Source organism: Arvicola amphibius, chromosome 10 (assembly GCF_903992535.2).
Source record: "Arvicola amphibius chromosome 10, mArvAmp1.2, whole genome shotgun sequence".
Classification (NCBI taxonomy): Eukaryota; Metazoa; Chordata; class Mammalia; order Rodentia; family Cricetidae; genus Arvicola; species Arvicola amphibius.
The window spans coordinates 61,269,128-61,411,229 of record NC_052056.1 but is presented as its reverse complement, the minus strand read 5'-3'; the positions used below and the strand labels follow the sequence as shown (position 1 = coordinate 61,411,229).

Genomic DNA, 142,102 nt, shown 5'->3' with positions numbered 1-142,102 from the left:
ACAATAGATATTTGGGGCATTACTTATGGTTTGTTTTAATCCCCTGTTAGTTGAGCCTCAAGCCTAGGTCTCTGTGATGTAAGAATTATTCTTCATGTCCTACTTAAATCACATGGCAGAAAGATAAATAAAGACCCAGAGTAAAGAGACACGCTAATCTGAAAAGATGTTGCAATCCATTTTCCTGACACAGGGGTTTTTTGTGTGGCTTAAAGGTTGGACGCTAAAGAGAATGTTAGCAATGGCAGACAGAAAGAAAGCTAGCAGCCCAGCTTTGGTGAATGGACTTTCTCTCGTGGAAGCCTGCAGCCACTGGCCATATGGATTTGGAGAATGCTGTGGGTGTTCCTGGTTTGATTGCCAGGCTGGCTTCTGATGAGATGCCAGCCTAATGGACAGTTCTAAGGCTGTCTCCCTTGAACGTGTCCAGCCCATGCTCTGACTAGGTGTCTGTTTAGGCAGAGAGCCACGGTGCTGGCTAAAAGGGAAAACACAAGGTAGGGAGTTGCTTACATGAGCTTGAGGTCTGGGCTTCCTGTGGTCCCAACTACAGCCCTGAGTCCACTCATTGTCCAGCAGCTCCAAGCGGGGCCTCTACTCTAGGACTTGCTACCCAGTTCTCTGGCTGTGAGAGGGAGGCAAAAAGTTCTCATTCCTGGGTATCTGCTCCTCGCCATGTCCCATGGGGCACCAGGACTGCATGGCCTGTGTCCTTTGTGTGGAAGTTGCCTGGGTTATCTAAATAACCTACCCTGTTTAGTGTTTTGGAGAGGGACCAAACTTCCTTCCCCTACTCTCATGACATAAGCAAATAAATCTCCCTAAAACCCCAGCACTAAAGGGTCATGGAGGGGCTGGTGTAGGAGGTCCTTCTGTTTGTGTGTTGCTTTCATTGGTTAATGAATAAAGAAACTGCCTTGGCAGAACTTAGGTAGACTGAGAAGACAGAACTGAATGCTGGGAGGGAGAAGGGTGGAGTCAGGGAGAAGCCATGGATCCTCTGCCTGAGACAGACACCGGTTAGAATCTTCTAGGTAAGCCATTGCCAAGTGGTGGTATACAGATTAATAGAAATGGGTTAAATCAAAATATGAGAGTTAGCCAATAAGAGGCTAGAACTAATGGGCCAAGCAGTGATTTAATTAATACAATTTCTGTGTGGTTATTTTGGGCTAAGCTTGCCAGGTGGCTGGAACAAACAAGCAGGCCCTCACCTTGCAACAAGGGGCTGGAGAGATGGTCCAGGGGTTAATAACACCTCTGCTCCAGCAGCCACATGGCAGCTAACAACCATCTGTACCTTCAGTTCCAGGGCATCTGACGCCCTCTTCTGGCCTTTGTGAGCATTGCACACACATGGTGCATATACATGCAGGCAAAACACCCATCCACATAAAATAATAATAATAATAATAATAATAATAATAATAATAATAATAATAAAAGATGATGGTGATGATGGATACTATACTTTTGGAATAAAAATTTGAGACACTGGGTTAGTTAAGAACAGGCTTATTTGTGGTGTGGCAAGACTCTCTGAGCTTTTTTAATGGAAGTCTCCTGGTTCTGTACTTCTTCCACTAGGCAGGGAATCTGTGCCACACCTTCCCTGGGAAGGATTCCAGAGTCCTGGGTTTTCTCACCTGGTCTGGACTCATAGGTTCTTGCATCCTGATGTTAGCTTTCTGCACCAACGCAGTAAGCCAGATCAAGTTGAATTCAAAAAACCTCTGGTGATTTTCCAGCCCCCAGAAATGAGGCAGTGGAAGGGAACAAGAGAAATCATCTTGCTGGTCTAGAGAAGGGGGGCATAAATACCCCTCAGGCACAGTCTTGAACTTCGGGTGAGGAGCCTGGACTTTCGGAGGTTTCTCTGAGTGAGCAGAGTCTGGAGAGTGAGGAGTGGGGCCAAGGGGCCGTTTCCAGTTGAACATGGACCCGAGTGTTCTGGATTGACTTCCGTCTCCTAGCCACCATTGGGGGGTGGGAGGGTGCGGCATTAATCCCTTATTTTCTGTTTTTATTTTACTTGATAGTAGAGTTATAAAAGAGGAGTCAGTTTAAGAATACACCTATAACTTGGGAAAATGTCATGATCCAATCCTCTTTGGATTTAAGTTTCTGGTTTCAGTATGAAGTAGAGTTGGGGGCTAGTGAGTTGTGCTTGTTTTGAGATGGGGTCTCACTTTGTAGCCCTAGCTGGCCTGGAGCTCCTGTGTAGGTCAGGCTGGTCTTGAACTCACAGAGATTCACCTGCCTCTGCCTCTGGAGCACTGACTGGGACTAGAGGTCACCCATGAGGTCCCTCCCCATCTCTGGGTAGCTGCCACACCTCCCTCTGCACTGGACAGCCTTTGCCGAAGGTGTCATGGCCCAAAGTTAGACAAGTACAGAACACAGCAAAAACTGATGCTTTCTTATGTAATGAAGCGACTTGGTAAATAATGTGCGTTTCCATGACACCAACTCTGCAGTTTTCAACCACTACGGGCTACACAGAACTACATCTGTGGTTACTAGGAAACGCCAACATTTCAAGCTGTAATTTCTGTCACATGGCAAAGGAGATCAAGAAAATCATCAGAGAGACCCCAGCTTCAGACAAAAAAACAAAACAAAACAAAACCCTGCTAGCCCACAAAAACAGCTGCTGTCTCAGTGAGGGACTCCTGGTAAAACCAACGATGAGACTGCCCAGGCCTCTGACCCGAGCACCGGGACTAGTGGGGTACCTGCAGGATGCATTGGGCAACAGCGGCTCTGTCGGCAGCACTGGCCAGAAACTCCCTTTGGATCAGAGGACACAGCATTCAGGGCTCCACTAAACACAGTAGGGCTCTGTCCGGTGCTAGCCTCAGGTCAAGGTTAGATAGAGAAATTCTCTATATGCCGTGTGGTTCAGAATCACATATTCTGAACATGAATCACATATCAGGCGGTATGAGCTTGGTGCTGACTAGCCTCTTTTCCTGGCCCAGTGGTGTTGGATGTGGGTCACTGGCCAAGCTCCTCTCCTGCTTCTTCTTTTCCTGGAGGCTGCTGTGGCGGAGGAGGAAGTAGTAGGGCTGTGTTTCAATCATGGGTTCTGAGGACCAAACTCAGGTCCTCGTGTCTGCAAAGCAAGCACATTACCTACTGGATCACCCCCAACAGACACACATCCCCCTTTTTGCTTTTTAATTTGAGATAGGGTCTGAATTCCCCAAGCTGGCCTTGAACTTGTAACCCTCCTGACTTCGGCTCCAAAGTAATTGGGATCACAAACCTACACCCCAGACTCAGCAACATGTTCTTCTCTAGTGCTTTTTTTCCTCCATAGATTAATAGTCCAGTCTTTCACAGTTATGTCCTTGAACCACTTGTAATTCTGCTTTCTTTGGAGGTGACACAGGTGGAGGGGCACTCCTCTTCTATATTAGTGACAATGTCTGTGCTAGCTAAATACACAAGTCCTAAAACAAAAGAAAAACAAAGTTTGCTGGGTGGTGGCACATGCCTTTAATCCCAGCACCTGGGGCAGGTAGATCTCTGTGAGTTTGAGGACAGCTAGTCTACAAAATGTGTTCTAGGACAACCAAGGCGGTTACACAGAGAAACCCTGTCTCAAAAATCAATCAAACAAACAAACAAAACAAAGCTTGCTCCTTTTCCTTTATCTATCTATCTATCTATCTATCTATCTATCTATCTATCTATCTATCTATCTATCATCTATCTGTCAGGGACCATATTCCTAAGAATAGATTTGTCAGGGACCATTGTCCTTACAGGGATAGCAGAGGTCATTGTCCTAAGGATGTTTACGGAGAACCCACCCCTCATCTCAACTATCTTGAGAGTTATCTGTTAACGGAACCCAACCCTTACTCCAATGCTAATGGATCACATCTGTTAACTGAACTGCCCCTTACTCCAATGTTAATGGATCACATGCTTCGGCTTACTCCAGGTGCTGGCTAATGACCATCAGTTACCCCGGCAGAATTCCTGCCTACCTACCTCCACCCCATTCAAGGGGTATATAAACTGTAACTTTCACCCCAATAAACGGAGACCTTGACAATAGAATCTTGCTTGGTTTCCTTCTTCTCTCCAGCTCATGTCTTGCAGGTTAGCGCCCCTTCAGAGGACCCTGAATAGCTGACCCGCCAAGCGGGGGTTACATCTATCTATCTATCTATCTATCTATCTATCTATCTATCTATCTATCTATCTATCTATCTACCTATCTATCTATCCAGGGTCTCTATGGTTTTGACTGTCCTGTAATTGGATATATAGAACAGGATGGCCTTGAACTCACAGATATTCTCCTGTTTCTGCCTCCATCCCCATCCAACTTTCTTCTTTCAATTTCAGATTACAAAATTTCATCTACGAGTTCGAGGCCAGCCTGGTCTACAAGGAGCTAGTTCCAGGACAGGCTCCAAAGCTACAGAGAAAAGCCAATTTTGTTTTTCATTTACTATCTATTGTGGGTCTATCTAGAAATGAGGCCTGAATAAGAAATTGGGAGGAAGGGGACAGGAGGATGGTGAGTTTGAGGCCAGCCTGGGCTACCTGTGTAGTTCCAGGTCAGCCTGAACTACATAGAAAGATCTGTTTCAAAAAAAAAAAAGGAAGAGAAGAGAGAAAACAATGGGTCACTAGTGCTTTGAGTCATGATGTTCTGTTGAGGAAGCCACTGCTGAGTCTGTAGCTTCCGTATTCACCCTTCTCTCATAGAAGAGACATTTACCTGGGTTCTGCGGCTGTAGGGGATTCCCACACTTACTTCCTTAGAACAGCAGCTAGAGAAGGTTCTCACACTGTGCTAAGCTAAACCCTGGCCCCTTCGTATCTTCTTATTTGCCCTTCACTCCAGAGTTTATACTCAAGATCTCACAAGATCTGCTTTAGTGCAGATTCTAGGAGGCGTCTAAGCACAAGGGCAGGAGCCACGTGACTACAGGCTGCGTGTGTAAACCATCAGGGCTGCTCTTCTCTAAACTCAAGGCCTGGTTTCCAGGAGCCTGCTACCTTCACATTCTAGCTCATTCTAGCTCCGTGCAGCACCAAAGTTTCTCACACTAGACTCTGGAGAGCCAGTTACGGAAATCCCCCCCCCCCCCTTTTTTTTGGTCAATATGAAAACTTCCTTTTATTTTAGAGACACGGGTACGTAAATGTATTCAGAAATTTCTTAAGCCCCTTGCTGTTTCGTAGCACCAGATTCCTATTGTAATAAAAAATGCTATTTTAGCCAGGCATGTTAGCACTCACCTTTAATTCCAGCATTCAGGAGGAAGAAGCGGGAGGATCTCTGTGAGTCTGAGGCCACCTTGGTCCACATGGTAAACTCCAAAAAAACTGGGAATACATAGAGAAGCCCTACCCTCAAAACAAAATAAAACAAAATGATATTTTAAAAAGTGTATAGGACTGTGATGTATCTTGGTTGGGAAAGAGCTTGTCTACCATGCCCAGACCCCTGGGTTTGACCTCTAGCAACACACACAATAAATCTTTTATTAAAAACATATGTCCTGCCGGGCAGTGGTGGCGCACGCCTTTAATCCCAGCACTTGGGAGGCAGAAGCAGGCGGATCTCTGAGTTCGAGACCAGCCTGGTCTACAAAGAGCTAGTTCCAGGACAGGCTCTAAAGCTGCAGAGAAACCCTGTCTCGAAAAAACCAAAAAAAAAAAAAAAAAAAAAAACCCAAAAACAAAAACCATATGTCCTTTCAGCAATAACTTTAAGAATGTGCAGCCAAAATTGGGGAGTGGTGATGCATGCCTTTAATCCCAGCACTCAGGAGGCAGAGGTAGGAGGATCATTGAGAGTTCGAGGTCAGCCTGGTCTACAAGTGAGTTCCAGGACAGGGTCTAAAGCTACACAAAGAAACTGTCTCAAAAAACGAGAGAGAGAGAGAGAGAGAGAGAGAGAGAGAGAGGACAGCAAGCTTTCTTTTAATTTGTTCCTTAATATTATTTATTTATTTGTTTGTTTGTTACAAAAGGCTCTCTCTGTAGCTCTGGCTGTCCTGGAACTTGCTCTGTAGACCAGAATGGCCTCGAACTCAGAGATCCACTTGCTTCTGCCTCTTGTATGCTGGATTAAAAGCGTGCACCACCATGCCAAGACTTTTAATTTTAAATTTTTAAAAGTACATCTATTGGGCTGGAGAGATGTCTCAGCAGGTGTGAACACTTGCTGTTCTTCCAGAGGACTTGAGTTAGGTTCCTAACACCCACATTGGGCAGCTTGCAACCAACCATTTGTAATTCCAGCTCCAGAGGATCTGAGACTTCCGGCCTCCAAGGTCACTGGCATTTACATGTGCATCCATCCCCATGTATGCACACTCGCGCGTGCACATGTGTGGTATGAAAGTGCCTGATACAGCAGATTCCCTGCAGCGGTTGCGAGGTGACTGATAGGAGCCCTGGGAAAACCGAATTTGGGTCCTGGGCAAGGACAGTGTGTGCTCATAACTGCTGAGCCATCTTCCCAGCCACTGACAAATAGTTTACAGCCCTGCTTCTCAACGTCCCAATGCTGCGACCCTTTGATGCAGCTCCTCATGTTCTGGTGACCCCACACCGTGTTATTCTTTTTTAAAGATATAAGGTAGGGAAGGCCCGTCACATGAAGGGCGGCGGTCCTACGAGGGGTAGCGATGAGTCCGAGACAGAAAGATACACCATGCAGAGAAAGAGCTTGGGTATAGAGTTTATTTAGTGGGTTATGGAGGGAAAAGGAAAGGGGTTGGGGAGAAGAGGGAAGAGAGAGAGGTATTGAGAGGGCGGATAGAAAGAGGGGGGGGGGGGGGGCGGAGGGGAGGAGGGCGGGGGGGGGGGGGGGGGAGAAAACAGAAGTTACCTCTTCAGGAGAGAGGCAGAAAGAGGAGCTGGGGGTGGAGATCCACTTGCCTTGGTGAATGGGAGGGTTGGCATGGACCGGGCTTGTTTCTTAAAGGGACAGGGTACTCAGGTGACAGACCAGGCCAGCAGATCATAACAATAGATTATTTTTGTTGCTGCTTCATAACTGTAATTTTGCTACTTTTATGAACCGTAATGGTAATATTTTTGGAGATCGAAGTTTGTCAAAAGGGTCGAGGCGCACAGGTTGAGAACTGCTGGTTTATAGGCTCTTTCAGTTGGTGTCTGTCTGGCTACTTTTCTCATTAGCCTGGGTTGTTTGGAGTTGGAGAGAGGAAAACCAAGCACTATTTGGTCGCATTATCTCATTTTTATCAAGCATTACATAACCTGCTGCATATAATGAAATATACTGCAAATTCTCCTAGCAGAAGCGGATGACCATAATGGAGGCATATTTTCCATTAGTCCAGAAAATGCTGCCCTTAATGTTCCCCAAGCTCCCAAGCTCCTGGACACAGAGTAATAACTCTCACCGGACACGCCTATCTCATGCCATCAAAGCCCATCCGGATGGCAGTCAGGCAAGCCTTTCTTTCTCCATTAGTGAGCTTGCAGTCACAGGCAGTAGCCATTCCAGGGATGAGCAAACACACACCCCTGATGCCCACTCCAGGGAGAATCTCGAACTGCATCTCTGCACGTGAAACATACTAAAACCCTGTCCTTGAGCTTCTCAAAGATGACCCAGCTTTGGCTCCCATTCAAAGAGGCCTTGCTTGGGAACCTTTTTTACTAAAGACATGTCGAGTCTTCATTTATTCTTTAACCAACCATTTATTTATATTAGTAAGATATTTGTTGCCGGTATTGTTAATTTGTTTTTTGGGTCAGGATTTCTCTGTGCAGCTCTGACTGGCCTGGAACTGTAAAATACAGAAGCTAAACCACCACAGCTGGACACTATCGTGTTGCTCCAAAAATGATTTCCTTTTTGTTTGTTTTTGTTGTTGTTCTTTCTTTCTTTCTAGCTTTCTTTTCTTTCTAGCTTTCTTTTTTCTTGTGATGGGGTTTGGAACTCTGTAGACCAAGCTGGCCTGGAACTCACAGAGATCTGCCTGCCTCCAGGACAGCCAGGGCTATACAGAGAAACCCTGTCTCAAAAAAAAAAACAAAAAAAAAACAAAAAAAAAAAACCAAACCAACCAACCAAACAAACAAACAAAAACAAATGTTTGTTTCTGGCCATGTGAATAGTCTTAAACAACCAACAGAAAAGTGTAGCCAAAGCTTATATGTTTTTACTAATACAATGAATAATACTGCCCAGCACTGTGCTTAAGTCCACAGGGGTGTTATTTATTTCTCATTAATGAGTTTCTCCTTGATAAGGAAAGTGCTATCCAGATGCAGAGTCACAACCTTGACTTTAGTTTCAACACTGCAGCCAGAGGAACAGACCCACTAAAAATCAAACGATGGTTAAATCTCTTTTTCCTTCAGTGTGTAACCTTGGCTGGCCTAGAACTCTGTGTGTAGAACGGGTTGGCTTTGAATTACAGAGATCTGCCTGCCTCTGCCTCCCTGAGTGCTGGGATTAAAGGTGTGCACCCCCATACCCCAAAATAGACATTTTTAAATTGTCAAGACCAGCTGAGGGCCTGGTCCTTGGGGTCACCTAGGTTTGGGACGAGACCTTGGCTCCTTTAGTTTTTCTTACCAGTTGTTCCATCTTGTGAAATAAGTCACTTCTTCCTGACTTCCTTTAGAAACACTGAAGGCACTCCCACCCCACCCCATCCAGTCTCCTCTTTGCAGAAAATACCTCTCTGATCAAGAGGACAGGTGACTCAATAATGTCTTTGTCACATGACCTTTTGAGAACTGTGGCACAGTTCCCTGGGGACCTAGCTGACCTTGGAGGACAAGGGGCAAAACCTTGTCCCTGTTAGTCCCTTTTCCTCACAGGTATAGGTCTCCAAGTATGGTTTCTGAATATCCAGAAGGTTAATTATACAAGTTTGGTATTTTAAGTATTTTGAAAAACATTATTTTGCATGTGCATGTATACCACACCACACCACACACACCACACCACACCTCTGGTTGTCAGGGGAAATCCAGCAGCAATTGGTTCTCTCCTTCTGGGATGATCTGGCCTGGAGCTCAAGTGGTCAGTCCTGGAAAATGCCTTTACCTGTTAAGTCATCTCTCCAGCCCCATCTAATTTTGTGTAACATTTAGAGAAGGAAAAAGCCAAACAAAAACAAAGACAAACAAAGAACAACCGAAAGCCAAACCCAAGTTTAAATAAATTTTGATTTTGTTAAGACTCAATTTTTCAATTAGTTACCTTAATTAGACATACACTTTTTTTTTGTTGTACTATGATGTAGGAGTGTTTCTATCTATCTGCTGTTTCATTGGTTAATTAATAAAGAAACTGCTTGGCCTGATGGGTTAGAACATAGGTGGGTGGAGTAGACAGAACAGAATGCTGGGAAGGAGGAGGTGAGGCAGATGGCTCAGGAAGACGCCTCGGGCAGTCGCCATGACTCTCCTTTCCGAGATGGATGCAGGCTAGAATCTTCCCGGTAAGCCACCCCTTGTGGTGCTACACAGATTACTAAATATGGGTTATTCAAGATGTGAGAGTTAGACAATAAGAGGCTGAAACTAATAGGCCAGGCAGTGTTTAAATGAATACAGTTTGCGTGTTGTTATTTTGGGGCATAAGCTAGCCAGGCGGCCGGGAGCCTGGCAGGACAAAAAGCAGGCCTGCTCATCTCCTCACTACAGTACTGTAGATTGGCCGTGTGGTGGTGGCAGCAGCAGCAATGTCCGGCTTTAATCCCAGCACTTGGGAGGCAAAGGCAGGGGGATCTCTGAGTTTGGAGTCAGCCAGGTCTATGGATCAAGTTCTAGGACAGCCAGGGCTACACAGAGAAACCCTGTCTCAAAAGAGAGAGAGAGAAATCAATTTAGTTAGAGGTTTGATTTGATTGAACTTTGATCTTTGGAATTTTAATATCATATGGGCTGGAGAGGTGGCTCAGTGGTTAAAAGCACTGGTTGCTCTTCCAGAGGTCCTAAGTTCAATTCCCAGCAACTACATGGTGGTTCACAACTATGTAGAATGAGATCTAGTGCCCACTTCGGGAGTGCAGGCCTACATGCACGCAGAGCACTGTATATATAATAAGTAAATAAGCCTTTAAAAAAATTAATATCATACGTGCATCATCTTCAAGTCTTATCTTTTGCATGCCTTATATAACTTTTTTGGACTTCCTGTAGCTTACTTAAGCTTTCTGATTTTGTCTTTATCTTTCCTTTTTTGGGGATGGGGGTGTTGAGACGGGGTTTCTCTGTGTAGCCTTGGCTGTCCTGGAACTCACTTTGCAGACCAGGCTGTCCTTATACTCACAAGAGATCCACCTGCCTCTGCCTCCAGAGTGCTGGGATCAAAAGCACCAGGCATCACCACTGCCCTGCTTATCTTTCCTATTTTTAATAACAACCAGCTATGATTTCTCAAAAAATGAGGAAACAGTCTACCTCACGACCCAGCAATACCACTGTTGGGTATATACCAAAAGACACTTAATCAATCTGGGCAGTGGTGGTGCATGCCTTTAATCCCAGCACTCAGAAGGCAGAGGCAGATGGATCTTTATGAGTTTGAGGCCAGCCTGGTCTACAAGAGCTAGTTCCAGAACAGGCTCCAAAGCTACAGAGAAACTCTGTCTCAAAACAAACAAACAAACAAACAAAAAAGACGCTCAATCATACCACAAGGACATGTGCTCAACTATGTTCCTAGCAGCATTATTTGTAATAGCCACAACTTGGAAACAACCTAGATGTCCCTCAACTGAAGAATGAATAAAAAAAAATGTGGTACATTTACACAATGGAGTACTACACAGCAGAAAAAAATAATGACAATTATTTGTCATTATTTGCAAGCAAAAATTTGCAAGCAAATAGATGGATCTAGAAAAAAAATATTGAGTGAGGTAACCCAGACCCAGAAAGACAAATATAATATGTACTCACTCATAAGTGGCTTTTAGACATAAAGCAAAGAAAAACCAGCCCACAGGCCACAACCCCAGAGAAACTAGACAACAAAGAGGACCCTAAGAGAGACATACATGGATCTACATAGAAAGGAGAAAAAGACAAGATCTCCTGAGTAAATTGGAAGTAAATTGGGGTCACGGGAGAAGGTAGAAAGGGAGACGTGTGGAAGAGTGGAGTAGAGAAAAATGTATAGTTCAATAAAAACAATAAAATAAATCCCAGCTATCTTAACTCAGAAAAAAAGTCTCATTCTATAAAAATCCAAAAATTCTTTAGTCTTATTCTTCTGGCATTCTTTTCTCTTTTTTATGGTTGGTTTTTCGAGACAGGGTTTCTTTAGAACCTGTCCTGGAACTAGCTCTTATAGACCAGGCTGGCCTCGAACTCACAGATAATGCCTCAAAATCAAAAGCTGATTGTCAGCCAGGATTCCAAACAGAATCAATGGAGTGTGTGTGTGTGTGTGTGTGCACGCATGTGTGTACGTGCGTGTGTGTGTTAGAGAGAGAGGAGAGAGAGAGAGAAAGAATTTATTATGTCAGCTTTAAAATAATAACAACAAATTCAACCTAATGCCCAGCAAAATCCCAGCAAAATTCAAAGACCTCGAAAGAACCGTGCTTAACTTCATATGGAAAAGCAAAAAACCCAAGCTAGCCAAAACAATCCTGTGCAATAAAAGAACTTCTGGAGGCATCACGATCTCTGACTTCAAACTCTACTACAGAGCTACAGTACTGAAAACAGCCTGGTATTGGCATAAGAACAGACAGGAGGACCAATGGAACCAAATAGAAGACCTGAGTATCAATCCACACATTTTTGAACACCTGTTTTTTGACAAGGAAGCAAAAAAATATCAAATGGAAAAAAGAAAGCATATTTAACAAGTGGTGCTGGCATAACTGGATATCAACGTGTAGAAGAATGAAAAGAGACCCATATCTATCACCATGCACAAAACTCAAGTCCAAATGGATCAAAGACCTCAACATAAAGCCAGCCACACTGAACCTTATATAAGAGAAAGTGGGAAGTACACTTGAACACATTGGCACAGGGAACCACTTCCTAAATATGACCTCAGCAGCACAAACACTAAGAGAAACAATTAGTAAATGGGACCTCCTGAAACTGAAAAGCTTCTGGAAGCAAAGGAAAGACAAAATGACAGCCTACAGAATGGGAAAAGATCTTCACTAACCCCATATCAGACAGAGGTCTGATCTCCAAAATATACAAAGAACTCAAGAAATTGGACACCAAAAGAACACATAATCCAATAAAAAATGGAGTACAGACCTAAACAGAGGAATCTAAAATGGCTGAAAGACACTTAAAGAAATGTTCAACATCCTTAGTCATCAGAGAAATGCAAATCAAAACAACTCTGAGATTCCATCTTACACCTGTAAGAATGGCCAAGATCAAAAACACTGATGACAACTTATGCTGGAGAGGTTGTGGGGAAAAGGGAACACTTCTACATTGCTGGTGGGAATGCAAGCTGATACAACCGCTTTGGATATCAGTGTGGCAATTTCTCAGAAAATTAGGAAACAACCTTTCTCAAGACCCAGCAATACCACTTTTGGGTATATATCCAAAGGATACTCAATTGTGCCACAAGGACATGTACTCAACTATGTTTATAGCAGCTTTGCTTGTCATAGCCAGAACCTGGAAACAACCTAAATGCCCCTGGATCAAAGAATGGATAAGGAAAATGTGGTACATTTACACAATGGAGTATTACACAGCAGAAAAAATAACGACAGCTTGAATTTTGCAGGAAAATGGATGGAGCTAGAAAACATTATTTTGAGTGAGGTAACCCAGACACAGAAAGACAATTATCACATGTACTCACTCATAGGTGGTTTTTAAACATAAAGCAAAGAAAACCAGCCTACAAACCACTATCCCAGAGAACTTAGACAACAATGCAGACACTAAGAGAGACTTACATAGATCTAATTTACATGGGAAGTAGAAAGTAGAAAAAACAAGATCTCCTGAGTAAATTGAGAGCATGGGGACCTTGGAGGAGGGTTGAAGAGGGGAGAGGAGAGGCAGGGAGGGAAGCAGAGAAAAAAGTAGAGGTTAATAAATATCAATAAAAGAAAAAGGAAAAAACCAATACCAACAGCAAATCACGTTTGAGAAGCTGAGAACCTAGCAGTGGGTCCCTAGACCTGGATGACTGAACAGTGGGCGTAGTCTCATCATAGCTGTCCCCCACGGGGTGGGGGGAGGGCAGTGACACACATGACAATCTGTAGTTACTCAGTCAAAAAAAACGAGATGCCTTGGCAGTCCTAATCTGGTATTGGAAGCCAGGAAGGTTCCTGGACAGCGGCTGGTCCCTAATCTAAGAGGGAGACAGGAAATGCTGGTTCTGCTATTGACAAAGGAATGGGCAGTGGCTGCAAAGACAGGGCAGATTAACTGAGGGACTGAGGGACGGCCAAGAAGACCTTTGGAATTACCCTTTTTATGTGGGCTGCTACCAGAAGATGTGCCTACAGTCGGGAAGGGCTTTCCCACATCAGTCAGCAATCAGAATCACATCTATCTATCTATCTATCTATCTATCTATCTATCTATCTATCTATCTATCTATATCTACTATCTATCTATCTATCTATCTATCTATATCTACTATCTATCTATCTATCTATCATCTATCTATCATCTATCTATCATCTATCTATTTATCTATCTACTTACTTACTTATTTTTTGAGACAGTGTTTCTCTGCCGCTTTGGAGCCTGTCCTGGAACTTGCTTTATAGACCAGGCTGGCCTCGAACTCACAGAGATCCGCCTATCTCTGCCTCCCAAGTACTGGGATTAAAGGTGTGTGCCATCACCGTCTGGCCCAGAACACTTATTCAAGTAAAGTTCCCTACTCGGTGATTCTGATGTGTGGCAATATGACATTAAAACCGACCCTAATACTGATATAGGAAATGCATTGACCTTATCACAGGCAGTGTGAGTGCCTGAACACATCACAAAGCATACCCCTCCTTGAAAAGCAGCACCTGAGTCAGATTAGCACAGATGTAGCAGAAGACAGCACACATGAGGCAGGAGAAAGTGGTCAGAGGTGTGTAAGAAGGAATTGCATCGTCTCAACCCAAGGACAATGCACCCTTACTCCTTACCGCAGGATGAAGAGAAAGGAAATCCCAGTGTAACTGGAAACACCAAAAGATGTCACTTGGGTCACCTTTAACCATACCTCACCTTCCAGGATGTTGGTTTTACAAGTTGTTGACAGGCTAGGAGCCCAGGATAGAACTCAATGGGAGGGATGAAGGATGCCCAGGGTGCATCCCCCACTGGGAAAGAGAAAGTGTCCTACAGTATGGAGGACAGATGGTCATCCTATTGGAAAGGCATTCAGACCACTTCCCATGTTGTAAGACTTCTCTAGGGCTTTAAAGCTAAAACTTTAGGCTAGGGACTGTTGTTTATCAAAGCTACTGTAGCCAAAAGGCATTGAGAGAACAGAGTTTTAAATTTGATCTCACACTTCAAATAGAAAAGGTTAAGACTATAAATAAGACACTCAAATGGGGTGGAATTCTTGCATGGGCAAGACTTGGGAGGGAGTGTTTTGTTTGCTAAGTGGACCCCAGGAAAAGGGACAGATAACAAGCACATGTCTTTGTGAGCCTTGGTTTATCCTTTTGGAGATGGGTAAACTCGGAGATTACAACTGAGATCCTAACATCTTAAATCAGTGGCTCAGGGAAACAGACTCAGATCCAAGTCTAGTGGGGAGTCCCCAGCCCAGTGCTGGGAATTTTGGCACATCAACCAGTGGACAGGGGTCCTGAAGAAACCAGAGACCTACCAGGTAATAGAAAACAGAACATTTGGTGAGGACAAGGGCCCAGAAATGGGGGAGGGTGGAACCTAAGGGATCAGTCAGGAGCCAACAAAGGGGCCGCTAGAAATCCAGCAGTTGGCAAAATGCAGGGTCAGGGCAGGGAAGGAAATGGGAACATGTGGGACCTCCAAGGCTGGCAAGCTGGCAGGATGGAAGAACAGGGTGGGGTAGGAAGAGAAGTTGAATATGAACAGGAGATAAGGTGTCAAAGGGAGGGACAGGTGAAGGTTTGACAGACGTGGCAGGTGACCTGAATGTTAGGGCCAGGCCTGCAGAGGATGGATAGACAGAGTAGAGGAGGCAGAGGCAGGGAAAGGGACTCCTCAATCTGAGGAGGCAGTAGCAAGAGAGGGTTCTCAGCAGAGGCAGGCAGATTTCTGTGAGTCCAAGACCACCCGGGTCTACAGAGTGAGTTCCAGGACAGCCAGAGCTGTTGCACAGAGAAACCCTGTCTCAACCTCCCCCCCAAAAAAAAGAAAGAAAGAAAGAAAGGAAAAAGGGGGGGCTCATCTGCAGAATCACAATGTGAGAAGGAATGCAAATTAGGGGCAGGATCAGATTTGGGGGCCTGGCTGAAAGGATATTCATAGAGGACCTGAGGATCAGAGCAGGGTAAGCAGAAAGGCAGGGGTGGATAGACAAAGGCTTGAATGGAAGGGATCTTGGCCTGACTCCTGGTACACTGGAGAAAGTTTCCAAGGTCCCCATGACCGTGGAAGTCAATGCAATCGGTCATGGTCCAGCAGCGACTGTTGTAGAGGGAGGACCATGGTGGCCAGGCCTTATGACAGCAGAACAAAAGACATTGGGTTTCACAAAGCCTTTCATCTCTGGGCTGGTGACATTTGTGAAGAGCAGTGGCATGATAGAGGATTGCTGGTCTCTCACTGGGGAGGAATGAGGAAACAGATTCTGTCCCTCCCCAAAGAAAGGCGCACTGGGCACTGGACCTGCTGGCATCATGGGAGGGGGCAGGGGTAAAAGGTACTAGGAGGATAGAGAGAGGAAAGAGTAGAGTGGAGTTCCCACAGGCGGGAGCATGCCCTCACCCCGTGACTGCCAAGTGTAAGGTAGGAAGGGGAAAAGCTAGACAAGGAGCAGGTGACTCAGTGTGACTCAGGCTTGTAAAAGGGGAAAAGGTCTAACGAGGGTCTCCGGCGTGACAGCCAGCTTGTCATCTGCTTATGGGCTAGGATAGTTATAAGGCAGAAAAGCGGAGAGGTAGGAGCTGAGTTTTTTCCCTTTTTGGCCAGAGGTCAGCCTCTGCGAGGGGTAGCGCCGAGGTAGGGCTGAAGAACGTCAGATGACCAATAAGCATCTGTGTGGTGTGGTGGCCATGACTGGGATGGATGGGGCAGGCAGGCAAGAATCTAGAAAACAACCTGGAAATAAATTAGTTTTAGTTTGGGGAATTATCATTGTTTAACTAAAACATAGGGGCATTGCGAAACAGCATGGCTGTTAGATTTCTGAAGCATCCTAAAGACACAGAAGGCAGAGACCATATAGTCTGACCTCAACAGGTAAGAAGGTGTTTGTTAGCACACACAGCAAAAGGGGTGCCCTCTCCCGTGGGAAGTGGCAGGGTCTGCACAGAGAAAAGGCTGACTGGGACCCTTTACAGGGGGCACTTGAGGGGCTTGGGAATGAGGATATTGTTGCAGCCCTAGGGGGCTATGTGAGGCGGTCTGCAGTCTCTCCCTCATGAGACTGTTTACCCAAGGCAAAGGAAGACCATTTCAGGACGCAGAGTGTCCCAATGTACAGTTCTTTCTGAGCTAACCATCCTAGTTAAACAAGGTCAACTCATGGGCATCGGCCAGGCAGTGGTGGCGCACGCTTTTAATCCAAGCACTCGGAAGGCAGAGGCAGGTGGATCTCTGAGAGTTTGAGTCCAGCCTGGTCTACAGAGCCAGTTCCAGGACAGCTAGGACTATCACACACACACACACACACACACACACACACACACACACAAAACAAAACCCTGTCTTGAAAAACAAAACAAAAACTAACAAACAAAACAAAAAACACCTTATAGGAATTTTATTTTTACAGCCAAGGCACTTTATCATTCCAAACTCTAAAAGTGTAGAAAAGAATGGGAGTAGAGACATCAAAAGGAATGGGGGACAGGGGCATGAACTCTTTCTTAGCTGCTTCAAGCTGTAAGGTCTTTCTCGGAGGGGCTAGGTCTAGGTCTGTTGAAGAGCAGGCCCTCTACTCTGCAGGAGAATTTTAACTTGGTCAGCTGTGATGGGTCATGAAATTGCCATCATGCATTCTTTTCTTTGTTTTTTGAGACAGGGTCTCACTATGTAGCTCTTGCTGTCCTGGAACCTGTTCCATAGACCAGGCTGGTCTCATACTCAGAGATCCGCCTGCCTCTGCCTCCCGAGTGCTAGGATTAAAGGTGTGCACCACCTCTGCCATAGCCTCCGTCATGCATTTTTTTGTTTTGTTTTGTTTTTTGAGACAGGGTTTCTCTGTAGCTTTGGAGCCTGTCCTGGAACTAGCTCTTATAGACCAGGCTGGCCTCGAACTCACAGAGATCCACCTGCCTCTGCCTCCCAAGTGCTGGGATTAAAAGTGTGCGTCACCACCATCTGGCCATCCATTATGCATTCTTTTTTTTTTTTTCTTTTTTCTTTTTTTGGTTTTTCGAGACAGGGTTTCTCTACAGCTTTTTTAGAGCCTGTCCTGGAACTAGCTCTTGTAGACCAGGCTGGCCTCGAACTCACAGAGATCCGCCTGCCTCTGCCTCCCGAGTGCTGGGATTAAAGGCGTGCGCCACCACCGCCCGGCCCATTATGCATTCTTAAATAAACTTTTGAGAAACACTAATTAGAGGGCTCTAAACTGGTGATTTGATTGTAGAGTATAACTGAGAGACTGCCCAGGAAGGTGGGGGAAGGGAAGGAGAGGCGAGAGACAGTGAGCCCATGATAGGAAGTGGGTATAGGGTTGATTCAGGGTGACAGTGACTCGCTCCACTGCCAGGAGTGTTTCACCAAAGCGAGCTAGCAGAAGCAACAGGAGCTCCTCAGACGGGCCCCTTCCCCATTTTTTAGATTTTAGCCTGTAAACCCAGAAAACATTGTGGTCTTTGCTGGACAGTGATAGCACACACCTTTAATCCCCGTACTCAGGAGGCAGAGGCAGAGGCAGGCAGATCTCTGAGTTTGAGGTCAGCATGTTCTACAGAGCAAGTTCCAGGACAGCCAGGGCTACACAAAGAAACCCTGCCTTGAAAAATCGGCAAAAAAACAAAAGATATAGAAAGAAAACCCGAGGTCTCTATAATTAGGGCCTGACTACATACTACCACCTGGGAGGAATGACTGGCTTCTCAGGTGAGCACCCAGTGACCACCTTGCTTAGTGCCTTATTTTCTTTCTTTCCTTTTTTTTGGTGGGGGGGGATTGTTTTTGGAGACAGGATTTCTCTGTGCTCTGTGTAGCCCTGGCTGACCTGGAATTTGCTCTGTAGACCAGGCTGGCATCAAACTCAGAGATCCACCTACCTCTGCCTTCCTAGTGCTGGGTGGGATTAAAGGCATGTGCCACCACCACCTAGCTTTTTCTTCCTTCCTTCCTTCCTTCCTTCCTTCCTTCCTTCCTTCCTTTCTTCCTTCCTTCTTCCTTCTTTTTTTTTTTCAAATATGTTGCCTACAGAGCAGAACAAGTTCCAGGACAACTGAGAACAGACAAACCCTGTCTCAACAAACCAAAAAAGAAGGCAGCGGATCTCTGTGAGTTTCAGCACAGCGTGGTCTACATAGTGAGTCCCATGACAGCCAGGTTACACAGAAACTCTGTCTCTAAAAAAAAAAAAAAAAAATCAAGCAATGGGAGCTGAAGAGATTTTTTTTGGCAGTTAAGAGCAGTTACTGTTTCTCCAGAGGACCAGAATTGGGTTCCCAGCACCCATATCAGGGTTCCAGGGGATCCAGTGCCCTCTGGCTTCCTTGGGCATCATCCACACATGGTGCACATAAACTCACATAGGCACATACACATAAATAAAAATAAATTGGAAAAGACACACACATATAAAATTAAGTCTTATCAGCAGATGACAGACCACTATCTATAGGATAAAACTGTCCCCTATTTTGCTCAGATCTCCAACAGACAAATACAAAGCAAGCAAATTAATTTTTAAAACCGTTGGGCCCTAAAGCCCCATCAAGGAGGAAGTCGCCCCAAGAGACACTCTCAGCACGGTTGATGCAATAGCAAGAGGAATTTTTATTCTGCCATGGCAGAGGTCCCTCAGCCTCGAGAGAAGGCTGCTTTGTCTATTATAGGCCCTTTTAAAGGAAAAAAACCCACAAAATCGGGGAGGGGGTAGTACAGAATCAAAGGGAGAGTCCAGAAATCATTTGTCAACTATTTTGACTAGTTCATTCAACAGACAGCTAACTCTACTTGATCAATGCTATGGCGATTACAAGGAGGAACACCTGCAGGTCGTCTCACCCCAGTTCCAGGGTCCGGGTCTATTGAAGAAAGACTACAGTGGGGACGGAAAGTACTCAAAGCTCCAGTGCACGCGTGGTTGGTTACCAGGGTCCTGGTTCCCAGGAAGGGGGGTGCAGTAATGCTAAGGTGCCCCAAAGTCTTTCAAAACAACCATCAATATCTCCCAACTATACATTGTAACTGATCAGTCTCCTTTTTCAGCATCCTAAAGTCTCTCCACTATTGACAAAATAGTTAATGAATGACTGGGAAAGAAACAAAAGTTGCTGGGTGGTGACGGCGCACGCCTTTAATCCCAGCACTAGGGAGGCAGAGGCAGGCGGATCTCCGTGAGTTCGAGTTCAGCCTGGTCTACAAGATCTAGAACTGTTACACAGAGGAAACCCTGTCTCAAAAAACAAAAACAAAAAGAAATAAACATTAAAAGAAGTGAGGATGGGGAGGTGAGGGTAGTCCTCCAAAACTAGTTTCAGGATAGCCGAGGTTGTCTCAGAAAAACAGACAATAATCTTTCGTTCATGTGTGTGTGTGTGTGTGTGTGTGTGTGTGTGTGTGTGGTGTGTGCCCTTGTATGTGTGTGAGTGCTAGAGCAGGATGTTAGAGTCTTCCCCTGTAGTGCTCAACCTTACTGCTTTTTGGCAGCATCTTCTCCTGAGCTAGATTTTGGGGTGATAGGCACATCCAGTCATGCCAAGGCTTTTACACAGGTGATGGAGATTCAAACTAGGGTTCCCATGTTTGTGCACTCCTGTCCAGGGAGCCATCCCCCAGTCTTGAAAAATCAAACTCATTTATTATTTATTTATTATGTATCCTGTATTCTGCCTGCATGTATCCCTGCAGGTCTGAAGAGGGCACCAGATATCATTACAGATGGTTGTGAGCCATCATACGGTTGCTGGGAATTGAACTCAGAACCTCTAGGAGAGCAACCAATCCTCTTAACCTCTGAGCCACCTCTCCAACCCCGAAAAATCAAACTCTTAATCATGTTTCGGGCATCTATCATGTACATTTTGAAATTTTAAACACTGGATCGCAGTCACCATTTAATCTATGAGAACTTGCTTGTCCGTTTGTTTGTTTCGTTGTTGGTTTTAGAGACAGGGTTCCTCTGTGTAGCCCTGGCAGTCCTAGAGCTCGCTCTGTAGACCAAGCTGGCGTTGAACCCAGAGAGCCGCCTACCTCTGCCTCCCTGGCGCTGGGATTGATGGTGTGCACCATCACACCCGGGCACTTACACCACACTTTCAATCTATTAACATTTTTTTTTTGGTTTTTCGAGACAGGGTCTATTAACATTTTTAAAGTTATCTTGATTGCCTGAGAGCTCTAAGATGGAATAAACTGGTGGTTTCCCTAGGTTATCACAGCATCAGAAAGAACGCAGGTGAGCACAGGCTAAAGTCTGGAGCTAAGTTTATGGCTCTCCGCTAATCTCTTTCCTGTGCTGCTGGAGCTAAGGTCCTGGGAAGCTGATGGAAAGCAGGGTGTGGCTGGACAAGAGATAGGGACCCTTTCATTTTATAAACAGCAGCATTAAAGTTAAACCCAGGACAATCATTCCATTCTGCCAACAGCAAGGGCTGCTATTGGAGGAAGGAGTTGCCACTGAATTCATAATAATAACTTTTCCTTTTGTTTTTGTTTTGGGAGACAGGGTTTCTCTGTGTAACAGCTCTGGCTATCCTGGAACTGACTTTATAAACCCGGACTGGCCTTGAACTCACAGAGATCCGCCTGCCTCTGCCTCCCGAGTGCTGGGATTAAAGGCATATGCCACCATTACCTGGCTTATTTTCACTTTTTTTTTTTTTTTTTGGTTTTTCAAGACAGGGTTTCCCTGTAGTTTCTAGAGCCTGTCCTGGATCTAGCTCTTGTAGGCCAGGCTGGTCTCGAACTCAGAGATCCGCCTGCCTCTGCCTCCCGAGTGCTGGGATTAAAGGTGTGCGCCACCACCGCCCGGCTTTATTTTCACTTTTTAAAATATATTCATATTCGTTTAGCTTGGTGGTGGTGGTGCAGGCCTTTGAACCCAGCACTCTGGAGGCAGAGCCAGGCAGATCTCTGTGAGTTCCAGCAGAGCCTGATCTACAGCGTGGGTTCCAGGACAGCCAGGGCTACACAGAGAAACCCTGTCTCAAAACAAAACAAAACAAAGATACACCTGTGATTGGAGCAAATAAATATGGCACCGAGGTTTCTGACTTTAAGGAGATCCCAATGATTGACAGGTGTCGAGGAGAAGCAGGAGGAGAGAAGAAAAACAAATCCCACTGTTATCTGAGTCAATGGCCCTGCTCCTTTCAGTTCAAGGGCAGGAGTTAAGCAAGGCTTCAGGGCTGTAGTTATACTCACAGCATCTTCAAGGCAATTAGAGAATTTAAAGTTGGTTTCCAAACTAGGCTCCTTTGGTCCCCAAGCTGCCTTGAATACCTTCCGGACTGCAGGGGTGGGAGCTAAAGGCCTCCTGGGATCATAGCCTGGTGTCCCGCAGAGGGAATCCATCCCACAACACAAGCCAGGCCACGTGAAGCCTGACCAAGCCAGTGTTCTCGCACTTCTCAGGAAGTGGCCTGGGATGACAGGCTGAAGTACTGAAACAGGATGTGCCAATGTTCTGTTTCCTTGTGGAAAGTTGCCACTCGCACCAAGAGCATGAAGATATCGGATTCTGCTGGATGTCAAACATCAGCAGTTCCTACCTCATGACAGTCTCTCCCTTCAGGGCCTCTGATCTGAAGACACTGCTTCCTAACAGAGCTCGCTTGACTTAAACCCAGGCCCATGAGTGCTCCATTCAAGAACCACCACTTATTGAAAACCTAGAGATGCCGGGCAGTGATGAAGCGTGCCTTTAATCCCAGCACTCGTAAGGGAGAGGCAGGTGGATCTTTGGGAGTTCGAGACCAGCCTGGTCTACAAGAGCTAGTTCCAGGACAGGCTCCAAAGCTACAGAGAAACCCTGTCTTGGGGGGGGGGGGGGGGGAAAAGGTAAAAGAAAGAAAGAAAAGAAAAGAAGAGAAGAGAAAAGAAAAGAAAACCTAGAGATGGCTACAGGGAGAGGCTCCAGGACTGGAAAGTCTGTCCCTTAAGCCTGCCAAGAACGGAAGCAGAGGACACAGGCTGTAGGAGACCAGCCTTGGAGAGCAGGCTGTTGGGCTGTCTTTGGGGCAGGTTGAATTTGAGTGGGTCACGCAGGCACCTGAGGGGAAGGCAGGCTCTGGAACTTAGAGACACAAGGGGCAGAGAAAAATCCCGTGAGCCTCAGAGATCTGAGTGGGAGGTGCGGTGTCTGGCCTTCAGCTCATCACATACCTTCCCTTAGGCGAAGCGTGGTGTCTGTACAGCTCAGGGCTAGTTTGTTTCTACAAAAGCTCTTGGGAGCAGGTCATTATAGAAGATTGTAGTGAGCCTTCTATCCTGGCCATGTGTCTGTGACCTCTGCTCACGGGAGAAGAATGCCTCTCTTAATATTTTAAATGCTCTTAATGCTGGACAAGAATAGCAACCTTGGAAAGACCTCTCCCCTGTAGGCACCTGATGGACACATCATCAGAGAGAGTGCTCTGGAGAAACTCTTGATTATGACAGCTCAACAGAACTTGCTGCAGCCACACAGTAGATAGCTGACAGATATTTTATCAAAGCCCCGATGAACAAGGGGAGAAGAATGGGGGTGTGGTGATGAAGGCACAGCCATTCTTGGGCATAGAGTCTATTCTGTGGACAGGTGGAAAATCAGAGGCATCCCTGAGTCAGGAAGTAGGGGCTGCACAGATCATCCCAGAGCAAACACAGGCTTAGGAACAGGGTGAGAGAGTACAGTCTCACAGAGGCAGCGGATGCTGATCACACCAGCACTGGGTAGGAACCCTCTGTCAGTCAGGCCTCAACACAAGTCTGGATCCAGCCCAGTGACTGTGCCCAGCATCCAGGGAGAAATTGGCCATGGCTGGGCCTTCAGAAGCTAACTGCCCAGGTAGACTGGGGTGCTAAAAGTCTGGGTGGGCCAGAAAGATGCTGATTAGAGTCTCATGAAGGGATAATTGGTGAGCCTGTTCTAGGCAAGAGATGAAGAGTTGATTGGTGGGTTCTAAACACCACCCTCTCTGAACTCACAATGTGCATTCTGCCTCCCGAGTGCTGGGATTAAAGGCAAAGGCATGTATGCACTAGCTGCCCAGCTGGGTGATCTCGCTTCGAATCAGAGACCTGGAAAAGAAGAAGTGGGCCAAGTCTAATGCCAGACTCAAGGGTCTTAACCAGGCCCTCAATGGAAGTTCTCCAAATATGTCCTTCAGGATCTGCTTCCTTCTTGTCTTGTGACTATATAAGTGGGTGGGAGCAGGGGAAATCGTGATTTTTGTATTTGTTTCCCAGTAAGATCTTTGTTGTTACTTTTTATTTCTTTGAGATTGGGACACTGATGGTATTTGCTTTAGAAAAATCCTGCCCTAGTTCTAGCCACGGCCTGTTTGCAGGAGCGCTTCCAGCGTGGGGCTGTGGAGACCAGCTAGCTAGTCAAAGAGCAACCTTCCCAGGGCACCTGATAGAGTTCCCTGGCTGCTCCTCTGGTTTGTAGCTTCAGAAGCTTCATTTTATTAGCTCATTCAAGGTTATAAAGAAGTCTGTTAGCGAAGGGCAGGGGACACTGATTTGAAGGCTACTCACTTTATTTGTGCAGTGCAAGAGAACCAGTGTGTTCTTCAGACTGGTATCTAGTGTCTTCTCAGGAGGGAGAATCCTCACAAGAATTAGGACAGGCGGATTGCTGGGTAATTGGTCGAGTACTGGGTGGTCTCAAGGCTGCTTGATTTAACTTTGGGTGGGATAGCCTCAGGAATTGTCAGTGTCACCAAAAGATATTGTGGAACAATAGACTGCACAGCTATGAAAAATTTAACTGCCAGGCAGATACCAGCTGGTAAGCTGGCCACACAGTGCCCTATCTGTGGGGAGGAGAAGGAGCAGCTAATATAATTTCCTTCCCCTGCAGTCCAGCAGCCCAGCTGGTTAGAAACGCAAAGTCATGCCCCACCCCCTTATCCTTCTAAATCAGAATCTGCACACACATTAAAGTTTAAGGCGTTCAGGGCTCCCGGGAAAAGGCACTTTTATCCTAACTGCACAGGGGAATCTGCAGTCTCTTGAAGTCAAGGTGAGAGAGCTCCATCTTAGCCCCAGAGGAGACTGACGGGAATGAAGAGGTGGGTGGGGCTCAGCAGGACGGGCTCTTTACCCAGGATTCTCTCTCTCTCTCCAGCTCTTGCTGTTGTTATTGCTCACAGTAACTCCTGGATTTGACTTTATTACAGAAGCGAGGGATATAAATAAAGATCCAGATCTCACTGGAACCCAGTTTCAGAAGCAACAAACTTTTTCTTGTTCTGCTTTTTTAATTTATATACCTTTTCCTTTTTATTTTTATTTTTATTTTTTGGGGGGGAGGAGAGTGGTTTTTTTTTTTTCCAAGACAGGGTCTCACTAGCCCTGGCTGTCTTGGAAATCTATAGACCAGGTTGGCCTCGAACTCACAGAAACACACTTACCTCTGTCTCCCGAGTGCTAGAATTAAAGGTTTGTGCCTCTTTACCTGACTCAGAAGCAATAAGATTTATTTAGTTTTTAAGATGACTTATTTTTATTTTTTGTGCATTGTTGTTTTGCCTGCATATATGTCTGTGTGAGGGTGTCAGATGCCATGGAACTGGAGTAACCTGTGGGTGTAATATGTAGGTGCAGGGAACTGGGTCCCGGTTTTCGGGAAGAGCAGCCAGTGTTCTTAACCAGTCCCCAGAAACAATACTCTTATGCAAGCTTGGAGTTGCGCTGTCATGCTTATAATTTTCTTTTTCTTTTTCTTTTTTTTTTTTTTAGACAGGGTTTCTCTGTAGGTTTTGGAGCCTGTCCTGGAACTAGCTCTTCTAGACCAGGCTGGCCTCGAATTTACAGAGACCCACCTGCCTCTGCCTCCCGAGTGCTAGGATTAAAGGAGTGCACCACCACCTCCCGGCTCATGCTTATACTTTAGGTTAGCTGTCTTTAACCATGGATTCTTAGGCAGCGTGGACCTTCATCTCATTAGTTAAGCTGACTATAAATCCCTCTGCAGGGAATACCACTTCTAGGGGAGCATTTGGAAGAGTTACCCTAGGCACACTTTTGACTTAGTCACTTGGGTTTTTTGTTTGTTTGTTTGTTTGTTTGTTGTTTTTGATTTTTCAAGACAGGGTTTCTCTGTAGCTTTGGAACCTATCCTGGAACAAGCTCTGTAGACCAGGCTGGCCTCGAACTCACAGAGATCCACCTGTTGCTGCTTCCAGAGTGCTGGGATTAAAAGTGTGTGCCACCATTGCCCGGCTTCACTTGGGTTTTTTTTTCAATTGTTGTTGTTTAGATTTGTTTTTAGGAGGAGCTTAATCGTGACCCTGTCATCAAAATCCCAAGACAGACAGGAGCATATAAATCCTTCTTCGGTGGAAACAAAGCTTCAACCTTTTTTTAAGGGGGGGTGGGGTAGGGGACGGGGTTTCTTGCTGTAACCCTGATGTCCTGGAACTCACTCTGGAGACCAGGCTGAGATCTGCCTGCCTCTTCCTTCGAAGTGTTGGGATTAAAGCAAAGCTTCAATCTTTTGTCTTCCAAATTAGTTTAAATAATTCAGTGCCTGCTATACAGAGAAAACCAGTTTTAAGACAGACCTCAAAACTTCAAAGACTCTGGGCTCTACTATTAAAAGCTCCATCACATGTAGACAATAATCTTATCATCTTCATCAATAAAATGGGTTGGCTTCCCTCCCAACTTACAGGATTGTCAGAGGCGAAATAAGAGGACAGAGACAAGCACTAGCTCTGAGCCTGCATAGTGTAGGGAGGCCTGGGGACTCCAGCCTCGGAATACTGCTCTTCCCACATTTAGGACTCAGATGACATGAACCAGAGGGAGGGAGCCAGCCCAGCCCTCCCAGATGTGACCACCGTAAAGTTGCCTCCTTGACCACATTTCCATGTCTAAGAAATGAAAGTTTGGGCAGAACCATTTTCCAAACAGGAAAATTTTGTCTACTGTGCATATTAGGTCAAGAAAAACCAAAAAAAATCTGATGATTAGGTATTTTTTCCTGCATATTGAATTTGCTGACTTGGGATTTTTATTCCTTGTCTTCTAACTTCATATATATATATATATATATATTAATCAAACTCATGTAGTCAGGATTGGCAGCAGGCACCTTTAACCACTGAGCCAACCTGCTGAGCCAAGTATCTTCTTTCTTTCTACATTTATTAAATTTTCCCATTATATCAACAGTTACAATGTTCTTTTCAAAGGCCTCTTCTTAATCTAAACAAACATAAATACAAAAAACCTCTCTCAGCTTAGTTAGTGTTTGACCATATGATACAAGTTTATCAAAAGTATTAAGACGTCAGATTTTAATTATGAAAGCAGGAAAATTCATACAGACAAAAGAGTAGATGAAGCCGGGCGGTGGTGGCGCACGCCTGTAGTCCCAGCACTCGGGAGGCAGAGGCAGGCGGATCTCTGCGAGTTCGAGGCCAGCCTGGTCTACAAGAGCTAGTTCCAGGACAGGCTCTAGAAACTACAGGGAAACCCTGTCTCGAAAAACCAAAAAAAAAAAAAAAAAAAAAAAAAAAAAAAAAAAAAAAAAAAAAAAAAGAGTAGATGAAAACATGAGACGCCAAACTGACTCACTGGCGTTTTAGAAACAAAATTAATATAATTCTTTTGGTTTATTAGCTGTCCTCAGCAAAGGCTGATATACAGATCCTGGGAATGTAAAAAAATCAGCTGTCCGAAGCAGAAATGGGGTTACACGAAGTTGTTCAATGGGCCATCTGCAGAGTTACACTGCAGAGTCGAGGTTTTCAGGATTATCTGGGATTGCCCTTCAATATAAATATGAATGCAGATTTTGAAAATGAAATTGAGTCTGGGGGAATCTTATAGGTACCGAACTCCCTCAAACTGTCCCACTCAAGTCGAAGGGACTCTAGCCAACTTGAGCATGGTAAACATGGCTATGTCAGGCCTTGCCCTTCTCCCTCATTCCCTCTGCCTTGCTAAAAAATCTTTAGATTACATTCCTAAAACTACCCACCAAGGTCCATTCCCTTATTTGGCCACTTCCTCCTCCTGAGGTTGACTACCAAGGATTAGCTATCAGAGTTTTGAGTGGAACAAGCAAAAGCTCCCTTTGACTCACTTACTTAACATGTCCAGTTAAAATTAATAACATCCTAACACAGGGTTTCCCCTTTTATAAACTGTCATTTTCCTATGGGCCATGTCTGCCTCCTCTCTATCCTGAGGAGTCTCTACCCCAAGTCTCCTCTATATCTTGTTCTCTCTCTTTTGGGGGGGGGATTTCGAGACAAGGTTTCTCTGTAGCTCTGGAGTCTGTCCTGGAACTCACTCTGCAGACCAGGCTGGCCTCAAACTCACAGAGATCCACCTGTCTCTGCCTCCCGAGTGCTGGGATTAAAGGAGGGCACCACCACCACCAGGCTCTGTCTTTGTCTCTTATTCCTTGCCCTCTGTCCCTCTGGGGCAAATACATCTCCTTTATGCTGATGGTCTTGGGGTGTCCTGGGCCGATCCTGATCCCTTCACAAGTGGTCCCTGCAGCCCTGTGACCAAGAAGTCAGGAGGAAAATACGTGGTACTGAAGTCTAGGTCATGATTGGGTCTGTGAGGAGCTGGAGTGTGGAGTTGGAGAAGCTGGATGGCTTAGCTTTGAGTTCTGGTTGTTTCAGTTTAGGCAAATTGTTCAGTTTCTGTATAATGCCAGTTGCCATGCTGAAACAGGTTTTTTTTCTTCTGGGACACCAACCAGCTCCCAAATCATGACATAGAGACTTCTTATTAGTTATGAATGTTTGGGTTTCTCTTAGCTCTCATAACTTAACCTGTTTCTCTTCATCTATGTTTTGCCTTGGGGCTTTTTACCTTTCTTTCCTTCTGTATATCTTTCTTTCACTGCTTCTTGTGTCTGGTTGGCTGTAGCTGCCTGGGTTCTGGCCCTGGGCTTGTCCCTCTCTTTCTCTCTTATTCTTGCCTCCTTCTCTCTTGAGCCTAGATTTGCCTCTTAGTTGTTCTCTCTGCCAGCCAGCCCTACCTAATCTTTCCCGTCTAGCTATTCAGCTTTTTATTAGATCAATCAGGCAGGTAAGATGAAACAGCAACAAAATCTTTTCACAGTTAAACAAAGGCAGCATAAACAAATGTAACACATCTTTGCCTAGTTAAAATAATATTCTACAATACTGTGCCTGGAAAATGGTTGTAATATCAGTTTTAATTTCTAAGGATTTTGATGAGGGTTATATGAACTGGTCTGTTTAAGACCTTATGAGGCCAGCACAAACTATATGCTTGAGAAATTTTAACTATTGTCCTATTTTTTTTGTTGTTTTGTTTTATAATACAGGGTTTCTCTGTGTAGTTCTGGCTGTCTTGGAACTCACTCTGTAAACCAGACTGGCCTTGAACTCACAGAGATCCACCAAACTATTGTCCTTTATGGAAAGGTTGTTTGTTCTGTGGAATCTCTAGCTTGCCCAAGAATGATCCCAGGATGTCCATTCCCCCCCCCCACTCTCCCCTCTCTGTCTCTGTCTCTCTCTCCAAATCCTGCCCACTCAGAGAATCTCCAAACAAAAGGAAGGCACCTTGGACATAAATTTAGCTTGTGGTGGACACATCATAACCCCTTACCTATAACCTATATAAGCTCCCTGCTTTAGTCCAGGTGTGCAGTTTCTCTGGTCTCAATCTCTGGGACCGGAGAGCTTACCCGGGAGTTGCTTTGCTCAAATAATACCAATGAGATCAGGTGTGGTGGTACATGCCTTTCATTCTAAGTTCAACTGGCAGATGCAGGTCCATCTCTTTTGAGTTCAAGGTCAGCATGATCCACAAACTGAGTTTTAGAACAGCCTGGGCCAAACAGTAAGATCCTGTGTCAAACAAGTAAACAAATGTTCTTCCTTTGAACTCTGCTGGTGGCCAACTACAGCTATAGTACTTACAACAAAAGAATGATGGCCCGTTCCTTCTGAAAAGAGCAGTAGTGCCAGGCTTCTAAAAGTGGCCAGAAGGTTGGGAGATACTGAACCATAGCCACTGTGGTTGGTTTTCACTGCCAGTTTGCCAGGATTTAGAGTCACCTAGAAGAGAGTATCTGTGAGGACACTTCAGAGCACTAACCAAGGAGGAAGACCCATCCTGAGCATGGCTGGTGACCCAGGAGGAATGCAAGGAGAGGGAGCTGATGAGATGGCCCAGTGGAAAAGACACTTGCTGCTTCTCCTGATCATCTGAATTTGCTCTTAGAGTCCACACGGTGTGGGAGGAGAGAGAACCAACCCCTGCAAGCTGTCCTCTGCTGTGGAACACGCGTGCCTCCTCCACCACAGAATAAATGAGTAGCATGTGATAATTTTTCGGCGGGAGACAAAGAGAAAGCTAGTAGAGTCTGGAATTCTCTGTGTCCTGGCTGCCATAATGTGAGGGGGCCACAGTGCCGTGCCTTCCCTCCCACGATGCTCTGAAGTCTCTCATGCCAGGAGCCAATACACATCTTTCCTCTTGTACATCCTCTGTGTCAGGTCCTTTGGTTGCAGCAGCGAGAAGAGCTAAGCAGAAGAGAAGGAGGTCTGAACACTCAGCTTGAGAAGGATTTCTAGGGACAGCGAAGCAGTCTTCAGACACCATCTAATTTACTGAAAGTAGACGAGGGAATGCAGCTCAGGCAGCTAAGAGCTGTCTTCCATCAGTGCTGGTTAACAACATCTCTGCGGTTGTGACAACTTACCTAAGAACCACTAAAAGAGGACCTGTTTTAGCTCCCAACTTCAGTCTTTCTGGGACTGTGCAGAAGCAGCACAATCTTGGCCAAAGGCCACAGTGGGGTGAAGCTGGTCATCCTACAGTAGTCAGAAAGCAGAGAGAGTCACCCCTAGTGACCTTCCTCTCACTGGCCTCACTTCCTAATTTTCTGCCCCGACCCCCATAATAAGTTTCTCAGCTGATGCAGTAAGCCGGGTCAAGCCGAATTCAAAAAGTATAAAACAGGTTGTTTGGGCAAAGCAACTCCCAGATGAGTTCTCCAGACCCAGAGATGGAGGCTGGAGAAGCTGAACCCCCTTCCCCTCCCCAGAACTATGCCCTCCTCTATCCCCAACTAAAGCAGGGAGACTTTATAGGTTGTAGGTGAGGGGTGATGATGGGTTTGCCACAAGCTGGGTTTGTGCCCAAGGAGGGTCAAAAGCTGAGCGCTTAAGTGGGGACTTGGATGATTGGCAGCTTCAGGGGAGGAAGCTGCAGTAGCTGCCAAGAATGTGGAACTGGGCATTTTGATGCATTTGCTTTGTTCCCAGATTCTCTGAGCAGGCAGGGTTTGGAGAGAGAGAGAGAGAGACAGAGACAGAGAGAGAGAGAGAGAGAGACAGAGAGACAGAGAGACAGAGAGAGAGAGACAGAGAGAGAGAGAGACAGAGAGAGAGACAGAGAGACAGAGAGACAGAGACAGAGAGACAGAGACAGAGAGAAGTGGGGCTTTCTGGGGTTGTGAGGGGTGACCAAATAAGCAAACATATGAATAGATTCATCCATTAATGAACTTAATACACTCTCCAATTGCCTGGCAATAGTACTGTGAGCCAAAGACCAGGCCTCCAACACAAGGCCAACCCCCTCTTTGTGGTGGAGTGCTTCATATTTAAGTTCAAACTACCCAAGGTTCTGGGAGGAATTGTCTCTTCAGCAATTATAGATTTACTCTCATTGGAGATGTAAGAGAGACAAACTCTAGCCACTCGTTTGGATGAAGTAGTGGTATGTAAGAAATTTAACTTTCTTTCTTTTTTTTTCCTTTTTTTGGTTTTTCGAGACAGGGTTTCTCTGTAGCTTTGGAGCCTGTGCTTTTTAGACCAGACTGATCTTGAACTCACAGAGATCCACCTGTCTCTGCCTCCCAAGTGCTAGGATTAAAGGTGTGCACCATCACTGCCCAGCAAATTTAGCTTTCATTTACAGAGCACTTACTAAGGTAAAGGCAACACATGAGTTAACGTTGCTTCCAAACTGAAAATTCTATTATGAAGTTAGTTCTATTTTGCCCAAGTGTAACTAAATCTCATGCCCTATATCTGCACATCATTATATTAGTATAAACATCTTTATAATTAACTAAAAATTAATTACCTTCCTTTCCCCAACTAAATAACCTTGGACTTTGCTGTAAAGTAGGGGCAGACTCCTTCCTATTAGCCTGGATATTGCTTCTGTTCTATCATCTTGCATGTGTTTACCTTTGGAAACAAGGCCATAATGTGGCCATTAGTATAAGGACAGGGAAACAAAAGGTTCCAAGTTAGTTTCGGAAGGAGAAAAAAGACGGGGAAACAGTAGCACCCTCAAGAGCATGGGTTAATGACCACACCCCTTCTTTGGACCTCATCCTGCTCCCAAGCAGCAGAGTTTCATATTTTATGAGTCTGGATCTAAAGTTATTTCCCTGGGCTCCGATTCTGTGGAAACGAAAAAGGAGACAGCATGTTACCCCGGCGCCGTGGTCAGAACTCCCTGTGGGTGAGAGTGGTCTAGAGGTCCCTAGGAAGACCTGCTTTGCCATCACCAGCCAAAGCTTGTGTCGCCACTTGAGAGGCTTTCAAAAGGCTTCCTGCATCTGTGCTTTCTGCCTCAGCCTCCCAACTCAGAAACCTAAGTCAATATTTGTTCAAGTGCTGGGTGCTAGAGAGTAGAAGCAATGGGCAGAGGACCAGCAGAAACCTTCACTTTGAGTAAGTCCTTTATTCTGCTCACTGGGAAGGTTTGTTCCTGAGAAAGAAGGCCTTGGACCACCTCCTGAGGTTTTCGTCCACAGGCCACACAGCCCACCAGGAAATCAACCGGATGGGCTGAAAGCAGCATTTTTATAATCTTGGTCTTGACGATGGTAGAAAACTTCAGTATGTATGTACATAGTATGAGTGCTGTCATGAATTTTATTTCAGTTTCATGGTAGGTACCCATACACACACTACACACAGGCTGGGAGAGAAGATGGCATTGTTCCATGGAGCATAGTTAAAAATGTTTGAGAAACATTGATCAAAAGAGCTCTACCACTGTACTACCGCATGTAGTATTCCATAAGGAACATTCATTCATTCATTCATTCATTCATTCATTTATTTATTTATTTGGAAGACAGACAAATGATATTTCTGTTTGGTTTGGTTGGGTTTTTTGGAGGGGCAAGGAGGAGTTGAGACCGGTCTCACTATGTAGCCCTGCTTGTCCTGGAATTCACTATACAGACCAGACTGGCCTTGAACTCTCCGAGATGGGCCTGCCTCTGCCTCCCAGAGCTGGGACTAAAGTGCACATCACCACACCCAGACTGGTTTTTTTTTTAATGTAATAAAATATACACAACATAAACAGATTTGTTTTAAACCTCAAAGCCAGGCCAGGCATAGTGGCGCATGCTTTTAATCCCAGTACTTGGGAGGGAGGCAAGGCTGGTGGATCTCTGTAAACTTCAGGACAGCCAGAGCTGTGCAGAAAGATTCTGTTTCAAAAAACAAAACCAGGGCTGCGGTGGCGCACGCCTTTAATCCCAGCACGCGGGAGGCAGAGGCAGGCGGATCTCTGTGAGTTCGAGACCAGCCTGGTCTACAAGAGCTAGTTCCAGGACAGGCTCCAAAGCTACAGAGAAACCCTGTCTCGAAAAACCAAAAAAAAAAAAAAAAAAAAAAAAAAAAACCAACCAAACAACCAAATCAAAACAAAAAAACTCAACAAATCAAACAATGAAACAAAATCAAAAAAGCAAAACCTCACAAGCCTCTTCCTGTCCATGTGCCATCACCGGGCAGATCTTTGTTCTCAGTGCCCCCCCTACCCAACTTTGTTGCTTTCTGGTGTATAGTCTGCAGTTCACATGTGTTATGACTTTGCTCTTGTAGGGAAACAGCAAAGGGTCTTTTTTAGAGCTGGGACTGAGGAGGAGAAAGTGTTTAGGTGAAAGCGTCATCCCAGGCCCTGGCACTCATCCTTGGAGCAGGAAGCTTCATTTCAAGCCCCTTCCCCAGGGAGTCGCCTTGGTCCAAACTCCACCTCCGGGAAAGCGCGCCAAGCAGTGACCCCTCCCTCCCACAGGCTATTTAGGCTGCTGCCCAGGAAAGGAACACGTGGTCTCTCCTCCCTCTCCCTCTCCCTCTCCCTCCTTCCCTCCCTCCCTCCCTCCCTCCCTCCCTCTCTCTCCCCCTCGCCATGCTTTCCCGGTGACAGCCCCCCCGGAACGCTGCATTAAATGTGGGCATCTTTTATTCGGTTTAATTTGGTCTGATTGGAACTATTTGTGTTGGCAGAGAGGCTTGTCTTAAGAAATATACCTAACCGAAAATAGTTTCATTCAGTTTTACTTTTACATTAAAACATTGGGTCTAGCCAGGTGTGGTGATACTTGCCATTATCCCATCATTCAGACGCAGAGACAGGAGGATTGCTGAGTTTGAAGCCAGCCCAGTCTACACAGTTAATTACAAGACAGCCAGGGCTAAAAAGAAAGACATTGTCTCAAACAAAAATAAAATAAGTAAAAATAAAAGCATCTTTTCTGGCCCCCCTTTGTACCAGACACATATTGACTAAATCTAAGTCATCATTTGGAACAAAATAGAACCTCAGCTGAGCCTCTGGGAAGACAGCACAAGCCTTTCAGTTGGTGCATTTGGATGTCACAGACTAAGTCTCACTTTTATTTTTGTTCACATTCAACACTTGCATGCTGTTTTTAAAATTAAATTTATATTTAACCCATACACAAAAACATAAAAAGTGTGCCTTGTGATGTTTTGATACATTTACACAGTGTATAATATTAATTAATTAATTAATTAATTAATTTATTTATTTATTTTGGGTTTTATTGAAACAGGGTTTCTCTATGTAACAGTCCTGGCTGTCCTGGAACTCACTGGATCAGGCTGCCTCTGTCTACCAAGTGCTGGATTATCGCCCGGCCAGTGTGTAATGTTTAAATCAATTTAAACATATTTTTTCCTTTCATAAAACATTCAAAATCTTTTCTAGAAGCGTATGTGTACTTGGCTAGCTTTGAATTTCCTATGTAGCCCAGGCTGGTCTGGAACTTGAAATTATTGTTATTACATGAACCTTACTGTGAGAGATCACAGTAGAACCCTTTGCTCCTGTACTTTCTTAAAATATTTCCTCATGCATACATATGTTCATGTGTGTGTCTAGATGCACATGCGCATGTGTGTATATGGGTGCAAAGGCCAGAGATGAACCGTTCTCCACTTGGCTATCTGATAGGATCTCCCACAGAACCTGGAACTAGGCCCTTCCACGAGTCTAGCTAGCCACCCTGCCTTGGGAATCCATCTCTGCTTCCAAGTGCTGGATTTACAGATAGACCACATGCTCACCCAGCTTTTGAGGGGCTTCTAGGAATCTGAACCCCATTCTGACATCTGGGTGGCAAGAGCCGTCTCCCCAGCCCTCTTGCTTCTGTCTAGCTGTACCTCAGTTCTTTCTGGTCAACATTTCCCCACACCCTTTTCTCTTCCTAGACTCAGGTAACCACCGCTCTACTCCCAATTTCCATATATGTTGTCGGAAATGATAAGATTTCATTTTTGTTGTTTTTGTTTGTTTGTTTGTTTTGGGGGGTTTGGTTTTTCGAGACAGGGTTTCTCTGTAGCTTTTATGCCTATCCTGGAACTAGCTCTTGTAGACTAGGCTGACCTCAAACTCACGGAGTACTGGAACTAAGGGCGTGCGCCACAACCGCCCGGCTCACCCTCCCCCCCCTTTACATCTCTTTTCCCACCGTGCAGCATTACTCACTACACAACAATGCTGTTACCTTGGTCAACACAAAACACAGCTGTCTTCAAAGAGAAAAGAGTGATTCTGGAACCAAATATGAATGACCACGGTCCAAGGAGTACAGATTCCATTGTCCAGAATAACACAATTCCTCTGAGAACAATTCCATGTTTTATAGTTACCAAACAGCAACAAAGGAATAAATGAAAGCATTTTTCTCCAAACACATTGGTGGTAACAGTGGTTTTTTTTATTCATTTATTTTAAAAATTCTCTTTTGAGATTTTGAGGATTTACTTTGTTTTTTATGTGTGGGTGTTTTTGCCTGTATGCTGTGTGTACCACCTGAGTGTCTGGTGCCAGAGGAATTTAGAAGATCAGATCTTCTAAATGGCATATCATTTGACTGGAGTTAGGGACACCACACCTTGTGGGTGCTAAGAACTGAACGAGGGTCCTCTGCAAGAGCAACAATTGCTCTCAACCACTGAGTCATGTCTCCAGCCCCATTTAGAAAGTATTTAATGTTTCTGGTGTTTTGTCGGCATGCCTGTCTGTACAATGTCAGAAGAGGGCATTGGTTCCTCCAGAACTGGATGCACCAATGGGTGTGTACCTCTGTGGAGACAAATGATGGGAATCAAACAAGGGTCCTCTGGAGGAGGAGAGGCCAGTGCTCTTAGCAGCTGAACAAACTCTCACCCATGAGTTCAAGGCCAGCCTGGTCTACAGAGTGAGTTCCAGGACAGCCAGGGCTACACGCGGAAACCCTGCCTCTAGAAAACCACAAAACAAAACCAAACGACCACCACCACCACCACCACCAACAACAACCCCTCCCCCCCAAAAAAACCCAACAAGAACAAAACAAACATTAATTGCACTTTCATAGAAACGAATGGCAATGAACGTTTCCTAAGCCATTCTTGTGACAAGGGTATATAAATTTCACCTCTGGACTTGGGTGCAGTTCAGTTGGGAGAGTGCTTGCCCACCAACCAGGAGGCCCTGGTTCAGCACCCTGGGTGTGGTAATGTCTGCTTGCAACCCCAGCACCTGAGACATGGAGCCTGGAGGATCAGAAGTTCAAGACCAGCCTGGGCTCTGTAAGACCTAGGTTTTTTGTTTTGTATTGGGTTTTTTTTTTTTTTTTTTGTTGTTGTTGTTGTTGTTGTTGTTATTCTTGCTGTCCCAGAATTCTCTAAGTAGACCAGGCTGGCCTAGAATTCAGAGATTCGCTTGCCTCTGCCCCTGGAGTGCTGGTATTAAAGGCTTTTAAAGTCTTGCAACCCCATGCCTGGTTAATAAATTTCAAAGAGATCCCCCAATGACTAGCCCAAGAATTCAATCTTCTACCAATTTGTGGTGGTGCTCCGGATTATAAAATTATTACATACTTCAGGAGTAGTACAGTTTGGACATGAATAGGGTGTAAAGGGACCAGCAGTTAGCAAACCCTAAATAACTTGCTGCACTTTAGGGCAAATAAACCGAAGGCTAAAGCAGAGGCTGGGAAGTAGCACTTTTTTTAAAAAAGACATTTCCAGGGACCCTAAGGGCTCATCTGTAAACCTTTTGTGGTCTAGAACACCCTCCCTTTGTAGTTCTTTGTATACTTATCTCAGACTGGACAGTAAATTATAGATAGGAGGAAAAGGGTGTGAATGTTTGTAGTTTAACTGAACTTTTATTTGCTATGCATTGCAACAACCCTCTGACTCCAATAAAGGCGATAAACAGGCGAGTTAATCTACAATCTTATCTCTGGTTTCTATTTTCCCTCGCGTCTTTATAATTTAATTAAGCGTTTCCAGCTCTTTGCTTGGCTCGCGTGCGGCCTGAGAAGATCATAAAAAAAAAAAAAAATATTTGCATTTTACACTGAAGTATTTCCTTTTCAAAGCATTTCCGAGTCTGCAAAACGTTTTCACGTTTTGGTTTGCCTCCTTCACCGCCAGCAGGACCGTTCGGAGTAAAGGCTACCACTTCTGACCTTGCACCGCGTGGCTGGCTCGGCGGTCAAGGTTAGGGGCAGGGCGCCCCGCCAGCTCGGGCTCCCCCGCGGGGGAGGGGTGCGGCGGAGAACGGCCTAGCCAATGGCGGGCGCCCTCCCGACACCTGCCGCCTTGGCGCCTTTTCTCTTGAACGCCGCGCACGCCCTAGCTGCGCGCGCACCGCGCCTCCAGCGGTCTTAGAAAGGGGCACCTCCGTAGGTGTACGTGAGGCAGGAAGTGACGCAAGCCCAAGTGCCGGTAGGGGGCGGGGCCGGGCTATAAGCTTCGGCGAGGAGCCCGCGGTCGCTGCAGAAGGCGTGCGGAACGCGACTCTCGTTCTCGGCCACTGCGGAGGAGCCTCAGAGTGAGTGACGCGCCTGTCAGCGCCCGGAGCCTCGTGCTCCTCGCGCGGCGGGCGGACTCGAGCGAGAGGTCGGGGCCGGCGGGCGGGGAGGCTGCGGGGAGCTGCGGAGCCGAGGCTTGCAGGTGCAGCGGGGTGGGTGCGGAGCCGCCGTAGCCTGCGCTCTCCGGCTCGGCGCTGCAGGCCGGTCGTAGGCCGCGGGTTCGAGAGTCAAAGGGCCACCGCGCTGCAGCGCAGCCTCGTTCCGCTGGGAACACGTGGTGGCTGCTCCAGGAAGTCGCCCCAGGGAACGGCTGTCGGGGTACGTGGGTGACCTTGGGGCTCCTCGCAGGCGGGCGTCGACAAAGCTGTTCTCTATTCGGTCGTTAGTGTCGTGGGCACTTAGAGAGGTTCCAAGAACCGCACATTGGAGCTGCGGCACCACCAGGGTCTTTTTTGCCAGGCTCTCCGCCTCTTGGCCGTGCGTGTGGAATCTCATTTTCCAGGGCAGAATAGATATGAACATTGCAGGTAATACTAAGAATGTCGCTAGCAGTCCTCAAGCTATGGGAATAAGATATTTTTGTAAGAGCTATTTAGAAATAACTGTAGAAAAGTCAGCTTGCTCAGTGTTGGACAGCTCTAAAATAGTGAATGAGGGTAAGAAAATTGTTTTTGCAGAGTCGTCGGTTAATATACTTTGTCCTGTGCTTAAAATAAAATGATCTTGCAACATTATTTAGCCAGTGGACTGGATTTCTTTGCTTTTTTTTTTAAGTATGAGAATTTAAATGGGAAACAATCATGTTACAGAAATTCTCGGCTACCTGATATCTTTAGGATTAGATGAATTTAGAATACTAAATTTATGGCTAATGCAGTTGGCTCAGAACTGTGAAATATGACCTCTTTGACAAAAGACATTTAAGCTGATTCAGGGCTTTACAAAGGAAATTGAATTTAGCCAGTGTGGGTCCTCCTGAGTTTTTTTGGGGGGGGGAATTATGCTAAAACTCTGCTTTATGCAGGAATCCGGTATATTTTATTTTATCGTATTTTTTTTTCAAAGGGTTATATGCTTTAAGGGAAAGCTGTCAAGGAATGGTGGGTTGAACCTAGTCTGTTGATTATGGGTAGAGATCAAGTCTAGCTAACTCCTCCCTAAGGCTAGGCAATGTGCTTATCTATAATGGAGCAAGGTTAACCTTGAATTAAACAACGGCAGAAGTTATTGAAAATGAACCTCTGGCTTTGTGGGACTGTGGGGTTCCTTCTCTCCCAGAGTGCAACACAAAATGAACTTGATTGACCCCCAAGTGGTTCTGACTTTTGGGTTGCTAGCTTTATTTCCTCGATTGCTTTTTCATTTCAAGCCCATGAAGACTTCTTTAGTGAAAGTCACACTTGAACTCAAGGGTAGGTAGCCTGGAGCTCGGAGATACACCTACTCCTGCTGTGGAGTGTTTAAAAGTGATTAAAGGCCTGTGCCACCACACCCAGGAAAGTTGGGCTCTTAACCAAGACCTTAACTTGTGGGCATGGTGGCACATACCTTTGATCCCAGCATTTGGGCAAGGCAGGTGGATTGTTGAGTTTGAGGTCAGCTAGGCTGAAGAGTAAGAACCTGTTTAAAGACAAATAAAAAGCCGAAACGAACCATCTTTTGACAAGTCATTCTAAGTATTTACAACTTTGACTAGTGTTTTTTGTTTTTTAAATATCAGAGAACAGAAAAGACTGGGTAAAGTCGGGGACTGGTGCTGTCTAATTTTGAAGATAGTGGACACTGAACTTAAAGGGACGGAAGATCTGGATCAGGTCCTTAGAGGAACTTCCTTTTATGTGAGCACAAAGGTTTTGAAAGGGATTTATCTAATGAAGTGTGCTTGTGAGAATTCTAACCTTGAGTTACTACCTATGGATACGTGAAATAATATTTTGGTATCTCACTCTGCCTTTGCCCCACCCCACCTCCTATGGTTATAAAATGGCTGAAAGTAGATTTCCAGGTAATCATGTGTTGGTTTGGTTTGTGATTAGTCTGGCTAATATCTTCTTCACTTATCTACCACTTCACAGCCCAAAGTTAAGGTCATGGATCAGAATATATGAAACCTTATTTTTAAATTATTAGAATTAAATGGTTTTCCTAATCTTTGTGAAAAAAGATGTCTAAGTAAATAATGTGAGAAAATTAAGATTAACTTTCTCTTGCCAAAGATTGTTGGCATTGGTGACATCTTGGAATAATAATCCAAATGAGAATTGTTTTGCTAATTTAAGCATGGCCCTTCCACAGCTACCAGCTTAGAGTGACAATGGTGTTTTTGCTGGTATATGTCTGTGCCGTGCTTCTAGAATGTAGATTCAGGGCTTTAACTTGGAAGAAAATTCAAGAGTTTCTTAGAAATTGTTTCTGGACACATGGTGCTCTGCTCTGGGGAGGCCGAGGCAGGCGAGTCTATAGAGTGCATCCTGGACAGCCAAGGCTCTCCACAGAGAAAAACTGCCTCCAAAAACATGAACAAACAAATAATAAAAAGCTATGCTGGTGTGAAATTTTAAGTGAGTGACTGAAGTTTTACATTTGAAACTTAAGAACTAACTAGGTTTATCTTCCCTGAGGTCTGCACTTTACTTTATGGCTATTTTGGAACTACTCTGGTGTTCACAAATGCAAATTTAGTGATGAGGGTAAATGGAAATTTCCCAAGGTAATTTTTTTTTCTGGCTTTTTTTAAGCAGGGTTTCTATCTAGTGTTGGGATTAAAGGCTATGATCTGATTTTATTTTGGGGGGGGTGTTAAATTTTGGTTCTGTATGGGTGATGGTTCTGCATGCCTTTAATCCCAGCACTCGGGAGGCAGAGGCAGGTGGATCTCTGAGTTCGAGACCAGCCTGGTCTATAAGAGCTAGTTCCAGCACAGCCAAAGCTACAGAGAAAGCTTGTCTCAAAAACAAACAAACAAAAAATATTGGTTCTGTAGATTAAATAAAAATAACACATTTCTTGGGAAAAAAATATGTACTTGAGTTATAATACAAAGCCAAATTTAGCCGTTGATACCACCAGCCTGTTTTCTTCAAACTCAAAATGCTCAGTCTTATTTAGGTCATTTATTTAATTAAATGTGTTATCACATTAATGGTGAAGCAGTAGAGGACTTAGCATGGATAAAGTGCCCTTTCTTGGTTGGATCTCCAGAATTTCAAAGCTAAATAAATGCCAACTCAGGTCTAGACTAGAGTAATTTAGGGTAGCTATTTTACACAAGCACTAAAGTGTGAGCTGTTTTTCCTAGAAAAAGACGATTGAAATTGACTCGGGTGGGGCCTTCTCGTTCTGGCTCCAGCAGTTGGGTTTGTTGGTGCAGTGTAGTGATAAACTTAGTGACAGAAGCGGCAAGAGATTGTGCTTCTGAGAACATGTATGAGATCACTTGCACACGGTCTAATCATTAAAGCGTGGGGATTCAAGAATCCCAATGAATAGACAAGACAGGGTTTCTCTGTAAAAGACCTGGCTGTCCTGGAACTCACTTTAGATTAGGCTGGACTCAAATTTAGGAGATCCAAGTGCTGGGATTAAAGGCATGTACCACCACCAACCTCCCAATACACAGCCAGCGTGGATTTTTTGTTCTTTTGATACAGGGTCTTAATTTATAGCTCAGGCTGGCCTTGAACTTGCCATCCTCCATCCTTCTACTGTTAGAGAATGAAAGTCTTGACTTAATTCTCCTAATTTTTGTGGTTTTTGTTTGTTTTTGTTTTTTAATTTTTTTCTCAGGTGGTAGTTTGTCTTTGAATTAGTCCCTTTGGATAACAAGTTTTTAAGCATTTATCTGGGCATGGTACACACCTGCAGTCCCAGCATGTGGGAGGCAGACAGGCAGAATAGTCATGAGTTCAAGGACAGTTTGGGTGACTTGGTAAAATTGAAAGGGGTTGCCATCTCTTTTGCTTTTGATCACTTAAATATCACTTAATAGTGATGGTATTCTAACTAGTTTTTTTTTCTATATTTTTGGGGGTTTGTTTGGTTGGTTGGTTTTTGTGTGTGTGTTTCAAGACAGGGTTTCTCTGTGTAGTCCTGGCTGGCTGCTCAGAATTGCCTCTGCCTCCCGAGTGCTGCTGGAATTGAATATGTGCACATTACCTGGTTGATATGACTCTTAATTCTTAAGTTCTTCAATTTTTAATCTAAGAACAGTGATGTAATATATTATCACACTCCCTGAATCTAATAATATTATTCATGAGATTTCTTATTTGTCCCATGTCCCAGTCCTACCTATCCTTTATAGCTTTTCCTCTGCTCTCCACTTCAATGCAGCTTTCAGGCAAGAATTACATTAAATAGGATGTGGGTAAATTAAACACTTAATGTCTAGGAAGCAGGTGATATGGTTATCCTTGTAATCTCAGTTCTGAGAAGTTGATACAGTAGAATCTCAGTTAAAGGACAGGTAGAACTCTAGCTTCTAGATTCTGATTCAATAAACAAAGCTTTTCAAGAAAGGTGATGGTATATCTAGGATCAAGTTTGATATATTATAATTAACATAGAATGGAAGGCCTTCATTAATCTGATACAGTGAGCTCTGTCTCATTTCTCTGTTCTAATGTTAGGTGCTTCCTTGTGGCGGCTCGGAATGATGGATCAAGCCAGATCAGCAATCTCTAACTTGGTAAGATTTCCATCCATCTGTAAAAATGCAGTAGAGGAACTTGACTTCACTCAGTGTACAGAAAAGAACACCCCAAATTCTCACCAGGCATTCTTTTATCTGACTAGTAGTCTTGAGGAATAACAGATCCCACATAAGAAAGGCATGCTCTGGTTTCATGTGTTTGAGACAGGGTCTTGCTGTGTCTCAGGTGTCCTTGAACTCAGTCTTCCTTTGGTTCCCAAGTGCTGAGAGTAGAGACAGGTATCACAAAACCCATATATGAAGATGTTCGGTTTCAATTAAGATTAACTAGGGAAATACTGTAAGAATAGGGTAGTGTTGGCTGTTTGTTGTGGAACTAAAATGTGGGCTAATAGTTCCAGCTACACTGGAGGTTGAGTCGAGGATTGCTTGGCCTCCAAGTTCTGGGCCAGTCTGAGTAACATAGTGAGAACCCCATCTCTTTCTTTAAAAATTAATTTCAAAAAGTTATAGCAAACTTACAAACTAGAAGCCCTGGGAAAGTCTGTTGGCTAGTCTTTATCTGCCGATGACAGAACTGAGCACAGAGAAAAGTATGTTAGAAAGCTTCCCTTATGTATGTCATACATAGTATATTATGACCGAACTGTGTAATTCATTCATACTTTTTGTATCACTTCCTTTCCTTTTCAAAAAATACCAGTTTGGTGGAGAACCATTGTCATACACCCGGTTTAGCCTGGCTCGGCAGGTAGATGGAGATAACAGTCATGTGGAGATGAAATTGGCTGTCGATGAAGAAGAGAATGCCGACAATAACATGAAGGCCGGTGTCAAAAAACCCAGAAGGTTTAATGGAAGACTCTGCTTTGGGACAGTTGCAGTAGTCATCTTTTTCTTGATGGGTAAGAATATATTTTAAGAAATTCAAAAAGGCCTTATTTCAGGCCGGGAGGTACTTTGTACATTTTTTTAGTTACGAGTGTTATATTAGGAATATCCACAGGATATTTAGAACAGTCCCAGGGATAGCTTCTAGTACAGCAAGGTATTCACCCGTGTCTTGAACAGGTCACTGTATAAAATAATGACTATTGTAGTAATTTAAAATTCCATAAAACCGAGACTCAGGTTCTTCTTTTAGACCCTTAGAATTTAATTAGAAGATGATGTTTTTGGTGATAAGTTAGAACCTAAGTCTGAATTTAGCTCTACAACTTCTGTCTTTAGGATTTATGATTGGCTACCTGGGCTATTGTAAACGAGTAGAACAGAAAGACTGTGTGAAACTGGCAGAGACGGAGACTAGCTATTCAGAAAACTCGGAAATAGAACAAGACAGTCCTCAGTCTGCTCGCTTGTATTGGGCAGACGTCAAAAAGCTGTTGTCAGAGAAACTGGACGCCATAGAGTTCACTGACACCATCAGGTAAACAAAACAAAACCAAACAAGAGGGCTGGAGAGATGGCTCAGAGGTTAAGAGCATTGCCTACTCTTCCAAAGGTCCCGAGTTCAACTCCCAGCAACCACATGGTGGCTCAACCATCTGCAATGGGGTCTGGTGCCCTCTTCTGGCCTGCAGAAATACACACAGACAGAATATTGTATACATAATAAATAAATATTTTTTAAAAACCAAACAGGAGCCATCTCTGTAGCCCTCTTTAAAAATGTTCTTGATTTGTATCTGTGTGTGTGCGGGCGCAGTACAGTACTTCGTGTGTTCATTGATACTGCAAGCTGTTTGACTTGCTTCTCCAGGTCTGCAAGAAAAGTTAGGCTGGAACTTTTAAGGGGATTTTCATGGTAATTTTTGCTTTTAAAACAAGCTTGAAGGAATATGTTCCTTTTTTTTTCTTTGTTTTTTTGTTTTTTTGTTTTTTGTTTTTTGTTTTGGTTTTTCGAGACAGGGTTTCTCTGTGGCTTTGGAGCCTGTCCTGGAACTAGCTCTTGTAGACCAGGCTGGTCTCGAACTCACAGAGATCCGCCTGCCTCTGCCTCCCGAGTGCTGGAGGAATATGTTCCTTAAGGCGTTGGTACATTTTATTTCTCTGTAATGGTTTAATCCAGCAGTTTTGAGTCATAGTTCATTTATCTTGAATATGAAGGATAATGTTTTTAAAACAGTTTGCTTGATCCTTATTTATTTAAAATAGATATTTTAATGCAGACATTTTTTAGTTGGCTGGTGGTGGTGTGTGCTTTTAGTCTCAGCACTTGAAAGGCAGAAGTAGGCTGATCTCCTGATCTCTGAGTTCCAGGACAGCTACATAGAAACCCCCGTCTGAAAAACAAAACTAAAGACTTTTTCTTACAGACAGCTGAGCCAGACTCCATACATCCCTCGCGAGGCTGGATCTCAAAAAGACGAAGATCTTGCCTATTACATTGAAAATCAGTTCCGTGACTTTAAACTCAGCAAAGTCTGGCGAGATGAACATTATGTGAAGATTCAGGTGAAAGGCAGGTATGTTGAAATACAGTAGCTTATTATAACTGCTTTCAGATATGTTCAGTAGATCAGACTTTAGACAAGGTTAAGATTTAGAGATCAATTTCCTTAAGCCAATCAATGCAAATTAAATACTTTGTGTACTAAAGCTTTTGAATTTTTCTTCAAGAATGGCTAAAACTTTTTTATTATATTTTAGTGTTGCCCGAAACTCAGTGACGATAATAAATACAAATGGTGGCGTGTATCTGCTGGAGAATCCTGAGGGTTATGTGGCATACAGTAAGGCTGCAGAAGTTACTGTAAGTACATGTGACTTCTGGTCTCTACTAAGGAAACTAGATGTCCGGTATACATTAACTGAGGTTCTTAATCTACAACCTCCATTACCATAGAATAAATTCCAAGGTCCTGGTTTTGTTTTGCAAGACCTTAAATCTGATGCTGTGTCCCTTTAATACAGTTCCTTATTTTGTGGCATCCCCCATTCATAAAATTATTTTGCTACTTCATAACTGTAATTTTGCTGCCGTTATGAAGTGTAATATAAATGCCTGTTTTTAATGATCACCACTGTCCCTAACTCTTGCTCAGCCTGTTCCCTTCAAGCCAGCTCCCACCTAACTGAAGAAAGGCCTTGTAAAATCTTTTCCATGTCAGTCATAAATCAAGGAAATAGTCCACAGATGTGCCTGCAAGGAAGATTTCCCCAGTTCAGTCTCTTTCATATGACTCTGACTTCTGTCAAGCTGAAAAACTGAAGAGCTCAGTTACCTTAGGTTGTCTTTTGACCTCTAAACACAATTTATTCCTATATGTTTTCAACTGTTTGAGATTCTGGTGTGGAAACATTATGTAATTGCTTCCATGCCTTACCTGTCTGTTTCTGTTTATCCTGGTGTCTTTACCTTAGACATAGCTGAAGCAATGTAAATGCAGTATAAAGCATAAGGCCAGAAATGTTGGGTTTTTGCTTATAATAATGCTATTTAGGTTTTGCTTTAAGCCATAAGTTTGGGCTGGTGGTGGTGGTGGCATATGCCTTTAATCCCAGCATTTGGGAGAGAGACAGGAAGGAGGAGGGTCTCTGTGAATTCAAGGACAGCCTGGTCTTTACACTGAGTTCCAGGACAGGCTCCAAAGCTACAAAAGAAACCATGTCTCAGAGGAAAAAAAAGAAAAACCTGTCAGTTGGGGATTTGATTTCTGTCCCCTTTTTGTTTTCAATGTCTTTCTCTTTTTTTTGTGCTTTTTTGTTTGTTTGGTTGGTGTTTTTGAAACAGGGCTCCTCTAGCCCTGACTTTCCTGGAACCAGGCTGGCCTCAAGTTTAGAGCTCCGCTATCATTTGCCTCCCGACTGCTGAAATTAATGCTCACCCTCCCTTGATTTCCTGTCTTATGATTTGTCTGTCAGAGTATAGTGGTATTGATACATTGATCCTCATTAAACCTAATGTCTTTATTTTAGGGTAAATTGTTCCATGCTAATTTTGGCACTAAAAAAGACTTTGAAGGTTTAAATAATGCTGTGAATGGATCTTTAGTGATTGTTAGAGCAGGAGGAATCACTTTTGCAGAAAAGGCAAGTATGGGTTTTAAATATACTAGTCTTGTTATTTTTGTGGATTATGTCCCCCCTTCCATTTCATCCCTTCAAACCTACCTATATGCCTTTCCTTGTTCTTTATTCACGGCCTCTTGTATAAGTTTTGGGGTGTGTGTGTGTGTGTGTGTGTGTGTGTGTGTGTGTGTGTGTGTGTGTGTGTGTACATACACCTAAATATAGAAATACAGCTTGCTCAGTCAGTATAATTGCTGTGTGTACGTTTGCAGCTGACTGTTTAACATTGTATTACTAATTGTGCTCTTCCCTGGTGAAGATTCCTCTCTAATAGCTTGCCTTTTAGCATAAATTCCAGTATGTGTTACTTTCATTTTGTATGAGCAGACTCATGTCCCTCTTTTCTGTGTTTCTTAGGTTGCAAATGCCCAGAGCTTTGATGCAATTGGTGTCCTGATCTACATGGACCAGACTAAATTCCCCGTTGTGGAGGCGGACCTCCCACTGTTCGGACATGTGAGTTGTCCCTGCACTGCATATGCTGTGCTTTCTTAGATTCTCTCTGGAGACTTTTAGCAGGAAGAAGATAATTACTGGATATGTTATTAATAGTTCCTCAAATTGGATTTTTTTTTTTTTTGGATGCAGTAATTTTTAAGCTACATTTTATAAAAATTCTTAGACTTTGAGGCTTTTGGTCAATAAATGGCTTGGGCTATAACCGTATCTGAGCCTTACAGACAGTCTGAGTAAGTGGATAGAACTGATCACTCTCTGTTCGCCAGGCTCATCTAGGAACTGGTGACCCGTACACACCTGGCTTTCCATCTTTCAACCACACTCAGTTCCCACCATCTCAGTCGTCAGGGCTGCCTGGTATCCCTGTTCAGACCATCTCGAGAGCGGCTGCAGAAAAGCTGTTTCAGTAAGTGCATCTCACTCAGCATGGTGAGGTTCTAGTTATGCAAGAATGCTAATAGCCTAAGTTGGTTAAATAAACCTCAAAAGAGTTGGCTATAAAAAGTTTACATTTGGAAGTTTGGGAATAGTTAACTGTTACTGTGTATAGATGAAAAACAATTTCCCTGGTAAAGTGATTTTGATAAGGGACTCAGTTACTGTAGAAAATATGTTGGGTCCTGTTGTACCTGACATCTAAATCCATGTGTAACTATTCTGAATGTTCATTTGCTGCACAGAATTATTCTAGTGAGTTTCCAGCTGCTTTATGGTAATACTTCTGGTTGTCCTCTCTAAAAATAGGTGTGCCTAGTGGCACACACCTTTATCACACCACTCAGGGTGCAGAAGCAAGGGGATCACTGAGGTCAAGGCCAGCCAAATTTAGCAAGTTCCAGGCCAACCAGGACTTGACAAGATCCTTTCTCCAAAAGCCATTGCACTTTATCTTGACTTCGTAGACTTGTTACTTAAACCCATTTTCAAACTCTTGCTTATTGTATAACAAGTTATGCTAACCCTTCTGTTCTTATTTATGTGAGATCTTTGTGTGTAGTGTGAAGCGGCGGGGCTGCGTCCTGCCACCCGGCTGCCGGCTAACTTTACACCCGAAATAATTACACGGAAACTGTATTCTTTTAAAACACTGCCTGGCCCATAGTTTCAGCCTCTTATTGGTTAATTCTCACATCTTCCTTTAACCCATATTTAGTAATCTGGGTAGCACCACGAGGTGTGGCTTACCAGGAGAGATCTTAACCTGCGTCCATCTCGGAGAGGAGCAGCATGGAGACTCCCTATGGAGACTGCCTGAGGTGTCTCCCCAACTCTACTTCCTTGTTCCCACAATTCTGTTCTGTCTACTCCACCTACCTAATTTTCTGTCTCTTAAAGGGCCAAGGCAGTTTTCTTTATTAATTAACCAATGAAAGAAACATAGACAGATAACTCTCCTCCATCATTCGTGAAGCACTAGGTGGCTCAGAATCAATCCTAAGAAGTCTCGGGGTTCGGTGATTCTCAATAACTTGTTCTACCCAACACCTGTCTCTGGAGTCCCCACCATCTTACTCTGTTGTACCGAGGGACTTATTTCTGCAAGTCAGACATGTTGAGAACCTGTAATAAATGACATTGGCTAGGTAAAGAGACTTAAAATCAGAATACAAAATACCTTTGTTAGTGGAAGGTTGGGAAACATGAAAGTACACTAGTTGATTGCTGAGACCTTCATTATGGATCCGACTTGGCATTTATTTTTAATGCAAAGTAACTATAGCTGTGTCCTTTAGTGTAGAACCTTTCTGGACAGATTACAGGTTTGTAAGTCAGAGAAAGAATTACCGGCTCAAAATGCTAATACCTTTTTTTATTTCTAGAAACATGGAAGGAAACTGTCCTACTAGTTGGAGCATAGATTCTTCGTGTAAGATGAAATTGTCACAGGATAAAAATGTGAAACTCAGTGTAAACAACGTACTGAAAGAAACAAGAATACTTAACATCTTTGGAGTTATTAAAGGTTTTGAGGAACCAGGTACAGACCCTGCCTTGATCTTCTTAGTGTTCTGCCTACTCTAGGTGCCTAGTGAAGGAAGGAGGCAAAAAAAAAAAGTTTGACTTGCTTTTATGAAGTACTAAAGTACTCTTATTTGCCCTAAAGGGAATTTTGCATATATGTGTTTGTGTACTTATACCTATATGACCATGTGTGCATATGCAGAGGGCCAGAGTTCAGAATCAGGTATCTTCCTCTAATGTGTGTGGATGTATGAGTTCCACACCATGTGGACGTCAGTGGACAGATTGCAGGAGTCATGTCTATGTGGGTCCTGGGGATTGAGCTCACAGGGACTGAACTCAGGCTTGGCAGCAAATAGTTTTCTACTGTGCTGTCTTCCCCACTGGAGCTAATTATTTAGAATTAAAAGCATTGGAAGATAACAAAGCCTTGTGATGTGATATTATCTTATTAAAACTAACCATTAATGGATAGAAGTTCTGCTTCATAAGTAAGCAATGTTTTCCTTTTTTCAGAAGAGTAATTTTTTTAAGGGATCGTGTACATGATCTATATCATGTATTTTGAACCCTGGTCTGAAACTATCCAGTTCTGCCCGTGTAGCATAAACGCAGCGTAACTAGATTAGTGAGCAGGGTATAGTCCCGGGGTAGACTGCATTAAACACAGTCACTTACTGAATAAGGGATGTCCTTGGATTCTGGTTGTTAAATGGCTGATGTGATTAAAGAGGAGCAGTGATTGTGTGTGAATTAATCCCCGGAATCCCGAGTCATGTGACATTAGACTTATCCTTCGTACTTAACGTGCTTATTTTAGATTTCATTAGAAGAACCAGTTTGAAATTAAACAAAAACCACACACACACACAGAGAGAAAAAAAAAGCTGAACATGGTAGCACACCTATAACCTATAATCCCCAGTGCTAGAATGTGGGGGTGGGAGACTCATCAAAATTGGATGCCAGTCTGTGCTACTTGATGAGGCCTTGTCTCAGAATAAAAGCTGTATAATTGTTTCCTTTTTCTGTCTTTTTAGACCGTTACATTGTAGTAGGTGCCCAGAGAGATGCCTGGGGTCCTGGTGCTGCAAAGTCCAGTGTGGGAACAGGTCTTCTGTTGAAACTTGCCCAAGTATTCTCAGATATGGTTTCAAGAGGTACAGTAGAAAAGTTTTGACCTTAAAATATTGTTAGCTCCCCTGGACGGTAGTGGTGCATACCTTCAATGCCAGAACTTGGAAGGCAGAAGCAGGAGGATCTCTGAGTTCAAGGCCAGCCTAGTCTAGTACAAGAGCTAGTTCCAGGACAGGCTCAAAAGACAGAGAACCCCTGCCCAGAAACTAAATAAATAAATAAATAAATGCATGAGTTCCAAGTCATCCTGCATTTAATCACTGGATTTAACCTGTGATCCAGACATGTTCAGGGTTGCATCACATTTAGGGTGCTACATGCGGCCGTAGACATCGTACGTTCTCCTATGGCAGTTTTCACTGACTCACGATTGTAAATATTTCTCCAGAAAGTATCTTCATTGAACTAGCAATCATCCAGTTCTTTGAAATTGAAAAGTATTTAGTATCAGCCTTGATACTTAGTATTTAGTGTAAGCTATATTTGGTATTTATGTTAGTATTTAGTATAAGCCATAATTCTTAGTCCAACATATACAGAGAAGTAAACTAAATCTAACATGGCTCATAAGGCGTTTACTTGAAAATAACCCATACCTTTATATAATATGCTACGGTTAGCATCTTCATAATTCTACTTGTGATAGACATTCTCTTGTGGTGCCTTGCTACACAGGCTTATAAGCAAGTATCTTACATTCTTAATTGATGTCTAAAGTGGCGCTTTTATAGAGACTATGTTAATAGGGTAGTTGGTAGACTGGAACATGGACTACCTAAGGAGTTTCACTTTTTGAAACTTATAGGTATAGTCTGGTGTGATGCCATCGTAGTCCAGTTAATTGGGAGCATAAAGCAGGGCGTTGTTTGTGAATTTAAAGTGAACAAGGTAGATAGATAGTTTCAGAATAAGGTAAATAATTCATATTTTAAGTGATTTGCTTCTAAGCAGATTGTCCTCAAAGAGAATACACACACGTAACTCAACCCTGCAGCTCAGCAACTTTTCAGAGGTTAAGGGACAGAAGACAAAGTTGTAAGGGAATAACCACTAATAACTGGCCGCGCCATGGACTCAAAATGCTATAAAGTTGTTACCCTACAAAGATGATCTTTAAAGATTTTGTCCTTAATTGGGTTTTTAAATCTTGAATTTATCTTTAGTTACCTACCTGCCTGTACTCACTCAAAAGTTGAACCTAAGTTTTTTTCCATTTCCAGGTGGGTTTAAACCCAGCAGAAGCATTATCTTCGCCAGCTGGAGTGCAGGAGACTTTGGAGCTGTTGGTGCCACCGAGTGGCTGGAGGTATTCCATAAGTAGTAGATCCTTAACCATAGCTATCTGTGATAGGTTAATGCTTATTAGTGTATACATAATAGGTATGAGTATATTAATATTGTCACTTCCCTTCTAGGGATACCTTTCATCTCTGCATTTAAAAGCTTTCACTTATATTAATCTGGATAAAGTTGTCCTTGGTAAGCATCTGTTCCTCGTTTTTTGTTTTGTTTTTTGTTTTGTTTTCTTTTTGTGTATATCATAGTCTGCCTACATGTGTGCCTGCATGCCGGAAGAGGGCACCAGATCTCATTAGAGATGGTTGTGAGCCTTTAGACAAGCAGGCAGTGCTCTTAACCACTGAGCCATCTACCCTTCCCCCACCCCTTTTTCTAGTTTTTAATTGGGTAAACTGCTTAGGGAACAGCAGGCACGAGACAGTTTTTTTTGTGTAGTTCTGTTGGTCTTGGAACTCACTCTGTAGACCAGGCTGTGCTCGAACTCAGAGCTCCTGCCTCTACCTACTGAGTGCTGGGATTAAAGGCTTGTACCACCACACCTGGGTTTTGTTTTTAATTTAATTTTGGAGAGTGTGGATTCATTTTGTATTTGTGTGTATGTGGACATCTAAGGTAATTGACAGTTTGTTCTCTTCTTCCCACCATGTGGGTCTCTGAGATTGGACTCAGGTTTTCAGGCTTGGCTGCAGATATCTTTACCCAGTGAGCTATCTCTTAGGCCATAGTGTCTCAGAAATTGGATGGGGATTCAATAAAAGTGTTGAGATTAAGGTTATTTAAAATGCAGGTGTAAGTCAGGCATGGTGGTGCATGCCTTTAATTCCAACACTCAGGAGGCAGAGGCAGGTGGATCTTGGAGTTTGAGGCCAACTGGGTCTACAAGGCGAGTTCCAGCTCAAACGACAGAGAAACCCTGTCTAAAAAACAAAAAAAAAATTATGTATTGAGATATCCTGAGATACAACTTCATAGTAGAGCATAAAGTACTGGGGTCAGACCCCAGTGCTGCCAAACAGAAAAATCTCTTAACTTGTAAGTTTGTTTTGTTTTTGAGACAGGGTTTCTTTGTGTAGCCCTGGCTGTCCTGGAACTCACTCTGTAGACCAGGCTGGCCTCAAAGATCTTCCTGCCTCTGCATCCTGAGTGTGCTGGGATTGATATATGCTACTATACTGACTCCTAACCTAAATTTCCACTTTACTAATAGTTATTGTATAGGTCCTGTCTTTTAGAATTCTATCTAAAAATTGCTTGTGTAGACAGAAGAAAATATTAAAGTAATTTTTTTATAGGCACTAGCAACTTCAAGGTTTCTGCCAGCCCTCTATTATATACACTTATTGGGAAGACAATGCAGGACGTGAGTATACCTAGTTACAAAATTTTGTGACTTTTTATTAATTTAAAAAAAAACCAAAAACATGATCAATAGCCAGTGATAGGAATTGAAAGTAAATTCTAAAGCAGTATTAGTCATGTTCTTGGCTTATTGATCCTCAGTCTACTTAATTGAGAGATGGAGTATATGAAAGACCCTCTGAATACATCTTTAGGATTATTGCCTTCAGGCCTGAACTGTTGTAGGCACTCACAAGAGATTATAAATCAGAATTCTAAGGAAGATTTAGAAGTACTTGAGAAATACCAGAGACAGTACCTACTGGGGAAAGGCAATCATGTCAGTTTTGAGTGAGGAAAGAATGCATTGAAGAGAATATTTGCTGAAAGTGGTGGATCTCTCCAGTGCAATTGAAGAGAATGTTGGCGTGATTAAAGATGGAGGGAAACAACTAATAAAGATTGACTTTCCCCTGTGGGATGTGTGGGTCGATTTAGGCTCTCAAACAAGATAGTATGCGTGCTGGTTAGTCTGGTCGTCTAACATGTGCAACAGAGAAGTGAGCAGGAAGAAGACAGGCATGTTTATGTAGGTTAGAGAAAGGTTAAAAAGTAGTTAATGCAGCCTAGAAGATGTAGTAAAGGACTATCACAAGAAAGAAAGCATAAAGCCAGGTGTTCAGGAGAGAATCTACCCTTCCTAAGTGACTTTGATAGTGTAGCCTGGCAGGAGAACAGATTTTAAGTATTTGTAAAGGAAAGAAATGTGCAGAAAAATTAGGTTTTAATGGACTATTTCTCATTTTACAGGTAAAGCATCCAATTGATGGGATATCTCTATATCGAGACACCAATTGGATCAACAAAGTGTAAGTTGAGAGTAGATGGAGCTCTAAGCCTACCCTACCCTGTAGGTGGAGCTTGGTTATCAGGGAAGTGGGTGTTGCCTGGTAGGTCTCCATTTCGGAATACTAAAGATGGCTCTTGTTCTCTTGCAGTGAGAAATTTTCCCTTGACAATGCTGCTTTCCCTTTCCTTGCGTATTCTGGGATCCCAGCAGTTTCTTTCTGGTTTTGTGAGGTGAGGCTGAAGAACTTAGCAGCACTTTCAGTGCATCCTGTAATAACTGAAACCAAATTTCCCATTATTTAAGATATTGATGTTATTCAACCTTATAATTACTTTACATACCTATTGAAAGTATTCTAGGTGTTGAAATGTTCTCTTAGCAACAACCAAACAAGTATAAGGTAAATATAAGGCAGTGTTGAACTGATCACATTGTCTTCGTAAGAGCCAGCGAGAAGGCACTGAAGGCCAACCAAGCAGAACAAACAAAATTATTAACTATCAGTGGAGGCCAGAATCCAAGTGGACTTGAATCATTTTGGAAAGTCTAGGGACACGCCTGATCTGGAGTTTGACATGACTGGGGTTTCTTTTACTCTTTTAAGAAACACAATTATTTTGTTTGTTGCATGTTTGGCCTGGTGTATATGGGGTCAGGACAACTGAGTTCTTGTTACCATTGGGTTCTAGGAATAGAACCTGAGTGTCCATGCTCTGATTTGACTGATGGTAAACCTAGGAGGTAAGGCCTCCACTCTTAGCCCTCACCAGTACAAAGACCTTTCTTCCTCTTCTAGAATGAGGACTATCCTTACTTGGGCACTCCTTTGGATACTTACGAAAAATTGATTATGAAAATTCCTCAACTGAACAAAATGGTTCGTGCAGCAGCAGAAGTGGCCGGTCAGTTCATTATTAAACTTACCCATGAAATTGAACTGAACCTGGATTATGATATGTATAACAACAAAATACTGTCATTTGTGAAGGATCTGAACCAGTTCAGAGCAGATATCAAGGTAAGCTACTGTTATTTTTTAACTGGATTATATTTTACTCTACTTTAGTACCTTTACCCCCTCTTGCTACTTCTCCAGCTTCTGGTAACTCATTTGAGTGTGCGTTCATGCAGTTTTCTGAAGCAGAGAATCTCGCTGTAGCTCAGGCTGGCCTTGAACTTGGGACAATCCTCTCCCTCAACCTTCAGGTCTTGGAAAAACAGTCCAGCAACTTTTTCTTTTTCTTTCTTTTTTTTGGTAGTGGTGGGGATGTTTGGTTTTTAGAGACAGGGTTTCTCTGGCTTTGGAGCCTGTCCCGGAACTCCCTCTGTAGACCATGCTGGCCTCAGACCACCTGCTTCTGCCTCCTGAGTGCTGGGACTAAAGGTGTGGGCCACCACTGCCTGGTTTACCTTGTATCCAGTTTAGTACACTCCTCGTGGTATGTCTAGCCTCATCTTCTCTAACTTCTCTCTGCTCAGAAGTTCTGCTTAGCTATTGGCCATTCAGCTTTTTTATTAGTATGGATGTTTTGGCCCCATGTATGTGCAGAACTTTCACATGGAATGGAACTGGCTTTTCAGACTACGCTGAGCCACCCTGTGGGTGCTGGGAGTGGAACCCAGGTCTACTGGAACAGCAGTCAGTGCTCTTAACCTGAGTCATCTCCCCCATTTAGCTTTGTATTCAACAAATCACGGCAGCACATCTTCACGGTGTACAGAAGATTACTCTAACAGTAGATTCCATTAGAGTACTTTTTGGTTTTATAGACAGTGTCTCTTTGTACAGCACTTGGCTGGCCTGGTTCTCACTGTTGACTAGACTGGCCTCAGGGTGTGCCTGCTTCTGCCTCTCCCAGGACTAGGAGTCAAACACCATCAAAATCATGACTGAATCTTAATTATGATGGCTTTCTTGAAATAAGCTGTTCAGAAAATGGAATTTACCAAATAGATCAAGTGTATATCAAAGTGTTAGAAGTTCCCCTCGGAAATGAAACTGGAAACTTTTTCTTAATTATTTTGAATTTCTTATTAGTTTCTTTATGAGGCTAGGAATAAATAATTGAAACCAGGCTGTGGTGGCGCACACCTTTAATCCCAGCACTTGGGAGGCAGAGACAGGCAGATAGATCTCTGAGTTTGAGGCCAGCCTGGTCTACAGAGCAAGTTCTAGGACAGGCTCAAAAGCTACACAGAGAAATCCTGTCTCGAAACTCAGCCCCCAAAAAATAGATAATTGAATTAGCTTGTCTGGCTCAAAGATTAATTTATTACTGTAGTTTATAGGGCCTGAGATTTCAAGGTGCTAAAGTGTAGTGTTTGGGATCTTGAATTTACATGAGTCGCTTCTTGACTTGACAATTAATAATTAATTGTCAAGTCTAAATTGGGAGGATACATACAGTAACATCTTTAGAAATACAATTTCTACAGTGGGTGAGATGGCTCATGTCTAATTCCAGTACTCGTGACGCTGAGGTAGGAAGATTGCCTGGGGCTGTAGGGCCCAGCCAGAGCAACCGTAGTGAGAGCTGGCTATTGAATATGTGACCCCTGCCTTTAATGAAGTATAACATCTAATGAACAATTTAACTTGTCTTTGACAGGCAATGGGTCTGAGTCTACAGTGGCTGTATTCTGCTCGTGGAGATTTCTTCCGTGCTACATCTAGACTAACGACTGATTTCCATAATGCTGAGAAAACAAACAGATTTTTCATGAGGGAGATCAATGACCGTATTATGAAAGTAAGTATACTCTTAGGAAAGAAGGAACTAAATTAGGTAGTTTTAGTTAGCAGTGCTCTAAAAGTGGGGAGCACTGGGGACGTAGTATCATTAGTTGCTTTAAATTGAATACAAATTTTAAATTATAAGATGATCAAAATCGAACCTAGGAATACAAGAGACATTTATCTTGTGTTTTATGCTTCAGAAACATCTAGGAACAGCAAAGCTCAGTGGTGATGAGTTTTATGTGTGTGTTTTGCGTACTTGTACATATATACCAGGCCCTGCATGGGCCTGGTATTGGAGGCTAGAAGATGTTGTTGATAACCATGGAACTGGAGTTAGAGAGTTTGAAGCTACCATGTAGACGGAGGGGCTATAAGAGCAGCAAGTGCTCTTAACCCTCTAACCACTGAGCCATCTCTCCAGTCCAACATTAGTAACCCTAGTAGAGCCTTACTAATTATCCTAGTCAGTTTCAGAGAATGGATGTGTTACAAGACTTATGTGAATTAGGAATTAGGCTGGGCGTAGTGGTTGTACTGTTACAGTCTTAGCCCCGAGGCAAGTAGATCTGAGTTGGAGGCATACATAGTAAATTCCAGGTCAAGTATAACATAACGTGAGACATTGTCTTAAACACCCTCACCAAAAGCAAAGAAACATCTCAGGAGGTAAAGGCAATTACTGTGCAAACTTAGTTACCTAAGCTAGATGCTGAGAGCTGTAAAAGTGACAGAACTAACCCCACTGTGTGGCATGCGTACCCAGGCGTACAGCACACACAGGGTCCCACTGCCGTTATAGCTGTTGTGAAACTCACTCTAGATCACACAGGCCTGATGTCCACCTTCCTTTGCCTCCCAAGGCAGGTGGTTAGTGTGCCCTGCCTGGCTACATTAAATTTTTTAATTAAAGAAAATCTCCATTCAAAATTTGCCTCGGACTTAGAAGGCAGTGATGTAGCTGAGTTCCCAGTAGTCTCATCCAGAGGGAGTTAGCAATTGAAAGGAGAATGAGTCACAAATCACGGCTGTTTTGTCTCTTTTCCAGGTGGAATATCACTTCCTGTCACCCTATGTGTCTCCCAGAGAATCTCCTTTCCGGCACATCTTCTGGGGCTCTGGCTCTCACACTCTCTCAGCGTTAGTGGAGAACTTGAAGCTTCGTCAGAGAGATAGTAGTGCTTTTAATGAAACACTCTTCAGAAACCAGTTGGCCCTAGCTACTTGGACTATTCAGGGAGCTGCAAATGCCCTCTCTGGTGACATTTGGGATATTGACAATGAGTTTTAAATGTAGCATAAATAAGAACAGGGTAGTCTGTTTCTAGACATGTACTGGTTGTGCTAAATTTTCATTAGAGCTCAAATCTAATGTTACAATTCTACCCAATCATCTTGATACTAAATATCTTTAGGCAGCAGCTTTTAGTGCAGGGTTGGACCTACACTTGAAGTTACTACAGTGGATAACACTTGATGTTCGTGATATTGCCTCAGGTTATCTTTAGAATTTTGAGTCCTTTGTAAGAACTTCCAGTGTGTGTCATGGCCATGAAAATGGGAACCAGTTATGAGGACATCGCTTTCTTCAGTCCTGAGGGTATTGGCTTGTATCTCTGGGGGTGGGAGGACGATGGATGTCGAGGGTCAGTGTTTGTTCCGCGCCTTCATCTGATCCTTATTGGGATTCTCCAGATAAGCTATGTGCTCTTAGGATTAGCTGGTTTCTGTTCCCTAAACTAGACAGTTACTTTCAGAAGAAGCAGGGCTGCTCTGTCAGTGGGGTTGACATAGGTCCTGCTGGTGAAAGGAAGCTTGTCCCTTACTGCAGGAATAGGCCTTACTGGTTAACCTTATTTGTGATGGGAAACCAGGAGCCAAAGATGGCGTTCTCTCCACTGACATCTGCCCAGTAGTCTTTAGTTCTTTGCTTTTCTCAACATTTTCTAAAAATGAACAAGTTTTAGACTCAGTTTGTCAGACTTTAAAGAACACACTGCCAGATTTTGGCCAAAGTGTTAGTCTTTGGGGGAAACTCTATCATTTTGGCACTGAGATATTTATTTATTTATCAGTGACAGAGTTCACTATAAATAGTGTTTTTTTTTTTTTATAGAAGATAATTATCGGAAGCAGTGCCTTCCATAATTATGACAGTTATACTGTCGTTTTCTTTTAATAAAGCAGCATCTGCTAATAAGACCCAACAGATACTGGAAGTTTTGCACTTAACGGTCAGCACTTGCAGGTTTAGGAGAAAGTCACAAGCCAACAAGTTAAGACCTAGAAGAAAATTGAAAGTAACAAGGGATTCATCATAATCCAGTTAGACTTTTATTATTCAGAAAAAGATAGTTCTCCTAGGTGCAGTGAGTTGTGGCCAAGTTAAAAGATAAATGCCATTTAAAGGACTTACATCTGCAAAATTTTACAGCTCAAATTGTAACTCAAATTCAATTTTGCAAAATTTCCAGTACCTTTGTCACAAACTTATCTCACATTATCGGGAGCAGTGTCTTCCATAATGTATAAAGAACAAGGTAGTTTTTGCCTACCACAGTGTCTATATCGGAGACAGTGATCTCCATATGTTACACTAAGGGTGTACGTAATTATCGGGAACAGTGTTTCCCATAATTTTCTTCATGCAGTGACATCTTCAAAGCTTGAAGATCGTTAGTATCTAACATGAACTCTCAACTGTAACGCCTTAGTTTTAGTTGCAGAAACATTTGTGGTCATTAAACATGTGGTGGGGAATTCAGCTGCCATACAATAAAATCACTACTTCAAGATTTTTTTTTCCAGTTTAATGTGGGTGTTTTGTTATCTCTGGTTTCTCAAGGTTTTCTGTTTTATGGAATAGAAGCGTACATTTGTAATGTCTGCTGGTGATATATGGATGTAACTATCCCTTTATTTGCATGTTAATTCCTAAACATTGTTAAAGCAGATTTGAGGCCACTTTTGGTGTAAAAAAAAAAAAGAATTTTGGAAGGTAGGGAGAAGGGTGTTGGGAAACAAAGCTTGCAAAAGGATCCTGATGTACCTATCCATCACTATGGCGACTAAATTATGTAGGTGAGAACAAGATTTAAGGTCACATTGACAAGGACTAGTTAGCCATCTGTATCTGATCAGATCAGCTTTGCAAAGCTGCCACTTGAGTCACTAGGGTCTCAAGGCTCTTGGCACCACTCACCCAAGTTACATCGCAGGTTTTTTCCAGCCTCACCAATCTCCTTTAATCTTCACAGTGTTTCTCTTGTACTGATATTTGAGAATCATCATACGTAACCATAATGGGATTTCAAGGCACATGAAGGGCATGGGTTTTGCCATAGTCTCTTTAATAAAAATAGCATTTACCATGATAAGGGTTGTTTCTAACCAAAGCAGTAAGTTGGTGAGAGGTGTTATCTTGGGTAAATGTTATCTGATGAGTAATGGCCTGTTACTCATCAGGTTATTTCTGGTTAAAACAGATTTTGGTAAGAATAGAGTGAGCTTCATCATGATTCACTGCTTTAGGATTTGCATGACCTTTACTGTGTTAGCTTTTGAATGTCCTTTGAAGTATGGGCTTGCCAACCTATGCTCAGCCGTTTTTGTAGACACCCTTATAAATGTATGCAGCCGGTGTGTAACAATGTGAAGATTCCTTACCTGACTTAATAAAGTGCTTGGATATACCGAGTTGTCAGACTCTTTCATAATGGCATAGAGTTCCCGTGGACCCTTTTAAGTCTTTGCTATATCCCTCCCTCAATATCAGCCTCACACCAGGGTGGTAGTTACACAGCATAATCACCCAAAGACCAGTTACATTATTGCTCTCTTGGTAGACATTCTGATTTAGTTCCTTGTCTTTAGTATATTTAGGAAGATTACATTAGTTACAAGTACCTATGACTCCAGTCCTAGAGATGTGTTGCTCTCATGGCCTCCGCGGGTACTGAGTATCTGCATAGGCATATATGCAGGTAATATACATAAGATAGAAAAGTGTTCTAAGTCTATTCCATTAAAAACTTCAGCTGCATTCCTAAAGTGCTAAATTTTCACCACATTCTTAACTGCCATTGAGGCAAATCTCATAAGAGGCGTGGTAGGAGCATAAGGTGATGATAATGCTTCCTGTCAAGTGGAGGCCATTTAGGTGGTGCACGCCTTTAATACCAGTACATGGGAGGCAGAGGCAGGCGGATTTCCGAATTTGTGGCCAGCCTGGTCTACAGAGTGAGTTCTAGGACAGCCATGGTTACCCAGAGAAACCCTGTCTCAAAAATAAAAATTGAGGGCTGGAGAGATGGCTCAATGGTTAAGATCACTGCCTGCTCTTCCAAAGATCCGGAGCTCAATTCCCAGCAACCTCATGGTGGCTCAACCATCTGATACCCTCTTCTGGCCTGCAGGTGTACATGCAGGCAGAATACTGAGAATACTGTATACATAATAAATAATAAAAATAAAAGTTGAAGTGAATGTTGGTGCTTAGTTGGTGGCATATAGGAGTATCCTTCAGGACAACCACCATCTTGTAGCATTAGACTGCTCACTTGGAAAAGATCAGCCCAGCTCAGCATCCTCTCAAGGAGAGCTGGGAAGAGTCATTGGAGTATCCAACAGCTCCCAACAACCTTTGTGATTGTGCCTTAACTACAGGTGGCCTTGGGGTGAGACTACTATAGGTCTATGGATCTATAGGAAAGTCATCTCTGCTGGGTAAAGACTCCTGGTGTGGCATTTGGGGGTCACCCCCCACTCCAGTAAGTAACCTCTCACCTATGCTCTGTAACCAAACCAAATAAACTCATTGGTCTCCAGAGTGAACTTTGATGAAATGGTACCACAGTTTGTGGTCTGGATCTTAGGAGGGATAGATGCTTTCATCTCCCCTAGCAAAGGAATTGTGGCAACAGCTGGCTTTATCCTCTATCCTTATAAATGCGTTTTCAACAATGTCCATAGGATAATGCTATCCACATTCATGATAGATCTTCCCTCCAGGTAACCTCAGGAAATTGTGTGACTCCAGTCCCGTCAAGGTGACAATTGAGATTAGCCCCTATTCACTTACTTTGCTGCCTCTGGTTCCATTAGTGATGTAGAAGAAAGAATGTGTGGACATGTTCACGTAGAGGTCAGGAGACAGCATTTGGAAGTTCTACCTTGTTGAGGCAGGGTCTTTGTGTTTCTGTCAGTCTGCTACTGGCAAGCTTCCAGGAGGCCGACACCTGCAGTTACTGAAGCCTCTCCTAGAAGTGTGGAGAATAAACTTACTGAGACAAATGCATTTGATTCGCCTATTGTGAGAGGCAAGGGGTTGGGTGGCTGCATGCATAGCACTTTTGACAATTTAGGAAAATAATGGCGCTGGCTGATTTCTTCTAGCATCTCCAGATAAAATGATTAAGGACAAGCATGAGCTCCGTGATCAAATCAACCGGCTTCTAGCATCTCAGGATATGAAGAAAGCACAACAGTGAGCTCTGATAACAGTGACCAGGCTCCAGATACACAGAAACAAGCTAAAGGCTTCTAAATGTGCCCTCAAAGAGAATCTCTGCAGAAGCCACAATAGCTCACTTCAGAAAATCAAACCAAAACCCCCAGTAAGATTGGCTGAACTAAAACAAAATTTCAAGTTACAGCCTTGGAGGGTGTCGGCCGTTGAAGTGAGTGCACTGACTGGTAAGGAACGGGATGCTGTAATAGGATAGAGACCTGTGGAAGACCCTCCTGAGGCTGGGGACTGAATTCCCGGATTCTCAAGGCTTTAGCTTAGCTGAGGAAGAAGTCACCACCCTCTGCAGAGGACGCATGCCCAACTTCTGAAGGACTGCCCTCCCAGCCTTTGCCTGAGGAAATTAATCCTTCATTGTCTGAGATGTCAGACTAGACAATACTGATGTCCCTGAGGACCCACCAATAGTCGCCTCTAGACCTATAACCAGACTTAAGGTTACGCAGGCTCCTAGGGGGGAGGTAGAAAGTGTAGTCCTGAGGAGGAATGTCTAGAGAAAAAGTGTGAGAATAGACTTTAAGGGTGTGGGATAATGGGAAAAGAACATAAAACTGGATCAGGCTGAGTTTATTGATATGGGCCCACTAAATGGGGATTCTAGGTTTAATATGGAAGTTTGCACAGTTAAACATGGTGTTAAAGGCTGGAGAGATGGCCTAGCAGTTAAGAGCACTGGCTGATCTTCCAAAGGTCCTGACTTCAGTTCCCAGCAACCACATGGTGGCTCATAGCCGTCTGTAATGAGATCTGGTGTCCTCTTTTGGCCTGCAGGGATATACACAGTCAGGACACTGTATACATAATAAATCTTTTTTAAAAAGTGGTGTTAAAAGGTTTTGGCTGGCTGATTAAAGCATTTGTCAAAAGATGGCCTACTGAAAAGCAACTGGAGGTGCCTGGTATCCCGAGGTTTGGAGTTGATGAGGGGATTTTTTAAGACTTGGGGAAATTGCTGGAGTGAGTTCGCCGTGTAAAACCTATTCCTCCGCAGTGGGAAAGTCTAGAAGACACGTCCTTCACTCATCCTATAAGATACAAAATGGAGCTGGAGCAATGGATGGCTCAGAGGTTAAGAACACTGCCTGCTCTTCCAGAGGTCCTGAGAGTTCAATTCCTAGCAACCACATGGTGGCGCTCAACCATCTGTAATGAAATCTGGTGCCCCCTGCTGGCCTGCAGGCATACATGCAGGCAGAACACTATACATAATAAATAAATGTTAGATACAAAATGGCTAGAGGGGCACCAGCATACTTGAAGAGCTCTTTCCCTTGTGCCAGACCTTAGGGCTGGAGACGCTGCTGCTCAGAGGATGAATTAAATGCAATGGGATTTAACTGGGCCCAAGGTAGTAGGAGCCAGGTGGCAGCTCTGAATTGCCAAAGGCCAGACGGTTATAGTTTTCATAGAGGCAGCATAGGCTTATAGTGGCCAGCACAGGAAAAGCAATTTTTTATAGTGGCATGACTCCCTTGACCTTTTTTTTAAATTCGAGACAGGGTAGGCCCTGGCTGTCCTGGAGCTCACCCTGTAGACCAGGCTGGCCTCAAACTCACAGAAATCCGCCTGCCTCTGCCTCCCACCCTCCTAAGGACATTTGGTACTGGCTGATCGGTCATGGTGCTTCTAAGTGGGAAATAGGTAAGAAGTCTACTGCATTTTTTGTTTTGAAGAGTCCAAAAATAAGAATACAAAAACATAGATACCAAAAATAAATAGAAATAAATAAATATAAAGTTATAAGCTAGGAGAATGAGAGCAGGCTGTTCACAGCTTTCTCAGAGCTTAAGGATTAACTGTTAGCAGTGGGTTACTCCGCTCTACAGCCCATAGTTCTATTTATGAAGCTGAAGCAGCCCTCTGCAAACTTAGGATCGCTCTGCAAACTGAGGATCAGCTTTTATATAACTCCCTGGCCACTCATGACCAGCAATTGATGTGAGCTAAGTTACTTTTTAGTTGTGCCTTTTCCCATACCCTTCCCTGCCGTGTGAAATTATCAGTGTCAGGGGAGGTGCAGAGCCTTGGTAAACACTATCAGGGGACACTAGGGTAAAACGATGGACTAAATACAAACACTAGGGGCTGGAGAGATGGCTCAGAGGTTAAGAGCATTGCCTGTTCTTCCAAAAGTCCTGAGTTCAATTCCCAGCAACCACATGGTGGCTCACAACCATCTGTAATGGGGTCTGGTGCCCTCTTCTGGCCTGCAGACATACACACAGATAGAATATTGTATACATAAAAATAAATAAATAAATACAAACAGTAGTTTAACTGAAAGACTCACTTAATGGAAATTGCAAAGAAGGGCAATTTGTATCTAAGTTTTACCTCAAGATTGTAAAAATTCCTTTGTTATTGCCTAATGCTTGTTGCTTCTTAATATAAAAATGGGGTGGGGGGTGGTCAAAAACTGTCCATTGCCACAGCCTTACAAGCCCAAACTCTGGCTGTGGTCTCAGCTAGCTGAAAAGCTTTTTGTGCCCCATGGAGATTTATTTTTCTTCCTGGAATAAAGTTTGCTTCTGGTTTGTTAGTCTGTCCCCATCTTTGCACAACCCCGTGGACCCAACAGTTTGATCTGTATAAGCAAATAAATTCTCAAACAAATGGAAGAAAAAGCTACATCAAATCATGAGGAGAGGAAATCTCAGCCTATGAACCAACTTCCGGACAAGCCAGTTTGCCAATCTAGAGCCCCTTGAACAAAAAGAAGGCCAGGTCTCCCAAGGGGAGGGAAAACAAAACAAAACCTAAGACAGTGGCTTTCAATCTGTGGGTTGAGACCCCTTTGGGGGGGTTACATATTGGATATCCTGCATATCAGTTTTTTACGTTATGATCCATGGAGGCACAAAATTAAAGTTATGAAGCAGCAACGAAAGGAACTATATTAAAGGGTCAGATCATTAGAAAGGTTGAGAATCCTGAGGTCCTAAGAGTTTTACCATCAGCCTTTCTGCCATCCTTCCCCAGCGGCCTTTTGCAGGAGTAACTGTGCACTTGAGGAGAGGAACCAGACTTTCCAGAGGCTGTTGGATGCCCCCCAGTTAAAGGAGGGGCTTTCTCAGGTCACGTATGTACAGGAGTGATGTGCTGTATGTAGAGGAGCAACGTTGAGGAGTTACGTGATGGAGTGTCCGTTGAAGGTCAGCTGTCGGTGCTGGAATTACAGACGTGTGTCCCTGCATCCAATTTTTTTTTGGGGACAGGGTCTCTCTGCATAGCCATATAGTGGTTGATGGAGGAGAGTTATTTGTCTATGTTTCTTTCATTGGTTAATTAATAAAGAAAACTGCCTTGGCCCTTTAAGAGACAGAAAATTAGGTAGGCAGAGTAGAGAGAACAGAATTGTGGGAACAAGGAAGTAGAGTTGTGGAGACGCTTCAGGCAGTCTCCATAGGGAGTCTCCATGCTGCTCCTCTCCGAGATGGACGCAGGTTAAGATCTCTCCTGGTAAGCCACACCTCGTGGTGCTACCCAGATTACTAAATATGGGTTAAAGAAAGATGTAAAAATTAACCAATAAGAGGCTGAAACTATGGGCCAGGCAGTATTTAAAAGAATACAGTTTCCATGTAATTATTTTGGGTAAAGCTAGCCGGGTGGCGGGACGCAGCCCCGCCGCTTCACACTATTTTGACATGTTTGTGTTGTTTCCTCTCAATGTGAGAGTTGCCCGTGAGGAACAGATTGTAAACGTTGTGGATCTTGGGTGTCTTCTGTTTGGTTGATTGTTTGGTCTTTTTGAGACAAGGTTTCTCTATAGCCCAGGCTAACCTCAGACATACTGCATAGTCCAGGCTGGCAGGCCTGACTGCTTGTATATCTTTAAAAGAAGACTTCCACTGAACATTATGAACAGTTTGGCTGGATATGTACTCTCACCTTGAACATAGGGTTGTGAAGTAATTGGTGATATTTCCTATATTAATTGTTGAAAATTCTTATACATTTCTAACTCCTAACTATTCAGGCTCTAGAGACTGAACGTAGGGCCTTACACATGCTAAACAGACAGTTAATCCTCAGTCTCTCTCTCTCTCTCTCTCTCTCTCTCTCTCTCTCTCTCTCTCTCTCTCACACACACACACACACACACACACCTATTTTGGCTTGATTTTTTTTCTAGTTTTTTTGTTTGTTTATTTGTTTTTTTTCTTTTTCAAGACAGGGTTTCTCTGTAGCTTTGGAGCCTGTCCTGGATAGCTCTTGTAGACCAGGCTGGCCTCGAACTCACAGAGATCTGACTGCCTCTGCCTCCCTGGTGCTGGGATTAAAGGCGAGTGCCACCACCGCCCAATTTTTATCTGGGTCTGAAAAAAAAAATGACGCAACAATTAAAAGCACTGGCTACTCCTCCAGAGGCCCCAGGTTTAATTCCCACCACCCACAAGGAATCTAAAGGCCTCTTCTGACCCTCAAGAGGAACAGGACCCACACATAACACAACACATAGGAACCTGCAGGCAAAACGCTAACACGAAAACACAAGCAAGCAAATCTAAAAAGCATGATCTTTTGCCTTGGAGACATTTTCCATGAGGGATTATAAAGTCTGCTAGGATTTTTAACCTTTCTGGAATCCTGGTTGTAGAATCGGACTACCTGGACTCCATTAATGCGCTCCTCAGCACTATCTCTCTGGCCATTTGGTCTACTCTGGGAGAGAGTTTTTCAACTTTATTTTCTAACTCCCTCTTGAAAGTTTTGCTACTATAATTTTATTTTATTTTATTTTAAATATTTATTTATTTATTATGTATACAATATTCTGTCTGTGTGTATGCCTGCAGGCCAGAAGAGGGCACCAGACCCCATTACAGATGGTTGTGAGCCACCATGTGGTTGCTGGGAATTGAACTCAGGACCTTTGGAAGAGAAGGCAATGCTCTTAACCTCTGAGCCATCTCTCCAGCCCCCTGCTACTATAATTTTAAATTTCAAGAACTATTTTCTCTCTGACTACTGCTTTTCATACTCTTGAATTCTTGTATCATGGATGGGATCTTTTTCATTTCTCAATAGTAACATATTTTTGGGCTTTCCCCTGTTTTTGCTTCTCACTTTCTCTGAGTTTTTTCATGTTTCCTTTTCCAAAGGTGTGAACATTTTCCCCAAGTATGTGGGGTTTGTTGATCTGTCTATTTTTTAAAGAGAGAGCATGTGTAATATGCACTCTACCCAGGAACCTCTCGGGGGAGTAATTGGCAGGGCTCTGATACTCTACCGGGCAGTAGCTGCAGGTCTTACTCCTAAACTTGTTTGTCTCTCTAGTTTCTGGGAAACTTTGTTTTTTAATCTAGGGCAGTGGTTCTCAACCTGTGGGTCGCAACCCGTTGGGATCAAACAACCCTTTCACAGGAAAGCACTTAAATTTACGTTACAATTCATGAGAATAGTAAAATTGCAGTTATGAAGTAACAATAAAAATAATTTTATGGTATGGGGGTCACCACAACATGAGGAACTGTGTTAAAGGGTGGCACACAGCATTAGGAAGATTGAGAAACACCATTCTAGGTAATTGTAAATTCATTTATTGGTGATCTGGGTCCAAGGGAGCGAGCCTACAGCCTAGCCATATACTCTAGAAGCTATCACTCATGGCTTTGAATAGGGCTTTTTGTGTCCCCCTGCCTCCCCCGCTCTCCCTCCTCCCAGAACCTCCAGTTTCCAGCTGCCCTTGGTGAGTCTCCTGTCGTCTGTAGGCAGGAATGGGACAGGTGTCTATAGACCTTAAGGTTCCTATTTGTTTAAACAAGGTCTCACTCTGTAGTCCAGGATGGCCTCAAACTTGTGGTAATCCTCCTGCTTCGGACTCCCGAGTGCTACTGGGATTCCCCATTCCAAGGGTAAAGACTTTTCATCCCTCGCAGACCCCGGATGTGGATTTGTCCTGCGAACCTCCCTGTGGCTTCTGGTCTCCCTCAGCTAAGGAATGGGTTCCCCTTTGTCTCATTCAACAGTGTGGAGAGTTTCTACCACTGAAAGGAAGTTGAGCTGTCTGTTGCCCTGAGGGGAAGGTGGTGTATGCCTATTTGAATTCCTACATCAAAGTAAATCTCCCATAAATTAAAGATTCAACGTTGAAAAATAAAACCATAGTGGCTGTGTGGGTCGAGGGAGGTGGGGGTGAGGGGGAAATGAGGTTGGGTGTGTGTGGGGGTGCATGTGTGTGAGGATGGATGATGGGTAGGGAGTATGGGGGTGGGGTATGTGGGTGGGCTGTGTATGTTTGTGGGTGTGGGTGCGTGTGTGGGGGGTGAGGATGGGGTATGGGGGATGAGGGGTCAGGATGGGGGCTACATGGTGTGTGTGTCTGTGTGTGTCTGTGTGTGTGTATGTGTGTGTGTGTGTGTGTGTGTAAGAGAGGGGGGTGGGGTGGGGTAGAGGTGTGCTCAGTTAGGAAAGCACTTGTCTTGCAAGTAAAGACTAAGCCATAAATACTTTCTGTCTATAAACCCCCAGAGTCTCTTATAATATTTGACTTCCCTCCCTTTTTAAAAAATGTATGTGTTTTAATTACGATTCTGTTGCTGTGATAAAATACCGTGACCAAGGGCTGGAGAGATGACTCAGCGCTTAAGAGTACTGGTTTTTCTTCCAAAGGACCCAGATTCAATTCCCAGCACCCACATGGCATCTCAAAACTCCAGTTCCAGGGATCCAACACCCTTGCACAGACAAACATGCAGGTGAAACACCAACGTATGTAAAATTACATCATATATATATATATATATATATATATATATATATATATATATATAACCAAGGCAGCTGACATAAAGAGAGTTTATTTAAGCTTTTAGTTTCAGAGGAAAAGAACGTACAGAACGAATCTATATGTAGAGAGAACGGGTTTACTCAAATGGCTTGCAGACGGTGGTTCAGTTAGTAGCAATGCCGTCCACCAGTGGAAGGTCCAGGAATCCAGTAGCTCAGTCCACAAGGCTGGATCTCTCCGCTGGTCATCAGTGCACACTGGGATCCCGAGAAGTCGGCTCTGATGTCAGGAGGGAAGGGATGTACTAGTGAGAGAGCAAGCAGGTAGAGATGGCGAGTTTCCTTCTGCCATGTCCTTCATACGGGAGCCAGCAGAAGGCCTGTCCAGATTAAAGGTGGATATTCCCACTTCAAATGATTTAAGTAAGAAAAAACTCCCTCACAAGTGTGCCTAGCCCCTTGGGTTTTAGTTAATCCCAGATGTAGTCAAGGTGACAACCAAGAAGAACCACTACAGTAAATCTATCATGACAGGACACGGCAGCAGGTGGCAAGGCGGCAGAAGCAGGAAGCTGAGGGAGAGCTGTGAGCCCAAAGAGAGCAAACTAAAGGTGGGTGAGGCCATATAACCTCAGAGCCTGACCCCCGTAACACACATATATCCTCCAGCAACACTGCACCTTCCAGGACTTCCCAAACGGTATCACCAACTGGCGACCAAGTATCCAAATGCCTGAACCTAGGAAGGCCAGTTCTCATACAAACCACCACAGTGTGTATGTGTGCACACTACTCATGTGTGTGTAGGTGCGTATGTGTGTATGTGGAGGCCAGAAAACAACTTCAGGTGTTCCACAGGCTCATCCATCTTGCTATTTATTTATTTATTTGTAAGATTTATTTATTTATTATATATAGTGTTCTGTCTGCATGTATGTACATCAGTAGAGGGTGCCAGATCTCATTATAGATAATTGTAAGCCTCTATATGGTTGCTGGGAATTGAACTCAGGTCCTCTGGAAGAGCAGTCAGTGTTCTTAACCTCTGAACCATCTCTCCAGTTCACACCTTGTAATCGTCAAGTAGGCTGGGCTAGTAGCTGGCCAGTGAGCCCCAGAGAGCTACCTGCCTCCACCTCCACATTCCCTGAGATTACAGTTTAATGCCACTGTGGCTGACTTCATGGGTCATGTGCCTCAAAGTGAGATCCTCCGAGCGCTGCCGACTGACCTATCTCCCTGGGGCCTCACTCTGTATATTTTTTGTAGTTTAGTTTTGGCTTGCACATGAGTGTGTGCGTGCGTGCGTGCGTGCGTGTGTGTGTGTGTGTGTGTGTGTGTTAGAGGAAGTTGAGTTAAGAAAGGTGGGCTGGTAGCCCCTCTGGAAGAGTGTTGCCCTAGCATATGGGAAAGCTGAGGTTCAATCCCAACCACTACAGAAAACAGAGACAGAGGCAGAGAGAAGGGGCTCTGGGTTTGTATCTGGTTTGTAGAGACTGTAAACCAAGTTCGATAACTACTTTTAATTTCTGAGCATCTTTCTACCAGGCTCAGAACCTCCATTTTCCTTATTGCTGTAGCAAGTGGGCCGGGCTAATGCTCTCTTAGATCATTTCTAGTTTTAATGTAAAACTCCTCTCCTGGGCTAGGGGCCATAGTTCAGTAGCAGAGTGTATAAGGTCTTGGGTTCTAGTCCCATCACCTTTACAGAGAGGGTATGTGTGGAAAAGAAACTAAAACAAACCTCTCCATTGCCCTGGTCAGTGGTCTACTGCTGTGCAGAGACCAGCCCCACAGCAACTCTTATAAAGAAAACATTTGCTGGGCGGTGGTGACGCATGGGGGGGGGGGGCAGAGGCAGGCGGATCTCTGTGAGTTCAAGGCCAGCCTGGTCTACAAGAGCTAGTTCCAGGACAGGCCCAAAGCTACAGAGAAACCCTGTCTCAGGAAGAAAAAAAAACCCACACCAAAAAAACCAACATTTGATTGTAGGTGGCGTACAAGTCCAGAGGTTGGTTATTGTCGTGGCAGAAAGCATGGTGGCATGCAGGCAGACATGGTGCTGGAGAGGTACCTGAGGGTTCTACGTCTGGATCAGCAGGAAGCAGGAAGAGACTGAGACACTGGTGTCGCCTTGAGCATTTGTGTCCTCAAAGCCCACCCCTAGTGACACACTTCCTCCCAAAAAGTTCACAACTACTCCAACAAGGCCACACCTCTTAACAGGGCCACTCCCTATGAGCCCATGGTGGGGGCATTTCCATTCAAACAACCAAACAACCACACTCATTAAGAGTGTATATTTTCCCAGGAAATAGTGGCTCACGCCTTTATTCCCAGTACTCAGGAGGCAGAGGCAGGTGGATTTCTGTGAGTTCGCGGTCAGTCTGTTTTATAGAGCTAGTTCTAGGACAAGTAAGGTTTCACAAAGAAACCCTGCCTCAGAAAAACAAAACAAAAGCCTTTCAGCAAATATATGTGTGTGTGTGTGTGTGTGTGTGTGTGTGTGTGACGTATATTTCAGCAAATATATGTATATATGTGTATACACACACACACTGTGACACACTGGGGTTTCTAATGCCACTCTGATGAGCAAATACTCAGCGGAGGGGTGGAAAAGATTGAGGAATGGTGAGGTGAACGCTTGGTAGAGAGAGGTTGAACAGGGGACTCAACTGCGGTGTCAGGTGTGAGAAGTGGTGGATGGGGGAACATGTCCTTGCTGGGAGGGGCCAACAGTGTTGTGTTCAGCAGCCTGGATCTTCGTAGACTCAGTCCCCAACATGCTGCCAATTTGCACAGTTGCCCTGGTTCTGAGCCATCGAAGGGTGTCCAAGATGAAGAAGGGCCCATTTTGGGCTGGAGAGATGGCTCAGTGGTTAAGAGCACTGGCTGCTCTTCCAGAGGTCGTGAGTTCAATTCCCAGCAACCACATGGTGGCCCACAACCATCTGTAATGAGATCTGGTGTCCTCTTCTGGCGTGCGGGCATACATGGAGGCAGAATGTTGTATACATAATAAATAAATAAAAATCTTTTTTTTAAAAAAAAAAGAAGGGTCCATTTTCTGGACTGAACCTCCTCAAAAGACCTCTGTGGTTGAGGCTGCTCCTGGAGACCACGTTGGCATCTGTGATCCGTCGCCCCAGTCTATGCTGAAGCCTGAGGTTCATGTGGATGTCTGTGGTCCCACAGCAGCCAGAGGCCGTGTTGATGTGAGTGGCCAGAGCCGCCACCTGAGGGCCACGCTGATGTTTGTGGGCTGTGCTGCGGCCTTTGGCCATGTCTGGGTCAGTGGTCCGGCTTCAGTAAGGACCCATGTTGATGTCTGTGGCCAGCGTCCACCACTAAGGGCCATGTTGATGCCTGAAGGCTGTGCTGCCGCTGGAGACCACGCTGTGGTCCATGGCACATGCTGATGCCGGAGAGCATGTACAAGTCCGTGATCCACGCTCCTGCTGACTGGAAAGGACAAGGAAGCTGCTTTTGCAGTGGCATTGATGACTGCAGACTCGCAGCTGAGAAAGGCGGACATAGAAGGCTTCTGCGTCAACCCCTACCCCAGCCCCACCCCCAAATAAAATAACAGTCTAGATGGAAAGACATCAGAGATCTCCTTAAAAGTGTGGTAAGGATGTTGAAATGTAGCTTTCCACATCCCTGGCTTCTGGTGCACTCGGGGAAGGACTCAGTTTTTTACAAGGGGCTGGTCAATTGGACTTTTTTTTGGGGGGGGAAGGGAGGTCACAAAGATGAGGGGGATGGGCTTGGGAGGACCTGGAAGTGAGTGTGATCAGGGTTCATCATGTGAAATTCCCAAATAATAAAAATATTATTTAAATATAAAAATATATATTTATTAACATAAAAAGCATATGTTTGGGTCTGGAAAGATAGCTCAGTGGTTAAGTGCACTTGTTGCTCTTGCCGAGGACCTGGGCTTGATTCCCAGCACCTACATGGTGGCTCACAACCATCCATAACTTCACTTCCAGGGGATCGAACGCCCTCTTCTGATCTTCCTAGGCACCAGATGCATACGTGGTACACAGATACAGGCAAAACTTTCAATTTACCACTGTATTTGTGGCGTGAACCTGGGAGAAGGGGGGCTAAAAGTGAGGCGGACTAAAGTCTTAGGCAATCGTCAGCTTTAGTCAGAGCATCAGGCAGTGACTACTCTGAGGGTAGAGGGAGCCCCTGGAGTGAGGTGTGCAATCACAAGCCCCAAGTGGAAAAACATGTTTTTCCATAGAGACACATGACTAACAACCGACATAGACTCAGCCCTTTCTGCTACACCTGGGAGGAGCAGGAAAACACACTCCAAGAACAATTCTGTGTCCTGAAGACACTGAGGTCACAAGACCTGATGATTCCTTAGAGTTTCCTCACAAGTGCTCAGAATTCTCACAGGAGTCCTGGACTGTGTTCTGACAACTCATTAACATAAAATAAAACAAACCTTTAAGAGTTATAAAAGAATATCTCTTGCTTTAAGCCCAGATTCAGTTTGTCTTTTTAGGGTGCCTTTATGGGGCAGGACTGAGGGTGTCCCTCAGTTGGTAGAGTGCTCACCTGATGTGTATAAAGTTCTGGGACCCAGCCCCAGTGATTCATAGACGGCCTGTGAGGGCACACCCAGCACTCAGGAATTGGAGGCCAGAGGTTCAGAAGTTCAAGGTCATCCTCCGCCACTTAGAGTTTAGCTGGCCTTGAAAAGACAACTTGGAAGGAAAGCCAAACCTGGCTCAGTGCAGCCTCTGAGGTGCCTCTTGAGTGTTGCTTCCTCCTGACCACAAGTGTGTTAGTCGGGGTTCTCTAGAGTCACAGAATTTAGGGGATGAATCTCTCCATGTATATTTTATTTAACTTTTTTAAAATTTTATGTGCATTGGTGTGAAGGTGTCAGATCTCGTGGAACTGCATTTTCAGACAGTTGTGAGCTGCCATGTGGGTGCTGGGAATTGAACTCAGGTCCTCTGGAAGAGCACTCAGTGCTCTTAACCACTGAGCCATCTCTCCAGTCCCCTCTCCATGTATATTTTGAAAGGGGATTCGTTGAAATGCTGTATGGGCTACAACCTAGCTAATCCACCAATGGCTAGTTATGAACAGAAAGTCCAAGAATCTAGTAGCTGCTCAGTCCCATGAGGCTGGATGTCTCAGTTGGTCTTCTGTATATGACAGAACCCTGAAGAAGTAGCTCCAGTGCCAGGGAAGAAACGGATGTGCTGGCAAGGGCAAGCGGGCAAAGGGCAAAGGTTCCCTCCTTCTGTGTCCTTATATAGACTTCCAACAGAAGACATGGCCCGTATTCAAGCTGTGTCTTCCTGCCTCAAGGTCTGGATTAAAAGTGTGTGTCTTTCTGCCTCAAGATCCAGATCAAAGGTGTGTGTCTTTCTACCTCTAAGGTCCAAATTAGAAGTGGATTCACTCACTTCAAACCAAGCAGAAAATCTCTCTCATGTGTCCCTGAGATTTCTGGATTGTAGTTCATTCCAGATGTAGTCAAGTTGAAAACCAAGAACAGTCACTATGACAAGCATAGGGAATATCTTTGCAAACTCCTTCAAGGGACATTTTGGCAAAACAAAATGTGCCTTCTCATGGTAGGCCTGGCTACTGCAGAGAGTACAATAGCCTGTACAGACAGAGCTGGCTAAAACAGTGACCACCATTCCATCCCTGGGTTCCACCTGGAGGTCACTGAGCACAAGAACGTCATCATCTTCACTGTGTGGATTGCAGGTGACCGCAGGACACGGGCCAGCCAATGTGGCACCACTACTTCCAGAACACTCCAGGTTTGATCTTGGTAGTTGACAGTGATGGCAGACAGTGTGTGAAAGAGATCCACGAGAAACTCATGAGAATGCTGGTCAAGGGGGCTGGAGAGATGGCTCAGAGGTTACGAGCACTGGCTGCTCCTGGCTTCCATTCCCAGCAACAATATGGTGGCTCACCGCCATCTAGGATGAGATCTGGTGCCCTCTCCTGGTATGCAGGCGTACATGCAGACACAACACTGTATACATAGTAAATCTTTTAAACAAAACAAAACAAAAAGAAAAGAGAATGCTGGCCAAGGATGGGCTCTAAGATGCTGTCCTCCTGGTGTTTGCCAACACACAGGCCCTCACAATGCCAAGAATGTAGCCCAAATCACAATCTGGGATTGCACTCTTTGCACCACAGGGACAGGTACATCCAGGCCACCTGTGCCACCAGTATGACTGGGCTTTATAAAGGACTAGACCAGCTGTCCAATCAGCTCAAAGTTGATCCAGTCCGCCACTCCCTCCTCACGTCCTCCTCTCTGTCTTCCACGTTCCTTTCATGACTGTAGTCCATTGAGGCAGTTTCTGGTACCCTGTGCAATATTACTTAGCTTTTTTTTAATCATAAAAAGAAAAGTCAGCTCACTCGTAGTCCGAGAAGGGATTTTGATGTCTGAGTGCCTGGCCTCTGGGAGCTAATGGATTGAAGATTGGTATGAGAATCTGTTTGCTGGTTGTTTGTTGAACCAAGCTCTGTGTGTTTTAAGACATAATTAAAAATATAAGACAACCAGGGGCTGGAGAGATGGCTCAGTGGTCAAGAGTGCCCATTGCTCCTAGCAGCATGTCAGGCAGCTCACAACTGCCTTCTAACTCCAGCTCCAAAGGGAGGCCCAATTCTTTTTCTTCTTCTCCTTCTCCTCCTCCTCCTCCTTTTTCTTTTCCTCTTCCTCCTCCTCTTCCTCCTCCTCCTTCAACTCCTCCTCCTCCTCCTGTTTTTAAGACAGGGTTTCTCTATGTAACAGTCCTAGCTGTCCTGGAGCTAGCTCTGTAGACCAGGCTGGCCTCGAACTCACAGAGATCCTCCTGCCTCTGCTTTCCAAGTGCTGGGATTAAGGCGTGTGCCACCACCACCTGGCAACAGTGCCCATCTCTGAACTCTGTAGGCAAATACATACACATACACATAGATGAGTGAAACAAACAAATCTGCAAAACAATGCTAAAACGCCCAGCATGATGCAACATGTTCTTAATTCAACCCTTGGGGGCAGAGGCAGGAAGGTCTCTGTGAGCTCATGGCCAGCCTGATCTACACACCGAGTTCCAGGAGAGCCAGGACTACAAAGAAAGAGATCCTGTCTCAAACAAATAGATGAGAATAAATAAATAAGTAAATAAAGTGATGCTAGATGTTGCGGGGTATTCACCAGAGCACACGGCTCCGGCACGGCCTTAAGGCAGTACAGCCTTACTAGCCTGCCGGTGACCACAGTGGGCATTCCGGTTCCTAGTGCATCACTGAGCCTTTCTCAGGGTGAGCTTTTAAAACATGAACACAAAAGGCATGTCCTGGGTTGACATACTCCGGTTAACAAGAGCAGTTGGCCAGAAGCAGAACTGCAGGAGCTAAAAAGCAAGGGTAGTACATTAGAGACGTTCCCAGAACCATGTACTTTGATGGATTAGGTCTTTGTTTTAGCTTTGGCAGAAGGTGCTGTCTCCACGCTGAGTGTTACAGTCAGAATGCTACCTCCATCATGGAGTCAGTTGTGCTAAGTCGGGGGGCCTGTTACACCAGACAGGAAAACTTGAATATACAGAAGGGGAACTGTGCCTGTAATAGCTTTTGCCATATAGCCCGAAGCTAGTCCCTGGGATTGGCTGTCTCTCTGTGGGAATGGACTCCCATCCACAGCATGGTCACAATGGAGCCCTCATGACGTGTCTACCTTTGGGTCACCAGCACACTCTCTAGCATTGTGTTTCTATTCATGCTCACCTGGCCAGCTAGGGGTGACCTGGAGAACTCTGTGGGGTGCAGAGCCCAGCCTTGTCTTTGATTAATGAATGATTGGGCAGAATTTCCAGCATGCTCTTAGACCCGCTTGGACGTGCTGCCAGGAGGCATGAGTCTCACGAGAAAGGACACAAGCAAGCTGGGAGGGTTGGTCTGCTCAGGATCAAATCTCTTAGTGTGCTACCTCTGCCTGTGAAGTAGATTCCTCCCTCTGTAGATGGAACGGTGGGCTGTGTCCGGCCACCCAGCTAGCTAGCTTTACCCAAAATAATTACACGGAAACTGTATTCATTTAAACACTGCCTGGCCCATTAGTTTCAGCCTCTTATTGGCTGATTCTCATATCTTACTTTAACCCATATTTAGTAATCTGTATAGCACAACGAGGTGGTCGCTTACCAGGAGAGATCTTAACCTGTGTCCGACTCAAAGAGGAGAGGCATGGTGACTGACTGAAGCATCTGCCTGACTCTGCTTTCTCTCTCCCACAATTCTGTTCTGTCTACTCCACCTACCTAATTTTCTGTCCTATTAAAGGGCCAAGGCGGTTTCTTATTTTTTTTTTTTTTTTTTTTTTTTTTTTTTTTTTTGGTTTTTCGAGACAGGGTTTCTCTGTGGCTTTGGAGCAAGGCGGTTTCTTTATTAACCAATGAAAGTAACACATAGTCAGATGACCCTCCTCCATCATCCCTCAGCCCGAAAGAGTTCAGTTTACTGGCTGTCTTAGGGTTCCTATTGCTGTGTAGAGACCATGACCTGGGCAACTCCTACAAAGGAAAACATTTCATTGGAGTGACTCACAATTGCAGAGGTTTAGTCCTTTACCATCATGGGACAAGGCTGTGTGGAGGCCAATCTGGTGCTGGAGAAGGACCTGAGAGTTCTACACCGTGATCCTCAGACAGCAGGAAGTGAACTTTATCACTGGAAGTGGCTTGAGGGTATATGAGACCTCAAAGCCTACCCCCACAGTGACACACTCCCTCCAACAAGACCATACCTACTCCAACAAAGCCACAAGTCCTAATAGTGCCACTTCCTATAGGGGCCATTTTCTTTCAAAGCACCACACAAACCAAAGATGACCTCTACTTTCTTCATTTGTGTCTGCTAAGCACTGAAGAAGCTGGAACTGTAACTTTTATCATCCAGGAAACTGTAAGCAGGGTTTTCTGTTACACAAGCCTATTCCCAAATAACCACACAGAAACTTATTGTTAATTATAAATACATGGCCCATAGCTTAGGCTTATTACTAACTAGCTCTTACAACTTGACCCATATTTCTTATCTATGCTCTACCACATGGTGATACCTTTGGCAGCACAGCATGTCCACCTCTTGCTTCTTCTGCGTCTCATGGCAACTCCATTGTTGCCAGGAGTCTTTCTGCTCTCTTTTTATCCTGGAAGACCTGCCTAACCTCTCCCTGCCTACCTATTGGCCATTTAGCCCTTTATTAAACCAATCTGAGTGACAAATCTTCACTGTGTACAAAGTGATTATTCCACAGCAAGAAACCTCGGGACTGCTTTACTTGGGCATCCTGGACCCTCCCACTGCTTTGAATAAACAATTAGTGATCAACCAGTAAGCAGACAAAACAGAGGACACCTTTGTAATCTTCTCCTCACCATTTAGTAACCTAGAGATGCCTCTGGGAACCTGCATTCATCTGTTTACCTTGCAGCCAGCCATCTAAATCTGAGCATCTGTCCTGACTGCCCCAGCTAGTGTTCCTCTTGGTCTTCTTATCATCCGATCTCTTAAAGCCAACGATACCAAGCCATCTTGGATGGCTAAAGTGACATTTCCAGGAACTGGCTGTCTTGTTAGGGACATGTCTCATAGGTCAGCACCCTCACTTTCGCTGTTCACTGCCCTGATTTCTGACACATTGATCTTGTCTTCTGGAAGCACGGTTTCCTAGAATGGTAACTTGCAGATCTGAGTTGGCTTCTGTTTTCACACTGCTGACCCCTGGGTACCTAACTTCCCACTGTGTTGCTGTGATGAATCAGTCCCTGTAGGTCTTACCCTGCTGTGATTTACCAGACACATAGGGATTACCAGGGAGCGGCCATAAAGTCATTAAGTAAGAGGGGGGAGTGATGAAATCGAGGTTTTAGGAAGATTAAACAGCAGTTAATGAGGAGGCTGAGTCTGAAGTCAGCAAGGTCATCTAGAGGACACTCGCGGTTGTAAATGACACCGTTTGGGGTGTAGATGTTGCCGTATTATCTCTTGTAATCCTGAAATCCCTTTGAGAGAGGCTCCGAGAAGCACTGTGAAAGCAAGCATCTTCTCCACGTCATGTCTGGCAAGTCAAAGGTGTGTGGCGACCACATGAATGAAAACTGCCCGAGAGAAAGCCAGGGCTTGGGACCCAGGTTCTCTCTAGGTGTCCTGAAGTGGAGTAAGGGTGGAAGCCTGTGGAACTGAGGCACTGCTATGGTGCTGAAGGAAGAAATGGCTAAAAGAAGCGCTGAGAACCAGAGTCTGAACCAGGCGGTGGTGCCGCACACGCCTTTGATCCCAGCACTGAGGAGGCAGAGGCAGGTGGATCTCTGTGAGCTGGAAGCCAGTCTGGACTACAGAGTGTGACCCTTCCTCATAAACACACAGACAGAAACAAAGTCTGTTTTCTGGGTCAGTGAGAGAGCCTGGGGTGGGGTGGAACGCTGGACTTGTATTCAGGATGTTGCCAACTCCTCAGATCCACGTGACCAACTAGAAATGCTTGGCAGTCAGCTGAGCATTGGTACCAGGAGGGAGCCAAGGATGCCGGGAGAGCTACATGTGTGAGCCTAATTACCTCAGATGTATCAGGGTGGTGTGGTGGAAACGAGAAGAAACACAGCAAAGGAGTGTGTAGGTCTCCATTTTAATCGAGGAAAGCTGAGCAAAGAGAGGAGGTGCAGAAGGGCACCCCGGTGAAAATCCCTCACCACTGCCACGCAGAGCAGTGGAGTCTGACTAGTCTGACTTTCCAGAGTATTTTTGTTGCCTGTTCTGTTCTTGATCGTGTAGTTTGGTTTGAAATAGTGTTTCATGTAGTCTAGGTTGGCCTCAGACTCTCTGTGTAGCAGAGGATGACCTTAAATTTATCCTCCTGCCTCTACCTTCCAAGTGCTAGGATTACAGCCAGGACTCGCCACACCGCGGGGGGACTATACGTTAGGCAAGCAACTAAAGCTACATCCCCAACCTCTTGATCACGATAATGCCTGACACTGCTGGATGACAACAGGACAGTTGGTGCAGCCCCATCCTAACTCTAGATGTCCACCAGGGGGCGTCAGAATCCAGGACGCAGTGCTGTTTCCTTTAGGACTACAGCCCATGTTGACCTCAGGGTTTAAGATCTTTTGACTTTTCAACCCCAGCTGGGCAGAGGAGGCAGGCATGTGGGAGAAGCTGGCGGCAAACCACTCCTCCCTATGCCCTAGTAAGGTTTTGAAAACTGAATTTCCCGGGGGCGTGTGAACAGAGCCTGTTGAACAGCTCCCAGGAGCTCTGACCTACTGATAGGTGAGGGTACGGTCTGTTCTTGGTTCTCGGAGGATATGGCCTGGGTTCGCAGATACTCCCGCGCCCATGGAATCATCAGAATTTCTCCCTTCGCCTTCTTCTCATGGCCCCTTCCTGACTTCAAAATCCCCCCCCCCCTTTTTTTTTCTTGTTGAATCCAATCATTGATTCTGATACCAGCATCTCACTGCCCAGGGACCTCCGTTCAGACTTGTTTCAGGCACAGGTTACAAAGACCAAAATATCTGGTCTCTCTACCTCCTTACCCTGTTTCAGCAAGCACTGTCCCTTTCTGGTCACATTCTGGGATCACCAGGGAAGCTCTAAAAAGCTATAGAGATGGATAGTAAGATGACTCTGGCAATAGAGGCATAGGTTATAAAGTTTGAGGAACCCTTACACCCCTGAATCCACATGGGAAAGGGAGAGAACCAACTCCACTTGTTGTCTTTTGACCCCCACGTATGTAAATTTGTGTACACACACACACATATGTGTAAAAAAAAAAAAAAAAGGAGCCAGAGACACTGAGTTCTATGCCAGAGATCACATAATTATGCTAAGGTATACAATATTGTTTACGTTTTTTCGCGGGCTGCAGAGAAGGCTCAGCAGTTAAGGGTATTTGTTGTTCCCAGCACCAAAACAGCAGTTCACAAACATCTATAACTTCAGTTTCGGGGCTCCAATGCCCATTTTTGATCTCCTCAGACGTCAGGCACACAGGTGGTGCATGTTTATACACAGACAAAACACTGCTGCCCCTAAAATAAATAAATCTAAAACAATTAAAAATAAAAACACATTTTGCCTCATGAACCAGTACCTGAAAGTTTGATGGTAGAAATGTCAGGCCTCGGATTCTCTTTTCAACCTGCTGAATTCAAATCTCCATCTCTCGACAAGACGCCTAGGTGACTGAGAATCGCTGTTCTAGTTAATATACCACGTCCTCCAATTCATAGCTACCAGATTATTCATGCCATAGCAGCAGCCGTCCAAAAGTTTTCACTGTGACCCACAGAAAGACACAGATTTTTACATCAAGATGCAGAGCACATACACACATGTATAATGAATCAAAAATGTCATAAAAACAATATGCCCACTACCTATGCTATACGCTCATCCATTCCACAGACATTCTTGGCATCCGTGTTGTGTTAGGCTTTATTCCAACAGTGTGTACATAGAGCAAAAATTCATGTTGTGGTAGGGTTTATAGCCTGCTCGGGCGGGAAAGAGAGACCGTCAGGAAGTCACAGATAACCCATGAGTATGAAAGGCACGCTGAAAACGTAGTAAATCTCTTTATTAAGAAACATCTTGAGTAAGGCTGCCTCGGGAGCTGGCTACGTTCCAGGACCCTGGTGTGAATGCCCTTTAGAAAGACACGAAGTTTTGAATTTCTCTGGATTCATTTTTGTACGCTTTGTATTTTAAATAAAAAGTCAAAACAGCTCTGTTTGGGTATTTTCTATTCCTAAAAATGATTTTTGTGTGTGCATTGATGTTTGTTACAGACGTGTGCGTGCTGGGGATCAAACCCTGGTGGTCCTCTGGAAGAGCAGTCAGTACTCTTGCCCACTGAGCCATCTCTCCAGCCCTGGTATCTTTTATCTTATTGTCCTTTGATTAGAAAAGAAAAGCCAACCCAATATTCACTGGATTTAATTCACCTCCTGCTGGTAGTTTTACAACCTTGCTTTAGTCAGAAAAGTAGGGGGGGTGGGGTGGCAAAAACCAAAGTCTTGGTGCAAAGATTCTTCAGCATCTTCCAAGTCTTGGCTGAGTGTCTGCAGGTGTGAGCCAGGGTGCCTGCCACCCCTGCTTTGCCTTCTTGTTCACCCCGCAGGGCAACTGTCTCACAGTGGAGATTCTTCAGGGAACCTCCAACACGGCCCTGGAGCAGGCTGGCACACTGTGTTCGGAACTAGACCTGACAAGTCTTTCTCCCCTCAGAGCCACTAAGCAGTCGGCAGCTCTCTCAAAGTTCCAGGTTTGGGAAGAGTCTGGGTCAGGCACCTCCCAGGTCTCCTGAGCCTTTGGCTTCTAATCTGAAGTTCATTCCTCCATTAAGCTATCAGCTACCCTGGTGACATAGCAGTCTCCAGTCACTTGTACTGCCAGGCTAGGGTGATAGGGAGGTAGCCAAGGCCTCAGAGCAACCTCCCAGTGCAGCTCCAGCCCTAGATCCCCTGGTGACGAGCAGGGCGGGATGGAGGAAGCAGGAGACTTCCGGTACCCTCAGATCTGAAGCGTCGGGTAGCCATGCGCTAGGGATACGTGAGGGGCACAGATCTTGCGGGTGATTGGAGGAGAGACGGGAAAAGGGAATTGAGCAGCCTTAAGAGTTAGCTGTCAGGACCTTCCGATGATGCTGCATTGACCCCTTGTTCTGTTTGATTTGGAGCTGGAGCATTTTGGCCAAATCAGTTGTTTGCATCTATCGACCATGAAAATCTAGTTATAGCCCGGATGTTTTTCTGCAGCACAGCTCCTGAGCTGACATTGTTTTATTGTGCTTGAGTGGTTCAGAGGACAGGCTACGAAGTCAGATGGCTGGATTGGATTTCTGGCTTTACTACTGTGGACTAAGTGAGTCTGAAAAGAGTCACTTGTCACATAAGGCTTTGGTTCTATGACTATAAACTGAGAGTGGTCATACGTTCTCATTGCTGGGGGGTAAGAAGGAGATGATGCAGAGAACAAGACTATGCCCATGGGCTCTGTAAATCTTAGCCGCTGTCGTGACTGAGGCAGACCGTGTAAGAGAGGCTGGGGACAGAATCCCTCAGCTTTCTTCTATCAAACACATTGAATTCCTTTTCTCCCTGAGGCCAGGCATCTAGAGGGAAGACCCTAGCTGAGATACAGAATATTCACCCCTCGGCTCCTTGGTAAGAGTCTCTACCAAATGAGCTGCGATTAAATGATTCAGCATGTTTCTTTGTCCACCTCACGGAGCAAGCCATCGTGACCCAAATCCACGCAGATTAGTTCTTGTCTAGTTTACTGGAACTCATCTTCTTTCTGGTTGTCCTGACTATCCACCTCCTTGGCCACAGCCTTTGATCTCAATGCCAGACAAGTAAGTATGGAGCAGGACCAAGCCCACCTGCCCACTTCCCGAAAACACAACCCTTAGGAGTCAAGGGCTGATGGGAAGGAAAATCCATTTTATTAAATTGCTTGTACTCTGATCAGATGAGTGGAACTATCATACTCCTCAAACAAGTAAGTGCACAAAAGAGCTATTATTATTATTATTATTATTATTTTATTTTTTGGTTTTTGGAGATAGGGTTTATCTGTAAAACCCTGGCTGGCCTGGAACCCTCTCTGTAGACCAGGCTGGCCTTAAACTCAAAGATACGCCTGCCTCTGCCTCCCGAGTGCTGGGATTAAAGGCGTGCGCCACAGGATATAAAAGCTTTTATAAGGAAAGAAAAAGGGGCAGGTTCTGGTGTGGTAAGGAGCAAGAAGAACTTGTCTTCATCCAGGGTTTGCGTATTCTCTCTCTTTTTTCTCTCTCTTGCTACGGACAATGGTCTATCTGACCTTGACTGTTGACTGCCTGGGGTTAGTTCCTGTAATTCTTTAGACATATTACTTTTCTGCAAGTTAAAACTCACAGCATTTTGCATGCCTTTGTTAGGTGAAATACAGGACTAGTATAAGGAGTGACCTCACACACTCTAACTTTATCAGAGGTCACCAAATGTGGAATTTGTAAATCTAAAGTATGGTTATCTGTCAACATCTTAATCATTTAGGGTCAGCTTTCCTTGAGAATTTAGAATGCTGTAAAAGGAATGAAAAGTCAAAGATGGACCCACACAAAGAGACAGCTGCCTACTCCTACTGAGATGGCTTACCCTTCATCCTTATTTTCTTATTATGCCATTTTATAGATGAGGTGGAGACAACCATGGGGCTCAATGGTACTGAGCCTGTGGGTTCTAGGTCTTACTGTACAAGCCTGCTTCCATTTGGGTTAGGATCACATTGCACTGGCATTGGAAATCCCAGTCCGTTTTTCCTTTCTGGGGAGAGGAGGGCTCCCTGCACACAAGGAAAGAGAGGACCTAAGAGGAGTGGGGAGGGAAGATGATGGCATTGCTTAGGGGCAGTTTCTACCCAAGGCTCCAATAGGAAGACAAACTCCCTGGTTCTGGAATCCCTCTTTTGATTCCAGGGAAAGAACACAGGGAATGGTCCAGTTTGTTTCTGTCTGCCTGCTAGATTAAAGCAGGAGCAATTGAGAATGGGTAGAGGTGAGTTTTCATTCCCACAAGGTAAACTCAGCAGCAGCTGAATTTCAAACACTCAGGAGGCAGCAGCATTCGAAGGCAGCTTGGGTTGCAGCATAAGACTGTCTTTTCCCTTCTCACCCACTCTTATTTTAGGACTTCCCTCGCACTTGACTTTGTTAATCGATGGAACGTCCTCATTTTGAACTTCACCTTCCTTTCAGTTTTGTGTGTGTGTGTGTGTGTGTGTGTGTGTGTGTGTGCGTGTGTCTGTGCACGCCCGCGCGCGCAATACAAGGCCTGGACCCTTTAAGAGGGCGGGGCGACTCTAGTGGGCCCCACCCCCCGGGGCGGCGCAGGCGCGAGCGGGCTCTGGGAACCCGGCTGGAGGGCCGCCGGCTCGCGGGGCCGCAGCACCTGCGGCGCGGCGCCCGGGTGGCCGAGCTTGACTGCCGGAGGCGGGGGCGGGACGCCGGGCCCCCACTGCCCTCTCGGGGCCGAGGCGGAAGCCGCGGGGCGGGGGCGCGCAGGGCAGCACCATCTGGAGGGGCGGGAGCGCGCGGCCTCTGGGGGGCAGGCGCGTGCGCGGCGCGGCGGGTTCTGGGGGTCGCCGACGGGGGGCGCAGGAGGAGCGCGGCGGAGTGAGCCCCGCGTTGCCGGAGCAGCAGCCGGCGCGCGTCGGGCGGCTCAGCTGGGGCCCGCAGCTTCTCCGCGGGCTGAAGCTCGGCGTGGAGGAGCAGGGCGGGGTGGGTCCGGCCGTGCAGGAGGAGGGCGGCGTGGGGCTGGGGGTGCAGGAGCGGGGCGGCCGCGCTCACGAGTCCAGCCTGGGGGTGGTGTGGGAGCCGCCCGCCGCCGCGGACTGGAGGCGCCCGGCGCTCTGGACGGCTTCGGCCGGCGGGCCCGTGGCGCAGGAGGAGGGCCTGGGGCCCCGCAGGCATCAGCAGGAGAAGGGGGGAGGCGGACCCGCAGTGCAGGAGCGCGGCGAGGCCCGTGCCGGGGTGCAGGAGCGCGGGGAGGGCAGCCCACGCAGGCTTCTGCGGCAGCCCGAGGAGCTGCCCGAGTTGACGGACGTTTCCTTCCTGCACACGGAGGAGCTCGAAAGTTCGTACGAGCGCAACTGGGAGATCTGCGGGCACCTGGACAGGGAGGCGGTGGTCCTGGGCGCATCCCCCGCGAGTGGGGACAGACTCGAGCTACTGGGGAGGGCAAGGCCTGTGGGACCCCGGGGGCCTGAAGGAGAGGGGCGTCTGGGGGTGCAGGAGGCAAATTGGCTGCCCGGGGTACAGGAGGGTCAGGTCGCGTGGGCCGTTCAGGAAACGTATCTGAACGGTAAAGGGTCCCCAGGAGGTGAGGAATTCCAAGGGGGACACAGGACCCGCAGGCGCAGGCGGCGGAGGAGGTGGTAATCTGCAAGCCATTTCGCTGCCATCAGGAGTCCTCCAGTGCCAAGAGTAATGCTGGAGGGTGTAGGGGATTGGGGAGCAGAAGAGCGCTGTGAACCTGACCTTTGGAAGCCATTGCTGGAGGGCAGGCACTGGCCTGCAGGACCTTCTCTGCTACCTCGAGTTTGAGCATCCTCAAAGCTGTGTCTGCCTCCGGGCAACTGAAAACTCAGGTAAGAAAGGTCAGTTTTGTACCCAGCAGGAGTTGATGTGTTTAGAAGAATGGGCTCCAAACAGCCCTCAGGTTGACTAACCCCGGAGCATCATCCTCCGCCCCGATTGTATCTAGCAGCTGCTACAGTGGAGTTGTCACTTCTTTCAAGTCTAGACTGGACGTAAAGTCTTTTGAGTGGCAGAGGGAAGGGAGGGTAAGGTAGCCCCAGGGCTAAAGTTGCAGGGAAGAAGTCCTCCCCTCCACCGGTCGGCTGGTGGAGGTAGGTGTGCCCCCGTGTGACAGCTGCGCGTTGTGCAATTCGTCCCGGTGGCCTCCAGAAAAGGGAAGTGGGTAGTGTTGCTTTATCAGTGCCTTATCTTGTTGTCCTGTGGGTCACGTGAGGGTGCCAGTCAGTAGTGACTGGGGCACGAGCCTGACCTGCGCCTGCCACACGGTTTTGTCACGGTTGATTATGCTGTGGGCCCAAAGCCAAGGATGGGTAGAGGAGCAGAGAGCAACTGGTCTTCATCTCTGAATGGAGTGCGGAAGGAGAGCGGAGGGTGTCACAGCCGCTGCTACCTTCTCTTCGGGCCCAGGCCTTGACCTCGTGCTGTGCAAGGTGGCAGATAGCAAGCTGTGGTATCCTATTGAGGTCTCTTCACACCCCCATCCAGCACTGGGGCTTGTTCTCGGCACAGCCTAGAGATGGAGTTTACTGGGGCCAGGGCCAGGGACTACTTTTGCTTTCTTGTTGACACACGGACCCACCAGTTCCTTCCTGGTCCAGGTGGGCTTAGTAGGCAGTTTACAGTCTTTCTTTGCCTAGCCCTGTCAATAGTTGGGGATGGATCCAGAGTTGCTATCAGGGCCTTAGCAGGGAATATCTCTGCCCCAGCCCACCATGTGTCTATGGTTCAGATGACCCCCATACCCCATTTCTGAACCAGCCTGGGTGGAGGTAGGGTTCTCCTGTGGGGGCAGAAGAAGGGGTGGTGGTGGCTAGGACTGGCGGAGGAGCCGGTTTGCCGGCTCTGGCAAGCCCAACCTGTCTGTCCGCTTCAACCCGTGCCTGTCTCTCAAACATTCTGACACGGGTAGTTTAGCTGCTGTGCCCATGGTGCCACGCTTTTCTGGAATGAGCAGAGTGGTTCTGGCTCACTGACTTCAGTGGGGAGAGTTCTGCTCTCAGCGTATGTATAAGCATACACTTACTTTAGGGTGACTTTCCTGGCTTTTCAGTGAACAGGAGGAGAGCAATTGGACTGCTTTTTGGCACCACCTGAGCTCACAGTGCCTAGCATTTTGTGTAAGTGGAAATCAAATAGTGACCTTTTAGAGTCTGGCTGCTTTGGTTCAGCATCATTATTTCAAGACTGGCTCATGTGGTTACATGTATCATTAGTTCATTCCCTGTCATTGCTCAATAGTCTCGAATGGGTATGCCATCATCTTTATAGCCATGTACGTGGTTATGTTTCAGACTGAGTATTACAGAGTTAGCCTCTTTGGGTGCTTGTGTTAGCCTTTGTCTGGCTATATGCTTTCATTCTCCCAGGGAAATTCTTAGGACTGGAATGCTTGCTCGCATCATATTGTAGGTGAACATTTAACCTTTAACGAACTTTTAGACTTATAACCCCAATTAATAGCTACCATATTTGCATTTTCATAAACCAGTTAAAAATAAATTTAATTTAAAATGTTTTTTTAAACAACCGAGGAAATAATATTAAAAATAAATAGCTGGCCATGGATGTATGTCCCTGTAGCTCCAGCTACTTGGCATGTTGAGGCAGGAGACTTACTTGAGCCCAGGGCCTAAAAGCCAGCTTGAGCAACATAGCAGGACCCCAGCTCAGCAAACAAACAGCATCCCCCTCAAAAGACCCCAAGGCCCCAAACCTATCAGACAGGCTGTTTTTCGAATAGTTGAACAATTTTATACCATACATTGTATGGCGGTGTGTTTAGACACCTAGGAGGTGCACAGTCTATCTGACCGGCTTTAATTAGCGTTCCCTTAGTGACTAATGTTGGCGTCCTTCCTACACTCGTTCGATGGGGAATCTATTCACGTTGTTTACCCATTGTGCGGATGTTGTTTTTTTCTCATTGTTTTAAAGAATTTAAAAATATATTCAGAATATAAGTTTTATCAGGTGCATAATTTGCAGATTTTTCTTGTAGTTTGTGGCCTGAATTTTAATCATTCTTTTTCCCCCTTTCTCATCCTTTCTCTTTGCTGTTGCTTTAACTTAATCATATTTACAATTATTTACTTAATGTATGTATGTTCATATGTGTGAACTCCAGGGAAAATAACCTTTGGGAGTCAGTATTTTCTTTCTACCGTATGGGTCCAGGAATTCAGCTCAAGTGGTAAGTTTGGCATCAACTGCCTTTTCCTGTTGAGCCATCTTGCTAGCCTTTTTTTTTTTTTTAATCTTTAGACAGGATCTTATGTATCCCTGGCTGACTTCAGCCTCCCTCTATAGCTGAGGATGACCTTGAACCAGCCTGGTACACTAGGTTACCTCTTGCCACCGGTGGGATCCAGAAATGGAATTCACATTGGATTTCGGTTCTCCGGCCTGCCTCAGTGCTGAAACTGCAGGCAGGTACCGCACATGGTGACTGCTGAAGCCTGAATCCTCCTGAAAGCTTAGTTTTTAGCTTTCTTGGAGGGTCCACTGTGTTTTCTTGGTAGTGCCCATGTTATTGGCTAGAAAAGATGGTTTTATTTTTCCTTTCTGTGCCTGTAATCTATTTCCTTTTTTTTTTTTTTTTTTTTTTTGCCTGGTAATAATGGCTGTATCATGTGGTATGGAAGAATAGATACCTCAGTGCCCATCCCTGAGGAAAACATTCTATCTTTCACTGTTGAGCGTGCTATTAATTGTAGGGTTCCTTCATGTACAAAATGCCTCAGTTTGAAAACTTTCCTTCTGGTCCTGGTGGTGAGAGTCTTTTTTTTTTTTTTTTTTTTTTTTTTTTTTTTTTTGAGACAGGGTTTCTCTGCAGCTTTGGAGCCTATCCTGGAACTTTCTCTGTAGACCAGGCTGACTTTAACTCACAGAGATCTGATTGCCTCTTGTCTCCCTAGTACTGGAATTAAAGGTGTGCACCACCACTGCCCAGTGAGTTTTTTAATCAGAATGGTTGTTGGGCATTGTCAGATGCTCTGTGTCAGTCAATGATTATTGAATTTTCTGTTTTGATTTATTAACGTAACAAAATTTTATGTATATGATATATATACCAGCACTATTATATATGTGTCTGAGTTTGTGTAAGTAATACGTTAAGGGTTATTGTTTTACTTTTTTTATTTTTAAGTTGTGTTGTCTGAGTTTTCTGTCCTTCCCAGTTTCTGCAGTCGTTAAGTCCCAAAGAAATCACACAGAGGTCTACATTAACTATAAACTGATTGGCCCATTAGCTCAGGCTTCTTATTAACTCTTATAACTTATATTAGCCCATTATTCTTGTCTGTGTTAGCCATATGGCTCAGTACCTTTTGCAGCGAGGCAGTCACATCTTGCTTCTTCTGTGACTGGGCAAGGACTGCGTCCACTTCCCAGAATTCTCCTGTTCTCCTTGACTCACCTCTACTTCCTGTCTGATTGTCCCATCTATACTTCCTGCCTGGCTACTGGCCAATCAGCATTTATTTAAAATATAATTGACAAAATACAGACAATTGTCCCACACCAAGGTTGGACATCTATATCCCGGAATGGCCTTGAACTTGCTATGTGATTTAGGCTGGTCTTGAACTCTGTGCAGTCCTCTGGCCTCAGCCTCAGCTTCCCTAGTGCTGGGATGACAGGTATGTACCACCACATCTGGATTGTGATCTTCTGTGGAGTCAGGCATAGTGTTTGTGGCATGCTGGTAACCCCAGCACTCAGGAGACAGAAGCAAGAGGACCAGGCCAGCCTGGACTGTGTATGGAGCAATACTCTGTGTCCACAAAGAACTTATACATCTGTTTTCAAAAAGGTGCCTTTTTGTATGACTGTAGAATTCATAGTATACATTTTTTACTTATTATAGTTTCTTTCAAGTGATACTAGTGTAAGAACCTTAAAGGATGCTTTCACGTCTCCCTCTTAGGAAACAATTGTTACAAACTACATGCTACATTGATACACTTACCTTACCTTTTAAACCGTTTAGAATAATAAGCAAGTGCTTTCCTGGTAAGTGTCCAGCACTGTTCCCTTCAGTCTCCGGGTGGTCCTTTCCCCTGGTCTCCGTCAGGGCCTGCCTTTACATGCATGAGAGCAGTGCTCAGCAGATCCTTGAGGGGAACTTTGGCATAGATCTCTGGGACAGTCTCCTTTCTGGCTCTCTGAATTGTAAGCACATGAATCTTCCCTGGGGCCTAAGCTCCAGCTTCTCAACTTAGTTTTATCTCTTGTTTTGATCAGGCTAGATGCCCATTATTTTCTTTCTTTTTATATCTTTATTTTTATGTGCATTTCTGAGTATTTTAGCTACATGTATGTATGTGTACCACGTGTGTGTCTGGTGGTCATCAGAGGTCAGTAGGAAGCATCTGATCCCCTGGAACTGGAATTACAGACAGTTACAAGCTGCCATGTAGATGCTGGGAACCTGATCCAGGTCCTCTGTAAGTGCACTAAGTGCTCTTTACGGCTAAGCCATCTCTCTAGCCCCAGTCCCCTCCTGTAGTGACGAGACGAGCAGGCCTGCTTTTCATCCCGCCCGGATCCCACACAGATAGCTTTACACCCCAAAATAACAACACACAAATTGTATTCTTTTAAACACTGCTTGGCCCATTAGCTCTAGCCTCTTACTGGCTAACTCTCACATCTTGATTAACCCATATTTAATAATCTGTGTAGCACCACGAGGTGGTGCCTTACCGGGAAGATTCTAGCCTGCATCCATCTCGGAGAGGAGAGTAATGGCGATTGCCTCACTTCCCTTCTTCCCAGCATTCTTTTCTGTCTACTCCACCCACCTATGTTCTGACCTATCAGGCCAAGCAGTTTCTTTATTAATTAACCAATGAAACAACAGATAGATAGAAACACTCCTACATCACCCTCCCCTTTACAAAAGGATTTGTCATGTCTTTTTCCCCCTACCTTGAGACAGGACCTTACTATATATCCCTGGTTGGTCTGATATTCATTCTGTAGACCAGGCTGACCTTGAACTCACAGAGATCAACGAGATCCATTTGCTCCTGCCTCCCAAGTGCTGGGATTAAAGGTGGGCATCACCATGCCCAGCTCTTGTCTGTCTGTCTATCTATCTATCTATCTATCTATCTATCTATCTATCTATCTATCTATCTGACACGTTCAGTTATGCAAAGGAAAATGTATGCAACTGCACAAAAAGAATCAAAAGAATCATGTTCTCATATTACTAAACACACAATAGTAGTTAAAGTAGAGAACTGTAGAGTAAACAGGGTTTCTCTGTGTTGCCCTGGCTGTCCTGGAACTCACTCTGTAGACCAGACTGGTTTCAAACTGAGGGATCCACCTGCCTCTGCCTCCTGAGTGCTGGGATTAAAGGTGTGCACCACCATCACCTGGCTGCCTGCGGTCTCACTGTGCTGCAGTTGTTCAGGAGATCCAGCTCATCGTGTGGGTGGGGAAGGCATGGTGGCAGATAGCTCCTTCCATGGCAGCAGGAAGTTACGATCTGACTTGCTCTAGGAAGTCGAGAACACTTGGACTAGAGCTGGAACTGTGAGCGTCCCATCTCCTCTAGCTAGGCCCTGTCTCCTAAGGGTCCCACAGCTCACCAGAACAGCCTCACTATCTGGGAACTGTGTGCTGGAACTCTTGTTATTTCCTGTTCAGAGCATACTCCCTCCCCTTGATGGTTTTGGTAGCACATCCTCTGTAGTGTCCTGAAGAGGAATGCATATGAGCCATCCATTGGGACCACACCGGCCTATACTTGCTTAGTTGGTGGTTACATGACCATAGAGATCTAGGTCGGAAATGTTTCCCTTCCCTGTCTTGAGGGTGTGAAGCTATTGTATTTTAGGCTTCATGGTTTGCACTTAGGTTAGTCACTATCATTGTGATAAATACCTAAGGAAATCAGCTGAAGGGAGAAATACTTTTAGTGATGGTTTCAGTCTGGGCTTGGCTGGCTCCATGGCTTTTTGGCATGGCAAAGCTTCTGACTTGATGGAGGAAGATAGGCAGGAAGGGGCCAATGTCAAAAGCACACCCTCAGTGACCTAATTCCTCTAGCCAGGCCCATCTCTAACTAATGTTCTCAAATTATGGCCCATCAAATGATTAATTCAATGACTAGGTCAGACACCTCATGGTCCTGTGACCTCTCCGTAGCTCCACAAACTGGTGACCAAGCCTTGAACACAGGAGCCTTTCTGGGAACACTTCACATCCAAAGCATAAGAGTGTTTGAAGTTTAGGGTCATTCTGGTCCTTTGTGCAACTTGAAGAGTGGTTGAAATGATACTGCCCCACTAGCTGATCCGTGGCTCCCTGAAGGATGTCTTCCCAAAATACTGCCTCACTAGCTGATCCATGGCTCATTGAAGGATGTCTTCTTCCCAGAATACTGCCCCACTAGCCAATCCGTGGCTCCCTGAAGGATGTCTTCCCAGAATACTGCCTCACTAGCTGATCCATTGCTCATTGAAGGATGTCTTCTTCCCAGAATACTGTCCCACTAGCTGATCCGTGGCTCATTGAAGGATGTCTTCTTCCCAGAAAGCTGTGACTTGCTGAGACTTGGAGGTCTGCGCTTAAAAAAAAAAAAAAAAAAGTGTGTGTTTGTTTTTTAAATTCAGCATAAAATGTGAGACTCTAATAATCAGAACAAATTTCTCTTGCGTGCTATGAGTTCTCCACTAATGTTAATGAGGCTTAACCTTTAGAATTATCCGAATAATGAGAAGGTCTGTAAGTTTATGCTTATTTTCATGATGTGAAGAGTAGTTTAAAAAATGTGCCATGTTGGGGCTGGAGAGATGATGGCTCAGCAATTAAGAGCACTGGCTGCTTTTCTAGAGGACCCAGCTTCAATTCCCAGCACCTGCATGGCAGCTCACGCCTGTCTGAAATTCCAGATCTAGGGGATTTGGCATCTCATACAGATAAGCGTGCAGGCAAAACACTAGTGCACATCTTTTTAAAGTGTGCCATGTCAGCAATGGTTGCAGTATTTGAAAATGGATTGGTTTGGCCAGGACAAATGATTTGGCACAATTATAGGTTTTGTCTAGAGCTGTGGGTATCAACCCAAGTACAGATCCTTTTGAAGAGTCTTCAAGACTACTTGGACCAATTTGATGAGAATCATGGGGGATGAAGCCCAGTGTTGACATTTTTTTTTTTTTTTTTTTTGGTTTTTCGAGACAGGGTTTCTCTGTGGCTTTGGAGCCTGTCCTGGAACTAGCTCTTGTAGACCAGGCTGGTCTCGAACTCACAGAGATCCGCCTGCCTCTGCCTCCTGAGTGCTGGGATTAAAGGCGTGCGCCACCACCGCCCGGCAGTGTTGACATTTTTATAGCACCCAGGTGATTTTAGTGCATAGACAACTCCCTACTCCAGAGCTTAGAGATCCTTGCTTTCACATGGTATTTAATGGACCAGTCGCAATAGCATCTTTCAAGAGCTTGTTAGAAATTAAGACAGCCAAATGGTGGTGGCGGCAGCACATGCCTTTAATGCCAGCACTCAGGAGGCAGAGGCAGGCAGGTTTCTGAGTTGGAGGCCAACCTGGTTTCGGGACAGCCAGGGCTATACAGAGAAACAGTCCTAAAGTGAGGGTTTTTTAAAAAAATATTCTTATGGTTTATTTAACTTTATTTTATGTGCATTGGTGTGAAGGTGTCAGATCCCCTGCAACTGGATCTTCAGACAGTTGTGAGCTGCCATGTGGGTGCTGGGAATTGAACCCAGGTCCTCTGGAAGAGCAGTCAGTACTCTTAACCACTGAGCCATCTCTCCAGCCCTGAGAAACAATCTTGAAAAAAAATTCAATGCAGAAAACTTTTTGATGTCAACCTTGTATCTGTGAAGTTAGGACCTACATTTGTGATGTATGTGTACATCAGATTTAAAAACAGTGACCTGTACTTAGGAATGCCTGCTGTGAGCCTGCCTGCTAGTTGGGAGTGGATCTGTTTACTCTTGTCTGCTTTATTTTTCTTCTTTGTGTGTGTGTGAAAGAGGAGGGGGATTAAAAACAACCTAGTCTTCTACCTCATTGAGACTGTTGTTTTTTGGTGTGATGCCGTGTGTGCTAGTCTCACCAGCCCACAGTAACCAGGGATTCTCCTGTCTCCTCCCACCGTGCCATAGGAACACTGGGAATTTGCTACCTTGATTGGTTTTAAGTGGGTTTTTCGGAGATTCTTTATACAGGTTTAGGTCCCCAGTCCACTGTCTGCTTTCTTATCTGTGGACGTGCTCACGAGGCCATGGCCCATGTGTGGAGGCCAGTGCATAGCTTATTTTCACGAGGCCGTGGCCCATGTGTGGAGGCCAGTGCGTAGCTTAAGTTCTTCCACCATGTGTTGGCTGGGGTCAAGCTGAGGGTTGACCTTAAGGAGGCAGGCATTTACCTTAACAGCTGAGCCATCTCTACACCCCAATTGTTTTTGATACTTTGTTCCCCTGGTTTAAAAACAAAAAGATCTTGTTCTTATTTTGTGGATACACTTTATCAGTTTGAGCATATTATTGGGAATTATCTGTCTGAAATTTTCTTCTGGAGAGTTTTTTTTTTTTCGTTTTTTTTCCTTCTCATTTGCTTTTTTCGTGTATATTTTGTTTTCTCCCAAGCAGAGGCTTTCCTTTGTTATTTGGTATATTTTTGTTGTCTGTTTCTAATCTAGGAAGAAGCTTGTGGGGACTGTGGTGCTGGGTAGCTTGTTGAGGTGGCTCATTGACAGTCTCATGGGGACTTGGGCAGGTTATTTATTGGAAACCCCTAGGTTGCGTGACTTTACATCTTGGCCTGGTTGAAGCCCCGAACTTGTGTTTTGCCAGCCTCTGGCCCCAGGTTTCTGGAGCAGGTAGAGAAGGGAGCTGTCATCTTGACATTAATTACCGTGTGCTCTCCTCTTTGAGATGTGGCTCTCCCTGTTGTTAGTAGTGCCTCTGGGATACTGTGCAGAGACCTAGTATGTTTCTCTATGGAGAGAGAAGCCTCTGCAGGGTGCTGGAGGGTGTTGGGAAGGCAGACGAGGTATCGTTAGCTCTTCCATGGAGGTAAGCAGTTACAACCTTGTCCTTTCAACACATCACCTCTATGTCCTCGCTCATCTCTTTGTATCCACTCCTGATGACTCCTTTCATGCTTTGGACCAGCTGCATCCCTTACCCATCCAGAATCTCAGTTTGCTTGTGATCAATCAGAAGGGATGCCATGGGATTTGAAGTACCCTGACGTTTCTCCTACTCCCAGACTCTCAGGCCTCAAGCCTGCAGTGGCTCCCCTGTTCCAGTGGCTGGGACTTTGGTCTGGAGGGTGTTGGTGGCTCATGTTGCATGGTGAAAGTTGTACAGTGCACCGCTCTGGTGTGTGTGCGCTGTTGTTCCTCTCCTCACCCCACTACAGGGCCCAACAATAGGCCTCTTCAGCCCAGGGCTGCTGCCCAAGGAATGCGGGTGGGCAAAGCGAGAGCCAGAAGTAGACCGGGTGGCCAGCCCTGGAAGAGCCCTGGCAGTGGCTGGCTGCAGTAGTTGACTGCGTTGTCCTCTGGCCACTCTCTTTTCCCTGGAGCCGGTGATGAGTCTTGGTGCCATGAGGGTGCCTGGACAGGACGGAGGGTAAGAGGTCTGGTGTTCAAGCAGTGTGTCATCCGTGGACAGGAAACCTGGACAGTTAGAGGAATTTGTCCTGGGTCACGCGCTGCTAGTGTATTTACAGGAAAATAGCAGAGATCCAGGAGCGTGGCAGGGTTGACATGCTTCTCTTTAGCTGGTGGAGCACAAATCCCATTACTTCATAATCAAGACCAACAGGTGGGGCATTCAGTGCAGGCTGAGGATGCAGATCCCTCTCTTTCTATGAAGTTGGAGGGGTTCACTATGGGAGGGTGGTCTTGTCTGAAGCTTCTGTACCTTACTTTCCCTCCCTCCCAGTCCACCAATAAGGCTGGGATGCCTCATAGATACAGGCTTCCGTCTGGTCGACCCATGTGGCATTCTGAACCCAAATCTGTTGTTGGGGTTTTCTGTCCTGCCCAGTTACACAATCGTTAAGTCCCAAAGAAATCACACAGAGGTCTACATTAACTATAAACTGATTGGCCCATTAGCTCAGGCTTCTTATTAACTCTTATAACTTATATTAGCCCATTATTCTTGTCTATGTTAGCCACATGGCTCAATTCCTTTTTCAGTGAGGCAGTCACATCCTGTTTCATCTGTGGCTGGGCAAGGACTGCGTCCACTTCCCAGAATTCTCCTGTTCTCCTTGAGTCACCTCTACTTCCTGTCTGATTGTCTCGCCTATACTTCCTGCCTGGCTACTGGCCAATCAGCGTTTATTTAAAATATAATTGACAGAATACAGACCATGGTCCCACACCACAAATCTATTTCCCTCAGTCTAGTAGGAAAGCTCTTTTGTGAGGGCTGGTTCAGACTCTTCACTGGCTGAGTTGTCTTGGGGTCTGAAATGGCTATATAGCAACAGTGTAGTTTAGTGGGGCTGGAGCAAAAGTATTGACATGATTGACAGCCCCTCTTTCCGCAAAGGAGTTGTCTTCTCTGGGTTGAAAACAGTGAGGAGGAATAGGGCCTGGTGGTACACACGTTTAATCCCAGCACTTAGAAGGTTGAGACAGGCAGAGTTCCAGGCTAGCCAAGGCTACAGCGTGCAGACGGGAGGGCAGGGAAAGCCAGGGCAGGGAGAGAGCAGGCAATCAGACTTTTCCCTGGTATCTACCAGGCAGCTAGGGGACAGCTGCTCCTGGGGAAAGAGGCCACCTTTCTCCATTGTCTGTCACAAGGCCAAAGTTCTTTTTAGCTCTCTTGCTAGGTTCTGGCCATTTTGCCAGGTACTAACCACATTAGAAGCCTGTGCATATCTCCATAGAATTATATACTAACCCAAGAATTACACAAATAATAACTCTTTAAGGACTGGAATGTGATGAATAATACTTTTTTATGTGCATGGTGTTTTGCCTGACGTGTTTATGCACAGTGCATTACAGGAGTGCAGTGCCCACAGTGACCAGAAGAGGGCATCAGATCCCCTGGAACTGGAGTTACAGGCAGTTGTGAGCACCATGTAGGTGCTGGGAATTGAACAATGGTCCTTTGGAAGAGCAGCCAGTACATTTAAGCACCAAGCCATCCATCTATCCAGCCCCATGGTGGATAATTTTTAAAAATATTTTTGGTTCTTTTTTAAAAAAAAATATTATGTATACAGTGTTCTGTCTGCATGTATGCCTGCAGGCCAGAAGAGGGCACCAGATCTCATTACAGGTGGTGGTGAGTAACCATGTGGTTCCTGGAATTGAACTCAGGACCTCTGGAAGAGTAGTCAGCGCTCTTAACCGCTGAGCCATCTCTCCAGCCCTATTTTTGGCTCTTCTACATGTTTTTGTTCTCTTATTTATATGCATTCCTTCAGCAAAACAACAGGGGGGCTTGGCAGAAGCAGCCATTTGGGGATAGAAAATGGAGACTTAGAGAAATGATGGCATTTGATTAGGGTCTTAAAGATAATATAGGAGTTCATCTTAAAGTTCACAGAGGAGAGCTTTGCAATGGGTGCCCTCTTTGGTATAGGTGGGAGGAGGGCCGAGAAGGTTAAAGTAGTGTGTGATTGGGTGGTGGCCTGGGGGAAGGAGCCATGGCTGCTGCTGGAGGTGTGGTTTCTGGGCTGGGGTGGTTGGTGCTGTTTGCCATTAGGATGCTGGGCGGATGCTGGAATAGCTGCTGTCAGGAGTAGCAGTAGGCTTGCCCAGCAGGAGTTAGGGGAGGAGCGCTCTGCCGGGACGTGCAGATTGTGGCGCCAGTGCAGAGTCCTGCTGGAGCCCCTGTGTGCATTCTGACATAGGAGTTGAGAGCTGCAGGGGCTTCCAAGTGAAGACAGTGCCAGTGGCCGTAGGACCTAGGAATGGGGACGCGAGGAAGCAGCCTCCGGAGAATTAACTGTTCTTAGAAAAGAAGGAAGGGTGAGGTCTGAAGTCTTTAGAAGTAACAGTTAAGGAGAATAATAGTAACTGGTAGGGAGGGAGAGCCGTTTTCCTCTGGGGTGTGACCACTGGTAGGCTGTCCACGCTCCTGTGGGTGGCCTCAGTCCCGTGAGCATATGGGCGGCACTAATTGGGTTCAGTGGGTTATAAAAAACATAAAGCAACAGAAATAAAAGAAATACAACAACCAGCTCAGAGAATGAATGGTGCTCAGAGAGGACGTAGTAGTTATAAAGACAGTCTGTCTTAAGAGGCAGGGCCGCTGTTTGCAGTCTAATACTGTGTGTGCTTTAAAATACTCCCTAATTATCCTCTAGATGTTATTTCATTAGTTAGATTTTAAGTAAAATACTTTTTGAAAATGTAAGGAAGACAAGCTGGGCAGTGCTGGCTCACACCTTTAATGCCAGTCTTCAGGAGACAGAGACAGGCAGAGCTCTAAGGTCCAGGACAGCCAGGGCTACCCAGAGAAACCCTGTTCCTGTCCCTGTTGGGAGTTGGGGCGGGGGGAGATGAGGTTTTAGGCTAGCCTTGGTCTGTGGGCCCAATATCCGTAGAGAAAATAGCTCAGCCTGGCCCAAGCACAGGACCTCAGTCAGCTCCTTAGGAGTGAGTGGGCCCCTTGTCCTGGAAATGGAGAGGGTGTGGACAGCCATGGTGTGTGTCTGAATCACTCCCTTCTCTTCCTTGGCCTCTGGCCAGCTGCCTCCTCAGACCAGTGATGTATGCCACGCTGACCTGAAGGTGTGGGGTTGCCTGGTACAGTCCCCCCTGGGATGAGGTCTTGAGGGGAACCAGTCTGGCCTTGTTCCAGAAGCCTGGGCCCCGTATACATAGAGGTGAGTTGAGCAGATCTGACTTGGCGGAGTTCGTATGGGCGGCAGGAGAATTCTGTGGCTGTGGCTAGGGGAGGAGCTGTGGGCCTCCATTTCTTTCCCAATGTTATTCATCCTATGTTTACCAGAGAGGAAGAGGGGGCGAGGGACAGCTTGGTTTTGGGTTGGCATATAGTCCCAAGAATAAGGTAGACTATTTTTGGAAAAAAAAAAAAAAACAAAACAAAATCCTGTTGGCAGGAAGTTGCTTGTCACGTCCACTTCGCAGTGTGAATTTGTGGTTTCCCTGGAGCTGTCAGAGAGGCCAGGAAGGTGGGCTGGCTCTGTTTGGTTGTATGGTGTGGAGAACTGAAGGAGAGTCAGGCCCAGTGAGGGTGTCTGTGTGGACTGGATTCCCGGATGTCACGGTAGCATGGCTTCTGTGGATTTCGTGACAGCACAGAGTTGGGAGATGTGATGGAGAACGCAGGGATGAGGGATGGTTTTGAATCATTCAGCCCACCCGGGCCAAAGGGGATGGGCAAGGTGTATTCAGCCTTGCTTTCTCTTCATCCTGCTCACTCTGGGCTCTTGTAAGTGTACCCAAGATTAGTTTCTGCCATCGCTGTGGTAAGATACCAAGGAGTGTCCACGTAGGCTAGAACCTGCCTGGCAGAGTCCTCTCCCTGCCATAGCTGCTCCAAGATGGGCTGTGTGGGGAGGAAGTGAAGCCTGCTGGGAGCTCACAAAATGCCCTCCTAGGCTTTCTTTTGCCTTGGGGCTGATTGCAGGAGTATCTAAACATTTTTCTCTGCCTCCAGTCCCAGGAGGGAGGAGAGTGCCCTGAGCTCAGCTGAGCTCTAAATACCTGCTTGGAAGGAGTCAGGATGCCTCAGATGCCATAGGAATGAGGGTGTGTGTGTGTGTGTGTGTGTGTGTGCGCTTGTGCTTTTCCCAGCACGTGTTGGAGCCACTTCTCTAGGAGTCTGGGCTCCTCAACTCTGAAGTCGCAAGCGTCTGGCCCCAGTGTTGTCTGAGAGGAAGGAGAGGTCGAGATCTGGAGAGCTAAGGGCAATAAGATGCCCTGGGTTTGGGGCAGAAGGTCTGGGTCTGTCAGTCTGCCCATGGGGAGTGGGGGATGGATGGAGGGACAGCGATGTGACTTCCATGACTGGGTGAGGAGTGGGTTAGGGAGCTTAGAACTTGTGTGTTCTCAGCAGGTGGGTACCGAGCATTCTTGGAGTGGAGTAGACTTGGGCGTTGACGGGGTTGGAAGAAGATATTTTAGTCCCCAAGATTGCTGGGAGGGGCTCGGTGAAGTAGGACACAGGCTTCTGTGGCTTCTTAGGTGACCCCGGTATTATTGAGTATCAGGGTGTTTGGATCCCTGAGGTACTAATTGGTGACTCCGGAGCTTGAATTCCTGGAGGCTCCTGAAGTTCAGAGGAGCGGTGGCTCTGAAGTCAGAGAGGGTGGAGCCTCCGCTCTGGTTTCCTAAGGGTCGCGGCTGCCACTGCTTGCTGGTTAGTTGCACAGGGGCAACGCTACATAGAGACACAGAGACGAATAGAAACTGGGAAGGAGGCTGTGGGGACGGGGTGCCCACAGGCAGGGCCCAACCGGAGCAGAGGCTGTGATAACCTGGTTGGGGACCTGAGCCCTTGGAATTCATGCAGGTGCCGGGATTGGAGCCTTTCTAGCCGAGGCGCTTTAGCAGCCCCTCCCCTCCTGAAGGATGCTCGAGGCCCGCCCCCGCCCCCCTGGACGCAGGGGAGTGACGCTGCGGGTGCTGCTGCTGCTGCTGCTGCTGCTGCTGGTGCCGCTGAAGGGGCGGGGGCTGCGGGTAGCTCCGCTTCCCTCTGCCCCAACGGTGGGACTTTGGGTACAATGGGGGAGAGATCTGCTTACCAGCGCCTGGCTGGGAGCGAGGAGGGACAGCAGGTAATGGGGATAGCGAGAAACCTGAAAGTCAGGCCTCATCTGCTGATGCTCTGTGGGCCCAGCTCTGCTCTCTGCAGCGGAGCTTCGTAAGAGTCCAGGGTGCCTGTGCTCACTATTCCCCCGTCCTACCCTTCCCAGAGCCGTACGTAGGGCTAGGAGGCTGGGTGTAGAGCGGTGTGTGTGTGTATTTGTGTGTGTGGCTGATAAGTCTGAGGTGATGGTGGTGGTGAATTGATGTTGGTAACTGACTCAGTGTGGATCCCTAGGGGCACAAATAAGCTACCCTTTGGGCTTTCTGCATTGCCGGTTAGGAGCCTAGGAAACACATCTAGTATACAGGTACACTCTTTTATAAGAGGAAGCTGTGTTTTGGGCGTTCCCATTTATTGAGTTGAGTATGTGTATCAATCCAAATATCCTGTGTGCTTTGGAAAATGGCACGGGTCCTCTTCCCCTTGGAGATCAAGCACTTTTTTTCCTAGCCAGGAGAGGGCAGCAGCTGGCAGGAAAAGGGGAATTTGCCTGGGAGTTGAGAGGCAGAAAGGTCAAGTCTGTTTTCCCAGGCAAGGAAGAGGTCCAGGAACTGATCTGGCTTCTGACCCCACGATATACGTCTGTTGCTCTCTTCAAGTCTCCCATAGCTGGATTTTGGGTAAGCTGCCAGGTGTTCTTACGCAGACACCCGAGGGAACGATCAGGCATGGTTTTCTGGTGGATTTGGGGCATTCCTTTTTGGGGTGGCTGGAGTTTTTATGCTGACCACTCTAATCAGCCTCAGCTTAGCAGTAGAGGAAAAAAAAAACCTGTTTAATTTACTGACAGACGCAGGTCAGCTTCAGGTGGTATCTTATGGAGAAGGATAGTCTGTAGCCTGCTGCAGTCTGAGGGTGTGGTCAGCCAACCTGTGCAGAAAGGCCGTGCCCACGTATCCTCGGCCTGACCTTGCCTTGCACATTTGACCTCAGTGGTCACACTGATTGATTGTTTGCTAAGCCTGAAGAGAGGCTGTATTTGGCAGTCCATACTCTTTGTATGACTGATGGCAATGGGGAAGGGCTGTTGCTGGGGATACCCCTCATCAGAATAGAAAATGGCTGTCCTTCTAGCTATGAGTCCAAACACTGGAAGAGATCCTGGAAAGAGTCTGCTGGGATGCTGACTCCCCAAAACTCCCCCATGAGCCAGCTGTGGCTCCCTGAGCTGGCAGCCAGCTGGATATAGACAAGAGAGCAGTGTACAAGAAACAGGGGCTCCTTACACTGGGGGGTGTGCTGGGATCTGGGGAGCAGAAGAGGACTTCCTGCAGCTGTCAGGTGTATCTGGGAGCTGCAGTGAGGGGGGTGTAGAGCAGCTGGCATCCTTGAGGGGCAGAGGAACCATTTGTCAGCTGTAGGAATATGGGGGGCCCACGGGGGCTTGGTGGAGTGCCTCCTGAAGCTGAGGCTGTTATGTGTGTGTGGTGCTGTACGAGATGCTATCCTGCAGCCTGAGCTGCAGCTTTGAGGTGGGAGCATCCCGGCAGAGGGCTTGGACGTGTTTGTTTATTTGGAGGGCGTCTTGGGTCTTTGCCAGATAATCTGGGGAATAGGCACCCTGGTTGTTGTGGGCAGTACACAAGGCAATCCCAGGGGAGGGGTGGAGATTCTCACCGCCCCCCTTGGCTGGACTGTCCCACTCTGGCAGGCTGCCAGCCTCCTATTTCCGTCGGGCACCAGGGTAACAGGGCCACATTAGGGTCTGAGCCAGGAGACACCCAGCCAAGGTTGGGACGTGTGTGGGGGAGGGTCTTTGAAGGATCTGTCTGCAGGATCCAGGAAAGACTCAGAATCCAAGCCCCCAATTCAGGCTGCAGGCTAAGTCCCCATAGACCCAGGGGCTTGTAACCCCTTTTTATATGTGCTGTTTGGTTCACGGCCCCCACACTGAAATCCCAGGGGTTGTCGGCCACCGTGAGGGCTGCAGTGGAGGCTAGAGACAGGGAGCCTTGTGTATAGGGAGTCAGTGGGGCCGGTGCTAGGAGGAAGAGTGCCCCCCCATTCCTGCTGTCCTCTTGGCAGTGATTCAAAAAGGTCTTTTTTCAGCCAGTGTCAGAGCCGCTCAGCTGGGGAGGGAGCGAGGGAAGGAGGACAGGCGGGCAAGCAGGCAGTGGGGGGAAGCCCAGGGGTAGGACTAGAGCTGTGAGCACTGCCCCTGAGAGGAGACAGGAGAGGACCCAGCCTGCGGCCAGCTGTGGAGTAAAGCCGCCACTCTGTTCTTCCCCGTTCCCTACTTCTGGTGGGACTTGGAGGATTTCTAGGACAGGTTTCCCACCCCCTGGCCAGTTTCCTTGCTGGGCAGAGCATAAAACTCGGAAGCTGTGGCCCTTGCCTGCCCTCTTTAGATCTAGGCCATAGCTCCTTTGACTTCTTAGGGGCTTCAGTTTGTGGAGATGCCGGCAGCCCGTCGGTTCCCTGGCCTTGAGCTCTCCTTTCCTCTCCTGGCCAGACTGCGGCGACGTCTGTACACAGTGAGTGGTGGTGTGGGGGGGCTGGGGGTGGGAAGCACACTGGCTGTGGACATGGTTAGCCCCTCGGTAGCAGCACTTTACAGAGGGGCAGGTAGGCATGACTGAGGGGCACCTTCCTGAGGCTCATGGGGTGTAAGCTGGAGTGTCTTCCTTCCTAGCTGCCACATTCGTGCTTGGGCGCCTGTGTGCACGCCTACGTGTATGAGTGTGTGGTCAGTCTAGTGTGTGCTTACATGCAGGCCATGTGGCTGCATGTGCCGTACACAGGTAGTGTAGATTTCCTACCATGTTGTGGGCCAGACTGTCTGAGCTGGGAGTCACTGCTCTAGTGCCCTGTGCGTCACAGACAAAGGAACTTGGGCTGGAGGGAGTCTTAGGGGCTGTCACTCTGGGCTTGGCAGTAGCAACGGGACTAGACCCCTACCTGACTCCTCTCTTCGCCAGGATGTCTTCTAGGCTTCATATCTCTCCCTCATGGGTGCCCTGTCCCTGGGTTGGGGACTGGAGAGGGGAGTGTCCAGCTGAGCAGGGAGGTGTGTTGGCTAGTCTGTGAAGGAAGGGGGACAAGCTGAGCTGGGCTTTCTAAGTAGCTTCAGCAGGGCCTCTGGGTTTCACTGAGCCCTCCCTGACTGTTGAGGGGGTGATTTTGAGCTATGACCTGGAGTCTAGAGACGGGAGTGGGGAGTTTGGAGTCCTACTGCTTGAGGGTGTGGGAGGAGAGGAAGACCCGTGGCTGCTTCCCCTGATGGGACCAGTCGCCCTCATCTTGAAGCCCTGCCACATAGCTAATGGGGCCACTTCGCTCCAGGCCCAAGGCCCAATGGTGGAGCTGGTGCAGTGATTTTTCACCCTGCACCTTGGGCTTTACTCTGGAAAGCAGTGGCACGCATCTGCTTAACCCCCACACACTGTTTGCAAACAGTTCATTTTGTAGAGGACGAATGAGTCAGTACAACTAAACGTTTAGAACTGACGAAGAAACTGTAGTATTATCAAGTTTTTCTCTTATTATTTTATGTTCTATGTTTATGTTTTATTTTATGTTTCTCTTATTATTTTATTGCCTGCATGTATGTCTATGCATCATGTGCGTACAGTGCCTGAGGAGGCCAGAAAAGGGAGTCAGAGAACCTGAAACAGGAGTTACAGATGATTTTGAGCTGCCATGTAGATGCTGGAATTGAACCCTGGTCCTCTGGAAGAACAGTGTGTGTTCTTAACCACTTAGCCATCTTTCTAGCCCCATTAACTATGGTTTTGAAGTATTAATATATTACTTTTTGCTTCCTTTCACAAATACAATTAATAGGAACGTTACATATTAAGTATATGTAGAGTCAATAGACATGGTGCCAACTATAATATGTGGAGAAATAAGAGGAAAATAGTTTGTAACCATTGATGTATTCTGTCATGCACTAGCTGTATTGGGAGGGACCAAAGAGGCTCAAGCCCCAAGAGTGTCACTGGGAGGAGTTTTGCGATAATAGGGTATATTCTTCCCTAATTTTTTTTATCTGATAGTGGACTTTTGCTATATTCCAAAATAGTAGCGATTTCTTCAGTTTACACAGTAAACGGTTCACACAGTTCAGGAAAAGCAGGCTACAGTAAAACTACAAAAGCTTTTTCTTGTTTAATGTACAATAGAATCTAAGTCTAGGTTTGGATCATTCTAATGGTTTTCACCTGCATGAACTAAGTTGCATGGAACTCGTGTGTTCACGTCTGTCCTGTGCATTGCAGAATAACTCATGTTCTTAACCCTTACTACCCGCTAAATGTCACCCCCCCACACACACTATGACAGACAAAAATATCTTCTATCTGGAGGGTTGTACAGCCCTTAGAGAACCATCCAAATAAAGGGTTACAGCTTAAAGTTTGAAAACCACCCACCAGCCCAGTCTCCTTGGTGGAAGAGCCAGGGTTTTTTTTTTTTTTTTTTTTTTTTTTTTTTTTTTTTTTGGTTTTTCGAGACAGGGTTTCTCTGTGGCTTTGGAGCCTGTCCTGGAACTAGCTCTTGTAGACCAGGCTGGTCTTGAACTCACAGAGATCCGCCTGCCTCTGCCTCCCGAGTGCTGGGATTAAAGGCGCGCGCCACCACCGCCCGGCTTCAGGGTTTAAACCAAGGGCTTGTCCTTCCCATCCATGTCTCTTTGTGGAGCCCTGAGGTGCAGGGAAAATCTGAGCTGCAGCTCCTAGCACTGTGTTGGCAGGACCACTGGGAACTGTGGGGGCAGGAGGCTCAGGCTGGGCGGCCCATTCCTCTTATTGCATCTGTATTGAGAGTGCACTATGTTCAGGAGCAGGTCACCTGGCCCCTCATAGACAGCTGGCCTTTTCACCTCACCTGTCTTCTTCCTCGGGAACTGAGGTGAGGCCAGAGTCTGGTCTGCGAAAGTGCTTATTGTCCGGTGTGTCTACTCAAACAGGGATGGGTTTGACTTATTAGCTTTGAAGGTGGTCTTGGCCTTTTCCTCTGGACCTTGGACCTTGGACAGGTCTCTCAGCATTGGCTGGTTGTAGCCTGCAGGTGCGTTTTGTTTTGCCAGTACGTATAGACTGTGTGTGCACTCACACATATTTCAAAGTTGAGACAGATAAAATGTTAAGTGAAAAAGGAGAAACAGCAGTAGGGTAATGTGTGACTTAAAAGGACACTTGGAAGACATTGGCAGCTGGCTTTGTGAACTGGGAGCTAGGTGGCTGCACAGGAGGAGAGAGCATGAGGTTCCCTGTGCCTTTTGAGTACTTACCATGTGCATGCGTTGCCATTCCAAAGATAGTTTTGAAGGTAAGATTTCATACAAATTGAGACATCTGGTATTGTAAAACTGACAACTTTTGATTAAAGTACTGGGCCTTAGTCTCTCGTGGCAGCTGTTTAGGGAAGCGAGTTCCTGTTTACTGGGGTGTCTGACCCTCCCTGGTCCACACCTCCTACTCTTCATCTTCATCTTATGGCGCTTTAGGCACCTGGGTGTTGCCCGTGGGTCAGTGGGAAAGGCCTGGTGGTGTCAGGCAGTAAGAACTGGACAGCGATCTTCTGTGGGGTCTGTCTGATGAGGGGTCCCCTGGATGGATCTCACAGGGCAGCTGTACCCCACCCTGACTTTTAAATGAGATTGTAGGAGTAAGATGACTTAGTCTGTGCTGCCTGTGATTCCCTGAGGTCCCTGAGTGCAGTTGATCTCAGTTCACTCAGACAGAGAGCACAGATTTGGGAGTAAGACTTGATTCCTGACTGTTCTGGTCTGGGACTCATCTCCGCTGTTTGGGGGAACGAGAAAGTGCTTTGGGTTCTATAGAATGTGGGTGAGCCAAGGGCATTGATGGACGGGTCTCTTGCCCCTTGCTTACATGCCCTGGCCCCTCAGCTATGCTTCCTTTTCCGCAGAGGCTGGGGAGCAGCAGCATGCAGCCGGAGGAGGGGACGGGCTGGCTGCTGGAGCTGCTGTCCGAGGTGCAGCTGCAGCAGTATTTCCTGAGGCTTCGCGATGATCTCAACGTTACCCGTCTGTCCCACTTTGAGTATGTCAAGAACGAGGACCTGGAAAAGATTGGCATGGGCCGGCCTGGTAGGTAGTAGCCCATGGGCCTTGCTTGATCCTCTTGACAATTGACTTGGTACCTTAGTATGGCCTAGGACACAGAAGAATCTCTTTGTCATGGCAGCTGAGAACTTTGTCAGCCTGAGACCCAGAGCCCCTGAGATGAGTGGAGGCATCAGTAGAGGTGCTGGTCTCAGGGTTCCCTGGGAATGGTTTCTGGTTGTAAATGTGAGTTGGAAAGTCCTTTCTGTACTTTGTGTTTTTGAGACAGATTCTCAGTAGGTTACCCAGAGTAGCCTTGAACCTGTCCATAGCCAAAGTGGACCATGGGCTTAAGTTCCTCTTGTCTCTGCTCCCTGGTAGCCAGGATTTTGCCTTTGCTCCCAGGCCTGCTTCCCAGCCCGTCCCATTTGTGTTTGAGCAGATATTTGTGGGATGTATTTCCGGTGTCCCTTTCGTCTCTTCTATTTGATTCTGAACACCAGTGGGGTTAGTGCCAAGAGCTCTTCAATGAGAAGGGAAGACAAAAACTCTTAGACCGAGCCAGAGAGATGGCTCTGTGGTTGAAGGCAGTCAGGTTGCACCTCCCAACATAAGGCACACACAATACATAAATAAAAATGTAAAAAGTCTTTTAAAGTACATCTCTCAGATGGTTTGTTAACACACAGAAACCTTATCTTTCGTTTCTTTCTAAACTGAATCTAGCAGTTGCTGGCTAGAAGTCATGGCATTCTCTGTATCATCAGGAATCATTGGGTCACAGTAGAATGCACTTGTTAAAGAATAAAGTGCTGGGTTTAATTCCCGGCACCACAAATGGGTGTAGTGGCAAACGCCAGTAAGTCTAGCGCTCAGGAGGTGGAGGCAGAGAAGCAGTAGATCAGTCTTCAGCTACCTAGCAGATTCAGCCATCCTGGGCTACTGTAGACAGTCTTAAAAAACACAATCAGAAACCTTAATGTGTTCAACTCAGAAGAGCCAAGTGTTTTGTAAGATTAAAAATGACACTAACTTCTGCTGCTTTAGACCTAGGTAGTTGATCTGTCTTAGCATTACGGCTGAAACATCATGATCAAAGCAGCCTGAGGAGGGAGGGGTTCATTTGGTTCACACTTCCACGTCAGGAGCTCTCAACAGGACAGGATCTTGGAGGAGCTGATGCAGAGGCCATTAAGGGGTGCCACTGACTGCCTTGTTCCTCATGACTTGCTCAGCCTGCCTAGAGGTGCCCCTCCCCTGTCAGTCACTAATGAAGAGGATATCTTACAGCCTGGTCTTCTGGAGGCACTTTCTTAACTGAGGGTCCATCTCCTCTGATGACTCCAGCTTGTGTCGTGTTGGCGTGAAGCCAGCCAGCACAGTGCCTGTTGTCAACAATGTAAGGACATTTTATGGGAAATAAACCTTAGAATGGAGGGAATTCTGTATATATCTTTACCTGATTTGTCTGGAGAGTTGGAAAGTCAATTGCCCGCCATGACTGTTCAGTTTTGGTGAAAAGACACCTCCACCCGGCTTGAGAATCATGCAGAGACTGGGTGAATGAAATTCCTAGTTGGCTGAGCAACTAATTCAGCTGGTGTCCGTGTGCTGAGCGGTAGCTACTGGTGGGCCTACCCGAGGAACCGAGGAAGCCTGCCAGGTAGACAGCAGTCTCCCTGACAGCCCTGGGCTCCTTTTCCCTCCTCGCAGGTCAGAGGCGTCTGTGGGAGGCTGTGAAGAGGAGGAAGGTCATGTGCAAACGCAAGTCGTGGATGAGCAAGGTGTGTGAGTAGACTGTGTGGGAGCGGAGGGGCACCCCAAAGGGCCTCACACCGCTGGCGGGCCTAGGACTTGCATCCTGTCCCCAGCAGGTGTAATCTCACCAGCTCCTGCACACTTTGTACAGACCCCTTCCTCCAGGCTTTTATCTGGCAGGGCACTTGTGGAGAGCTGCCTGGCTAAGTGTCTGTCTCCGCCACAGACGGACACGTGAACAGCCTCTCTGTGTGCAGGGGCAGGGACTTGTTGACAACTGTCCCTTTGAGTCAGGCCAGTGTCCATCGTAGGGTAGCGAGGAGTGTCTGGACATGTTGGCTTTGACATGCCGCCCCACATCCCCCATGTTCTCTGGTCATCTGGCTCTGCTGATGACTTCCTTCTCCACAGCTCCCTGCACCCATCCTAATTTGGGTCTGTGGTGTTGTGAGTCCCTGATGTGACTCAGTGGAACTTTGCCCATTGTCTGGAAGACAATGAGGGAGGAAGTGAGCCAGCCAGGGCCTCCCTCCCCACTCCTGGCCTCAACTGGAGTGGGGGGTGAGCAGGACAGAACAGCCGGTCAGGGATTGGGCAGTAGAGATTTCCTGGCTGCAATTTGGCAAAGGGGCTGTCTCTTGAGAGCCTGTGGCCTTTTCTGGGGACACAGTCCTGGTCCTTTGCCCAGGTTTTAGTGAAAGATGAGTGTGTTGGGCTGATTGACGGTGGGAGAGAGAAGCAGTGTAGCAGCTTTGGATCTGGGCCTGACTCATAGTAGGTCTCTGGGTGATCAGTGTCCTTCTCCAAACGGTCATGTCCCCAGGAAACCAGTGTTAGCCTCGTTTCCCAGCTTACCTTGCACGACTGTGGGGAGGGTCCCTCCTGGCGAGCTGAATGTTATTGGCAAGTATTAGTACTTCTGGTTACTGGGAGGAAGGAGCAGGGTCCACACTGGACCTCAGATTTGAGTTGCCCTTAGCACACGCAGTAAGGCTGGCCAACCTTGGGGAGCTGAGGCCAGTCTGCAGCCTGGAGCTAGAGCTCTGGAGGCCCTCGCAGAGGTGGTCTAGTCAGACTGCCATGCCCAGGCCTGCTCATGGCCCTTTTCCCGTCTCTTGACCTTTGGCACTTCCTTCTCAAAAACAGACCTCAGAGACCCCTCTAGTCTTCCTTCCTTCTCAGCCTCTGACTCTAGGCTCCTCTCCAGAACCCCAGCTGTCTTCCCAGGCCCTTCTCCAGAAAAGACTCACTTCATCTGCACCACACACACACACACACACACACACACACACACACACCACACTCATGGTTCAACCTCAGACTAAAATTATCTTCTCCCCTGGGCAGGATGAAGGGCAGGCGACTCCCCAGGGAGGGTAGAGACAGACAGCGCCAAATGGTTAACCCAGAGAAGGGGCCAGGGCTAAAAATGGACAGGGAGGTGTTTGGAGGGCCCCTCAGGCTCCTACCCTCTCTTTGTGTGCTGGGGGCAAAAGTGTGTGATGGAAAAGAGGTTCAGGAAGGGAAGGGTAGGATGGGGAGGAGCTAAGACCAGGGTTGGGGGTGTACCCAGATGGCTTTGTGCTGTCCATTCACAGGCCAGTTGGGGTCACTCTAGCCATAAACTGTACTTTTACCTGTTGTTGACACCTACCCCGAGGCTTCAACTGTGGGTTCTCAGTTAGGGTATACTCGGGAGGAATATGAGCCTTTAACGGGCCGCCCCTGGGCAGCTTGGCAAAGCCAGGAGCTGTGTGAGGCTTACCAGTGGGGTGGAACTGAGTGGTTCTGGGGCCCTGGGTTCCATCTGGCTCCTGCTGCCTTCAAACAGGTGTTCAGTGGAAAGCGGCTGGAGGCTGAGTTCCCGCCCCATCACTCTCAGAGCACCTTCCGGAAGCCCTCACCCACCCCAGGGGGCCTGGCAGGGGAGGGGACCCTGCAGAGCCTCACCTGCCTCATCGGGGAGAAGGACCTGCGCCTCCTGGAGAAGCTGGGAGACGGCTCCTTTGGCGTGGTGCGCAGGGGTGAATGGGACGCCCCTGCGGGAAAGACGGTGAGCTCTGTGTGGGCGACCAACCAGGGACAGGTTGTAAAAGGACTCACCTTCAGGCTTAACCAAGCACAGTGGCTTCTTTTTTCAACTCTAAAAATATTTTAGTCTGCTTACTGTGAAAGATTGAACGCTGAAAAGCGAAAGACCAGTGGTCTGCAGTTCCGTTGCTTGACTGAAGCAGAGCCGCAAGTTGTCTTCTCTCCAGCCCCCACCCCACAGGTGTTGTGTTCATTTCAGATACATCCCTTTTTCTGCTGCTGCAACCTGCAGTTCTAGAGCTTGCAGAATTAGCTAAACAAATGACCGTCTTCATACAGCTCCTCTCTTCATTGACTGTCACTGCTAACTCGAGAGCTTTCCTAGAAAGAGCAGGCCTACATTTAATGGCCTTCAGAGGTCAGTTAGCCCTGTCCCCACGCTAGGGACATAGTATGTAAACTGGTGACACGCGCACCCACTCAGGTGAACAGGTCTGAGACAAGGATCCTTGCCCCGAGTTGGAAGGAGCAGTTAGCTCAGTGTTGGCGACCAACCATGAAAGGTCTATAAACTCCCTGCTGATCCTGACAGGTGAGTGTGGCTGTGAAGTGCCTGAAGCCAGATGTGCTAAGCCAGCCAGAGGCCATGGACGACTTCATCCGGGAGGTCAATGCCATGCATTCTCTTGACCACCGAAACCTCATTCGCTTGTATGGTGTGGTGCTCACGCCGCCCATGAAGATGGTGAGTGCTTGGGTAGGAGGGAGGGTCAGAGAGCAGCTTGCAGGTTCGGGGCCCCCATGCATTCTTCTTCTTGTCTGCTTTAGTCTCCCACCACGCATGGCCAAGGGGTTACCAGGGTCCTGCCTAGCACTGCCATTTTTAGATTTTCTAGTACTCATTGGCAAGGAGCTGTGCCTGTAGGAAGGGCTGGCTCTTAACTGGAGTTGGTCTTTGGAATTTCTAGTCTGAACCTCTTTGGGGTGCAGCTGTCTGGGTCTCAGGTCCCTGGGGTGGCTGGAGGTACAGGGCTGGAAAGCTGTGGAACTCGTGGTAACTCTGAACAGACAGGTCAGGAAGGAGCGTTATGTATGGCTATGGCAGATGTCCAGAACGGGACCGGAAACCTTGCCTCTCAGAGAGGAGTAGAGATCTGCTTATCCTCTGTCTCATGTCTGACCTCAGGTGACAGAACTGGCACCTCTGGGATCTCTGTTGGACCGACTGCGTAAACACCAAGGTCATTTCCTCTTGGGGACTCTGAGCCGCTACGCTGTGCAGGTGGCTGAGGGCATGGGATACCTGGAGTCCAAGCGCTTTATCCACCGTGACCTGGCTGCTCGGAACCTGCTGTTGGCTACCCGTGACCTGGTCAAGATTGGGGACTTTGGACTGATGCGAGCTCTACCCCAGAATGATGACCACTATGTCATGCAAGAACATCGCAAGGTGCCCTTTGCCTGGTGAGGGGCAGGTGCCATTGGCACCCCAGGCTCAGAAGACCCACAAGCTTCTGGGCACTCTGTTACCCACCGCAGGACTGTCCTTATCTGTTCTGGGCATGGGGTACCTTTCTTACATACTTACATGTTTGCACGTCCATCCAAGGAACTCTCCATGGGGATACTGGAAGGCACAAGGATAACTGCTCTTGAGATATCAAGGGCATGGTACTTAGTAGGGTGCTAAAAGGCTCTGTGGAGGGCTTGCTGTTAAATTTAAAATGTATGGAGAATAGCCAGGAAAGAATGGTCAGTGGGCATGTTTAGGTCAAGCTGGCAGCAGGCAGGAATAGATTGTGCTGCATCTTGAAGGCTGGAACTAGTGCTATTCACCTGCGTGTTGTGGTACCTACCTGCCGTGGACCCTGGCTGGACTGATGTTTTGCTTAGATGATAGGATTTTCTGGTTCCAGAGGTAGGGTCCACAAGAAGCCTTCCCTTTGACCCTTTTCTGTTAGGTGTGCCCCTGAGAGCCTGAAGACGCGGACCTTCTCTCATGCCAGTGACACCTGGATGTTTGGGGTCACACTGTGGGAGATGTTCACATATGGCCAGGAGCCCTGGATTGGCCTCAATGGCAGCCAGGTGAGGGGACTAGGGGTGGGATCCATAGGGTGGGTGGGAGTAATCCTCCCCCAGTTTCCAGCCTGACCTTATGCTCTGTGTTGACACGGCCTCTCTGAGCTTAGCCAAGAGAGTGGCTACCGAGAATGTCACAGGACAGGGTTGGGTGGGAGGACATGGATGAGAGATGAGTCCTGGGCAGGGCTAAGGCTGGAAATAAAGGTCTTGGGCTCTGGGGACAGGGCCTCCCCAGAACGTGTGCCGTGGTGGCCAGGTTGTCATCGTCAGCTGTGGGTCCGGTCAGGGACAGGTAGACAGTGAGGAGACGAGAGCCCTGCTGCCCCTAACCTGTGCCCCCTCCTGCCTGGCAGATCCTGCATAAGATTGACAAGGAAGGGGAGCGCCTGCCCCGGCCTGAGGACTGCCCCCAAGACATCTACAATGTCATGGTCCAGTGCTGGGCCCACAAACCAGAGGACAGACCCACATTTGTGGCCCTTCGGGACTTCCTGCTGGAGGTGAGGGCAGATCTGCCCACAGTGGCTGGGGAGTGCAAGAGAGGGCATCGGACGCTTAGTGTGGACCGGACATGATCTGTTTCTGCCCCCAGGCTCAGCCTACTGACATGCGGGCCCTTCAGGACTTTGAGGAGCCAGATAAGCTGCACATCCAGATGAATGATGTCATCACTGTCATCGAGGGAAGGTAGGGTCATCCCTTCCCGGGCACAGGCTTGAGACTGCATGAACAGGTCCCCTCTGCCTCTCAGAGTTCTGTGGCCGCACAGAGGCCGGGGCGGCAGCGTCGGTGACAGGCCTCACACTACTGAGAGCTGCCTGCACAGATTTTCCCTGCTAGCCCCAGCCCAGCTTGGCCTCAGAGCTGGGGGTCAGCACCAGAATTCCCAAGTGTTTCTTGTTCTTCACTTCTGGTGTCTCCAGCAAAGGGTTCTGTTCTTGAGAGGTCTCATGTAGCTCAGGCTGGCCTCAAATGCATTATCTTCCTGCCTCTACCTCCCAAGGACTGGGTTGTGAGTGTGAACGGCCATGCCTAGCTGCATGGGAGTATGACTGCTCACTTCGGGCCTTTCAGGCCCCCAAGCAGCCTCCCCCTACTCTGCCTCACCCTTTTGGCAACTTTCCGTCCTTCTGCCAAGCCCTCCCGGGGTTTCCCAGTCACGGTCTCCCTCCATCCACTGCCTGGACGTCTATCCCATTCCATTCCCAGGCCTTCCCCATGAGGACTGCTGTGTGTCTGACCTACTTGAAACTCAGGTCACAGCCTACCTGCAGTATCCCTTACGATTAAGCCTACCTGCACCCCCCACGTTTCTAGTTCCAGCCCCTGCCCTGGCCCTACCCTCTGCTGGTCCTGCCTCCAGTCATCTGATCCCCAGAGTGTCTGAGGAACTGGTTGCGGGTAGTGTGTCTTTGCATTAGCACTGTGGGTGAGTGTTAAGGACCAGGAAGAAAAGTGAGGCAAAGGGAGATTCCCTGTACCCCCTCCGCTGACTCAGAACTGGGTAAGGATGCCTGCAGGGGGCCTTCAGGTATCACTTGTGCCTTACTGGGGTTGGTGAGTGAGTGAGTCCCAGCCTGAGTCAGTGGAATGGGCCCTGGAGCTGGGTGTGTTAGATTTACCTGTATCCACTGTGACCCCTGTCCCACTGCCTCAGGCCAGGGCTCTCATGTTGTTCCATTCTTGGAACAAGAATGACGTCCTAGCTGGTTACAGAGAATGGGAGAGGGTGGTGAAAGAAATGGAAAATAAAATGCTCAGGGAGATGACGTGGAGGCAGGAAGGAGCTGTGTGCGGGTTTGAACCTGAGGGGCAAGTCAGAGGCCTAAGCGTCAGTAGTCTGGAAATAGGCTGAAGATAGGAAGATTTGAGGGTTGGTAGGGAACCTCCTTGGAGGACCCGGGGCAGAAGCTGGCCTGTAACCGTTTCCACTTCCAGGAGCCAGAAAGCCCTGGACCCAACTCCTCCTTGTGCTCCTCTGGCCTCAAGTCTTTACCAGTCTGTCTCTTGCTCCACTTGGAGCCTGTGTTCCCTGGGGGTAACGCTGGAGTTTCCCGGGTGTCTCTGGAAGTGGTGCCCTTGGTCATGGAGAGCAAAGCAGGCTGCAGGAGGGGCCAGGGGAGTGTCTCTTCTTGGGAGGTTGTCCCGGGTGCACCCTGTCCTGCCCTTCTGCCCCAGGCTCCCATTGCCTTCAGCTGCTGGTACTGTCACAGCCCATGGTTCAGCTCCTAGAACGCGTCCCTCTGAGTTGCCAACTCTTACTTGGTCCCTGGAACTGCTCAAAAGGTGGGAGGTGAGGGACACGAGACTCAGCAGCCGGCAAGCCTCGGGAGTGGGCCTGTGTATCTGTGGTTACCGGGGCTTTCCTCCTCCTTTTCACCCCCAGATCGCTCTGTTTGTTTGCCTGAGTTGTCTCCATGTCTCCGGTGCATGAGCTTTGAGAGTCTCTGGGTTGGGTTTGTCCCCGTGGCTCTTCCTCTGGCTCTTGCCTGTCTTCCTTGTATTTCTCTTTTCTGGAGCTGTCTTCAGTCTGCTTCCTAGTTCCAGCTCTAGGATGCAGCTTGTCCCAGTGCTCAGCTCTTCTCAGGGTACGGGGCAGGTAGAGGATGCCTAGATATTCTGTGAGCTGAGCTCGGGGAACTCTGTCTAGGTTTGGAGATACGCAGAGCATGGTGGCACATTCCTTTAATACCAGAACTTGGGAGACAGAGACAGGAGGAGCTCTGTGAGCTCAAGGCCAGCCTGGTCTACAAAGCGAGTTCTAGGACAGTTGGGGTTACATAGAGAGACCCTGTCCAAAAACAAAAAGCCCTAAAACTAAAAACAGACTTGGGGATACAGTGATGATGGGCCTTTCTCAAGGGTGTTACTTGGAGGGTGGGATGGCTGGCAGACCTGTTTTTTTCAGAAGTGGTATTGAGTGGGGACAGAAGTTTTGAAATCCATTTGCAGGTTCTTTGCCTGGCCTGGCCTGCAGCCTCCACTTCCTATAGTAGGAGGGGTGGAAGGCACTCGTCTTTGCCCTCAGAAGGGACAAGGTAGGGTTGTGTGTGTTGTGAGCAGAATGTTTGGGTAACCTTTCTACCTCTGCTGTGGCTCTCTGAGTTAGAGAACACCGTAGGAGGTGGGCAGAGTAGAGTTTCGGGCTAGCGGCCAGGGAAGGGACGGGTTGCTTTATGGAGGAGCTGCTGGTGTTGGGAGGTGCTGGGCAGGCCTTGCCGCCCTGCGCTTTTCACGGGCAGCTCTGTGTGCGCATTAAGGATCCTTTCTCTCCTTGGAATGGCTCTGCTATTTTCAGATGAGATTGTTCCTTCTCAGGGTGTTGTCCTTTCTTCTTCCTTCCTTCCCTGCCCTTCCTACCCTGAAGGCAGGGAGTAATCACAGGGTTGCTGTGGCTGGTGGTGGCCAGCAGGCAGCCTTAGTGACCAGAAGGCAACTGTGGCAGTGCACAGCAGCTCCCCAGCCCTCTGCTGTGGCTGTGTTCATGGGAGGCCGTTCTGACTGGGACAGATGCAGTGGAGGCAAGGGGACAGGGCGGGCAGGCAGGCAGTGGTGGTACGGGTAGGTCCCTGCAAAACGATTGTCACCACTGCTACCTTAACCCAGGCTCTGTCCACACCTTCAGGTATGTGCAGCAGATGCAGGGTCTCAGCAGCCAGCTCTGGGGTGTTTGGAGTGTCCAGAGAGAGCTCTATTCTCTTACTTGTTCACTTGCTGTGTGGGCTCAGCCTGGGTCAGACTCGGGTTTGCTTTGTCTGCAGAATGAGGGACTGAGGTCTTCATGATTTGCCATACTGGGAAATCTAGACCACCCGTATTGTAAGGCAAGAGAGTCGGCCTCATCCCGAGAAGAAGGGAGGATGGCAAGGCTGGATCCCCACAGCCCTGCCCACAGGTGGTTCCAAGCCCCAGGGAAGAGGAGCCCTGGGTCTCCATGTGCTCTTTCATCTGGAAGGGCTGAATAGTAACTGGAAGGCATGGTCCTAAACTCATGGGGCTCCTTGTGGCTGATGTATCAACTAAAATTCCTAGGACCCTGCTGACGAGTGAATCTAGGGACCCCTGAGACCACAAGGTAGGCCCCCGTTATAGGTGGAAATGGGTGTATTGTGAGAGTGAATTGGGTTTGCAGATTCAGTTGGTTTGGATCCTGGGTAAAGAGGCTAGTCATGTAGGGCAGTTGTTGGAGCTGGTCTCCTTGTTTGTAGACTGTAGACAGAGGAGCTTAGGGTAAGGCTGAGCAAATAGCTAGGCCCTCTTTAAGGAGTGGCAGGTTATGGGGTTGCTGTTGGACAAAGTAGACTGTTGGGTGGACTGATCTCGAGGTCTTCAGTGCTCACCCTTTGCCATGGGTCCATGAATAGGGACCTTAGTATAAGAAGGTCCCTTTGCCTGGGGTCACTTCCACCCCCACCTCGTATTCACTGTGTTATCTTTGTCACACAGGGCTGAGAACTACTGGTGGCGTGGTCAAAACACCCGGACGCTGTGCGTAGGACCCTTCCCTCGGAATGTGGTGACTTCCGTGGCTGGCCTGTCAGCCCAGGACATCAGCCAGCCTCTACAGAATAGCTTCATTCACACAGGGCACGGTGACAGCGACCCCCGCCACTGCTGGGGATTCCCTGACAGGATTGATGAGTAAGTACCTAGACAGAGACACTGACGGATCAGTAGCCCCTCACCATGTCACACACACGCCCTCATAGCAAAGATGGTGCTGTCTGTTACTGGTGAGATAAAGGCTGTGAGTAGGCTTTGAACGTAACGCTGCTTAAAGCAAGCAGTACCAGGAGCCAGCAAAGAGCATCCCCAAAGTCATTTTCCAAGGCCAGGAATGGTTACGGTCTTAACCTTGTTGGCCTTTCCAGCCAAGTGGGGTCCATTGTGAAAGTTCTGGTCCCAGTATTTTTTTTTTCTTTTTTCTTTTTTTGTTTTTTCGAGACAGGGTTTCTCTGCAGCTTTTTTAGAGCCTGTCCTGGAACTAGCTCTTGTAGACCAGGCTGGCCTCGAACTCACAGAGATCCGCCTGCCTCTGCCTCCCGAGTGCTGGGATTAAAGGCGTGCGCCACCACCGCCCGGCTTCCCAGTATTTCCTATAGTGGATGGCTGCTGGGCAGCGAGACAGCCTTTGCCCTAGGCTGTGGGTCGCCTGTACAGATGCTGGCCCTCGAGCCGTGCGTGTGCACATGATTTTCCTGTAGTCAGTTGCTTTTCTCTCTCGTGACAGGCTGCCAGCCTCAGGGACACAGATGCAGACTTTTCCCATCCCTGCGGCACTTGAACCACATCCCTTTCTGTTGTGCGTCATTTCTTCTCTGCTACTGTGTATGACATTTGCTCTTTCCCTTGTGATGACCCCTTCTGTGCTCTCTGGGCCAGAGGACAGTAGGTTAATCCCAGCACTGCATGCTGGCTCTGCAGAGGGGAGCGACAGGCAGTAGGCCTCACAGCCCTGCACGGTGCGTTGCAGCATTCACCTCAGAATAGGTGTGTAGGTGTCTGAGGCATGAGTAAGTAGAGATCCTTTCTGAATTCTCTCTGCCCTCACTCCCCGCTGCAGGTCCTTAGCTGTACCATCCTCCTGTGGCTCTTACTCATTTCTGTTCTCTTTTAGCTTCTTCTGTTCTGGAAGCCCTTCTACCTAAGAGAGTAGGCTGTGGAGGTGGGGTGGGACGAGGTGTAGTGAGTGCCGAGGGTGCTCTGGGGGTGGTGGGCCAGGGAGCTCTTTCTGGGCCCCCAGCATTCTCTTCTCCCCAACACCACCCTGTGGGGCAGAGCTTCTCTGTCTGTGCACAGTTTTCCACTGTAAGTAAAACCAAGGTCAGAAAATCCCAGGGATGGACTCGTTTTTACTTGCTAAAAAGTCCCCTGTCACCCAGCAGACGAGGCACCACCTTCTGACACACGGGGAAGATACTTGGTAAGCAGTTCTCCAAGACATCTGCCTCTGAGCAACACTTTTTTTTTCCTTCAGGGGTTTCCAGAGTTCTGGAGCCTTGAACCTATGAGGTCAGGTGTTATGTCTGAGCAGGTCCAGGCAGGAGGGAGCTTGTTTCCCAGAAGTGGGCACAAGTCCTAGGGGGATCTTAGGGAGGAGCAATGTTCCTCTAGTCTGCCCCAGCCCACTCTGTTTTGGGGGGGCAGGAGGGACGGGATGGAGATTCACAGTCTTTAGGTAAAGAGTGAGATCACTGAATCTGAGAAAGATACAGAATTAGGTAGTTTATGGTACTCTGCCCACCCAGGGAGGCTCTGTCAGCTCTCCTGCTGGGTCTCTGTGACCCTTTCTCTAGCTGCCTCCTCCTGAGAGTATGATAAAATAGGCCTTTGTTTTTCCATACCCCACACTCCAGAACGATGGGCCCTTAGAGAGGCTCTGCCTCACAGGAACCAGGTAAGGGCCTCTGAAGAAAGTGTGTCCCACTCCTGTTGTGCCTTAGCCAGCCTAGCTTCATTCTTTAGGCTTTAATCAGCTTTGGTGACTAAGTCCCAGATCTCATATATTGACAGTTAGCGTAGGGCTGGGGTGAGTGAGTGGGGAGCCTACCCGGCAGCTCAACCTCCTCCCCATTTCCTGTGGTTCAGCAGGAAGCCGCTTCCTGCCCACCCTTCTAGGGCCTAGCAGCAGGTGCTTCTCTTCAGCCTCCCAGGAGGGTCTGAAGAACAAGAGTGTGCCAGCAGGTAGAAGCCTGGCATGGGTTTGGGTGCTGTCAGGGTTATCAAGGGCAGCTCTGCCATTGAAAGGTATTGGAGTCCATGAAGGCACAGGCTTCTCAGCCTGGGTCAGGTGTGCTTACCCCGTGGGAGCCACCTCCCAAGGGATTGATCAGTACAGAGTCTGGGAGCCTTGTGACTCAGCTTCCTCTGAAATGTGCCTTAGTCTTTGCCTTGCTCACTAAACACTCAGAAAGATTTTGTTTTGTTGTGGTTTTGCCCTTCATCTGCCAGAGGTCTCTCCCACTGCTCTGCCTTCTGACCTGGTTCTCTCCCAACAGACTGTATCTGGGCAACCCCATGGACCCCCCTGATCTGCTGAGTGTGGAACTGAACACCTCCCGACCCACCCAGCATCTAGGAAGGGTGAAAAGTAAGAGCCCTCCCATTCCTTGGTGTTCCCAATTCACTGGCCACCCCGAGCCTGCTTTTCTACTCTGAGGACAGTTGGGCCAGAGCAGCAGGTGGGACAGCTGGATTCCTGGCTCTGGCTAGGCGTGGGGTGGGGTAGGAGAGGAGAGGCAGCTGTATCCGCCGAGGTGGGTATCCTTGGGTTGGTCTACACTGGCCCTGTAGCCTCAGCTTCCTCCTCCCTCCTTCACCAGGCTGTTCAGATCCTGGCTCCCGTCTTTGCCTTAACCATGCTCTTCTCTCCCAAGCCAACACCCCACTCTGGGCTCCATCTCAGCCAGGAGCCCCGTCCTCCTCCCAGATCCTGTGCCTGCCATTCTGGAACACAACTGTTCCATCCTGCCTCCCTGTTCCCTCCCACCTCCCATCTTCAGTTGGGTTTGTGCGTTTGCTCACTCCTGTTCACCTCTCTCTCCCTCTCTCTCTCTCTCTCTTTTTCCCACCCTCCCTCCTTCCCTCCCTCTCCTTTTCTCACCTGTCTGGCTCCACCTCCCCCCTCATCCCTGCCCTGCTTGGTCTTCTTTTCTGCCTCCCCTGTCCACATGGCCTTTCCTACAGGGGAGCCTCCACCTCGCCCACCTCAGCCTGCCATCTTCACACAGAGTAAGTGGGGCTGCTCAGGATGCCTTGGCCCCTGCCCCCGCCCTCTCTCTCCTCTCACCTCTCCTCTCCTGGAAGGTACAGAGCCCCAGCGGCTGGCTGTGTGGAAGGGGAAGCGGGTGTGTGCTGTGAGCTTTTGCTGCTGAACTGGCCCGGCATGCCTGCCTCTCCCCCCCTCCATCTGTACCCTCAAAGATGATGTGGTCCTGCTGTGACTCGGCCAGCTCATGCTTTTTCAGACATGCAGAGGTTGTGTCTTGATGTCAGGGTGGCATCAGGAGTCTGTCTTCTGAGGGAAGCTTCTGTTGGCCTGTGCCTACTCTAACGGTGTGCCCCGGTAGAGGTGGAGCGAGGGGTTACTAACCAGACGGAGAGCAAGGAGTTCAGGGCTCTTGTGTTATGGCAGGAACGTCAGAGTCAGGTGTGAGTGGGTGTTGGCCCGTTCTCGCTTGGGTAGAGTTGGGGGGTCTACATTGAGGCCTGAAGGCAGACAGCTGGCTCTGCCCTGTTTGAGCAGGGTCAGGTATGGTCTTGGTGCAGAGGCTAACCTCTGGGGAGTCGGTAGTGATCGGTCAGTGGGAGATACTTGGTTGCTTTTACAAATCCTACCTACCCTTGTCCTTCATTCACACCTGACACCATCTCCCTGTTGTGGTCTCCCTTTTTGTCACAGAGCCAACGTACGACCCTGTGAGTGAGGACCAAGACCCCTTGTCCAGCGACTTCAAGAAGCTGGGCCTGAGGAAGCCATCCCTGCCCCGAGGGCTGTGGCTCACAAAGCCCTCGGCCCGAGTGCCAGGCACCAAGGCAGGCCGCAGCAGTGGGGGTGAGGTCACGCTCATCGACTTTGGCGAGGAGCCTGTGGTTCTGACCCCACGGCCCTGCGCACCCTCCTTGGCACAGTTGGCCATGGATGCCTGCTCCTTGCTGGACAAGACACCACCACAGAGCCCCACACGGGCACTGCCACGGCCTTTACATCCCACACCTGTAGTGGACTGGGACGCTCGCCCGCTGCCCCCGCCCCCTGCCTATGACGATGTGGCCCAGGATGAGGATGACTTTGAGGTCTGCTCTATCAACAGCACACTAGTGGGTGCAGGCCTCCCTGCTGGGCCGAGCCAGGGCGAGACCAACTATGCCTTTGTGCCTGAGCAGGCGCAGCCACCCCCTGCCCTGGAGGACAACCTGTTTCTTCCACCCCAGGGTGGCGGCAAGCCACCCAGCTCGGCCCAGACTGCAGAGATTTTCCAGGCACTGCAGCAGGAGTGTATGCGGCAGCTACGGGTCCCCACTGGCCAGCTGACCCCCTCCCCCACCCCAGGAGGTGATGACAAGCCCCAGGTGCCACCCCGGGTACCCATCCCCCCTCGGCCCACACGTCCACGTGTGGAGCTATCTCCGGCTCCCTCAGGTGAGGAAGAGACAAGCCGGTGGCCTGGACCTGCCTCCCCTCCCCGAGTGCCTCCCCGGGAACCCCTGTCCCCTCAAGGCTCAAGAACCCCAAGCCCCCTGGTGCCACCTGGCAGCTCTCCATTACCACACCGGCTCTCTAGCTCACCCGGAAAGACCATGCCCACCACCCAAAGCTTTGCTTCAGACCCTAAATATGCCACACCACAAGTGATCCAGGCTCCTGGCCCGCGGGCTGGCCCCTGTATCCTGCCCATTGTCCGCGATGGCAGGAAGGTCAGCAATACTCACTACTACCTGTTGCCTGAGCGCCCTCCTTATCTGGAGCGCTATCAGCGCTTCCTCCGGGAGGCCCAGAGCCCTGAAGAGCCAGCCTCCATGCCTGTGCCCCCGCTGCTGCCCCCACCCAGTACCCCAGCCCCTGCTGCCCCCACTGCTACTGTTCGACCTATGCCTCAGGCTGCCCCAGACCCAAAGGCCAACTTCTCCACCAATAACAGCAACCCAGGGGCTCGGCCACCAGCCCTGAGGGCCACTGCTCGGCTTCCACAGAGGGGCTGCCCGGGGGATGGGCAAGAGGCTGCACGGCCAGCAGACAAGATCCAGATGGTGAGTACCAGGCCCACTTCAAGGTAAAGGGCAGGGGTCTGAGGGACCCAGAGGAATGGGCCCAAGTGGTGCTGATGGGTGGGTGTGCCCAGCTGCAGGCCATGGTGCATGGGGTGACCACAGAGGAGTGCCAGGCGGCCCTGCAGAGCCACAGCTGGAGTGTGCAGAGGGCTGCCCAGTATCTGAAGGTACCATCACTTCCTGCCTGCTCTGGCGTTCAGGAGCCTTGAAAGCTGGTTCTGCTGTACCTGACCCTCCCCGCTGGCCCTGAGTCCTGTGCCCCAACTCTGGTCTGGTACCCCTTGCCCCAGGGTGTCCCATGGCACCACTACCCTTTGCCCCTCAGGTGGAACAGCTCTTTGGACTGGGTCTTCGGCCACGGGTGGAGTGCCACAAAGTGCTAGAGATGTTTGACTGGAACCTGGAGCAAGCTGGCTGCCACCTTCTGGGTTCCTGTGGCCCTGCCCACCACAAGTGAGTGAGTCACACACCGTCCTAGCTCCCTCTCCCAGGAAGGCTGTCCTTGGGGGGGTGCCACTGTAGGGAAAGCCTACCTACCCCCTGAAGGACCACACATAGGTAGGGAGTCCCCAGCTGGCGGAGAGAGGGCAGGTGCAGGGCCCCAGAGGCAGGTGCTTTGTCTAGAAAAGAACAAAATGAACTCAGACACTTGGTTTTTATCATGAGTGGATGAGTAGAAGAGGCGCCTTGGGCCCTGGGTGGAGGAGGCTGACTTCCCGACCTCCTCTCTGGCTGCCCAAGTGCTTCATGGTATAACATTTTAGCCCTGGTTGTTTAAGCAAATATTTCTTAGCTCTTCTACCATATTTCTGTTTAACGTGCCAGTTAGTACTGGGGAGGAGGGTGGCTCAGTGAATAAGCTGCTTGTTGTACAGGCACGAGAACCTGAGTTTAAATCCCCAAACCTGTGTAAAATACGGACATGTCACTTGCGCCTCTGTAATCCCGGTTCTCTTATGGGAGAGATGGGAGGCAGGAACAGAGTAACCCCCAGAAGTTTAGGGGCCCAGGAAAACAACAGAGACCCTGTCTCAAGAAGAGAGGCAAGGATCCACACCTGAGGATGTTCACTGACTTCTACATACCCACTGTGGCACGCACACCTGTATTCACACACAAACACACTCCCCTCCCACGCCCTTTTCTATATATGGTAATATTAGTGCTTTTTGAAGGAATAAACATTCAAAGAAAATCTCATTGTTTTCTCACTAAAAAGCTTATATATATGTAGTCATATAAAATAAAGCACACAGCCGGGCGGTGGTGGCGCACGCCTTTAATCCCAGCACTCGGGAGGCAGAGGCAGGCGGATCTCTGTGAGTTCGAGGCCAGCCTGGTCTACAAGAGCTAGTTCCAGGACAGGCTCTAAAAAAGCTGCAGAGAAACCTTGTCTCGAAAAACAAACAAACAAAATAAATAAATAAAGCACACAGATTAATATTAATTGAAATCTTTATCAAGCCCCAAAGTGGTGAAACAGGCAGAGGTGAAACCAGTATCATCCCAGGAACCAGTGCTGCTCACTGGGCGCTGGGAGGCAGGCTCCTTGGGGTCTGCCAGTCTGTGCCGCTCTTACACAGTATAACTTTGTACTCTAATCAGAGACAATCGGAAACACAATGGGAGAGGGCTGTGGCCTTCCGACACACTGGACAGGCACTCACTGTAGTATCTGCCAGTGGTTGTCCCTAATTTGCATCCCGGGAAGACTGGGCTTCCTGTTGTCCTTAGATACTCCAGTACACAGTAGTACTCTTTCCTTAATTCAAAAGTTCATCAAGAAAGACACTTCAGAGTAAATTCTAAAACTGTTGCCTAAAATTTCCAGGTTATTTTTTTGTTGTTTTTGTTTTGTTTTTTGTTTTTTGCGTGGTGACCCTGAATTTCCCGTAAGCTGTTTAGCTCATGTTGACAGATAAACTTTTTTGCTATTTCTCATCTTTCAGACGCTGATAGTTGTCTGGAGAACAACAGTCTGCCCTAAAGGAACCACTTGAACCTGTCTGTAGGACAAGGGTGGGGAGATGCCCATCTCAGGCCTGGAGGACCCACTGCTTGGACCTACTGCTGCCTGTTGCTCCAAGCGGACAGAGCAGGAGGCTGGGACCCCCACCTTGCCCACCTCACTCACCCACCCACCCAGCGCTGTTCTGCACAGCTTGGTTCAGCCCTCAGTGCCCCAGCCAAGAGGTGGGAAGGAGCCTTGTGAAGGCAAGACAGGAAGCTGCCTGCAGGCCCTATGTGTGACCTGCCCCTGGATCAAGATCAGGGCTGGGCTACTGGCTAGAGTGTGCCCCAGGCTTTGCCCGACTTGGGCAAGAAGGATGTGTTGGCCTCACAGAAGGGTAGGCCAGCATCCAGCAGGCTCTTCTTAGGGCTGGGCCCTTTTCCAGGGAGCCCCTGTAGGCATTTGGAGTGTTGGACAGAATGTGACTTGTGGCTTCACTGTGAACTTGCAGACTTGGACGCTCCTAGGAGCTTGTACCTGGAGACAGTCTGAAGTGGCTCAGAAGCAGAGAAAAGGCGGCAGGGTCTCTGGCAGGGCCCAGGGCCCGCATTGGAAGGAGACCCCAGGGGCACCAGTACTTTCTTGTTTGACCCCTGCCCTTCCCCGTTGCTGTTGGATGTATCCCCATCAGCCTCTGTTGCCAAAGCTGCTGTCCCAGCTCTGGGTATCCGCTTCTCCCAGTGAAATAAACTCCGTTTCTATTTTATGTTACCCACTCCTGCCTGTCTGTTTCTTGCTTGTGTCCCTCAGTCTCCATAGGCCATGGCTGTCCAGAGCAAGCAGCCTTTTATTACCCCCTATAGGCAGAGAGAGGAACTGCAGCCTGGCAGAGCCTTTTCCTGGGCCCTTTCAGAGCTGGCCCTCCTTTCCTCTTCTGCTTCTGAAGGGCAGGACACACTTCAGGAGACAGTCCGGTAGCTCAGCTAACTGGAGCGAGGTCAGAAATGGATAGCATCCACAGCTTCACTAGGGCCAAGTAATGTATTTACATGGTTTTGGGTTTAGAAGGTACAGGAGAGTACAACAGAGCACCCACCCCAGCAGCCCACTTCTCCGATCCCGCTTGCCCTTCCCGCCTTTATCATCTGTTTCTTGTGTGTTCCCCTCTCTTAAACGAGAGAATTTTTGAAAATTTTTGTAAGAATTTGGCTTGGCTCTTTTCAGTCCTTAGCAGTTACCGCCACTGTGGCAGCTACCTTCCTCTGGGTATACAACTGCCTTCCTCTGGGTATACAACTGCCTTCCTCTGGGTATACAACTGCCTTCCTCTGGGTATACTGCTGCCTTCCGCTGGGTATACAACTGCCTTCCTCTGGGTATACAACTGCCTTCCTCTGGGTATACTGCTGCCTTCCTCTGGGTATACGGCTGCCTTCCGCTGGGTATACGGCTGCCTTCCGCTGGGTATACGGCTGCCTTCCTCTGGGTATACGGCTGCCTTCCGCTGGGTATACGGCTGCCTTCCGCTGGGTATACATACGGCTGCCTTCCGCTGGGTATACGGCTGCCTTCCTCTGGCAAGATTGGGTGACTGGGTGATGCATTGTGAGCAGCAGGTGATGGTGGGGGCTGCGGAACTGTTCAGTGGTCACACCTGCAGCGAGAACTGGCCATGTGGTATAGCTCCCTGCCTTCCCAGGCTGCCTGGTGGCAAATGGGATGACAGTTCTCGTTTATATGTCTCTCACTCATGAGTAAGGAGAGTTAAGTCAGTTGGATGGCTAGAGAGATGGCTCAGTGGTTAAAACTCTACTGCTCTAGCCGAGACCCTGGTTCAGTTCTCAGCACTTACAGGACATCTGACACCTGATCTCTATGGTCAGCACACATACAAACATACATACATACATACATACATACATACATACATGTAGTACACATATATCCGTACAGGCAAAATATTCATAAACATAAGAAAATACGTATTTTTAAGAAATTTGAGCTCAGCCCTAGCACACACCTTTAGTCCAAGAGCTTCCTGCTTATTTTAAACAGGATCACGTAAAGTCATGCACAGGCCAAGTTGCTGAGCAAGCAACCAGTTGGCAGGAAGTGAACAAGAAAAAAGCCATAGAGAACAAGAGGGAGTCAGGAGGATGGAGAGAGATGCACAGGTGGTAGAAGGGGGGACATTCAGTTCAACATTTTTTGCTTGAGACATTTGAGGAGAAGAGGTAGTTTGCTCCCCCTCGCCTCCCCCTCCAGAAGAAGGAAAGTCAGCTGGCCGCTTTCTTGGCCTCCCTGAGCCAGCAGGCTTCCACCCCAGCATCTGGCTCCCGAGTCTTTACTGGTAAAAATTAAACAAAAAAAAAAAAAAGGAAGAAAAATAATTGGTGGTGGTTTGTGTCATGGACCAACCTGGTTTCCAGTTTTGATGCCCTCCCTCCTCCCCGCCCATTCTGTCATGGTATGCCTATGCCACCACGGAAGGCTGAGAAAGTGCTCATGTTTTGGCTATCAATGTGTAGCAGAGAGGGAGGGAGGGAGGGAGGAAGGGAGGGAGGTTGGGAGGGAGGGAAGGAGGGAGGGAGGGTGTGAAGGAGGGAGGGAGGAAGAGAGAGAGAGAGAGAGAGAGAGAGAGAGAGAGAGAGAGAGAGAGAGAGAGTCGGTCGTGAGCAATCCTTGGTGCATCTTACCGCGTTGCCAGTGCCTCTTGAGTATCAATCAGGTGGTTTAAGTTTGACCTGGATGAACTGGGTGCCCTTTCCACCGTTAGGTGGGCGGGTCACTCCATATGTGTGGTAGTGGTCTGGGTATGCTGGAGGAAGGCCAAGGGTCTGCTGAGCGCAGGAAAACTGCAGGGCTGACCCGATGCAGCATGATGCCAGTCACTGCAGGTCTGGAGAGCTCTGTGCCTGGGCAGGAAGTGCTGGGCGCCTTCACAGCACCCTTGTCTCTAATAAGCTGCTCCTGACACTCAGGTCTCACTAGCGAAGCAGGGCCCTCAAACAGACCCGCCTGTCAGAATGTCGAAGGGCAATTTTGGTCTGCCATACTGTAACCTGGGCTCTTGGGCTGAAGGGCGCTGGTGGTCCCTTCTGCAGCTCTCAAGTGCACTCAGAGAGGTGTAAGTACAGTGCCAGGAAGCCCAGAAGCCAAGCAATCGATGGTGAGGAAAGCTCCAGAGTTCCCGCACAGGAAGGAGCGTCTAGAGACAGGTCAAGTGTACACACGTGCTGTATAGTAAGCTCCAGAGTTCTCGCACAGGAAGGAGCGTCTAAAGACAGGGTAAGTGTACACACATGCTGTATAGTAAGCAGCAGGCAGAGTCAACATCACTGGATTAGTGTGGGTTCCAGTGAGGACCCGTGAGGTCCAGTGAGCGTTACCATGGTGATCCAGGAGGGCCTGTGAGTGTTACCATGGTGATCCAGGAGGGCCTGTGAGTGTTACCATGGTGATCCAGGAGGGCCTGTGAGGGTTACCATGGTGATCCAGGAGGGCCTGTGAAGGTTACCATGGTGATCCAGGAGGGCCTGTGAGGGTTACCATGGTGATCCAGGAGGGCCTGTGAGGGTTACCATGGTGATCCAGGAGGGCCTGTGAGGGTTACCATGGTGATCCAGGAGGGCCTGTGAGGGTTACCATGGTGATCCAGGAGGGCCTGTGAGGGTCCGTGATGACCAGTGAGGTGCTGTGGGTTCCATGAAGTCCTTTGAGGTGGGTTTCATGTCCTCATTTGATAACATTGCCTGTATTTTAATTGTGTTTTTATTACTAAGTTTTCTCTGGTGTTCTGTTATCTCTTTATTCTTTCCCAAACAGTACAGTTTTTATTGTAGGTGTATGGGAAGTTTTGAAGTCAGTTGACGTTGCCTTGTGTGCTGTTCATTCATTCCTTTGTGGATCATGGGTTTCTCATGGTGGTCCTTTGTCATTGGTTTTCTCTTGTTGATGGCATTAATAGTTAGACTTTTTATTGGACTTCTGGTGAATCTACAGCTTAAGTCTGTACTGATATAGTATTAAGGCTTCCTGTCTGAAATTATGGAATTTTATCCTTTTATCTAGTTCCTTGATTCTTTTAATTAAAAATTTATAGCTTTACTTAAAAAAAAAACAAAAACAAAAACAAAAAAACTAAGCTGGGAGAGGGGTGTCACAGTGATGAGTGTTCCCTGAAGCAGTGTGTGCACCTGGATTCAAATCTCAGGGGGGTGTCACAGAGATGAGTGTCCCCCTACAGAAGCATGTGAACCTGGATTCAAATGTCAGGGGGTGTCGCAGTAATGAGTGTCCCCTGCAGAAGTGTGTGTACCTGGATTCAAATTCTCAGCACCACTATAAAGTAGGTAAAAAGTCAGCTGAAGTCAGGGATGGTGTCATTTGGGCCTGCAGGAGGCCCCAGTCAGCCGAGGCTGGGCTGCACTGTGAGATCCTGTCTCAAAGACAGAAAAAGGGCCAGCTAGAGGATTCAGTGGTTACAAGCGTTTGCCATGCAAACCGGAGTTTGATTCCTGGAACCCGCAGTGGAAGGAGAGAACTGATTCCTGAAAACTGCTGACCCTCACATGTGTGTGCGCACACAAAAAAGCAAGAAAGCCGTTCCTGTTCCCTTTCTATGAAGTACCTATTGATATCCTTGGCTCTTCTGTCTCTGTCTGTCTGTCTGTCTGTCTGTCTGTCTGTCTATTGGGACAGGATTTCTTTGTATAGCCTTGGCTGTCCTGTCCTGGAACTCACTCTGTAGACCAGGCTGGCCTTGAACTCACAGAGATTAAAGGTGTGTGCCACCACCGCCCTGCCTTGGCCCTTTTTAAAAATAAGGTTATCATCACTCAGTTTCTTGCTGAATTTTAGGAAGCCTTTTTGAATTCCACAGTTTACATGACCTTTGGAAAGAAAGAGAAGGCATGGACAGTAAACTGGCAGCTGGGATTTGTTAAAGACAGCAGGGGCAAGGCATGGTGCCGCCGCCCATGAGGTTGCTCAGGAGTTGGAGGCAGAACCAAGTTGAAGGTTGGCTCGTGTTACATGACAGGGCCCTGTTTAAAAACAACCACACAGAGACATTCCGGGTGCTGGGTCACCGGGGCTCTACACTGCAATTGTGGAGACACCGAAGCTCTGAAGGATGGCGCCTTCAGACCCAGTCATGCTGTAGTTAAAGGGACTGGTGGCCTGTGCCCAGCGGGCAATCCTGCAGGGTTTTGAAGGAACCAGCTGCACACTTCAGGCAGCTGTCTTCTCAGGCTGACAGTGTTCTTCACCCTCTGAAGAGAGAAAATGCTGGCACATGAACAGGGTGTGTGCGTGTGATTGTGTGTAGTATGCGTATGTGTGGTGTGATGTTTGTGTGATTGTGTGGTATGTGTGTGTGTGTTATGTGTAGGTGTGGTGTGTTTCTGTGATTGTGTGTAGTATGTGTATGTGTGGTGTGGTGTTTGTGTGATTGTGTGGTATGTGTGGTGTTTGTGTGTGTATGTGACTGTGTGTAGTATGTGTATGTGTGTTGTGTGTTGTGTGTGTGTGTTGGGGGAGGTAGTTTAAGTGCCTTCACCTGAACGAGAAAGCTGTCTCCAGACCTCAGATTCCAGGCAGCCCCATGCCGCATTATGTAATAATGTGCATGGTTCTTTTGTCATGCAAATCCTGATAATATTATTTTAGTTAAAATGATGAATAAGGAATTATGGAGAAGATGGATTCTAGGTACTCTTTTTCTAGAGCCCTTGCCTGAATTGGGGTGTGTGGGGGTTGTTGCTTATAAAAGAGAATAAAAATTTCAAACTCTAAAAATATTTGTCAGCCATATCGTAAATGGAGAAAAGTAAGCAGTGTTAAGTCCAGAGTTTTCTTTTTGAGATTTCTTTTATTTATATGGGTGCCTTGTCTGCATACATGTGTGTCTGCACCACATGCACGCCTGGTGCGTGTGGAAGTGACAGGCCCACGTGTGTATGCTGTGACTTGACCAGGTCCTTCACAAGAACAAATGCTCTTAACCCTCTAAGCCAGATCTCTAGACCGGGCCCAGGGTCTTTTTCTCAGCTCTTCTTCATCTCAAAAAAGTCATTTAACCACTGGGTAGTGGTGGCGCACACCTTTAGCACTCAGGAGGCAGAGGCAGACAGATCTCTTGAATTTGAAGCCAGCTGGGCCTGGTGATAACAAACCTTTAGTCTCAGCACTCGGGAGGTAGAGGTTTTGAGGCCATGCTGGTCTACGATTAAGGTCCAGGCCAGTCAAGGCTACCTAGTGAGACTCTTACTAAATAAACAAAATCTTTCAAAGGGGAAGAGAGAAGGCACTGGCTGCTCTTCCAGAAGACCCAGATTCCATCCCAAGCACATAAGTGACAACTCCCAGTCGTCTGTAAGTCCAGTTCCAGGGCATCTGATCTCCTTTCCTGGCCCCTACAGACAGGAGGGAGACACGTGGTGCACAGACAAAGAACGCAGGTGAAACACCTCTACAAATAAAGTCATAAACATGTTATTTAGCCTTTCTGAGCTTCTGGAGGGAAGAGCTGCTTTACCTGGAGCGGATTCCATGGGACTAGAGAGTGGGAAGGCAGAGCATTTTGTCTAGTGCACCGGCCACAGTAAAACACCCACTAAATGAATCCTGCCTGCTCCTATGAATCTGTAACTTAACATCAAACATCAGCTATTTTACACCAATCTGAGTCCAATTGTTCCCATGTTCTCTCAACTTCCCCACTTTTTTTTGCAATAGAATGTTCTTTTCTTACATCCAGAAATATCTTATAGATCTATCAATTTTCAACTCCATTTAAGAAGACAAAAAAAAAATGCTGTTTGAGTTGTCAGCATGTAAGACTCTGTCATTGAGAATGTGTTTCAAGAAGGGCTTTTGCAGGGGCAGGATGCCAGAGCAGCTGCAACTCCCGTGTGTGTGTGTGTGTGTGTGTGTGTGTGTGTGTGTAATGCAGCTCTGGCTATGTTTCCTAAACTCCAGGCCTTCCTGCTGGTTTCCCCCAATCCACCTGCCAGCTCACGCAGCATCTCTGTGTGTAGCAGAAGCTGGTCTGGGTTTACCAACCCGGGGAATCAACTGAGGATTTGTTGGGCAATCTGTCAGCGCCACTGACAGAACACAAGCTGAATAGACAGTCTGTGCCCCTGGGAAAGAGTGACGTCATCACGGCAAGTTGGTGAATCTCTGCAGTCATTGTGTGTGCAGGGAGATGGCTCAGAACGTGACTCTTGCTGACTTAGTAGGGGCAGGGAGTGAGAGTGGTAGGTGTTTCAGTGGTTAGCTGCTAGCTCACAGTGTAGACTGCCTTGTTCCCAAGCCCTTTCTCTTCCTGTTTGGGGGCTTCTCATATCCTGGTGAATGACAAGTCTCGGTCTTGAAGCTGCTGGGTTCCTTTGAATCTGTAGACAGGTGTTGGAATCTCTCTTTACACTGGATGGATCTGCTTAACAGTAGCTAACGTAGCCAAAAGGAAAGAAAAACCTAGCACGGGCCCCCTTGCAGGCAAAAGATATTTTTAATTTGAAGCGAGTTAGTTTCTACAGAACTTTGAACTTGGAGAATTGCCCCTAAGCTCCTCAAAGGCTGTCACAGGGCTGACAGGTTTTGGGTGAAATGGTAAGATCAAGAACTAAACGGGGCCGGGCGGTGGTGGCGCACGCCTTTAATCCCAGCACTCGGGAGGCAGAGGCAGGCGGATCTCCGTGAGTTCGAGGCCAGCCTGGTCTACAAGAGCTAGTTCCAGGACAGGCTCCTGCAAAGCTACAGAGAAACCCTGTCTCGAAAAAACAAAACAAAACAAAACAAAAAAAAAGGGAACTAAACGGTGGGGCTGGAGAGATGGCTCAGAGGTTAAGAGCACTGACTGTTCTTCCAGAGGTCCTGAGTTCAATTCCCAGCAACCACATGATGGCTCACAACCATCCGTAATGAGATCTAGTGCCCTCTTCTGGCGTGCAGGCGTACATGGAGGCAGAATGTTGTATACATAATAAATATATAAATAAATCTTAAAAAAAAAAAGAAGTTAGGACTTTTAAAAAAAAAGAACTAAACGGTGAGGATTTTCTTTAAATGTATCCCTTTCTAAAACATCTCTTAGACACTTTCCCTCCGTTTTTGGTGATAGCGGTAGTATTAGATAGTGACCTTGTGTTTGGATGCTCCGTCTGCATCAGGGTTGCTTGAATGATGGATACGCCTTGAGAACCCCTAAGCAATCGCTTCTTTGTGTCAGCAGTGCCACCTATCTGAAAACGGAGACACCGCATCCTTGAGTAAATTTGAGAGCCAACAGGGGCTAGGATTGCAGGAAGTCATTGTCCAGCACACCATTTAAGAGTCCAAAACCAGCCCGGCGGTGGTGGCGCACACCTTTAATCCCAGCACTCAGGAGGTAGAGGCAGGGGGATCTCTGTGAATTTGAGGTCAGCCTGGTCTACAGAGCGAGTTCCAAGATAGCCAGGGATACACAGAGAAACCCTTTCTTGAAAAACAAAACAAGCAAACAACAAACAAAAAAGTTCAAACTCTGCTTGCTTAGGGCCATGGGTGCTTTAGGGACTCAGCCCAGGGAAAGTTGGGAGGGAATGGGTTTGTCCACCATCTGGTGCCAAATGGGGATTAGCTACAGTCTAAGGTAAAGGGAAAGGACATTAGAATTCCGCCTGTTTCTGTGATGGTTGGGATGCTCTGAAACATGTGGCCTCCCAGTGTGTGCTAGGATGCTGAGGACTCAGGGGGAGCATGCAGTCCCTCCCCGGGAAGGCCTAGCACCACCCCACTTGGGGTGCTTGGGTGTCCACTGGATTTGTCTTCTTCGTTCTTTTTATGACTGTCATAACGCCCACTGTGGAACTGGCAGAGCACAATGAGAAAAATATGTGGAATTTTATAGATTAGTTTTATCTGTGTACATGTAAGTATTAGCTTATAAAAATAAGGGCATTGGCATGAATCAGTTACAAGAGGCTGCGTGTGCGCGCACGTATGTGTGTGTGTGTGTGTGTGTGTGTGTGTGTGTTTCGGGATAGGGTTTCTCTGTGTAACCCTGGCTGTCCTGGAACTCACACTCATAGAGACCCACTTGCCTCTGCCTCCTGCTGAAATTAAAGGTGCATGCCACCAATCCTGGCTAGCTGGTTATTTTTTAAGATTTATTTTTATTTTATATGTATGAGTGTTTGTCTGTATGTCTGTGCACCACATGTCTGTCTGGCACCCCCTGAGATGAGAAGAAGACATCTGCTCCTCTGGAACTGGGTTATAGGTCACTGTGAGCCACCAGATGAGTGCTGGGAACTGACCATGGTGCCTGTGCAAGAGTAGCAGGTGCTCTTAATCACGGAGCCTTCTCTCTCCAGCCCTCTACACTGTTTTTAAATTGTTCACATTTTTTGCTACTGACTTTCATCTTGAACACCCCGGAAACACTCCACCCATCCATCCATACACACACACACACACACACACACACACACACACACACACACACACTTTGCATTTTATGAATAAGCTCTTGTTGTGTAAGGCATTATTTGTTAGCGTTTTTAATTTTCTATTTTTTCCTGGTTTTTGAGGTAGGGTTTCTCTGTAGCTTTGGAGCCTGTCCTGGAACTAGCTCTTGTAGACCAGGCTGGCCTTGAACTCACAGAGATTCACCTGTCTCTGTCTCCCAAGTGCTGGGTTAAAGGCGTGGGCCACCACCACCCTGCTAGCATTTTTATTTTTTAATGAGTTCTTTTTTTTAAAGATTTACTTATTATGTATGCAGTGTTCTGACTGCATGTGTGCTTGTAATGCAGGCCAGAAGAGGACACTGGAAGGCATTATAGATGGTTGTGAGCCACCGTGTGGGTGCTGGGAATTGAACTCATGACCTCTGGAAGAGCAGCCAGTGTTCTTAACCTCTGAGCCATCTCTCCAGCCCCTTAATAAATTATTTTTTAACATGTTTGTAAATGTATTTTCAGGAAAATAATCTTCTTTTCTATAGTCTACATACATCTATAGTCCAAGGAAAGGACTTAGATTCTCAAGGTATTTTAAAGAGTCTTGGGGGGCTGGAGAGGTAGCTCAGTGGTTAAGAGTACTGACTGCTCTTCCAGAGGACCTGAGTTCAATTCCCGGCACCCACATGGCAGCTCACAACTGTCTGAAGATCCAGTTGCAGGGGATCTGACACCTTCAGACCAATGCACATAAAATAAAAGTTAAATAAACCATAAAAATATTTTTAAAAAAGAAAAAAAAAGAGTCTTTGGAATGGTAGATTGGATGGTCTAGCTGCCTGGAAGGCTCCTTCCAAGGCTGGCAGGTGGTGGCTGTCGATTGGCAGAGCTCAGCTCCCAAGGCTGTCTGACTTCCCCACAGCTTGCCAGGTGGGGAGATGCCCTTGGCTCAGCTGTCTTCTCTGGAGCTGTTTTTTGAAGATGTCTCCCTGCTCCTACTGCCACCCTCAGGATGGCCCCAAGGGGTATGTGGCTTCTTTCCACTGGAACATTCTCGTTCTGTCATCTGAGAAGGGACAAAACCACCTGTTCCCAGGGATCCTGAAAACCCCTGATGTGCTCTGGTCTGAGCCCTTCCCCACCCCAGGGGAGGTTTGCTTACCCCATGGCCTATGTCAATGGTCACATGAGGCCCAGCACCTGAAGCCAGCAGTACCTGGAAGCCCTACCCTGGACTTGCTACCCAGATCTCCAGATAGAGTAACTGTGCAAAGCTTTGAATGAGGGTGGCTCTGCCCTGACCCACAGAGCTGGCAGGCCTTGGAGAACCCTGCCTGGCTCCAGGAGGCCCCCCTCCATCTCTGCCCATCACCTCTCAGTGCCCTCGGGTCCTGGCGACCACCATTTTGCTTTCTGTTCCTAGGATTTTTGCTACATTAAGCACTTCCTTATAAGTAGAGCTATGCTCTATTGGTCCTCCTGTGTCTGACTCTGTGTCTCCCTAACGGCTTCTCTCAGGGTGTCTATGGCCATTAGAAAGCACGGGAGAATCTGTGCTCCATGCCACCCCCAAAGATACTTACTGCCTTACCCACTCCGTTTCTTTGAGGAAACACATTTCAGAAGTTGGGGGAGTGTTGTTTTTGTACACAGGTTCTCACTGTGTCCCCCTGATGACCTCAAACTCCTAAATCTCCTGCCTCAGCCTCCAAGGGTTGAGATGACAGGCATGTGATGCTGTGTCACACCATCATCTCAGTGTGTTCAGTTGCATGCTAAGTTCGCTCCGTTTCGTGATCCTCACCTCTGTCCACCGGTAGAACTTCTGCAATCTGCAAGACTCCAGCTCTACCCATCGGCTCCCAGAGCCCTCTGTTCCTCAGGTTTTTACTACACTAAGCACTTCCTTCTAGGTAGAGCCACGCTCTATTGGTCCTCTTGTGTCTGCCTTAAAGTCTTCACTTGGGGTTTCTATGGTCGTTATAAAGAACCATGACCAACCAGGCGGTGGTGGCGCATGTCTTTAATCTCAGCACTCGGGAGGCAGAAGCAGGCGGATCTCTGAGTTCGAGGCCAGCCTGGTCTACAAGAGTTAGTTTCAGGACAGGCTCTAGAAACTACAGGGAAACCCTGTCTCAAAAAACAAAAAACAAAACAAAACAAAAAGAACCATGACCAAAAGCAGCTTGGGGAGGGAAGGGTTTATTTCAGTTAACTGTCCCAATCACCATCCATCACTGAGGGAGAATCAGAACAGGGTCTCAAGGCAGGAACCTGGAGGCGGAAGTGATGTAGAGACCATGGAGGAACACTGCTTACTGACTTGCTCCTCAAGACTTGCTCAGCTTCCTTTCTTATACACCCCAGGACCGCTAGCCCAGGGGTGGCAGCACCCACAGTGAACTGGACCCACTTACATCAATCGCTAATAAAGGAACTGCCCCACAGGCTTGCCTCCAGGCCAATCTTATGGGGACATTTTCTCAACTGAGGTTCTCTCTTCCCAGAAGACTCTAACACATGTCAAGTTGACATAGAAACCAGCCAACACAATACGGGTACGGTCGGTGACACACACCTTTTAGTCCCAGCACCTGGAAAGCAGAGGCAGGAGAGCTCGAACTCTGAGTTCGAGGCCAGTCTGGTCTACATAGAGAGTTGCAGGACAAACAGGGTTGCACAATGAGACCCTGTCCCAACTCCCTGTCCCCCTCTCTCCCCAAAAGGAGCATCAGCTTAGCATAAGGTCCAAGCGTGTCAGAACTGCCTTCTGTTTGAAGGTTGAATCATGTTCCCCTGATTTCTACATTTCTACTACATTTCTTTGCCAGATTTCTATGAACTTGGGTTGCAGCTACCCTTCGTCTATTGAGCATAATGCTGCTGTGGGCACTAGTGTGCCCACACCAAGACCCTTCTTCTGCCAGGCAATGGTGGCGCACGCCTTTAATTCCAGCCCTTGGGAGGCAGAGGCAGGCGGATCTCTGTGAGTTCGAGGCCAGCCTGGTCTACAAGAGCTAGTTCCAGGACAGGCTCCAAAGCTACAGACCCTTCCTTCAATTCCTTTTGGTATCTGCCCAGACACAGGATTACTGGGCCACATGAAAACTCCACTTTGAACTCCATTTTTGAGTTTACGTTCATACTAACGACACACAAGCGTTTCTCTTCCTCCATGTCCCTCCCTTCCTGCATTGGTTTCTTCCTGTCAGTGTGGGTGGCATCATACTGTGACTTTGGTCTCCTACGAAACATCCTGTCTTTGCCTGTTCTTTTCCTCAGGTTGTTTGCTGTCCTGGCTTTGTCTTTTCTTTGGACCTCCTAGCCAGGGGTCTCATTTCTCGCAGTTGGCGTAATGTCTTTCTGCCCTTCCGCCCAGTACGCCCAGCTCGCTCCTCACACACCAACGGGTTCTGTCTCAACTTTCCTCCCTCAAGGTGTTACTAGTCTGTTCCTGAAGCAGGGATTTCTATGATGGCTGCTCCCCCCCCCCAGTCCTGTTCTCCCCTCTCCGCTCCCCCTCCCCCACAAGCAAAGGCTCCACTGTGTGTGCTGTCCATCATCCTAGAGAAAAGCCACCCTCCCCACCTCTCCCACATGGGACACCATTCTCTTCACGGAGGTCCCTGCCTAGCTGTGAGCAGCCCTGGTGGTGAGGTGGGTGGGGACAGAAACCTGGATGCCTTAACCTCAGGATGAATGGATCACCGGGGATGCGGATCTTAGGAGCAGTAGAAAGTGGTGAGCAGACATCTGGAACCACAGAAGCACCCCTGCAGCGGAGGACAGTGGCACGACTTGTAGCTGGGAGGTTGGGGAAGCTAAAGAAAAAGCCCCGCAGAAGGCTTGGGATCGCTGTCTCTGTGAAGGGGTTTCGAGTTCTATAGAGCTGACCCGTGTCTTACTCCTAGGTGTTCTTGGCAGGCGGCGTGTGGACTGGACTTTCTCTATTTGATTTCATCCCTTTCCAGCTCCTCTGCTCCTCCCCTCCATTACTCCCCCATCCCCTTCCTCTATGTGGTGTCCAGCCTAGGGCGGGAAATCTAGGGCCAATGAACTTCCCCTCACCAGGGGTCTGGCCCTCCTGGCTCCACTGCACACCTCCCTCACCTCGGGGAACCTCAAACCTCAACTGGGCCTAGCTGGTGAAGGCGAGCCAGAGGACTGCTGACGTGCACCCCCTGGAGGAAACACAGAGCATTGTCAAGCAGAAACGCTGCCCACCTGGTCTTAGGAAGAGTTTGGGCCGGCCTCCCGGATCTCTGAGAGTGGGCTGATTATGTTCTGTTTAACCACAGACTAGGGCGAGAACGCACGTTCATTTTCCCTTGCCTTAAACACACAGCCCACATCTGGAACAGTTCTTATTTCTAACCCCTTCCTCTATGAGAATTTTTTTTTTTTTTTTTTAGTTTTTTTCGAGACAGGGTTTCCCTGTAGTTTCTAGAGTCTGTCCTGGAACTAGCTCTTGTAGACTAGGCTGGCCTCGAACTCAGAGATCCTCCTGCCTCTGCCTCCCGAGTGCTGGGATTAAAGGCATGCACTACCACCGCCCGGCTGAGAAGTTTTAAAATGCAAATATGTTATTCATGCATGCATTCCTAACCTCAGCAAAAAGGAACCCCACCAGATGAGCTCCTGGCTCTGTCTGTCCCTTGGCACTGCGCCAGTAGCAAAGGCTGACACCAGACATGTATAGTAGGACAGAGAGACAGATGCCATCACTTTGGGGTCAGACAGGTGAGAAGCCAAGCTGGGATTTGGGTGAAAGACATGTGGAAGCCTGTGGCTACGGAGCTGCTCAAGCTACAGACCTCAGAGCGCTGTGCTGGTCCAGAACCATGGCTAGTCCATGGCTCTAACCTGCTCATCAGAGGGGCTGAGAGGGGAACCAGCATCCCTAGTTGGCCACTGGGTGGCACACGTGTGTGGGACAGATCCAGAGAGATTAAACAGACATTGGAACCACAGTTCACAGAAGGCAGATAGGCACGTGTGGTCAGGACTACAGAGACGGTTCAGTTGATGGGCTGCTTGCCATGCAAGGGTAAAGACCCAAGAAAGGATCCCAGATCTCATGGAAAATACTGAGTGCGCCAGGGATGCTCAGTAGGTAGCCACACTTGCCCCCATGCCTGATGCCCTAAACTCCATCCCGGGGACACACATGATGCAAAGACAGCGCTGACTTCCCTAAGTTGTTTGTCCTCCACACTCATGCCAGGGCATGCCCGTGTACACACACACACACACACACACACACACACACACACACACACACACACAGAGAGAGAGAGAGAGAGACAGAGACAGAGACACAGAGAGAGACAGAGACACAGAGAGAGACAGAGACAGAGACAGAGACAGAGAGAGAACTAAATGTAATTTTAAAAGATCTTTTTTAAAGGTTAGGCACAGCCGTTTGCTGCTATGACCCCAACGCTGGGGAGGCAGAGATAAGCGGGTCCCTGGAGCTGAGTGGCAGTCAGCCTAGCCAAATGGCTGAGCTTCACTCCAGGTTCAGAGACCCTGTGTTTAAAAAAAGAAAATGTGGAGAGTCTCTGAACCAGATATCGGACACTAACCTCTGGCATCTGAGACCCCGAGTCTCAGAAGATAATAGGCATAGTGTCTACGTCCCAACTCAGCACCACTCAGTGCACAGTCTGACGTCCCACAAGGACGTCATTTGACCACTGCTACAGACAAAGCAGACATCTGTTCCCCAGCAGCCGCGATGACTGTGCTCCAACAGAAGAAACACTCTTGGAGTGAAAAGAAAGAGGACATCACAACAGATAGATTAAATATTAAAAAAGTATCATTAAGTGGGAAGGGACGCCATGGCTATGGGACGGGTTTGAACCGAAGCCATCCCTGTGCTAATGATTCTCCATAGTGAGTGTGGAGAGTTGGACTGCTGCCCATCTGGAGCTGAATTATCTCGGGCTGTCTTGAGTGTGTTTCTAGGCAACCATTGGCCTAACATCTGTGTGACCGTGTGGCTATCACGTGAACCCTTTGCTGATGTAGTAATAGACCGCTAGCTTCCACCAACACCAAAGCTAAGAATGTCCGCAGCCAGCATCTGAATGCTACAGCAGAGGGCGGCTTGCTTTGCTATAAGCCACCGGCTTTAAAGTGCCTTGATTTATGGCTTTAAAAAAAATTCTGCAACTATATTTAAATATTTATTTATTTATTTATTTGTTATGTATACAATATTCTGTCTGTGTGTATGTCTGTAGGCCAGAAAAGGGCACCAGACCTCATTACAGATGGCTGTAAGCCACCATGTGGTTGCTGGGAATTGAACTCAGGACCTTTGGAAGAGCAGGCAATGCTCTTAACCTCTGAGGCATCTCTCCAGCCCCTGCAACTATATTTAAAAAAAAAAACAAACCAACTTTATTAAACTGCTTTTAAAAACAGAACTGAGATCCGGGGCATGGTGGCACAGGCGGATCTCTGAGTTCGAGGTCAACCTGGTCTACAAAGCAAGTTCCAGGATAGCCAGGGCTACATAATAAAACCCTGTATCGAACCTCCTTCTGGCCCCCACCCACAAAAAAATTAAGGAGTGGAAAACGTAAAAAAAAAAGAATCAAACAGTCAAAATAACAGTTTCAAAACATAAATAATAAAACAATTTCACTGGTAAAAGTTGTCCAGGTTTGAAGGTCGAGGGCGGAGGCTCTGTTTCCAGACCCTGCAGCCTTTGAGCCACTTGCCTGGCTCTCTGTCTCTTCTTCATGCTGTCTGCTTGTAGAAGGACACAAAAGGTATCTCACAGACTGAGTCGGGGCTGGGGGCCCAGGGCCTCCCACTGCATGAGGAGGGAGGAGCACAAGTTGGTCCCTGGCAGCTGTGTTCTCACCGCCCCACCCTTCAAGTTGAGGGAATCGATGCTCCCACAGAGTTTGCACCTGAAGAACAAAGCTGGGACCCCAAACCATGCTTGTGCCTGTAAGTCAAGGCCTTTGGCAGGAGAAGATAAGAGACAGGGAGAAAGTCAGCTGCCCCCACAAGCCCTTGTCCCCTGGTTGATTTTAGATACACACACTAGATGGCACACTGGGCACTGAGAGATCCTGCTGAAGAGCAATTGATTTAGCACAATCTTTGGCACTAAAAATAAAACAAGGATTGCCGGACATAGTGGTGCACACCTTTAATCCCAGCACTTGAGAGGAAGTGGCAGGCAGATCTACATAGAGAAACCCTGTCTCAATAAGTTAGTTAAATAAAGCAAGGAAACCAGGCACTACCCCTTCAAATAACCAACAGCACACAGACTGTACACACACACAGACACACCAATGCATTCACGCATGCATGCATGCACGCACGCACACGCACACGAGAGTAGAAACAGCAATAAAATAAACAGTGGTTGTATTCAAAAGTCAAAACTAAAAATTAGCTGAAGACCTTATTTTTCTGTTCTTGAAGCTTTATAACGAAGAATTCCCTTTGACAAAGAAAGGAAATGTTTTACTCGGGGTAAGGAGACGTCTTTTATTTTGGTGGAGAAACAATAGTCATCTCACTGAGTGTTTTGAGTTGGGGCATAGACACTATGCGTATTATCTTCTGAGACTCGGGGTCATGTTTAAAGCCCACGGAGGGGGCTTTCTTTGTGTGTTTGTTTCAGCAGATGACTGTAAGTCAGGGCACACATTTCTTTGTATGAGTGTGCTCATGCGTGTGTACGGAGATGTGTGTGCGTGTGTGGGTGGATGCCAGAGGTTAGTGTCCGATATCTTGTTCAGAGACTCTCCACATTTTCTTTTTAAACACAGGGTCTCTGAACCTGGAGTGAAGCTCAGCCATTTGGCTAGGCTGACTGCCACTCAGCTCCAGGGACCGGCTTATCTCTGCCTCCCCAGCATTGGGGTCATAGCTGCAAACAGCTGTGCCTAACCTTTAAAAAAAATCTTTTAAAATTACATTTAGTTCTCTCTCTGTCTCTGTCTCTGTCTCTGTCTCTGTCTCTCTGTCTCTGTCTCTCTGTCTCTGTCTCTGTCTCTCTCTCTGTCTCTCTCTCTCTCTCTCTCTCTCTCTCTCTCTCTCTCTCTCTCTCTCTGTGTGTGTGTGTGTGTGTACACGGGCATGCCCTGGCATGAGTGTGGAGGACAAACAACTTAGGGAAGTCAGCGCTGTCTTTGCATCATGTGTGTCCCCGGGGTGGAGTTTAGGGCATCAGGCATGGGGGCAAGTGTGGCTACCTACTGAGCATCCCTGGCACACTCTGGCCCGCACTCAGTATTTTCCATGAGATCTGGGATCCTTTCTTGGGTCTTTACCCTTGCATGGCAAGCAGCCCATCAACTGAACCGTCTCTGTAGTCCTGACCACACGTGCCTATCTGCCTTCTGTGAACTGTGGTTCCAATGTCTGTTTAATCTCTCTGGATCTGTCCCACACACGTGTGCCACCCAGTGGCCAACTAGGGATGCTGGTTCCCCTCTCAGCCCCTCTGATGAGCAGGTTAGAGCCATGGACTAGCCATGGCTCTGGACCAGCACAGCGCTCTGAGGTCTGTAG

At 47.1% G+C, this 142,102-nt stretch overlaps 2 protein-coding genes across 8 annotated transcripts; both read left to right on the top strand.

Annotated features, from left to right (window-relative positions):
• The first annotated feature begins 37,483 nt into the window (after window positions 1-37,483).
• Tfrc (transferrin receptor) lies at window positions 37,484-59,773 on the top strand. Of its 3 annotated transcripts, XM_038345169.1 has the most exons (20): window positions 37,499-37,590; window positions 39,291-39,408; window positions 42,199-42,257; window positions 42,925-43,126; window positions 43,452-43,650; window positions 44,540-44,689; window positions 44,874-44,976; window positions 46,143-46,256; window positions 46,653-46,751; window positions 47,021-47,160; window positions 48,575-48,732; window positions 49,757-49,876; window positions 51,074-51,159; window positions 51,269-51,332; window positions 52,445-52,512; window positions 53,301-53,359; window positions 53,489-53,570; window positions 54,137-54,358; window positions 55,950-56,090; window positions 57,126-59,773. In XM_038345169.1, exons 3-20 carry the CDS (start codon window positions 42,222-42,224, stop codon window positions 57,366-57,368), a joined length of 2,286 nt encoding a protein of 761 aa, XP_038201097.1. In that variant the 5' UTR covers window positions 37,499-37,590; window positions 39,291-39,408; window positions 42,199-42,221; the 3' UTR covers window positions 57,369-59,773. The 3 variants fall into 3 exon arrangements, with proteins under 3 accessions (XP_038201096.1, XP_038201097.1, XP_038201095.1); XM_038345168.1 differs by lacking the exon at window positions 39,291-39,408 and having other exon boundaries at window positions 37,484-37,590; XM_038345167.1 differs by lacking the exons at window positions 37,499-37,590; window positions 39,291-39,408 and adding an exon at window positions 39,469-40,280.
• A 24,971-nt stretch (window positions 59,774-84,744) lies between these two features.
• Window positions 84,745-124,877, top strand: Tnk2 (tyrosine kinase non receptor 2). 5 transcript variants are annotated; one of them, XM_038345645.1, is made up of 16 exons: window positions 84,745-85,538; window positions 106,375-106,555; window positions 108,224-108,294; window positions 110,100-110,321; window positions 110,892-111,044; window positions 111,486-111,763; window positions 112,261-112,387; window positions 112,738-112,884; window positions 112,977-113,071; window positions 116,831-117,025; window positions 119,383-119,474; window positions 120,786-121,180; window positions 121,271-122,134; window positions 122,227-122,322; window positions 122,481-122,608; window positions 124,105-124,877. In XM_038345645.1, exons 2-16 carry the CDS (start codon window positions 106,393-106,395, stop codon window positions 124,109-124,111), a joined length of 3,033 nt encoding a protein of 1,010 aa, XP_038201573.1. In that variant the 5' UTR covers window positions 84,745-85,538; window positions 106,375-106,392; the 3' UTR covers window positions 124,112-124,877. The 5 variants fall into 5 exon arrangements, with proteins under 5 accessions (XP_038201573.1, XP_038201571.1, XP_038201572.1 ...); XM_038345643.1 differs by having other exon boundaries at window positions 120,786-122,134; XM_038345644.1 differs by lacking the exon at window positions 124,105-124,877 and having other exon boundaries at window positions 120,786-122,134; window positions 122,481-122,612.
• The last annotated feature ends 17,225 nt before the right edge of the window (window positions 124,878-142,102 follow it).

What these genes read in the sequence shown, in the direction of transcription:
- Tfrc (XM_038345167.1), top strand. An exon ending in GATCAGCAATCTCTAACTTG is followed by an intron (nt 42,258 to 42,924) that starts GTAAGATTTCCA and finishes AAAAAATACCAG; the next exon opens with TTTGGTGGAGAACCATTGTC. An exon ending in GTGCCACCGAGTGGCTGGAG is followed by an intron (nt 51,160 to 51,268) that starts GTATTCCATAAG and finishes CTTCCCTTCTAG; the next exon opens with GGATACCTTTCATCTCTGCA.
- Tnk2 (XM_038345646.1), top strand. Translation starts at nt 102,897, where the DNA reads ATGCCGGCAGCCCGTCGGTTCCCTGGCCTTGAGCTCTCCTTTCCTCTC. An exon ending in CAGCAGACAAGATCCAGATG is followed by an intron (nt 122,135 to 122,226) that starts GTGAGTACCAGG and finishes GGGTGTGCCCAG; the next exon opens with CTGCAGGCCATGGTGCATGG. An exon ending in GGGCTGCCCAGTATCTGAAG is followed by an intron (nt 122,323 to 122,480) that starts GTACCATCACTT and finishes TTTGCCCCTCAG; the next exon opens with GTGGAACAGCTCTTTGGACT.